The sequence below is a fragment of the Micropterus salmoides genome, unplaced genomic scaffold (genome assembly GCF_014851395.1).
Source record: "Micropterus salmoides isolate LMB-PRFRI ecotype aquatic unplaced genomic scaffold, ASM1485139v1 Ms_hic_scaffold_16, whole genome shotgun sequence".
NCBI lineage: Eukaryota > Metazoa > Chordata > Actinopteri > Centrarchiformes > Centrarchidae > Micropterus > Micropterus salmoides.
This window is the reverse complement of record NW_024040707.1, coordinates 18,531,129-18,659,510: the sequence shown is the minus strand read 5'-3', so window position 1 is coordinate 18,659,510 and position 128,382 is coordinate 18,531,129. Positions and strand designations below refer to the sequence as shown.

Below are 128,382 nucleotides of genomic sequence, written 5' to 3'. Positions count from 1 at the left end.
CATACCTTTAATAAGCCATAGAAATCAATGACTCACAAATTCAGTCTGAACCACTTGAGCTTATGGGCACAGAGATCAATTGAGACCATGTTATTTCTCTAATGAGCTATGATATCAGTGTGAGCAGCACAACCCCATCCTCTGTGTAACCTCAATCATTCATGTGACCCTTGATTCAACCATTTTAAACAACTGCAATGCTGCCAACAACTTGTTTACTGTGTATATACTGTGGAGGTATTGAGATTTTAAGTTATACAAAGGTTTTGAACTGATTCAATTTAAGTCTATAAGATGTTTGATGTTGGAAACAAACTGTCACAGAAACACTTAAGTGAATTGGTCTATTTGTGCAAGTAAACAGCAGCATAAAATACTGAGTATGAAGGAGACAATGTAAGTAGCTACTCATGTGAAACATGAACAATTCAACTTTCAGGAATCTTGAAAAATGCAATATTGGCATGATTAGTGATAAGAAAAATGGGCTATCCATGCCAAGCTCAGGTAAAGGATTTGCTGTTACATCTGGAGACCATGGAAACAATATGTGATGTACAGGACAGGCTCTTAGAAAAGAAAATCAAAATTAGATGCATTTATCTGTATCATGTTGTAATTTTAAAAAGACCTTAAAAAGCACCCTGTTGTTTATGCACAAGACTGAAAAATAAATGACATACCCAAAATAAAATGGTACCTTCTTGAAATTTACTATCAAGCCATCAAGTCAGAATTAAATATAAGTAATACTTTACACAGGCACAAATAGTAATAAAATGTTCACGTTATGTTTTGTGTTACTCTTCTTCTCTTACAAACTATGCAGCTGTTGCAGTAACATTGCGATCTTAAAATGGTTTGTACATTTAGAATTGAGAGACATTGTGAAAAGTGCCAGTAGATACTTAAATAAAGACTTTATTTTTCTAGTCATTCACCACTACATTTCAGAGTTAAATATTGTACCTCTTACACCAGTTATATTTGCACCTAGATTATTTAGTAAAAGGAGGGACATTCAGAAAAATATGTTGTCGACAGAAGGTGTAAAACAATTTGTTGTCTGTGTGGTATACTGTAATGCTTTGTTGTTTATTTTTTTTTTCTTTCTTTTGAGTGTGAGTGCTGAAAGTATGTTGTGTCCCTTGTGCAACAGCACTTTGTATGACATAAAAAACACAAATTCATTCAGTCAATCATCTGTATAATAATCATGATGTCTATAATACATGTTGGATCATAAACCACTCAAAAACTCTCTTCAGTTTGTGACTTATGTGAGTTCTCTACTTGTATTTAATTCTCTCAGTACTGTCATTGTAAGCCACTTAGTTCTCTGTCTTCTCTGATGCATGGCTGCCCTTTACACCCTTAGGCCAATTACAGCATAAATGACACTGACCAGAGCTCAGTGCCAGGTCTCATTATCGGTTCAGAGCTCTCATGAAGAAGAAAAAGGTGATTCAGTTCCTTTTTAGGTAGACGTAACAAAAATAATTAGTTTGAGAAAGAGATGAAAGAAAGTTCCCTTATGTAAAATGGTTTATTAGTTCTAAACAAAACTGTAATTAAAGCAGACAGATTCAAATGTTTTGACAAAGTCGGTGGGAAGTGGACTGCGCACACACTTTGACTATTAAACTGCAAAGGAAAATGATCCATAATGGAAACACTGCAGAGAAATCTACTTTATAAACAAGCTCAGAAGATGTCAAGTTCTCTTATTTGTCAAGGTACCTGAAGGTATTGACTAAATCACATTATTCAAAGCATTAATTTTTATGGGATTGAAAACAGCGGGCAGTTTGCCCACTAGGAGATGCTATAAGGCCCAAGGCAAAGAAAACTGAATCCAGACCAGCAGACTTTAGTCAAAGCAAACTAGTCAGCAGGGATACAGATAAGATGCAAGGTGACATGTAATGTAAAAATACATTGAATAAGTTCTGAAATCCACAGATCTAGCTGCATAAAAAGCACATAAAACATTAATGTTGTTAAAATTATTACATGTAGGTATGCAGGTATGTAGCATTTCAGAATACAATGAGGGTGAAGAGCATTTAATGGAGGATTGGGGATATATACTGTATGCTAAAATTGTATGTGGTTTATAGCATCCAAATGAAGGCATACATGTCTGTAGGAAGATGAACCTGTGTCTGTCCTTGTTTTCCCCCTTTCAATACACTCCTCAACCTTTCAGTATTGTTCTTTTTGACCTTTATCACATCATCTGCAGTGTATTTTTGCTCACCACTCTTCCTGTGTATCATGCTTTTGTAGGGAACACTGTTTGAATAACAAGACTACCTCTGGTAAGTGTAACTCCTCTTGGCTGAGGTGATACATTGTGGGCAGCAGGACTATTCTAATAGACACACATGGTAATTACAGTAGTGGGAGGCAGCAGACAGTGGTGGTCCAGGGACAACACAAAACTATAAATCACAACTCCTGGTTCCGCCCTCCTGAGCGTAGCCGATCACGCTCAACCAAAAAGCAATTCTGCCAACATGTGTTTGCACATTTGTCTTCATCAGCCACTGGCTTGTTTTGGGCCCCTGTGACTGAATTTTCCTTTCCGTGGTAATCAAACACGGACTATTTCTCAAGTGTTTGAGTCAAAGTCCGCTATATTAGGCTCAACAATTAGCCACACTTGAGATGCAGTGATCATAATTATTCTACGTTAGCAAAAATGCAGCAACATGAAAGGGTGAAGAGGGTGTTCTGTGTTTACTTTGAACATTATGAGCTGGTGAAGTAAAAAACAACAAAATGCATAAAAACATAACCTGCTTAACCTTCAATCCAACCTGAGTAAAAACAAAGAAAAACATAACCTGATGTCACTTTAGGTACAGTTTTATTTTTGAGGAAGTGTCTAAACCAAAGAGGTGGCAATAGCAAAGGTGTTAGAAAAGGAGGCAGTGATGGTGACATGCCTACTACAGTGTGTGTCCTCCCCTTCTTTATCCACACAGACAGCTGCCTGTCAGCCAGCTGAGCCCATGCAGGGAAGAGGTGTCTGCTGAGGAGCTGGTGTCAGCAAGGTGAGAGCAGATCCCAGCTACGCTGAGCCGAGCTGAAATGGATGCAGAGGAGAGAGTGTCTCCTGCCTCTGAGGGACACAGATTTGCAGCGAGGAAACAGAGACTGCTGGAGCAGGAGACTCAGCCAGACAGAACATGAAAGCCAAGAGCGGCCATGACACATGATGGACACAAACGCAGGAAGAGAAGCAGCTTCCTCCGCCTCCCCTTTTCCCCTCTGCTCGCTATTCATCTCCTTCAGCAGCGCTGCGCAGAAACAAGACCCTTGAAGAAGAGGGGAAAAGGGAAAAGGAGAGACGATGCTCCCAGTTGAACTCTGGCCTGCGGTCTTTGATGTTGCCCAAGATGTTTAGAGAGATGCAGGGAAGCTTCAAAGAGAGCTTCATTGGCCAATCATAGATTTGTGGCATGTTAGTTGAAAAAAAAAAACATCCTCAGCAAGCTGCCAGAAATCCACATGCATCCTTCAAGAGAGACCAGGGGTCGGGCAAGAAGACAGCTGAAAACAATAGCGAGAAATGAAAGGTGACATGAATTGAAAGGTAGATAAATAGCTCCAGGGGAGAAAGGAAGTTTGTTGTTGGTATAAAAGGATGCGATGTAGGCTTTGGTCTCGGAAAAGCTGCCAGTTGGTTTAACAAGGCTTGGCAGGCCAGTCAATAGACTGTCAGCCATTAACGACAGTGACACCAGCACGCAATGTAAGACTGATTTATACATCCAGTGACTCATAGAATCCTTAAAAAATACCACACACCTGACTGATCAAGACAGTGAGCAAAAGGGAACATGCATCTTTGTCGCCTATGTCTCACCAACAAAAGACCCATATGGAAATCATATGCAACACTTCTTTTTGTGTCAGCTGCCTCAAAGAATAAGGGGGGGGGGACAAGCTTAGCGGTCAAAGGTCACACAGAATCAGGGGTTTGTCTGACAAAACAATGAGAGATACGAAAAGTCTAATCCTTCGGAGAAGGACCTCACCCATATTTTCTAGTGTCTGTGGAGGTATCGTTATGTGGTGAAGGGGCCTTTTCCTTGATGGGATGGTGTTGAGTCGCAGACCATGGCACCCCCTTACTCTATGTCCAGTGTTTCCCTTGTTGTTGCAGTTAGTGATCCACCTGCCCCAGCTGCAGGCAGCATCTGCAGGCATGATGAATTTTGTCTGCAGGGGCCTCCTCCTCCAAATGCCACTCTGACTCACCTTCCTCTGTTTTGGCATTTGCTACAATCTGAGTTGGCAGCTCAGTGGTGTTCCACAATGGACTGGTCCCTAGCAGTTTCACAAACCCAAACCTAAACAATAGTATATCTAAGACATAGACGATATAGCATTAGGCATAGTGTAAATGCCCATACATGCTGCATGACAGAACACCAGGTAATCATCTTCTTCAGACAAGGGAAATATCGATGCGTTTTCTTTCTATTACTCCCTATTGTCTTCCTTTCTCTCAGACCACAAGCGGCTTGCAGCGAGTCAGATGTAAACAGGGGGATCTGAGACCAAACTTGTCATCTCACAGCTTCAGAAATCAATACAACCCCACGTTCTGCCTCTAATCGTGCCACATGTGTGGAGTGAGCTTGGGTTGACTGGGCCTGAAAGGGAGGCAGGGAAGCAGAAAGAGGAGTAAAGGAGGCAGGGGTTGTCTGCCAGGGGGGAAATGAGGGTTGATCAGTTCATATTGGAAAATGAGAGGCTGAAGTTAAAGGGGAAGTCTGCGATTCTGGAGAGAGATTGTTGATATCTGAACTCAGCATCCAAAGAAATGCACCCCCATCCATTCAGTACTCGCTCATACGCTCCACTCCTCAAATTCATCAACACACATTGCCAAGGCGTCGACACTAACAACTACCAAAATAGAAACATTGCTGAATCCAGAGTCTGCTGCCTGAGGTTAAGTTAGCCTCAATAAGGGGATGCAATTTTTATTAATATGAAAACACAGGTAGCATATGTTTTTGTAATACAGTGTCAATATTCAAAAATTAAAAAAAAATTAAATGTAAACTAAAGTATATATATAAATGAATAAATGCAAATAGGAAATAAAAATGTATACAATTAAAAGAAAAAAAAAATGAAATTCCAAATTGCACAAAGTCTTTAATATTCTGTATAAGCTGTATATTTTGTATATATGTCTATTTCTACAGACCTAGTCACCAAAGCAAAATCCTTGTAAGTGGAAAAACTACTTGGCAGTAAAGCTGTTTCTGATTTTTAGCTGTTGATGGGTGTTGAATCCAAATACTTATCTAAGCCGAAGTCTAAGCAGAGGGATAGCTTAGCCTGTGTTTTGTTATCGCCAGTAACTTATCAGTTTCTCATGCTCTACCGTCAGTGATACAGGTAGAAACATTTAATTCTAAAAAAAACAAGGACGAAAAGAACATTGCAGGTTAATATCTCTGACGTTATTTAGGTTTTTCTTCTTACTATAGTGTAATTCCACAGTAGAGCACACAGGCGGGCCGAGTAACATTACACAGGCATAGATGTATAATTCCTAAGGAAAGAATGTGAGGTATGCCATTGCAAGCAAAATATTTTTATGACAAATTAGCAAGGTAGTATCTCTGATGTTATTGACGTTTCATTACTATCATGGTATAGCTCTGTGCCTTGTGCGCAAGTGGAAGAGGGAGAGTAGCCGAACACGAATACCCACGCTTGGCTGGCATAGTGTTGTGTGGCTCTGTCTGAGCAACTTTGTTTGTTCGCCATTTACAAAGCCAGGGCTGTGCATAAACAGCTGATTTTTTTTAAGCACACACACAGAATGGATGGCTAGCAGACCATGAGGAGGTATTTGCTGAATTTGACAAAAGGTGTTTTGGATTATCATCACTGACTGCACCTTTAAGGTGTTGTTTTACCCAAATTACTGTATAAAAAAACACATTTTCTCACTTTCCTCTATGTGTCCAGGATTGTAGATATCCATCTCTGAGATTTCTGCCTCCCACGTAATACTGTGAAGTACATTTTGTTTGTGGCACAAAAGTGTTTTTTATACCAAGCATTCTTCTTCCTTGTTAAAAACGTAGTGCCTTCATTACCCACAATGCAACACAACTGTCAACAGTTCTGTCGAGGTTTGAGTGTGTAATGTTAGTGGTAGCTTCAAGCTGCTAGACCCAAGCAGAGATGACAGAGGTCTGGTAAGCTCACTTCTTTCTAACTCCACACCTCCAGTTTTCTTTCATTTTTAAACTTGTAGTTTTCAACCCCAGCCATTTATCAGATTTCACGCAGCTCCCTCTGGAGACACAAAAGACTTTATAAAACTTATACTGCCCAAGATCTGTAAACAGACTTTGATGTGTAAAATCAGTAGAGTTCTCCTTTAAGTGAGAGTTCATGTGAAGCCTGTGCACTATGAGACTACACAACTGCAGCGCATTGCAGTGCATAGGCCAGTCACTCTCATTGTCTCTTGTTCGCCAACTTGCAGTAATACAATGCATTTATGACCAAATAATTTCTTTGCAGCAAATTAATTCCCATCATCTTTCCCACTGCTTTGCACATAGGTAGAGCAAAGCTACACCACCCTCTTCAACGCCATCATATCTTGCTCTGTCTCTGGCCTTTATTCACTTTATCAATAGGCTCCCCCTTAAAGGAGGAGTGAAGAGCCTGTTTTAACAGACCTGAGGAAAGCAAGAAACAGGGATTGTGAAAAGACAAGGGAAACAGAACAAGAGAGAGGTGGAGAGAGAGAGGGAGAGAGAAAATGAGAAAGAAAGGGGAAAAGACAGATAAGCAGGAGGTGGGGTTAGAGGGAGACGCTCCACTGCCTGGCTGACAAACAGAGGGTCCCTCCAGAGCCAGGCAGATGAGAAGGAGAGGAGGAGAAAGGGAGAGGGGTGAGAGAAAAAGAGGGGAATTTGATGTGGGCAGTCAACCCCACCACCCTCCAACAGCCTTGCCTCTCTTCCTCCACCCCCAGCAGAAAATCTATGCCTGCTCTCTTAGTATTCCTTCCATCTCTCATGAAGGCTCTGCGGAGGGGAGAGCAGACAAGTGGACTGCTAGTGAGGCCCTGGCCAGCCGTGTGTGATGCTAGCTGGGAGTTTTTTTCCCTTCTTCCTTTTTAGGATGGGGTGTTTGCTCAGGGCTGACAGGACAGACAGAGCGCCCTGCCACTTGAAAACCTCCACCAGGGACCTGAACTGGACACATCTTCCCAGTACACCTTCTTTTTCCTCTCCCCTCCCTCAGTTTTTAAAAACCTGTAGATCAATTGGCCTACAGTGTGGACTGCCGATTTCCAGATTGGACCTTAGAGTACAGATGACCAGGGAGGGCGCTGTGTAGTTACTTGATAGTCTCATATTTTGACCTAAATATAACCTAGTGTGAGATGTCCCTTACTAAGTGGATCAACTGAACACAAGAACCTGTGTGTGGTTTTTTTTATTTTTAATTTCCTACCTTGCAGATTGCAACTGGGGTTTATTCATTTCAGTACAGAATGAAAAATCTACTTGCAAAAAGTTACTAACCCTAATGAAGGCAACATTAGTTGAATAAAGCTTGGCATGCTGGAGAAGAGTTGGCAGACTCTAATTTTAATTTGATAAAATTTGAATGGACACGCTGACCTGTTGTGCATTCTCAAAGTTTGAAAATTAACTTAACTTTACATGCAGCTGGAACCAATTCCATAGCTCTCCTCATAAGTGCATTCATCACACATTTGAGATTTGAATGTTGGTGTCAGAAAATCTAATTCAAGGGGGAAAATAAGAAGCAACATGGATAGAGTGTAAAGGAAAATGTTAGTTCCTGTTCTCCATCAAGGGTTTGCCCTCTCAGCTGGCAACTCCCAAGAAACAAATGTTGGTTGGTGTTTTAATCCTGTATGGATATGACAGTCTGATTGGTTAGTGGTTGGTCCACCACCTATATAGCCATTGTATAGCCATTCATGCTCTTCAAATGATGAATCCTAATGACTCTAATAATCCCCCACCTTTTTCTGTAGTGCCACCATAAGGTTTGGTCCAGAGGGAACTGTTAGTTAAATTGACAAGAAATGTATTATAATGAGACAAAATAGTAAGATCAAATTTTAGACTTTTCATGTTGCACCATCATCAGGATAGGATCTCATCTCATGTATATCTTAAGCTACACCACATTGATGTTTTCAAATAAAATTTATATTGTTGTAAAACAATGGCTGCCTGGAAAGAAGAAAATCAATAAATAAAACTTTGGAAAATGGTCAGCAATATTGTAAACTAGGCCACATGCTACTTGCAGGTTGTGGGCTTAAACATGCGAAACCACTCGCGCAGTCCTTGGAAGATGCAAGGTTTCTGGTTTGAATCCTGAGTCCACATTGGAAAATTTAGTTGGTGAAAATGAATGACATAACCTCTTTTGCTCTAAATCTACTGTCAACGTACCCTTTAGCAGGGCCCGCAATACCCAAGCAGCTCAGTGGCAAACAGAATTCTATAACTGGTAATGTGAATCATTGTGTGTGCACATTTGACTTTCCCTGGATAAATAAAGGTTAAAAATGTAAATAATGTTACTGCTCTTCCACACTGTTGTCCTGTCTGAGTCAGCATATTATCTAACATTTACACACAGTTAACCAATGTTCTCTGACAACAATTACAGTTACTGATCACCATCTCCATTACCACTGCTGCACCACGCTGCTAAACCGCAGACACACAGCGCTTTGTTGTCTTTAACATCCTCTTCCAAAGTAGCCCGTTTCTCTGTCACCTTGAGCCTGGTTCGTCATGCTTGTGTGATCACTCTAAAGGTCACAGCTTGTAGCTACTGTCATTAGCTGTCATTCTCCCACACTTCCTCCCGCTCCTGCCTCTCTCCTCCTTCAAGTTGCTCTCTGTCACGTATTTCTTTCTTCGGGTCTGGAACACAGATCTAAGATCCATCCTTAGTTGGACTTTGAAGGTTAAGAGAAGTGAGAAGCGATCTCAGTGCAGAATGAGCCTGCTATGTGTCTGTGTGCGTGTGTGTTATCTAATGTTTAAATGTGCAGCAAGTGGAGACAAGAAGCTCAAGGTGGCTCTGCTGGGAGCACAGAATCTTCAAGTATTACAGTGTATCAGACAGTATGCCTGTTACAATTACAGTTGTGTTTGAGACCGAGTCTATGGCTATCTCAGAATCTACTGCCTGAGGGGAGAAGAGGAGAGGAAGTGTTTTTCAGCACTTCACCAGCAGCTAATCAAGATATAATATTTGGAATAGCAGTTAGAGCATAGATTAATTGTATTTTTCATCAGGGACATGGAGAGCAGCAGCAATACTGTTTTCTGAATACAAACGCAGCATTTAATGAACAGAATTCTGCTTGAGCATGTCTATGAATGCACATGAAAGAGTCGAAACAATATGAAACAGCAACAATACGGAAGTGTCTCACATTCCACCACAAACAGTGTGTATCAGTCACTGCATGTGGTGAACTGAAAGATGTTTGAGAGAGAGGAAGGAGAGAAAGGGGACAATAAGTAAAGAGACAGCAAACACAGGTGTGGTGTTTTATCTGTTGGGGAGGTAAGGGGTAATCACGGCAAATTTTAATCAGTCTAGATCAATTATTCATGGTCAGGGGCCTAGCAAGCTGATTTCTAAAATGCCCCTTCTCTCTCTCTCTGACAGACCTGTATGAATTATTCAGCCTGCATTTACACAAAGAACTCCATCTCTGATACCTGATCAGTCAGTTAGAAACATTATGCAACAGGGAATGTCAATTAGAAATGGGGAAATGGGTCTCCTGGTATGTGCACAATAAAAAGATAAACAATGCCATTCAAGAAGAAGCAAGTCTTAAACAACCCCAAACTTCATGGTCTTGAGAGATTAGTATGCATTGAGAGAGGACTTCTAAGCTTTAATGGGCCCAACCAAAGTCAAGATTGTCCCTGCACCGTGTGTCCACTCATCATCCATCAGTTTATCTATTCGCTATAGTGAACTCCACCTACAATGTGAAACGCATCAGACTGAGGATGCAATCCAGCTACATGTTCAAGCGTTAATTATTTCCCTTGCAACTCCCTCCTCCTACTGCCTCCAAAACACTTCTTAGATTAAAAACCTGATGCTGGTCTGAGAGCCTGCACTCTCATACCTCTGTGTGCACCAGCCACTTCCAGACATTTAGCTCTTCTTTCCCTGGTCACCACTCTTCTCCCTGCTGGGTCCCCAAAGGTAGAATGACCTTCCCTCTCTGGTCTGAAAATAAGAGTCACACCCCGTCATCCATCATTTACTGAAAACTCATGTTTTCAAGCATCTCCATGTTCCCACTGAATCATTTTGTTTCTGAAAAAATGAATAAATAAATGTATAGTGTCTTGGCACATTGGTCCTGATTCTGTCAGCCAAATGCTTAAGTTGTCACTGGAAAGACACTAAGAGTCTATAGCCACCAAGGGCGGACTGGCACAATAATTCAGGCCAGGAATTTGACTCCACCCTGGCTACCCTGTTCAAGCAAACCTCCAGACCGCTAAATTTTCTGGACTAACCCTATTTGTTGATGTATAGGTATCAAACCAGGTATATTCTTTGCCACTATGTTCATCTTCAGACATTTGGGACTGATTATTAAAGTACCCTATGTGTGCACTGAGTTTCTTCTTAAGAAGTTGTTCTAAAGTGTCCTGCCTGGTTAAATAAATGTTTAATAAAAAAATAAAAATTCAAGGTATGATAAGGCTATGGGTGCACCCTCAAAACTCCAGAGAAATAGTCTAGGCTAAATACACTAATCATAGCACATACAAATTGTTGATTGTGGCCTATGGAATGTTGGTCCACTCCTCTTCAATGGCTGTGCGAAGTCAGATCGAGACCACAATGACGACGACGAGCATGTAGATGAGCTTCCCTGAGACGGTTCCTGACAGTTTGTGCAGAAATTCTTTGGTTGTGCAACCCGATTGTTGCAGCAGCTGTCCTGTGGCCTGTGAAGATGCTGGATGTGGAGATCCTGGGCTGGTGTGGTTACACGTGGTCTGCGGTTGTGGGACTTTGGATGTACTGCCAAAATCTCTCAAATGCCTTTGGAGACAGCTTATGGTAGAGAAATGAACATTTAATTCACGGGCAACTGCTCTGGTGGACATTCCTGCAGTCAGCATGCCAATTGCACGCTTCCTCAAAACTTACGACAGCTGTGGCATTGTGCTGTGTGATGGAACTAAACATTTCTGAGTGGCCTTTCATTGTGGCCAGCCTAAGGCACACCTGTGCAATACCCATGCTGTCTGATCAGCATCTTGATATGCAACACCTGTGAGGTGGATGGATTATCTCGGCAAAGGAGAAGTGCTAGATCTTTGAGTTCAGCTCATGATGAATGGGGGCAAAAACAAAAGTGTTGCTTTTATGATTTTGTTCAGTATGTACATATATCCTGAACAAAATTATAAACACACACACACACACACACACACACACACACATTTATATATATACACGTAAATATTAGCAGCTAGAAAGATTCATTCAAAAACTAGCATTGCTAGCAGGAGCAGGAGGGGCTGCTGCCACCATCTTGGGTTTGTTCATTAGCTTTCCAAATATTAAGTCATGAACCAAAGATGTTTAGAAATTATTAGAAATTAAAATTTATGCTTTACGATGGAACTAGAGGATTCTCATCAATCATCACAAATCATCTAGAGAAGGACTAAAATGTTGGAACCAAATTTCATGGCAATCCATTCAGTAGTTATTGAGACATTCCACTCAAAACCACCTGTCAACTTTATGGTGGCAGTACAGAAAAAGTGAAAGGATCATGATAGTCAGTAGAAGGCATTCTCTGGAAACCATGAAGGTCCGTTCCAAACATTTGTGCCAGTCCATCCAGTAGATGTTGAGCTATACCACAGGATAACTGAACACTTTGACCTGCTGGTGCAACAAGAGGAGTGGGTCACCAAAGTCAATCAGATTTATTCACAGAGCAACCTGAATATCTGTCCTAAATTTCATGGCAATCCATCTCATACTTTTCAAAGGATTTTACTAAAAAACTAAAATAGATGTAGGGTGGTGCTAAAAAGTCAGGGGATCACCGAAGTCAATAGGATGTATCCTCTGGGGACCATGGATATGCATTCAAAATTTCAGTGGAATCTGTCCAATAGTTCTTTAGATATTTCAGTGGGACTTCAAGTGGTGGACTGATCGACCGAACAACTAACCAACCAACCGACAGATTAACATTCATGCGTGGCTAAAATACCTTTACCATACCCTTCAGTCATCATATATTCTGCTTTGTTACAGGACTTTTGAGGACACACACTGGCCCATACTAGCACAAGGACAGAGGAGATAGAGGGATGAGTGCACGGCACAGAAGGGGTGGTCAGGCAGAGAAAGCCAGATAAATAGACAGCTGAGAAATGAGAAAGTGTAATTCTTCCTTGGCACAATTTATCATGCCGTACCTGACAGCCACCAACCATAAGTCACCAAATAATCACTCTCAATAATTCAGAGGGATCTCTTGTGTCCTCCCTTCCCCTCTGCCTGCCCTTGTTACGCATACCCATGACACAAGGTCAAACCACGTTCCCATTGACAATCTTCATGAATGCAATTTGAGGAAACCAGGTTTGACTCGCTTGACTGTATTGCTGCGGTGCATAACAACAGGTTAGAAGGACAGAAAGGACGAGTTGTTCATTCCTCCCAGAGTTTCTTAGCGATCTTGCATCCAACCGTCTGGACTAATGAATGGACATCTCCATGGGAACGTCCCACTGCATCACTGATACACAATACGCTGCTATTTCCTTATATTCCAGTAATATCCTCCTGTACTGTGGAGACGCTTACAGTCAGCCAGTGCTGTTTTTTCTGTTTCTGTTTTCTTGGATTTCCACCTGTGCCATTATATAAACACCACAGATCAATGCCAGTTTTCTCAGTGGAGATGAATTCTGCAGGACATAAAGATGTCACAACATGGGGATAATTGTTATATATATATATACAGACATATATACGCAAAATTAGAAATACAAGTCCTTGATTGCAAGAATAAGTAAACATGGGAACTCAAGGACTTGATTATGACTGAAAGAAATTATGAGGCAGATAAATGTATCATTTCTCCAACAGCATGTGTATTGGTTGGGATAGCTGGCCAGTCCATTCATCCTCGTCATGTTGCTGTCAGAGCCTCTCTGCAGACGAGTGATGACCATCCTTGTCAGACCAAGTGCTGTCTGTCTCCCTCTGAATGATAGAAATGTAGAGTGTGTCTGTACGCAAGGACGGATCAATTTCTATCACTTTGTCCTCTACGTAGCCGTGCTATCCCTTGTCATACCTTGAAAATCACTGTAATCTCTTCTCCTCTGAAATAGAAGATTTGGATGTTTTTTCCCCCATCACTATCTGAATCTTAATCCACACCTCTCATATATTGGTAGGGTTTTCGCTCTGACATCTGTCCCTGCTGTGTGTCACTTCTCGACCTTTTCTCTGTGTGTGTGTCCATCATCCTCTTTTGTCTGTCACTGCTGGCGTGGGTGATCATGTGTGCGGGGTGTGTTTATTTCACAGCGTGAGACGGGAGGGGATCGCCACCGACTTGGGGATGCTGTGAAAATGTCATTGTTTGGTTGTGCTCTGCTTTATGACACAGTTTATACAGCAGCAATGATTTTTCTTCCCCAGCGTGGCCTTCTGCTTTGTCTGCCTGGAATCAGGAACGGTAAATAAGTGGTAATGGGAGTGAATGGGAGGGGAAGTCAGCCAACGTCTTTCTGTCATCACTTTAGAAGGTTGCGACCCTAAAGCATGGTGGCACAGAGCTGCTAAATTATTCAGGCTGTGTCTCAAGCCCCGATCTCTGGAGAAGACAGGCCTGTGATTGCTGGGAGCGGACTGACTGACATTTGCACATGAAAATCGCCTCTGTTTCCCCCAAACACCCGTTCTGCTCAAAGAAAACAGTAGAGGGACCCTGGTTCTGTGTGATGGGGGCTGTGGTTTGTGGTGGGTAACGGTGGGTTGAGGGAGAGTTGGTGGCAGAGGAAGCATTGCTTTTTAGATGTGCTGCAGAGCAGTGAACTATCAGGCTCACTGAACATGTTCGTAACTCCTGGAGAAAACAAACTAGGAGAAAAGTTCGGTAAATTAATATCCTAAAAGTGTCAATATAACAAGTATAACGTAGCTTGGATTTTAGAGTGGCAGAGCAGGACCTAGGGGACTAGCTGCCTCATAAATCATCTTTCTGATTGGGGTCAAGGGCCATTTGACTGAGACATGAGCAGAAATGTGATTTTTGTTATGGGAATATTTTCTCACCAATAATGCAATAATACAGTGTGCATATCCCAGCATACATATTGACTAAATGCCAGCATAGAAATTCCAGATAGTTGGGATTAATGCAAAACAAAGAATCAATGTGTTCTAAAAAGGCCACTGCAAGCTCAGTGAATGGTTGCATATCTCTATAATGATCCATTACATTGTCCAAGGTGTAGGTGTGTTTCAAAGCCAGTAAAGAGAATAACTATTCTGTAATTGCAAATCGAGTTTGTTTTGTTATAATTTATTATAATAAATCTTCAGTAGAGTGTTACCAAAACAGTCCACACAATCCAAGTTGTTAACTGTTATTTGGCCAATTAAAGCTGGGGAGCTTTTGATTAATCAGACTCCCTGTAGAGTGCAGTTAAAGTGAGTGAGTAGGAGAGTGTGTGTAAGGGAGGAGAGTGAGAACATCCCTCTGTATGCCGGACCATGTCTCTGAGCTGAAGGCGAAAGGAGTGGGGGTGAGGGGTGGGAGGGGGAGGAGGTGCAGAGGATAACTGGCCCTGCTGGGAGAAAGGGAGGGAGGAGGAGGAGGAGGAGGAGGAGAAGAACACAACTAAAGAAATGGAGGGCGAGAGAGAGGGAGAAGGAGAGGGTGGAGCATCGGACAGATGACAAATTGTGATTAATAAATGTGGTTCAGGACAGCGGTGTGGAGGGGTTGTTATTAATAGAGAGAATTAGAGTGGCTGTGCAACTCAATCTGCACACTGTCACTCTGCATCAGGCCCCATAATCAGAGCCTAATGAAACAGCACGGCACCAGGATGTAGACACATTCACACCCGTGCACTCTGCTTACAAATCTATACTCACTGTACAGTAAACACACAAATGCTCAGGTAAGTCAGGGAGAAAATAATGCATTACATGTCAGAGTGCATGAAAAAAGTGACGCACGGACTAGTGGGCCTGAAAAAACAAACTTCATATTCATCTTTGAATTATCTTGCTAAAAATGTGACAAAAACTCCATTTCTTTTCCTTTTTACTGCATGATTTATCCTTATCCCACAGCGGCCTTATTTTCAAGGACCAATCCCAGTGCAAGCATCATATGTATCAGTGATCTTCACATGTTACTCTACAGACATGACTGTAAATACAGCAGTGTGGATGTCTTTCTACAGCATCTGTTTCCTCAACTGTACAGTTCTCATAGATTCCCTGGTTTCAGACTTGCCCCTAAATCCCCTCTTTATACCCCAAGTGACCTCTAAATTGATTTACAAGAAAGTAATCTACATGGCAAAAAATGGGAGCATGATAGCTGGATTCCTGTCAGCGTTAACTGTGGAAGATGTGAGCAATGGTCCCCTGGGAATGACGGCCCTCCGGCAGCTACGTGCCTCGTGAGGACGATATGTCGTTCTGTATGCGTTGGTCACACTCACTGTGCTGGTGTGGATTGTGTGGCGGTGGCACTATCCTAAAACAAAACACAATTTGTCACATATACAGTACCTGTATGTGATATGTGATATATACATATACACTGGTATATCAAGCCATTGATACTCTGCTTGGAAGAAACATTTGGTTTGTTTGTGCCATGCATTTCATAAATAAATAAAATATTAAAAGTATAGAGTTATTTAAATGATGCTGTGAATGGCTGAATTTAAGAATTAGTATGACTAAGCAGATAAACTAGCCATAGCAGAAGAGAAATACGCCATGATTAATGTAGCCATAAATAAGTTCCTTACTTGTTTACACAGAACAGAAGAGAGAACAGCTAGAGCTCGAATTATACAGGCGTGTGCACAAAAGGCAGACATTTATTCTTGGTGTATCATAATATATGAAATTTATTATTAAACAAACTTATAACTCAAACAGCCCAGCACTGATTCTCTTATAGCACTTTTTCTATTGGTGACAGTGGAGGCTGAGTGAGTCACAGGGAAGAGCAAACGACATGACAAAGCAGTTGCATCGAATAAATATATATATAAAAAAGACACATTTCATCAACATAATGCATAACGTTGAAATCCTAGGTGAGTGTGAGAACTAAGGGGACCAAATCAAGAAGAGAATAGGGAGAGAGGGAGACAGACAGCTGAAAGACATGCACATATTTCAATATTAATCATCTCAGTAATATTTCAACAGGCTTTAAAAATCCAATCCCGAGCATATTGCCTCTGACTGTTGGCAATGATTAACTACCCCATGCTGCTTAGGACCTCTGAGCACTGTTTTAGCGGGCCACACTGAGTGACCCGCTAACTGGGACTGACACAGCATTTAACTCGTCTCTGCACTGCTCAGCTTTACCAACATTTCCCAATGGAAATAGTCCATCTCTTCATGCCCTCCACCTCAATTTCCCACAAAGTCCTACCCATCCTTAGGAAACCGCCTTTAAACTCTGTGATTAAGCCGGCTCTCCATGTCTGGTGGGATCAGGTCAGATGATCCCTACATTGCCAGACAGTGGTCATCATATCAGAGGAGAGAGAGGTCGAGGAGGTGGTGGTTGATGAAAAGGGAGTCATCAATACTGTATGCAGACCCATTCCCTTTGCTCCGACCACTTCGGCCATTAAACTTTAAACACGCTGATCTGCGATTGTGCCTGTCAGACAGGTGACACAAGGAAATGATGACATGAGGATGTTTCTGCAGTGGAAGGGTATCAACACGTGAACTACACAGTACACTGGTAACTAAAATTGTAGGAAGCCTATTTTAGCCCAAATGGCATCACATTATTCCCCTACTGCCATTACAACAGTGAGAAAATGTTCAGTACAAAACACGGTCTTCCATTACTAAAACTAAAAAACTCCTTCTCTATGTATACCTACATATGTCTACGTCTGTGCATGTGTGTGTGTGTGTGTATGTGTACACCAGAGGGCAGGCATTGTATGTGTTTGTGTGTAAGGTTTTAGGTAAAGGAAGAAGAGCAGCACAATGTGTGGGGCAGGGTGTCTCACTAATGAGGCTTTATGGCTGTGGGATGCGAGTCACACACACAGACGATGGTCTGGGGAACATTTAGTGTCTCCTCTCCATTCCTCACACATCATGCTGAGGCAGCTTTTACTTATAGTCACCCACCTCTGTCCTCCCTTTTTCCTGGCACACAGAAGATGAAAACATCTGCCTTCGTTTTGCAACACTTTATCAAACATTTTGCTTGCAACCAGTGTGCCTCGGACAACAGGTGAATGTCAGGCTAACAAGACACAGATGGGAGGCATCATCCAGCCCCCATTTTTATCGGTTTACAGTGAAATATATTTAGGATACCATTTGAATTTGGCTCACAAATAATAATATATGATTAATATTTTTATTGTATTTTTATGTATTTTACCACACTGTTTATTGTAAAATACAATAAAAAATCTTCAATGGATGTTAGCCCTCAGTTTAGGTTGCCAATCCATTTCAATATAGCTAAATCTGGCTGTGGTCTACAGTTTTTTTTATTAGAGACTGAGAAGCAAAATAAAATTGCTGGTATGATCAAGTAAGAGAGCGAGAGAGCGAGCAGCGAGAGAGAGAGACAGAGAGAGAGAGAGAGAGAGATCTAACAGGTGTCGACTAGGACTACCCATGGACCAAACACTGCGATAAGCGATACAGTGGACAGTCACTCTGAATAGGAGCGTCAGATTGCCTTGCTTCCCTCATTTGGACTTGTGTCAAAAAGTGTTCTAGCAGGTATTTTCTGGGCTTCATTTCCTCCGAAGTTAGCCATCTGCTCTCTATTTTCTACCTGGAAAGAAAAGAGGGGATTAAGCGCTGATTAAGAAACTCTCGTCACTTTCCTGTCATCTCCTGCGCACCCGTCGGCTCTCTCCGTTTGGCACTCCAGCGGTCCAAAGTCCTTCAGTCATTTTGGTGGGACGGCGGGCTGAACTGATCAACAAAGAATTTTATCCTAGAGAAACATTTTTTGGATTATAAAGAGCAGATGGTGAGTTTTTAGGTTCAGTTTTAAATTTAAGGACAAACATGACGCATTGTAGAGAATGACCATAATTGTAATTTACAAGTATCACCTTTAAAAAACATTTATATTCATCATTATTTGGCTTATTAATAGAGCACATCGTTACCATCTTTATTTTAGAAACTATTATTTTGTCCTGATCTTTATCATTGTCTTTGAATTAATGCAGTTATATTATAGTTAATTTATGACAATAGTAGTAAATAAGGAGTAAATAAGGACAAATCAGTTATTGAGTATTTTTGCTCTTTTTGCTTTCCAGATGCAGATATAGTCACAGGAGAAATCTATCAACAGCCCATGCAGGCTGACAAAAGTGTTATTTGTTCCCCGAAAACGGCACCTTTTTAATGTGGACAGTGGAAACAAGACAAAAGTGGGGATTTAAGATGATTGTGTCAGGAAAAGATCTGTGATGAACTTTTGTCACTTGGCATTAAGTGAGACGTCCACATGAAGTGAAATCCTGTGCTTTGTAGGGGGGACTTGAAAGAAGATTCTTAATCTGTAAGAAAACTGTAAAGCATACTTCATCCAAGACAACAAACAATACCTCCACTCCCTCCTAAATTAGCTGAATTTGACACCGGCCCTCGTTTCAGCATACTTTTAATAAGCTCCGCTTTCACAACAGCCCTTTCAGTGCCAGTCATGGTTTCTGTTTGATGCTGAAAATTAAATTGAACTAGAAGACAACAGAGTCAACAAAGGTGAACCAGACAAATAACTTGTGTTTTTTGTAGTATGCCACCACAAATCTGAGACATCCAGATTTTTGTGTGTGTTTCCTTAAACACTGTGGTGTGTAAAGGGTTCACCTTTTTAACCACAGGCTTTTAAATATCTTGTTCTTGGTCCCTTGGACATCTTTATCACTTCTCTGGGACCCCATCATCCGTTTTCTTCCCCCCTGGTTGTCTGCCATTTTGCGTTTTCTCTCATACTTAGCCCAGTGATACCTTCTTCACCTTTCATACCATACTGGTTCTCTGAGAGGGTTCATCCTGGCCGGCACTATTCCAGCCAAAGGGGAAGAAGACTTCCTGACGCTGGCCGCTTCGCGGCTCAGCCGCAGGAAACGAGTCATTGGAGCTGCTGTAGGTGTGGCCATGGTTCTAATACTGTTGGTAGCCATTCCCTTGCTGGTCCACACAACCAAAGGGAGGAACACCGGAAACGCAGGGAGCCATTATGAAATGCTTGGAAGCTGCAGGATGGTATGTGACCCATACACGACGTCTCAGCCTGGCCAGGAGCTGACAGCTGTGTCTCCACCACCCCAGGATTATTCTGGGAAGAAGATAAAGTCTGGGCTTCGTGGGCCTCCAGGGATCCCAGGTCCTCCGGGAGCACGTGGACCCCCTGGAGAGCCAGGCAAACCAGGGCCACAGGGGCCGCCAGGTCCCGGTCCTGGTGGCTATTCTCCCTCACTGTACACTCCCAAAATCGCCTTTTATGCAGGGCTACGCAAGCAGCACGAGGGAAGTGAAATATTGAAATTTGATGATGTTGTGACCAATGTGGGCAATTACTATGAGCCCAGCACCGGAAAGTTCACTTGTCCTCTGCCTGGCATCTACTTCTTCACCTACCATGTTCTGATGAGAGGTGGTGATGGCACCAGCATGTGGGCAGACCTGAAGAAGAACGGACTGGTTAGTAATTGTGTGTGTGTGTGTGTGAGTGTGTGTGTGTCCGGGTGTGTGTAGTGTGAGTATGTGCATGCATGAATGTGCCTGTATAACAGATGCTCTGTATGTATGTGTTTGTATGTATGCACACACACGACCATGCAACAGTTTCTTTTTCACTGTCCATCCTGTGTTACCATTGACTCACATTCACCTCTGTAACATTGAGCTCTTCAGATTCAGAGCACATTCCACTTAGCAGGTGGCAACATGACAGCCAAAGAATGAAATAGCAATCTTTCTTCTCATTAAGGGGAATGCTTCATGCTATACAGTTTAAAATCCCAGCTAAAGATATTTGCATTCCCACATGTACTGTGGCTAAATGACAAGTGGCAGAATGCAGCCGCCACCGGCAAAAGGAACAGTCTAATTAGTAAGTATCATACACAGAGCCTGATTATCGCCTAAACAGAAGTGCAAAAGAGCACAGGAGAAATGTCTGTCAGTACGTGGACCAGTCAGTTTACACCTCAGCTAAATAAATAATGAATGTAAAATTGACAGTCCACTCATCCACTCCCTCATTCCCCAGACACTAATTAAAGACAGAGGGGCTGATGGGGGGGAAGGGGAGAGGTGGGATAAATCACAGGGATTTCATCAGAGGACTCCAAATTCAGGAAACATTCTTCAAGTTGCTTTTCACATTCGTTCATTCATTCATCAAAGACTTTAAATGCAAAATGCTTTCTTCTCAGACCTACCTTACTACACATGCAGTGTACCAAGGAACGTTTAAACAAGTGCACACAGGGTACATACTGTACTTTTCATCACCACAGTTGTAAATGAGGTTGATTTAGTATAGTTAATTTAGACTTTCGTAAAAGTAAATGTTGAAAATTATTCATCATTAAGCATTGCTTGATTGTACTGTATATGACAAGACCACAAAGGTGAATTTGTGTTTAAGGCTGCCTGCCTAATGTCCTATATTGTCATTCAAGTCATCTTAGCCTGCTAAATAATTTACACATCTTAGATTGGATCCCTGAACACCCTCTATACTTTTTCGCCTAACCCCTCCCCAGCTTGTTCATTGATTCTCCATTAATTATCTTTTCACTCAACTCAATCATTTAACCTCACCCAGGTCAATCTGACATCCGTTATGTGGCCTCCTTAAACAGTTCTGTTAAATAGAGCACTCACCTAACAGGCATCTACCCAAATAGAGCTGCTGGTGGATTAAACTGGAGTGTAAATGAAGTGCTGCAGTATTCCTGATCATATTTGGAGTTATTGAAGCCCCGAGGCAGGCGGGTAGTCAGTGGCCAGGGTTTACTAAATGGGCACGATGTCTGACAGGTTGCATTCCTGACTGTAGAATCAAACCGCCTGTTTAACTATTGCCGTAGGTACTGAGGCTTTATTTGATATTTGTCATCCCGTTGAGTTTTTATAAACCAAAAAAACCCCAAAACATAAAAACGATTGCCATAGCCACAAATTTGACACCTTCCCTCTCCGCATGTGTTGTAACTTTTACACCTTAACAGATAAGGTCATTTGTAAGCTTAGGTTTATGAGGCAGCCACTCTAACAGATTTGGTACTGAGACAGATTCAGCGATGAATGAGTAAAACACAAGAGACTCGACATGACAGGAGCATGCTGAGACGTCCACTTGGAGACAGTGAAAGTGGGAGCAAAACAAGACAAGTGGGTTGATGGGAAGATCAGGGGTGGAGCAGAGGAAGATAGATGACTTAATGGAGGTGTAGAGACAGTGGGCTTGTAGACGAGGCATCAGGGAGGCTGGTGGACCGATGGACACCCACTCAACATGTCTCGGCTTGACAAGTGATCAAGGCCGGCCAGAGAAAGAGAGAAACCTGAGACAATTTGAAAGCAGTAAATTCATTAATCCTGGATGTCAATATATTTCCTCTGGGAATTTTTGATGCGTGACTCAAATCGTCTTTGCTAATGATGTTAAATTAGGCAAACTGCATTTACTGCATGGACTCGTGCCAGGCGACATGGTTGTGGTATAATGCAATGCCAGGATCTCAGGAGGATGTGCTGACTGTGGCAGGGCTTCCATGGGATTGCTATAGATCCGATACCTATTACCTTCGCTAAGTCCCCACTCTGTAAAGCCTACCTGCTCACACCTCAATCTAACTTTCACAAATCATTGCAGCATGACAGGGCTTTGGAGCCAGGGGATTTGCGATTGAAGGGGGCTTTCATGTTCGTAATGTGACTGTAATTCACTTACAGTGCAATTCCAATGCATGATGTGGATGTTTGCTCACTGTTACACCCTATTTTCTTTTTTTTTTTGCACAGTTGGGAAACATTGCCAAATTTGATAAGCCAGTTTGGGAAGCTGATGGCTCCATATTATATCCACGTGATACATAATCATTGAATATTGATTCACCCTAGAAAAAAGTTATGAATGCACTTCTCATTAGTGCCACCGCTGTTATAAATACATTTAATCACCCTATTTCTTAAATCACTGTCAAGGATACATGAGTTGTATGCTACTTGATATTCCAGCTTGGTAGCAAATGTTATTAAGACAGTTTATGCTAATGTTGGCATGCTTTCTGCTGTGAAGGGTGGTAATACGTCATGCGTACCTTCTCAACAGAGCTTCTTCCCTTTCCCCCCCAACTGGTATGTGAGCTGCCTACCTCATTTACATTCTCACAGTGCACCACTGTATATGTATATTAAATATTCTTAATACAATGTGAAATGTAGACAAATAGATACTGGCTCGGCTCCCATTTAATCTCTCCGTTGTTTTTCACCTGTCGTAGACTCTTTTAATAGCTCAGTTAAAGGTCAAGTTATTTCACACAGTAGTGTTAAAATGTCATCACTCGCTGTAATGACCGGTACCTGTATTAACTTCCCCCAGTACAGGGACATAGATATGCTACAGGTGAAATATAATTAGCCTCAGATCTGAGGGCAAGAAAGAGTTAGATACAGTACACAGCAGAATATGTTCGATGAAGAGAAGTCAAATGTTGTCTTTTTAATCCATAAAAGATCTCAATAAAATGTATGAAAAGGTTCCTCTTAAGAAACACAGTAAATAAAATAAGTCAATGCCTTTCACAATGTGCATGGCTTTGACCATTACAGTGCAGCTGACAACATTTTAATGCTGTATGGCAGGTAATAGCAATCTGAGGTACCGTAGTCGCTTGTCGCCATGTAATCCCTGGGCTCCCAGAGGAGAGGGAAAACCTATTCAATAAATATTCTATTTCCACAACATCGCTCCCCCCCATACTTGTCCCCAACCCTCCTGCCTTGTGCTGGAGTCCCTTAGGTAAGTTTAACAGCTACTTTTCTATTGTCTCCGCTCTAAGAGGTCAGTATATCACAGTGAATGAATCCTGTCAGTTTTATTACCAGTGGAGCACAGCACCACAGATAAAAACAAGACTTCATATACCCCCACATCTCCCTGGTCTCACAAAATAGCCTCGCTTGATCAGTTTGTTACTCTAGCCCCCCTCCTTCCCCCTTCCTCAACCCTCTGGCCTCTTGTTTTTGTTTTTTCCCCCTCCCTCTCCCATCTTTTCGTCTATCCTTGTCTGTCTTCTGCGCTGCGGCTGCACTTGTATAGAAAATGACACTGCAGCTGCTCTCCGACACCACCGCCCCTCCTTCCTCCTTGCCTGTGGCCCCCTCTCCTCCCAGGCATGTTTACTGGAGGCCCTATAATGAAAGGGCTAGGCAGAGACAGAGACAGCCACAGGCAAGCCCTGGGGGCCCCTGCCTCATGGCTCACAACCCTTCCAGCTCCAGGATCAGCACAGTGTGCTGCCTGGTTCACACGGATCAGTCTGTGTCCTCCAGCCGTATCCATCTCCTTTGTTGGCTTCCTGTCCTAATCCCACCATGGCTCCCTCATGCCTCTCTGTCTGGTATCTGCGTTAATGGATGGCTTGCATTATTCCTTCACGCACATGGACATCAGCTGAAGCACATATTGGCAAAATGATTTGAGTGATGAATATTATTTCGTTGTACAGAATTCAACCGCACTTCCACGCACTAAGTCCTGAGAATCCGAGAAGACCTGAGGGAGGAAAGATCTCCCTACATCTCCCTCCGTTACACTGTTTAGCCAAAATAATGAGCAGGATGACATATGCCTGGTGTCGATAGGAAGTCACAACAACTGTCAGCTGCAGTCAAACATGCAAATGGGATGTATTGGCTGTCACTACACATGTCAAGCAGAACAACAATATAACCTTTCCAGATGACAATGGATTGGTGTCATTATTTGAGAGATGGTCTTCTGAGGGCCTAAAAAAGCGTTTAATTATACTAATTGAGCAGCCTGGGTGACACAAGGGCATGCAAAACGGAAAAAAAAGAGTTGGGTCTGATCATATAGTAAATCAATTTGATATATATAAAAATATACATTTTGCACATTCTATAAATGTTCATATTAATAAGTTGTCACATTCTATTTAAGTGCCTACCACCTACAAATTGTTGTTAGAGAAATTACTAAGTTTCTTATGAACTTTGATTTTGCTCTGAAAAAAGAAGATGTCAGATTGCATTAGAATATTTTTATCTCTCCACCTGCACTATACTTTCATGAAGGGATCTAATAATTTCACCAGTTAGCTAGATTTATCAACATCTTAACCACAGGATGAATGATAAATCGTAATATAAGGGGTTTCTGGTTGTCTGTAGAGGCATGTCTTTCACTTCTCCACATCCCAGACAGCCCTATTTAGGCAGACTGAGGAACAGGTATTAATGTATCTGACTTACATGTCCTCACCATTTCCCCCATTGAGCCAGTGTTTCTTTTAATTCTATTTCTGTTTAACTTTTACTACATAACATACAATTAACAGATAGAAATAAAAAGGAGGCCATATTACACCAGAATAAATTCTCTTGCCATCTACACTATATTTTCATGAAGGGATCTAATAATTTCACCAGTTAGCTACATTTGTCAACATCTTAACTACAGAATGAAGCAATATATTGTATGGTGTCCTTAGACTGGACTGTTTTTGACCATTTTGGTGCTCTAGGCCAGATTACCACTGGCGCCCCTTAGTGCTCTGGCATTTCCAAAGCCAAACTAATCATTTTCACTTTCAATCAACAATATTTGGCTTCACTCATTTCAAAACATAGTTGATGTAGCAAATACACACAATTTCAAGGAGACAGGGTTGCAATGAGCATATCTACATGTGTCGATTCTTTTTGGTCTGGCTGTGTCCCCCAATCAATAATCAAAAACACATAAAAAAGGAATCAATAAACTGTCATCTTAATATAATGATTTTTATTGTGCATGTAAAAATAATAACTGAGTATATGAATGTTCCAACAACGATTACAAAATATGAATAGTAAAATGGCAAAATCAAAATAAAGATGAATAGAGTTAAACAGTAATCAAATTTTAGGAGTTGTTACCCCCTCCGGGTGATTACCCTGGTGAAGGATTCTAAACTACACAAAATTAGTTAGTCACACAATTTAGATCACAATATTTCAGAATTTAGGTAATCAATTAATTCAGTAGAAGTCTAAATAATTGTCTTAGATTGTTTTAAATCTTTAAAGAGATGAACCAAGGTGATGCCGGAGAAATTGTCCCTGCTCTGCAGATACTGAAAAATGTCCGCTCCAACAATCTCTCCCTCTCCCATATTTAATACTCCCCTCTGCTCAATGCCACGTTGACTTCCGGTGAATTTCTAAACTGCGTCATTGCACTTCAGAATTCTAGGTTCTTTCCATGTTATCAAAGTTCCGCAAAACAACTCATTAATCTGATATCCCCCCTGAGTGAGAAACTTTTATTTCTCTAAAGCACACAAACTTTTTAAACCCTTGATGACAATCATGGTGTTCACAAGAATTTAAAGGTGAAACAGAGTTTAGGCAAAACAACAGTATTTGTTGGTTCTCCTTACATGGATATATAAGTACACATACATTCAATATAACAATCTTATAATAATGTGATTACATCAAACATATCAAGGTTCCATATCCAGAATGATTTCTTTTTACCCAAGAAGTCTCCACTGAGGCCTACCCTGTGTACATAAGTTTCACAGGCCACCTTCTGCCTTCTTGTTACAATTTGCATACATTTCATTAGATATTATACATTTATTTAGATTACTTATGCTTCCCCACTTTTCTAGTCTGTCTCTCTCCCATGTGCAGAGTTTTCCCGAAGGTTCTTTTACAATGGAGAAGGAATGTTGTATTTGGAGTTCTTTTCTGTGGTGTTATAGTTTAAATGATCAAATCGACCTCCATGTCCTGTCATGTGTTCACAAAACTGCTCCAATAAGTACTTTTCACAGCGGCTTCCCCTTACAGCTCGTGATCTTGTTGGTAACAACAACCAAATGAAAATATCTGTTTTTGACAGTGGGGTGACAGGGGTTTCTGGTTGTCTATAGAGGCATGTCTTTCACAAGGTATCACAGAAAGTGATACCTTGACAGCCAGAGGAACAGGTATTAATGCATCTGACTTACACTTCCTCACCATCTCCCCCAGTGTTTCTTTTAGTTATGTTTTCACTTCCTACAAAACACTGTTTACAGTGCACATTTATTCCACATTAACATGAGAAAAGCGGAATAGCCCTGCAGTGAGAAATATGGCCATTTTAAACACCCATGAGGACTGCAGAATCTAAAATCTAATGAAACAAGACTGTTGTAGTAGAGTAACAATAGCTGTGGTCAGTTTTAATGTGTGGTTGTTGAGCTGTGAAGCCTCAGGAGATCTACTTCTCTGTGCCCTTAATCAATTTGGTTTAGGGTGGACAGGGACATGCTTTTCACTGGACACCAACATACTGTATGTTGGATGCAGCATCCATGACCTGCATCTCATTTAAGGAGACCTACAGATAGTGCCCAGGATATTGAACGCAACTTTGGGGTTGATAGATTTTGTAAAATGTGCTCAGATGATGGCACAACAGATTGGTGTAGGTGGGAAGAGAGCATATTGTTTAAGCTACAGTAATTCAGGCTCTGTTGCCCAGCTATTGACTGTCTTCAATTTGATACATGCTCGTTGGGGAGATAGGGGCCCAAGTGATGGGAATGACATGATGGTAGTTGAGTTGCAGATCATATTCCGTGGCTGTCATGGAGATGTGCGTGTCTTGTCTGGCTGCTGACACAGATTGAGTGCTTCCATCCTAGATGGACACTGAGCCAGACACAAGGCCACTGATGGCTGACATATGTCTGATGATTGGAGCTGCTTCACCAGAATTATTGATACATGCTGCTTGAGAGTTTTTATGGAATGCAACCTCGTGTATGATTTTAATTTTTGGCAATTTTGCTTTGTAAAAGTACTTTGTCTGTCTGTCTGTCTGTCTGTCTGTCTGTATACACGAAGGGCATCTTGAATCTATGGCAAGACCTACATACATACAATTTACTTAAAGTCTCTTACATGTACATGCCCGTTAAAAACAATAAAAAGGCCCGTTTCCTGCACAACTGTAACTCAATCTAGGCATGTGTATTTAAATGTCTACAGTGAGTAAACCCAATTAAATGTTAACAAACAAGTAAAGATCCACTGCTGCTTGGTCAATAACACCGAACTCACACAAAGCATGCAAATGTGAAACTGTCTGGCTCCGGCATATCCACTCAATATCATGCATATTGAGCTGGCCCAGGATCATAAGCAACAGGTCAATAGCTGGTGTGATGCTCTTTCTCTGCTGAGCTAGTTCCCCCATAGACAACCTGTTGTCCCCAGTGAGTCCGCTTATCTCCACAATCCAATCAAATCTCCACCCTCGCTCCCCGAGCCCCAGCCACAGCTGATCAATAAGAGGCAGAGTGGCTGTGTTCTCAGTCCACCTCTGGGGTCACAGGTCACAGTTCCATCCATCTGTTCATCCAGCATGAGGGTGGGGGTGATGTCATACTCATGAGTGTCTCATTTGAAGAATGTTAATAACTGATCATACCCAACTTGGGGGGAAAATGTGATAAAGGAATAGAACAAGATTTGGTAGATTTAGTTTTAAAGAGCTGTAGAGTTCCTGGAGCTGTTTAGTAAGTGGCGGTGACATTTGCAAGTGTTTATTCAGTTTTGTCCATGTTCTAATTGTCAATGCATATGTCGTCTGTGGGTGACAGGTAAGAGCCAGCGCCATCGCTCAGGACGCTGATCAGAATTACGACTATGCCTCCAACAGTGTGATCCTGCATTTGGACGTGGGCGATGAGGTGTGTGTGCAGCTGGATGGAGGGAAGGTCCATGGAGGGAACACAAACAAGTACAGCACCTTCTCCGGCTTCCTTATCTACCCAGACTGAATTGAATCCTGGCTCATGGAGAAAGGACACTCTCATACTGTACACATAGACATGTTCACACTTATACAGGCATGTACGAACGCAGATTAATGCACATAAACAGACGTGTACATGCACAATGAATGCATGTGCACACAAATACATACACACATATATGCAACAGACACACGCACACACACACACACACACGCTGAGATCACAAGAGACTGCAGAAGTCTGGATAGAGTGGAAATAAGAGATAATTGGAATTAAGTTGTATGATTTTGAGCCAATCATTATGATCAGCTGAATTTTCTGGTGCCCATTGTGTGCAAATTTCAGAATATGTAAAATATAGGTGCGCATAATAATTGCACGTCGTGGCTCTGAAATATCAAAAATACTAATTATAAATTACTAATAATAATGTGTTTCGTATTAAGTGACATTGTGAGAACTGCAATATAACAAACACCATCAGTCTAATTGTTTTTTTAATGCAACAATGGTGTTGAGGGTGCCATTAATCAAGATTACTAAACTGAGGCAAATGCACACCTACTGTATTCCAGTCTTTACCTCTACAATATTTACCTTACACATTTCTGCTCTCCATTCCAGTGACCTTTGATCGATTGGCCTGAGTATATTTTCATCACTGTAAACATTTTTCTTCCCTAAAGTGAATTACGCCACATGAAATTAATTAAATGCCTGTTGTGATTCACCCTGCATCGGGGCAGTACTGATGAAAATAAGGCCATCTGAATAAACACAGATGTGTGACCTTTTCATTCCTGTTACCATCATGACACAGGATCTCACACAGCAAGATAAAACTAAACATTAACATAACAAGGCAACGCATTTTATGAATGGCACTCGTGTGGTGATGTTTTAATTGCCGAGTGCATTATTGAAAATATTGTGTGTGTGGGGGTATGTCAGTATGTACGAGTGGATATACAGATACTGTAAGGCAGTGAAAAGCAACAGCTGCGGTGTTTTACTTCACATTTATTATTGTAAAATACATTACAGACACATTACTGTAATTACACTGCCATACCTACTTAGTACTTTATTTTTGAGAGACCCTGTCAAAGTCATACCATATGTACAGTATAAACAGTAATCATGGGATGGGCTATCTGGTATGTTGAATAGATTGAGTAGACAATTGTTATTAAAATATCTATACCTACCATGTCTGTGTTCTTGCATGTTGTTTTGGCGTGTTGAAAGTCAGGGCTGAATAAAGGCACGTACGTTCAACAGTCATAAGACACGCAGACCCTTGTTCAGTTTTAATTTGGAGTGACCACTTGGACCGACTGGGGAGAATTGGATGCATGACATGGCTGCGTGGACTTGCAGCAGAGATCGAACAGTGGCTGACCACGGCCACTGCCTGCTACAGCATGGATTTCCAATATGTCTTAAGACACTAAGACTCAAACATTAATACTGCTATATTGATCTCAGCTTACAATACACCCAGGATCTACAAAATCCATTGAATGTATACATTTTAAATGTAACAATATAGTGATCAATTGTACAAACAACCAAACGGGTTCAGTGTTCGATGAGGCTTATCAGGGTTTTGAAGTAAGATGTGTTGGAAAGCCCACCAATAAAAAGAAAACATTCAGAGAATTGCTGAAATCTTCCATAAATAATATTGGTACATTTCTATGAATGCATTGATAATCCTACAGTGATTTTATGGACATCTTGTTGGGCTCTCTTTGAGTGAATATATATTTCTGAATACATACAGTATATTTACAGTGCTATGGGAAACAGACCAACATAGCCATCTTAATCTAGGGCCACTAATGATTATTTTCATTATTGATCCATCTAATGATTCTTTTCTCAATCAATCAACTGGTTGGTCTATAAAATGTGAGAAAAAAGTTAAACATGTCCATTACAATTTCCCAGAGAGCAAGGTGATTTCTTCAATTGTCTTGTTTTGTCAATTAACAGTCCAAAACCCAAAGAAATTCAGTTTAATGCCATATAAGACAAAGAAAAGCAAATGCCCACATTTGAAAAGCTGGGACCTGTGAAATATTTTGATAAGTGATTGATCAATTATTAAAATAGCTGCCAAACTATTTTTCTTTCTCTACCTGCTTATTATCCATAGAGATCTAAAATCTAATTAAAGAAAGGTATCTGAAATTCAAGATTGTTTTTGCTCACCATTACCTTGAATAGATTGTGCCTTGTTTAAAAATGTATCTCAGAAATATTTTCCTTTAGTCTTTAATTTTATGAATGACAGCAACATATATTGAAACTATGGGTATCATTTCATATACACTACATAAACTATGTTCACAAATCTAATATATACACCTAGAATTACTTGATGAATATTTCCACACTTTGCTATTTTCTAGTTAAAATCACCAGTTTATTCAAGAGACCATAATTTTAAATATAGCCACTTTAACAGTTCCTAAAGCAGACAGAGGGAGAGTCCTCTCCATGTTAAAGAAAGTGAATCTTAGATTATTGGCAAAAGGGAAAGTGTCTAATTAGAGTAGAGCTGATGGCATTCTAGACTTAAAGGATTTGTTGAATCTGTGGCTCCTGAGCAGAGAATGAGGGATGTAGCCGAGCCATGCCTGGGCCCAGCCCCCGGCTCTCTCTCCTGGCAGATTCCAGTTGAAAGTTAATTGGACGGGGAGAGGTCTGAGACAGGCTGCGCTGAGGCCCATTAGTGATTCCCCTGTCGAATGCAGAGCCACGAGGATCACAGACTCACAAATAGGAGGATTAAAATAATCAATAGCCTTGACTTCCATCGACCACACACACACACACACACCCCGAGTAATTAGTGGGCAACCTATTCAGCAGTGGACTATGACACCCTCCTGAACCTTACCCCACACACATAAGCTCCACAGTCCACTAGCTGTGGTGCCTAATGAGGGGAAACAGTTGTGGTTGCATGTGAAGAAAATGAAGAAAAAAGGTCAGGAAGCCACCAAACAGCCTTCTACAGCTCATATCATAGTGCTTTGTCACCAAATGATTTCTCTGAAAATGTAAAGCATGACAAAATACATATCAGTTTTTCCCCTGGCTTAAATGCAAAGTCCCTAAACAACCAACAGGTGAAAGCTTAAAATGGTCTCAGACAGGCAATAATAGTTTATATTGACTTGAGCAATAAAGCCTGCACACCTGATTAACTCTTAATTTGGCTCAAAAAAGCTTAACAGATCAAGATATTCCTCTATTATACACTGTGGTCTGACAGTGAAGCAGCCCTTTTAACATTACAGATTCCAGAAGCAACACTGCCCTCTTGTGTCAATGGAACAACATCATTGCATTGTGCAGAACGTTGTAAGACAAGGCAGTAAAGAGTCTTGGACCTCATTCTATTGAATCTAACAAACCTGCTAAAAACCACCAAGATATGTTTTCAGGAAACACATTTATTTAAATGCAGCAACAAAATTGGGGTGAATTTAAAACATGGGAACCCATTCGAAATGTTTCTTTCTACCTCATGATAGTATGGTCGGTTTACTTGGAGAATGGGAAGAACATGTTCCTCAGCCAAAGCAAGTCTTAGCCAATGATACAGAAGGTCTCTGACAGTTATTACGTACATATATATTAATGTCCCATCCAACACTGACACACTACTTTTAATAGTTACAGTATTTCATTATCAATTTATGTCATCTTCAGTGCTGCGTCCTTGGAATGTTATTGCAAACAATGCAAGCACAAAGACTCCTGAATGGTATACAAGTAGTTATGTATGTGAATGGACCTGGCAGGAATAGCCATTTGTGGTCTTTTGTAGGGAATGTAAAGGCACTTCTTAAATTAAATGTGGAAAACTAATCCATGGAAAGGGCACAGGGTGGAGTGGGCGGGGCTGGAGAAGCTAACTGCAAAAAGGTAGGTAGATGTGACAAGGTAAAAAAGTGGGATGCTCTTTGTCTTCACCCGTTCATGACCATCCTGACCAGTTCTGTAAAAGAGAGATGAGAAAGAGGCAAATGTGAGACTCATGGTCTAGATCTTGACAGAGACCCACTCCAACTACAGCATGTGGCACATAAGCTCCCTCCCCATCCAGCTTTGGTGAGCCTGGATGGGAGATGCTGCATTTGGAGGCAGATCCCCCTATATTCTGCTGTCCCAGAGGAAAGAAGGGTTGAACAGGGTATTAAGAGAAAGAAGTAAGGTAATCGTCTCTATCTCATAAACAGCCAAAGCATTTGGCATTGTCTATGATCCAAGAAGAGCTGGTTAGAGAAGCCATCCTCGCTGTTTGCTTTCCTCTAGTTGAGCAGCAGAGAAAAGGGGAGAAGATCAAGGGAGCTACAGTCCAGTCAGAGCGGCCAGCTACATATTCAGCTTCCATCAGTACAGAGGAGAAAACAATCAGCACAAGAGCAACTCATTGCGATTATCTGGTTAGTGGGGAAAAGGGACTGGTCCACTCTCCCTAAGCTGGCGGTTATACTTGAATATTAAACATGTCTTCAAAGTAATAAATTGACCGTCTATTTAATCTGTCTGTGAAAAGAGCAGCACCCCTAACATCAACACAGGGGAAAGCCTTCTTTAATAGCACCAATGACATGCAAATTATATTAGAGGAGCTGCCTTGTGATCTCTGCATCCATCAGTTCACCAGCCTTTCCTTGAATGAGACCAGTCACTTCCCTGTGTGTCCACCATATTCCCGTATAAACTGACGGGAGTCCCAGACACAAGCAGAAGGGCATGCTGCAGCCAGGGGCCAAGACAGAGGGCTGCAGGATAGAGAGACAGAACAGCAGGAGGCTACACGTGGGTCAAAGCCTCAGGACTAAAGATGAGAGGGACCACCAGGCTTTCCCTCAGGGCGCCTACAGGTCAAATCTACAATTCAACAGCACATTGTTCCTGTTCTGGTCAAAGTGAGGCGCACAACTAAAGCCAATTAGTGTTAGGTTGGCCTAATGGGAGTGGATTATTAACGACTAGAATGCAAGAAAGCCTGGAAGTGCCATCTCATGGCATACCAAATGCCCGTACCGGCCCTCAGCCTGACATGATGTGGCGGACAAATGCTGTGGAGGAAGAACAGTTAACACTCTGTCAGATGTTGACATTTATACATGGCCTCTTAGTGTAAAGAACACATAAGAGACAGTAGAAAGTAACATGAAAAGACTCCCAACTAATCATAAGACATAATCAAGCAATACTGTAGTGAGTGTCAGTCAAAATTACCTCTCCCCCCCCCCCCAAAGGACTTATCTTGGCAATTACCCGATATTTCACATATCACAGCACACATAAGCGTACTTCATGACAGAGGTTTCATTATCACATTGCCAAAATTGGCAGGCTTATTGCCACAGCCTAATTATAGCAAGCATCTTATTTCGTGCTTGTTTATTTCTTTCACTCTCACCTTCATAATTGATGCAGCCATTCGCATCTTCGTGTCCCGCCAAGAGCGTCTCCACTTCCTCCTCTGACATTTTCTCACCTGAAAACAGAACATAAAAAATGTTAAATCACATTACCATGCTTTTCTTTCTTCTTTAAAAATGTGATGACAAAGGATTTCATACTTCAAGAAAAATGAACACAGGAAATAGAAGTTAAGTAAAAACAACGATAACACCAAAAAGACATTTGCATACCCGTGATGCCAAATTAATTTACAAACAATAACATACTTACATGATGCCATGTACATTCATTTTTCAGTAAATACATTTTTCTAGTAAATTTTGCACTGATACTATCCATTGTGGTTATTGTAGAATTTAGCAAAAAAACTAAAACAAAAACAAACAACAAAAAACTAGCATGTATAAAAGAAATCCACCCAAAATAGTCTTTGTCTCCAGATATCTATTCAAGGGGGATAAAAATGTAACTTGCCTAACGTAGTGAGGACGTGACGAAGCTCTGCTCCCATTACTGTGCCATTGCCCTCCTTGTCAAAGACACGCAGTCCCTCCACAAAATCCTCCATGGAGCCCTGATCTTTATTCTTGGCGATGGCCTGGAACATGGGCAGGAACTGCTCAAAGTCTAGCATCTTGGTGTTCATCTCTGCAAAAGAAAAACAGAATAAATGATGCAAGTCTCCAGCGGCAGCTACAACACAAAGAACATTGCAACTACAAGAGTTGAATTATGAGAGATTTTTTGTGTGTGTTTTCCAGCATAGCGACAATCTAATGAGTTCTACACATAGCTACACAGCTAGAAATCCCAGTAAATTTAATTTTCTCCACTCACCCTCAGCCGTGGGATTGCCCAGGACCTTGAGCACCTCAGCGTTGACAGGGTTCTGTCCCAGGGCCCGCATGACGTCCCCACACTGACTGAAGCTGATCTTCCCATCTCCTGTCCTGTCGAACAGCAGGAATGCATCCTTAAAGTCTGCAGGATATAGAGAGACAAAACGAATTAGAATAAGGATAGAAATTATTGTTGAAATGAAAAGACAAGCAGAAATGTATGGATGAATAATATGAAGATTGGAAGTTAACTGGAAATAGATGAAAAACAGAAAAGCCAGACAGAAGAAAAGTAGAAAGAAAAATAGACTAGACTAAGCACAGATAATGAGAAGTGATGAAATTTATGATCTGGTTTACTGCTGGTAGGCCTAAATTTAAGTTGAGCAGAAAGCACAAACAGCACCACACTGCAGGAACCTGTGTAAGTTTGAAATGCCAGATAACTATCCAGTCTTTTCAGAGAAACAGATATATTGATAAACTGTACACCTTTACTGGCCAGACTCTGCACAGACAAGCTTTGTTCAGACATTCTGAACTTAGTTTTTAAAGCTGAAATTCTTTTGACAAAATTACTATTTCCACTCACATGATAAGAGTATGGTCCAAACACTAAGAAACAACTTGCTCTCTGCACTTTGCTGGTTGACATTGAAAAACCTCTTAACTTCCTCAATTCACCAAATTATGTATATAGGTGTTACTCATCTGGTCTGACTTTTTCAGTACGCATCAATAAAAGATGAAACAAGGTGAAACAACTCCACCAATGCAACACTACATACTCTGTCATCTTTGTAGGAGTCACAACATACAACACTTGCGGAATAAATTTTCAAAGATATCAAATGTGTCTGAATTACAGGGAAATGTGTTAAAAGGTAGTGGTAAATGACACATGTCAAAGCTCAAATAAAGCACCAGAACAAACAGATATAAATATAGCATGAAAGAAATTTCTCATGAAAAGAGAAGTGTAAAAGTAAGGAAACTCTTTGCTAGGGCTCAAATGCTTAGAGATTTACTATCTTGAAGAAAATAAGCCATGGCAAAGAACATCCTAAATACTGTGCGTCTAAACAGAAGGAAATTCACTTCCTACAAAACATCAGATAAAAGCTGCAAAAATATAGAGTACTTCACTAAAGTCACCTAATATTGGACATGGTACATTTATTACTTGTATTTGACACTCAAGTTGCCTTTGAACTTTAAATGTTTCTTTTGTGTGCCCAATGGTCAAAAAGGTAGGTTTGTATAAAATGTAGAAAAGACAGCTTATTTGTTCACTTAGGGTTCATGTCAATCCAGTGTCATCTTTAATAACATCTCATTTTATGGCAGCAAACAAGATTAATGTGTCAGTAATTCACACTGTTTTACTACCAGATTAAGTAGGAGTCTATCTGGCAGATTGGTCTTGCAGGTGGCTCGCAGCATTCACTCCACTTTGCCGTCAGTATTTTACTGTGCTGTTGAAAAGTCAATAAGGCTGTGAGCTACCTCAGCCTTTACATAACAACGTATTGAGTGTTTTTGTTGTTGTTTAAGCAGAATTTCCTGGGCGTTATCAACAGTCAGCAATGATGCAATCTTGTAATTGATCCCAAGGCTGATTAATGTAGCTTTGGTGTAACATTAGGCATTCTAGTTGGGCTCAATAGCCAAACAAAAAGCTTATCTAAGATCTAGCCATCAGGGAGACATAGATTGCACAATATCCGGGCAGCAGTCTGTTGTGGGGACAAGCTATTCCCCAAAAAAGCTCAAGTACTGTTGTGGAGTTTTTCCTGTTCTGAGGAATGTGCCTCTTCCCTTCTGGCTTGTGAGCAACTCTTCCCAACACCATATTTGGTATTAGAAGAGTGGAGGAAAGTAGGAGGAGAGTGAGAGTAGCTATAGCCTATTAAGTAAACGGTGATTAAACAAACCAGCCCTAGGACAAAAACCAACCACCACTGTTTCCAGCACCAAAAAAGGGCACACACACTTGTGGAGATGAGCCGCTGGAAGATAACAGGCAAAGTTTATGGCAAACTGACAACCAGGAATGACTACAGTCTAACAGAACAAGACTTATGAGAACGGATATGCACTTTTGGCTATGTTTGGATTTTTAAGTGCTGCTAATGCATGACTGACCACATACAAAAAACACTGCAACACACTGTCAAAGCTTGTAAGTATTATAACGTTATATGCAAAGTATGACTGATTTTGACGTACCAAACAACAGTGCAAAGCGACTCTCATTCACATTTAAAACAGATTTGGTTTATCCAAAACCAACATGCAGATCACACCCTGAACACTAAGATAGCCATCAGTTTCTGGGCTAAGGCGGTCCCCTTTCACTGACTTACCATGAATCTGATCCAGGTTAAATTCAATCTGGAAAGGACAAGCAGTTGCAAGTGGAAAGTGGTGAAACAGTACGGAAATAGAGAAGGAAAACTAGCCTAAAACCAAGACTACTATGACAGACGGCATAGAGCAGGGTGATAGTGGAGATACAGGGCAAAGTGTCATCTGAACCAAGCAAGAATGAAAGCATGCAAAACAAGCGGGGTCTGGAAAATGGCAAAATCAAAACTCACCACCGATTTGATCTTCCGAGAAGTCAGACTGTCCAAAGAGAAATTAGGCTAACATGAAAATGGTTCCTTCTGCAACGCAATGCAAAGCTAGCTAGCTTGGGTTAACTTCAAAGGCGTTTTACAGTTAAGTTAGTTAGATTTACTCAAACCAGTTATTCCCTAACTACAGCACATTTAGCAACGATTGATGTACTCGCAGTACTTCGGTGACATTAATTAGTCTATCGTGTGATTGTTAACTTTATCTACCGTGCAAGCTAACGTTAGCTTCTCAGAAGTTGCACTTCCGCTAGCGACCAACGAGGCAATTCAGATATTCAAACCCAACTTAACACCCTCGCCTCAACGAAATTACTTTCTTGAAACAAGAACATAGTTGATTACACAAGAACGATTGTAATGCTAGTTAAGCAGAGTGGAAGAAAAAACCCACCATGGTTTTGTTGGCTGAGGTGTGTCCGCGGCGTCGGCAAACTAAAGAATGTGTGACGGCTCACAGAGAAGGGCAGGGTGAGAAAACCCTAGCAGCTGTGCGTCATGACGTAGAGCACGCACGCCGTCCTTACACCAAGGTAGGCCGAACACCCACACACTCCATATATAGGAATATAGAGCTAGGTATGGTTTGAGGTTTACAATACACGAATTATTTGCTTTAAAAGTCCTTAAACTATTAATTTTATGATTGGGGTGACAGGTAGGCTACATAAAATAAGTAACTTTAGGGTAAAAGCTGAATTTTAGAGCTGGATTTAATCATTAACAGACCAAAGGTAAGAAGGCCAAAAGGTCACTTATTTTGAGTCTGCCCTTACATTAATGATTAAGTGATTTAAATACTTAAGGTTCACCTCCACTCAAAATGTCTTTTACCTCTTGTGCTCACATTAAATCTGAGTTTAAGGCATGTATATACTAGCCCCGTTTTGTGATACCTCAAGCCTTCAAACCTTCAGTGCAAAAACAGGATGGACAAGGGAAGGGGCTCGGTATAGTAGGAGGCTTAGTGGGTCAAGTAGTTACACTTTTGAATAAAGTGTATAAGTAAAATATTTGCATATTCATGGTTTCTGGATTAAGATAATTTGTAATCTAACAATGTGATTTCTTTGTTAAGAAAAACATATCAAACACAAATGCTTATTCTAAGGACAGTCTAAGTTCTTTGCTAGGGTTTGCATTAAGGATGTGAGCGTCTGGCTGAGCAGGAATGATCATGGCCTGAGATCATGGACTGATGCCACGTTTTGTATCTCCAGCATGAATCCTTGCCTTCCATGTCCACTCTACCACAGTGTAAACCATAGAGTGTATATTAAAAGGTGTAAACACAGCCAGCTTTTCAGACTTACTGGCTGAATTGCTGTTACGTGACTGATGGTGTCAGCCTAGTCATTCAAAGCTTCCTAGTGTTGTGCTGAGGAGCTCAGAGTTTTTTTTTTTTTTTTTTTTTACAGTACCTGGTTAGTGCAAACAGTTTATTGCTGACAAATCTTTGAATGAGACATGTAGAATGAAGTAATTTTGGTGAAAGATCACTATTCTAAGTTTAAGTCCAAAATACGTTTTAAAAAAAAAGAAAACATGCATTTCAAACCCACCAGTGGGTTATGGAGTTATGAGTTGCTGTTATGTCTGTGGTCCAACTGTGAGCAGGAGTGGGTGTCTTAACATGACCCACATATCCTCAAAGTCTAAATGGGACTGTCTCACGTCATTAAATCATGCAGTACACACAGTGTAACACTTAAAGCACATGAGGATGGCAGCAAGGTTAAAGCACATTAGTACAAAGTCTAATGTGGGCATCAGTATATATATGTAGGCTACATGTTAGAGACATTTAGCTTGATTTCTTTAACACATTTTTACTTTAATGTTTTGTCTGATTGACCTATATATGCCTGATTTGACCTCAGAACATTGTAATAGTTTGGACTTAACATGCTTTCACTGGGCAATGGACATATAGTTTACTAAATTCCTATATTCACTGATATTTTATATTTACTAATTACAAAGGTTAGGCAAGGTTATTAGCTAATTTATATTTCCAGTCATTGAGAGGTTTGAAGAAATGGGACTCAATATTTAGATGACCATACTTTACTACAAAAATCCATTCATTCATTCTTCCATTTAGCATTATTGGTTCTTTTTAACATATGCATTTCAAGAAAGGATTAATATTATAAGAGCTGTGACAAAGACATGCATTGGAGGCAGGGTATTTCACAGTTGAAAGCATCATTCTGAGCTAACTCTGCACCACCATCCAGCTGTGATATGCTCCTCTCCAAAAATAGTTATTGTTAATAATAGAGTACAGAGTTTGCTGCTGGACAAACTGTGAAATAATTACACAGTTTCTTAATAACATCATGTTCTTTACTTAGTGTCATATTGCTTTACATGTGAACCAAAAATCTCTAGTTTGTCAGGTTCTATCTGTGACTTAACCCACAAGCTTCTATCCAAGTCACAGTGCAGAATTATGGGGAGGTCTATGCTCTCTGCAGCCAGCTTGCAGTTTTGAAAAATAGGGCAAGTGCAAACTCTCTAAATTTTTAATCTAGTGAAAAATGATGATGTCCTCAATTTCAGTTTTGAATTACAGTTTTAGTTTTGTTATTTTGCTTCTCATAATAATCATAGGTGTAAGAATCACAAGGAGCAGGCTGTTAACATTTTGGACCTTCCCAGTGAAATAAATAGCACACACTGTGGCAAGAGAGAGCTCCTTTCTCCCTAAGGAGGCCACTGATGGTGACAGCCTTATTTTCAGTGCCCCATTTCTTTGCTTAGCTTAGATTCCAGATTTACGCTGACAATTTATTAGCATCAGAATCATAGAGAGCTACTTTGCAAATACTCAGCATGTGATGTTTTTTACAGAACTAATTGACATCTGGCAACAAAGAAAATAAGAGAATTTATAGGACACAATATTTCTAAATATAATTATGAATGCCCCACATTAGCTTTGTCATAAAGAGTGTAACACAGCTACTCTACTCACCTCCAAAGTACTGGGGTCAAATGGTAAATCCGAGGGACGTAACATCCTAGGTTTCTGCTCTTGAGACAGTTTTGGAGCTGCAGGAGCTGCAGGGATGCAGGGGTACGGAGGACCCAGTCTGGGTTGGGTAACCGGTGAAGGGGACTTCTTAATGGAGGGTTCTCTTTTAGGAGCCATTCCAAATCCTGGACAACCAAAACTTGTGTAAAATCCGTGCACCAGCTGCCGCTATGACTGCTGAGTAGAGAAATCAAGCTATGAAGTCAAGTGTGTCAGTTGTGCGTATCCGGTGGAGGGGTGCTGATGATGCTCAGGGACTGGCAGGTGAATGAGGCAGAGGTGGATATATGGAATAGCATGTGAGCGAAATTGTGTAGCAAAGCGTAGGTGGAGGAGAGATGAAAGCTCAAGTGTAGAATAAAGAGGGGAATAGATAAAGAAAGAACCAAGCTCTGCTGTATGACTCCAAGCACATGCTTTTATTTGGGTCAGAGATGTGTGTGTGGGGGAGTGAAGCAGCAACGTGAAGGGTTTCTGTGTCAAGCTCAATACACTGATTTTAGCCTAACTAACATTAGACTCTCATGTTTGTGAAGAGGTGTTAGAGGGGGAAATACTGTGTCTCATTAATAACCGATTATGCAGCTAATAATAGGTTGTAATAGAATAAATGTTCTCTTTGTCTCTGCTTCCCCGATACTCTTTTCCTCCTGCAGAGTTGCTGACATTAATGCTGCATGCTCAGAAACAGAGGAATAGGACACTAGGTGTGAAACGTCTCTACAATATGTTTCCTTCTGTAAAGGCTGAATGCCAGTGATTCATACAGAATATATTGCCATAGCATTGCACAAAGAGCTCCAAGTGACCTGTCATACTACCACATTACATTGATTACCATTATTTGTTTTGACCAAAATTCAGCAACGGTTGCCATTTGGCTTGTGAGAATGCATCAGTTCCTTTTTTTCCCCCTTTGTTCCCGTGTTTTGTGCATGAGGTTATGACAGAATCAAATCAACAATACACATATTCATTTTAAAATATATGTGGTTTATTAGCACAAATTAAATTAAGAACATTTATTCAGCTGTCTTAAGTAAATATATATCTTATACTTCACTCTTTTCAAAGGTAAATTAGCCTATACTTTCTGATCTTCTACATAATAGTTGTCAGCTATAGTTATTTTGTATATTAGATCATGTAAGATTTCTCCTCTTATTAAACATGATCCATTATCAACATGTCTTAAAGGGAGACAGTAGTTCAAAACAGTGCCACTAGATGTCACTATCACACAACAGGAAGACACCACTACATAAAGTCTTTTGTCAACGTGCTTTAACTAGAAAACAACACACAGACTGACTAAAAAAGAACAGACAATTTTTTTTTTATTACTACTAATAACAATGACAGTAATAACAATATCAAGTGATGCATTATCTATCCATGTAGGCTATCTATCTGTCTATCTAACATCTGAAAGTGTTGGACAGCGTAAAAGAAGCATTAATGATCCTGTTTGAATTTAACGTCACTGTGCAGATCGGATAACAGATTTACAACTTCTAGCGTCACTCTAGCCGCCCCTCCAATAATCAATGCTCTCCACTCGTCAGAGGATTTTGGGCACAATCCATCGCGCGCTCAATGGGCCTTGAAATCACCGTTTATGTGGCTCCAGCGTCAAAACAATAGCAACATAAGACCCTTGCTGGGAGACCAACGGCACTTCTAGCGATTTAATAGCGAATCGAACATGCAAAATGAGGGGGGTCTCAACAAAGTCATCCAGACAAAACCTATAATCAAAATATCATTAAATAGAATAAAATAAAGGTACAATACAGAATAGCCTTTTATTATTTTGATTTTGAAATGTTAAATTCTGTGAGCCGGCAGCCTATTCATTTGCCAGCTGATTGCTGATGAGTCTGCCGAGCAGACAGCTCAGTGTCAAGCAGTTTAAGAGGATTAGCAGTGCCTCACGTTTTCCTCTTCATTTGCAACAATAATCCAGCACAAGAGGCTAATAATAACAACAGGAATATCCTATCTGCTTTCAAATAGATGACCTACAATATATTCCGTAATTAGGAAATTGAAATATTATCCTATTATGATATCCAGGTGTCTGCATAGTTCTTAACATGTCTGAAATTAATTTTCACAATTATTAGACACTTAATTGGAAAAATTACCATCATCATTTTACCTTTCTTTCATTTTGTGTGCAGTGTTGTGAAAGCAAATCCAATTACTCTAACTTAAAGGAAATGTTTCAACAGATCCTCGGAGGTGCCCCAACTGACTAATGAAATTATGGCAGTTCTCCCACCTAATGTCATTCAAAGTCCCCCCTGCTACAGCAAATCTCCAAACCACCTGATTTATTTTTAATGATATTACACCCCTCTGTTGGCTGTGTCATGGTAATAATCGGGGCTGCTCCAGCTGCCTCTAGATCACATTAGCCAGGCTTAATATTGACAGTGCCGGGCCCACTAAACAATGAGACTATGGGGATAGGGAGCTTAGAGGCTGCCTAGCCAATGGGCATACTGCAGGAGGTTGAGGAGATGCAGGCCAGGATGCTCCAGTTCCCTATGCCCTGGAGGACTGGCACCATCATTAGGCTGCTTCTTCTATAGTCCTGTGGAGCTTTAAACCCACCACTACCAGATCCAGACCCCACCCAGGCCCCAGACGTCAAAACCAGACTGACAAGGGACGATGAAACTAGTGGCAACTTGATTCCCTGCTACTCTTGATGGAGATGGATGGAGAGACATACAGGGACAACAGCTCAGCAGCTGCACCTTGTACTGGTTCCTGCTGCCTCTGCAGTCTTAAATGTCCGTACTTGTATAGCGCCTTTCTAGTCATTTTTGACCACTCAAAGCACTTTTACACTACATCTGCATTCACCAGTCACACACATTCATACACTCAGCCTAAGTGCTCAAACAGAAACTAACATTCACACACATCCATACACTGGCGGAACAGCCGCCTGCAATTCGGGGTTCAGTATCTTGCCCAATTCGGGGACGGTGCAATTCGGGGTTCAGTATCTTGCCCAAGGACACCTCGACATGCAACCAGGGAGCAGGGGATTGAACCGCCGACCTTCCGATTAACGGCCAACCCGCTCTACCTCCTGAGCCACAGCCGCCCTTCTAAGGAAGGCTCAGACAAAACTGTTCTTCAGGGCTCACCTTATGACAACATGAAATCAGCTGTTAGAAGCGCATCTTCACGACTAAAGAGAAATCAAACCAATGTCTGATTTCTGTCTACAGAAAAGAAAAAGTAAATAATGGTCAAATAAAAACTAGTTTGTGAAACTTGGCTAAAACAAATTGACTGATATTTGGTTATTTCATAAACACATAAATCTAAGAAAAACCTTGCAATCTGATTTGATTGGAGAAGTGCTTTTATCCGTTAGACTAATTTATGTTGTAAGCTGGTCTAGTTGCTGTATTTGCATAATGGTCACACTGGGAATCAGACTGGGCCACTTGTGGGCCACTTGCACCTGATCACAGAGACACCATGGCTCTTTGCCAATCACACCTCCACTGTTGATTCTCCCAATTAAAAATCACCTGGATTTGTCCTTGGATTTGTCAGGTTGTTCAGCATCAGTTAGATGTCCCTTTACACTGAGGTTCTATCTTCTGTCCCAAATTGTTGTTTGGATCGAAGGGATTTTGTACGGAGGCCCACAGATTACCGTTGTTGATTAGTGGTTGGGTGTAATCCTTTCAGCCCCTCTCTCTCCAAAACACCCCTGGGATATGCCCGTCTCCCAGAGGACCGGCAGCATGGCAGATGGATCCTCCTCCCCCTCTTCTGCCCCCTCTAACAGCACACCCAAAAACACTCCTGATGTCCTGGGACGGAGGTTGTAAAGTATCCTGAATATGAAACCACAGGCACCTTTGTTTAATGGCTCTGTCCCCACTTAGTGAGAATTGCCCTCAGGCCTGATTCCCATTCTGTAGCTACATTTCTGCCTGATTGGAATGTCTTCCAAATCCATTAGCCTAAAGGAAGAGGAATAAGCTGCAAACAATCTGCTCATATTGCCTGGATGAAATGCAGCTAGATCTTATCAAAACTCACTTTGCGAACCAGAAGACTCTCAAGTTGTTGACATCATAGTTTTATGGACATGGAAAACCATTTGCCAAAAAAATGTATATGCTGGTGTGAAGTCAAACATGGGATAACCCACACAGTGAGATAAAAATAATTGTCCACTTGTCTGTTCATACACGTCTTTTTTGAGTCCACAGCTATCATGTGTCTTGTGTGTTCATGCGCAAAAATATAATGTGTTTTGGCTGCAGGTGGCACAGTGAAAACTTGCAATTGCAAACTTCAATTTATGCAGTAATGATAAAAATAGTTGATTTAGAGATAAACACTGATTTTGGTGTGTGATTCAACTTTGGAATGATTTAACATTTAGACTTCTTTAAATATGTTTTACAATGAAAAAATTAACAAATGGTGGAAGAATCACATATCATCAAGACATTTAACTGAGGTTAAAAGTCCATGATTCATGACTGTGTGGGTGTGTGTTAGACTACTGATGTTCCCCTGCATGCGGCAGAGTCAGTAGCCCTGTCAGTCTCTCCCTCAGGAAAGTCTGCTATGTAACCATATTCAGCCTCAGTAAGCAGCAAATGGAGAGAACCGAGCCCTGGGATTTCTTAACACACACACACACACACACACACACACACACACACACTCGAAAGCAAAGCAATAAAATGCAAATAACTTGAAAACAGTCAGATAAAGTGTACATGCACAGGATAGACTTGCTCGAGAAGCTTTTTTGAACTTTCAAAAGTGCTACAGATAAAACTTTAAGATACAGATATACAAAAGGCTGATATTACCAAACTTTAATTTGTTTGACAACAACATAATTTAATCTCTCTAGCCTCACCATCCTGTGCCACATCACCCCCACCCCCTTACCACGCCATCCCCTGTCGCAAATCCACGCTCCCTCCATCTTTTATGATCACTACAAGGGGCTCAGCTTTCAGGAGCGGTGCAGGGAGCATGTGTGTAGAGCTTTAATTCCTATTGTATTCGTGCAGTCTTGGTGTGCGTGAGTGTGTCTGTGTTTTAGCGAAAGAGGGAGAGGGAGATAGAGATGAAGAAAAAGACAGAAACAAGGACCCATCTGTCAGCACAGTGCACGAATCCCTCCCATTCCACTCTGAGTCCCAGGGGACAAGAGCGAGAGACAACTCACTTGTGGCACTGTTTTTTGTAGGGAAGGGGGTTACCTCCATAAATAGCAACAACAGCACTTAGATAACTGATGTGAGACTGGTACTCTTTTGGTCAAATATTTCAACAAAACTTGTTTAGGCTTATGCCTAGAGTGAAAATGCCTCTTAGCCACAAATACTTGTACAATAAGCTGTACACTTTAAATATCTTAGGAACAGGTTAAGTCAGTAATGGACTGCTTAACTTAAAAAGTAAATTTGTAGGATACATATTTAATAGTACCCAGGTTAAAATCATACAAACTTATAAAAGTTGGTTCAGATCAAATGTGTCCACCATGACCTCTTCCAGAAGGCTGGCTATCTATGTTACTGCTAAAATGAGAGCAGGGCACAATTCCCTCTTCGTTAGTCAGTCAGTGAGTCACTTGGGAAACCGATGGGGATTGTGGGAGACTGCAAGGCTCCAATTCCCCATGCAGGCTGCAGGTGTGGTGGAGGCCATGCTCACACACATGGGACAGAAGGGTAGTGTATGTGTGTTTGGGGGGGTAGGGGTGCATGTACCTGGGGAGCTTGGAGCACATCACATTAGTCTAGAATTGTTGCTGTACACTTGCAATGTATGATTTACTCACTCACACACACACACACACACAAGAGGGGGCTCCTCTGCCTCTCTGCCCAAATGCCTTTATGGCCAGTGCGCTGACCAGGAGTGATTAGGGCCGTTAGCGGGGTGGATAAATGCTGTTTCAGCACGAGACATCCTCTTGGGCAAGCGGTGACGCGTGAGCATCCAAGCAACAGATGCCCCCACCCCCAACGCTTCCTATATCCAGCCATCTGTTGGGGTCTGTTCAATAAATCGTTGGACAAGTGCCTGTTTTTACGCGATGTTGCCGATTAGCCACGTGACCATATCCTATTTCCAAGACACGGAAATGCATCGCACACTCACACACCAACCCAGTGCAGTTGGCAAAGTTCAGTCTCTCTCAGTCTCGAGCACAGCTGTGAGCAATCGCGCGCACAATGCGATCAATGCGGGGGCACGTGCGACTCGCGAGACCCCGGCTTTCAATGGACAGAGACACAATAGACCCCCACTGCGCTGCGGCTCGCCACGCACGAGGACTGGCGGGCGTTTATTAAGCCGTGGCATTTGTAGTCAGAACTGGAGAAAATGCTCAATATTGGCACACGATTAGTGTGTAAACAATAAAGAAATATTGTCATTGTAGATCGTCACGCATTGCGCTGGAAATTCAAGTTTTCAAGTTATTGTCAATGTTAGCCTAAAGTTGCCGCATTTTAATCATAAAACAAAAAAAAAGAAAAAACAGAAAATCGACATATAGGCTAATCACGTCTTGACAGTTAATCTATCATTGATATGCAAGTAGCTTTATAAATATGGCATTATAGCACAATTCCCCATTGCCTTGCCTTTAATCGTACATGAAGTACCTGCGTGTTCATCATTGCGCCAATCGATTCAATAACTATGAGCACTTGGGGGCATAATATGACGCTAAAAATGGAAGAAAACAATTGAATGACTGGGTGAACAACGCACACACCTGCTCTCTGCACACTAAGCTGTCAAAATCACTTAAATGTGCATACATGGAAGAGCGTCTCTTTACTCAGCGAAGACCAGACCCACATTGTGTTTAATTAAGTGGAAAATTCCTAATCCAACCGGCTAATGAAGAGATAGACAATCGATTAAGATAGTTAACACATGACATTAAAACAGAACAGTTGTTTTTTTTTATTAGTCACACATTTGGAAGTGTTGAGATGTAGCCTATAATGTCGCGTTTAGTCTTTAATGCAAGACTTCATTTCGCAACATCATCCCAAATTGGAGCAGTCGTTGCACCGAAATCTGTGACCCATCATACTCTATGACATGTGATGTGAAGAGGACAGAAATATTGTCCCTCATACTGGCCTGCTGTTAGCTATTAAAAATGTGACAAAAATCTTGTGCAGTGACAGTTAAAATTCCTTACCATGTCACAAGATGCCCTTCTGCAAATCTGTTAAACACTGCAGGGTGAGGAGAGGATGAAGAAAACCTAAAGATTCTGGCAAATTAGTAGTGGGTGTGGTCCCATGGATGTGGCTAGATATGTGCGTCTGTGCTGTAGGCTCCAATGTAACATCAGATATGCTCATTAAATACCAGGTGTACTATCATTTATGATGCCGATCTAAGTGTTTGCAATGTGCGCGCATTTTCAGTCTTCATCAGTCTCTCAGTGTTTTAGGACTTCCAGATTGTCTACGCGTGCACCCAGGCGCATCTCTCTCTCACTCATTTACCAGGGTGAAACTTCGGGCCACGAGCCCGCCACGCGCGTTTGGATGAATTGATGGTGGGTGGGGCGCCCGAGGGAGGGGCTTACACAGCTAAAGGCAAAAAAATCAGCCCGGTCGTGCCATTTGGAGATTAAAGTTCCACGCGCTCTCATGGCTATCTGACGGAGCAGAAGAGTTTGGGACACTAGATGCACGAAGAGTGAAACTCAGCGACTGTGGATTAATCACTTTGTTACTGAAGTTTTATTTTTTTTAAATTAGCCAGGCTTTTCTGTTATTTTGCGCAAATCTAGCGGTGCATTCAAACAGGTGAGTTTACAAATTTGCTTATTATTAATTATAAAGACATATCCAAAATAGATGTTATTAGTGAACCAAATTTGGGCTACTAAATTCAGCACCTCATGCACTTATACGCGCACCTGTGTAGCTTTCCAAGGGACAGAAAAAAATCCACTAAAGCGCATTTATAAAATGTACATGGATTTCATAGAATAGAAAAAAAGACTTATATTTGCAGTGCTCTTGTAATAATGTTAAGTAGCATATAGGCCAAACAAAATTGCGTGCCTGAAGTTCTGAATCCATAAATTACAGTAATCTGTCCCACTTTTACGCATTAGTGCACAATAATTAATTGGGACACTTTTTATCAAAACAATAGCAAATTATCTGTCCGAGGTTTGCGTTTCACTTAAAACAATTAACAATGCAGTGTTTTAACGTTTGAGCTATTTGCTATTATTCTACAAGCTATTAAACATTCATTAAAAAACCCGGTCCAAGTCCAGTTCTCTATAACGTTATTAACAGTAGCCTATGTGGGCGGCTTGTCCACATGTGTGTTGAGTTGTATGTTGCCTATTTAATCTTTGAGCTTTATATGCTGATTAAATCCCATCGTGTCCCAGATTGACAGCGTCTCTGTAGCGACTACAGCACAACAGCAAGGGACCATTTAGCTACCTCATTCTAAAAACAGCCATTTATTCCTAAATATCATAATAATAATAATACATTTTAAAAAGTTACATGATCTTTTCCAAGTAGCTTTGGTATGTTGTTAGAGGAGCCACCAGCTCTTGAGTAAAACAAGTGAGCTGTCCACACTGCAGTGCTGAAATGAGAGCACTCATTCTGCATTTCATGGAACATGAGTTGTCAGTTATTAGACAGGCAGGGCTTCTAGTTTCTGTCCCTGATCAATCACAATCCATTTGATCATTAAATATACATTTTAGCGATTATGAATCAACATTTTCATATATATACTTTTGAGATTGTATCTGTTGATTGACCAATTATTTTGCACTGTGTTTCTTCAGATCAAAATGATGGCCAAACCATTTGGAAAGAGTGGGGATGTGAATGAGCTGGTGAGCTCCCTTGGCTGGCTGGATGAGGAGGACGGCAGCTCTCAGGATGGAGAGCAAAGCCCAGAGATGAGGGGGCACCATGGGCTGACTGGGGGCCGAATCCGCTCCTTCACAGAACAGGGAAGTGAGGATATTGAGGAAGAAGAGGAGGAAGATGATGATGAGGAAGAGATTGGGCCAAATGGAGAAAAAGCTCCCAAAAGGAGAGGCCCTAAGAAGAAGAAGATGACCAAAGCGAGACAGGAGAGGTTTCGTGTCCGGCGAGTCAAGGCCAACGCCAGGGAACGTTCACGTATGCATGGGCTGAACGATGCCCTGGAGAATCTGCGCAGAGTGATGCCCTGCTACTCCAAGACACAGAAGCTGTCAAAGATTGAGACTCTACGGCTGGCCCGCAACTACATCTGGGCTCTGTCGGAGGTGCTTGAGAGTGGCCAGTCTCCAGAGAGCCATGGATTTATGGAGATGCTGTGTAAAGGTCTGTCTCAGCCCACCAGTAACCTTGTGGCCGGCTGCTTGCAGCTTGGACCGAGTCCAATGATGCTCAACAAGCTGGAGGACAAGTGTGGAGGCCCTGGGATGGGTAGTATGGGGGGTCAGGCTGGCCATTCCCTCAGCTATCCATCTCCAGGCCTTCCCAGCCCCCCCTACGGCTCCCTGGAGGCTTCCCACCTCCTCCATATGAAGGGATTTAAGGGGCCTGTTTATGACAACCCCTCCCCTAATGAGTGCAGCAGTGGCACGCCACCATACGATGGGCCCCTCACTCCCCCCCTGAGCATCAGTGGCAACTTTGCCCTGAAGCAAGAGCCTTCTCCCCATGAGTCAGAGAGGAACTACGCACCTCACCCTGGCCACCATGCCCACTATCTCTCGTCCCACCACTATCCCACTTCCACAACTGGTGGCCTACCAGGGGGGCCTCAGGGCCATCCACTTTTTCAGGCTTCACGCTATGAGCTGCCCCTGGACGTGGCCTTTGACTCCTTCACTCCCTCTCACCTGATCACCTCTCAGATGGGCACCATCTGAAATGTGACAATGCTATGAAACTGTCTGGGGGAGAAGCCCCGCTCTTAAATAAACTGCTACAAAAAGGATGGCTGCGGTACTGACTGTATAGAGAAAATGTTTTGCATTTATGTTGTCTAGTACTCTGGGATAGCACTGAATTCTCAGAGAGAGAGAGAGAGAGAGAGTCATCACCTCAACTCAATCTACCTGATACAAACACGCACCCATAACTTTTAATATTTTATTTATTCTTTTTTGTTATGATTATATGTTAGTATTTGGATTCTGATTGTTTCTGAAGAAGTTAACCCCTCAGTTGTTACAGAGTGAATATGAATGTGAATATAGATTATTTTACCAAATCAGATATCCATGCTAAACCATTACACAGTTGTTTCGGTGCAAATGCAGGTTTGAACAAAATCATGACAACTTTGTCAAAAGATCTGCATAGCAAAAGAAACTGATCAAAAAGTCATCCACTAAATTGTGCACTGAGGCCTACAACAAATGCCCTTTCACCGTAAAAGCAATGCATTTATTTATGTCTGTATTTAATATTTATTTTGATAATGTCTTTATATTTTTCTCAGCACAATTTCTGTTTCACTGTCTTCTTGGTTTGTTGTCAGTCACTGGCAGCTGTCCTGTATTTAAATTATTTATTTGAGGTCTTTCAGGTACTTTTTCATTTGGTGTCACAATGTTTGCCATACTGTACTGCTGTAAATATTTTGCTGTTTCGCACTTAATTGAATAAATATTCTTATATTATATGCTATTTCTATAGTAACAATATTTGCCATGTGTTTTCTTCTGTTATGCTGTCATGCGGAACTTGAATTTCAGTTAAACAGAAAGTTCAAATCTCCTAGTATAGCTGAGAGTACCTAAATGCAGTCACATTAATGAATGTGGATACCAGTTAAATATTAATAATGTAGTGAGGTATCTATTAAAATAAAGTTAACAAAATCCACATTACGTAAAGTAAGTTCCAATTAATGTAATTATTAATATTTTAACGGGGAATCAATGCCAGCTCACATATCACACTCACCATTTGAATGTTCCCTTTGCACACATTCAGTTCACATTTAGTTTCAGGTGTATTCACATAATATGGCAGTGATTACGGTCATGTTTCTCACAAGTAGTGTAAGAACATCTCAGTACTTGATATGAAAGCACATTTTTATATGAAAACCTCAATTACACAAACAACAATAAGAAACTGTAAATGCAGTCTCAGACTAAACAAAATGAATGTTAAGTGGCTTAGTTTCATTTCACAATAACACCGTCACACTCATATCAAAACCATTGAAATTGCACCAAGACCAACTTGCTGAAATGAAGGAGTACTTTGCCATGCAATAGAGATCTGTTGCAGGATGAGAGTGTGTGTGTGTGTGATGTCATTCAAATGCTCTCACACCCTCTGGGGTGTCTATCAGGTCAGGCAGGAGGCTGTTGTGGGCCATGGGAAAACAGCTCTGAGGAACAGGTGAATGTGTCGCAGAGGCTTTTCTGAGTCTCTGCCGTTCGCTCTCTCATCCACATGTCCCACTTTCCCCATCTACCTTATGCCAAAACCAGATTTCTGCATACACAGCTTATGAATACGGATGTTATACGGATGTTGTAAATGGACTCATTTGATACTTTTTTAAATACAAGTTACCTCAACACAGAAGTATTTAAGTTGAAATGTCAACATAGAGGGAGTAAAATATTTTTACTCCCTCTTTGCTGATATACCTATTTCTAGATCAGCTCAAACTGGCAATGTTCCTAAACGTTTGTATCATCAACCAATGACAAAAGTCTCAGTTTTGACTTTAATGATCGTGTTGAAGGACATGATGGCTCTTGAAATACACAAAGAATGGGTTGGCAGAGTGTAAAGACGGAGAGGTGAGAGCAAGAGCTGGTGTGTTCAAGTGTGTTTATCATTGTGGTCCTTTAGGTAATTGTAAGGAGGGGACAATTGTCCTAGAGGACTTCCCCCCTCTTCAGCTCTCCAGGTTTGTCTTTTCCAGTCCTGGCAACAGTGGAGAAAGGGTGGAGGAGAAAAAGGGAACGATTGTTTTACTGGGCGCCACTGGTCCATTGTGAACGCAGCCTGTTCTTTCTCTTGACCTGTGACCTGTATTGTTGTGAGGCTTCTCGTTTGGGGAGGGCAGACAGCTGGGGGAACTGCGGGGGGGCTGACGGACAGCTGGGACAATTTGGGGGGGGGGGGGGGGGGGTGAGGAGAGAGAGAGAGAGAGAGAGAGAGAGAGAGAGAGAGAGAGAGAGAGAGGGATGGTGAAGGGAAAAGGAAAGAAAGAGAACAAGAGGGCAGAAGAGGTGACTGAGGTTGTTGATCCTCATTCACAAGTTTGTCCTCTCTGCCCCTGTGTGTCAACCTTGGCATAGGAATGACACATAGCTTTGCACACAGACAGGCATTTGGCCTGTGAGAAAGTACTGGCAGAGTTAGCTGGCGCACAACCTCTTTGTGTCTTTGCTGTTTTGTTATGGCAAAAATGGTGTGTGTGTGTGTTGAGGGTGGGGGGCAGAGTATGCGGCTTATCCTCCTGAGTCAAAATCCATGAGTGGGTGGATATAGAAATAATCCATGTATATTACTTTGGATATAAGATTACAAAACACAGAGATGCAGGACAGTCTCGGGAGATTGGGGCATGGTGGAGAGGTAATTTAGTCACATGGAAGAATTCAGTAAGATATAGGAAAAATAGGCATGCTACTAACTTGTAAGTCTTTTAGGTTTAGTATTTTGTATTCAACTTGTAGTTCATTGGTGCAAGAACATTTATCCCGTTAAAATGATAAAAAAAAAAAAAAAAATCTGTAAAAAACTTGAACAGTACTGCACAAAACCCTGACTTTATAGTGTAGTACAGGTAGCAAACACAGATTGAGTTTATCAAGTAACTTTTATGACAAGGGCATGAGGGTCTTTTGATGGGAAGGGATCACATGCTCTGTAATGCCATCTTGGCCGACATGGCAGGCTGCAGAGCGCGACCTGTAGCTCAATCCCCGGGGAGAGTGAGGTCATTGTCAGATATCAGCACACAGAGAATTATTAATGGTGCTAATCTCCAACTCTGGTCCTAAACATTTGTGGTCTGTGTGGGTTTTTATTTTTATGTACATTATGCTGTAGATGACAACATGATGGCATCTTTTATGCTGCCATACTTAAAGTTAATTCATTTTGGCAAAGGAGGCTGGCATCAGTGACAAAAAACGATAAAAATAAAATCTGAGTCAACAAGAGTGGACTAGCTCTCTTCCCCTCTCGCTCTCTTGTGAATATTTTCTAGTTTCTGTGTGCAGCACACTTAATCCACTGGCCAAACAAGAGTGACTCACACTAAAATGAAAAGGTCCTGATCCATAGGAGCTAGATAGAGGGATAAAGCATTGTGATTAAGATTGTATTAATGGGGCCATAGGAGGCTGGAAGGCTTTAATCAGTGTCTGTTTGCCAGTAATCCCTCTGCCTTAAAGCTGGGGCGAACACAGTGATCCCCCTCCTCTTGGGCCACAGTACGTATGCGCACGCACACACACGCGCGCGCCTCTGTGGGGAGCATATAGGGATATGAGTGCCCAGGTTGAGAGGTGGAGCGCCCAGAAACAGAGACGCCCCAGACTTAGAGGAGCAGCTGGTAGAAGAAAGACAGAAGAGATGGATGGAGAAAGAGATGTGGGAAAACACAGAAGAAAACAATAAAAGGTGGCAAGGCTGGCGTTACGAGAAGATGTAGTGCTTAGACGAGGGGAGAATTAAATGACTGTGACTGGGTTGGTTTGGTCATGGTCAACATGGTGGAAGCAATTCAATACTTTAACTTGCTCTTTTAATGCAAGAGAAAAAGAAAAAAAAAAAGATGTACATGGGAAGGGAGTAAAGAGGGCAGCTCTCAGACTCATTACCTATGGTAGTGGGTGTATAGGTGACATTGTGTGCATGAGGATAAGGGGTGGGCCTTCTCCTCCCAGAGTTCTCTGAGAGTATTAGAGTGTAGGAGTTAAAGAGCTTCTAATGGGATCTGGATGCTGTGGTGTTTACCCTGCCTCCCCCCCCTGCACCCCTCCTCTGCACGCCCATTGCATTGTGGAAGTTGCTGGGCTTTGGGACACCACAATAGGTTGAGTGTAGGGACAGATGGAGGTCCCTTTCGAAAAGGGCACAAAAAAACAAAAAAAAAACAGCCAAGGTAGGAGGGCTGTGGTGTCTGAGAGAGAAAGCAGGCAGCATGTCATATTGCCAGAAATGTGGGAGAACATTAGGAGGTGGAGGAGGGAGAGGAAAAGCTGAAAGGGGATTTTAGATTCTTCCTAATTATACTGCAAGAGAATGATGATGATGATGATGATGTAGACACATTCGCATGGCTTTGGTTCAGGATCACTGTGCAGCATAAGCGTCGCCGTCAGCTATAGCCTGTGTACACGCCAGCCTTAAATAATCATGTATCCTGCTTTTATATATGTTCATACTATTCAGATTGGAACAAGCCAGTAAATTTTAAACAGAATTACAGTGAGAAAGAAAGCAAAATCCTTACTTTTTAGATGAGATATATACGTCGTTCATTAAGCCTTTGTTTATTAGGGGTTAAACCAGGTCAGGCGAGGGGGTAAATGCTGATGTCATTCAGGGCAACTCAGTGTGTGGAGCATCAGGGGAGAGGGTTCAGTGATAGATGCTGAGGGGAGAGGAGAAGCATTGGAGGAGGGTTGAGGGAGGTACCGGACGCAGGAGCAGCAGATGGGGCCTAATTGGAAGCACAGGTTGTAAACTTTCTGTTAGTAACATCTGTCCATTTATCCATCTGTTACACTCACTGTTTACAGTTTGTTTAGTTGAACCTCATTAGAAAACTTGCAGTAGAGGCCATTGGTGCACCCTTTGTCACAGTATCTTAGATCACAAAAGAACTAAATCTATGTGCAGTACTGCAACGCAGATTCCTATTAACTTAATGACTAATTTTGAAATACATTTTAATAGGTTTATGCTTACAACTGCTATATAATGGAGACAGTTATGAGCCAATCAAAACAGTTTTGCACCATTCCCACATATAAGCCCATCTATCACATCTGTGCCACTCAGGAACAGAAGTCTCACCATCCCATTCTTTGTTCATTTTTCTGGAGCACACGTAAGTGGATTGACATGGAATGTGGATATAAGCCCTGATTAGAGTAACATTAGCAATTACTGTAAACATGCTCCTCAGAAGCTGTGTACTTATGCGAATACCACCCCTTACTTAACCAAGTGTCAATTCAACATCACAGGACAGCTACATGCATTTAGAATTAATACTTTGACAGCAAACAGAAGAGTTAAGAGCATCACCCCCCCACCTTGAACAGTTTCATTGGAAACACTTGACTTAAAAAAAAAAATTCTGTTCAAATTACTTTACAGCGAGCGGATAAAGGAGAATTAAGCAGCTGATCTAGGCTCAGTGACCAGAGTGTTACATTAGACCTTAATCCAGAACAGTGGACGGTTGGATAAGGGATAGCATTTTTTAATCTTGCACTCCAGCCAGCCAGCCAGCCGTCCCATCACACACACGGGGAGAGATACACAAACTGACCCCAACATCCTCTTTCTGCTACATTAAAGACACACCAACTTTGGCAAATATTAGAGTTAAACCTTTTTTCTTGAAACGCTAAATAAGATCAGTGAAGCGTTACAGTGTGACAGAGCTTTCTTGGAGTGTTCACTGCATGAGCACCTTTTCCACCAATTCCATTGTGAGCTGCAGCATCCTTCAGTGTGTCCTAAATCTCAGTCCTCCTCACAGGGTTATGCAAGTGTCCTGGTGTCCCCCTATATGTAACAGATGTTACTGGGGCAACAGTTGGTATTGAAAGGGAGGGGCTACAGGCCATCTGTCCAGGGTCAAGTTTTGAAGAGGGGTGGTAGAGGTGGTGGCACGTTCAAGAAAATGGTATGTATTTGGTTCGGGGGGGGACAAAAAAAAAAACAAAAAAAAAAAAAAACACCATAGCCCACATTGTAATCCTACTCAATGTGCACTTTCATTTCAGAAAGTCTTTGAAGGTTTTGAGTGAGAGACTGGAAACTCCAGAAAGTGTGTCTGACATGGGGGAAACTGTAGCTTTAGTGCAAAAGCACCATCTTGTGGTTAAGGACAATACTACAAACAAAATGCAATAATCCTCAAACTTTATTGATATTTTAAATTACCATTACATCGAACTATTGAGTCAAGACTACAGGCTCTTGCTAGCAATAACAAACAACAAAAAACAACAACAACATAGACAGGACATTTTGATTTTACTCGTATTGAGTCCAGTGAGATTTAAGACTCTCAAGCGTATGGTCTATCTCATCCCGCAAATATGCCATCTTCTTGTGACAAACCTTTCTCTAGAAAATAAAAGCAGAATGCGGAACCAATCAAGCACAAGTATTTTGGCAATACATTAATGCACACAGATAGTAAGGACACTCACAAGGTAGACCTTTAGCCTCTCCTTCTCCATGTGAAAGAATTCAGCCACAGTTAGCTCGGTGAAGTCTTTCTTCATGTTCAAGAATTCACAGTTAGGGGAGCGTTTCACGTGTTCATACCTGGGCAGAGAAAATGTTATAGAAGACATGGCACCATCAATTAAGAAACAGCTGCACTTTGTTTTTTAGTAGGTTTAACTTCATGTGGCAGTCATATTTCCCTTTCATTACCTATGGTGATGTAATGTATATTAAATCTGCTCTGTAATAGCTCTGGGTAACAATCAGTTTGGAGTAATACAGATGGAAAAATTTCAAATCTGAACCTAGTGTAACCCCTTACACTACTGGCATAATAATCTTCAGTGACTCAAAGCTTAAGTGGTAACAGGTTAGGTCAAGGCCGGGCATGCTTTTACCAGGGATCGTCATCTGGCTCCCATCCCTCAAGCTCGATCAGACAGAAAAAACAGCAGACAACATCAGGCTCATTCTCACTGGGGCAGTGGACAAACCCAGCCTTAGCCATCTGCAAAGACAAACAAAACAGATGCCCATGTCAGTAGCATTTTTTTGTTCCACAGCCGCAGGAGGATTAGTGTAAGTGAGATTGAAACCAGAGGATGCTCCCCTTTTTGGGGGTTAAGAGATGGTAACATGGCATATAGTGTTGCTCATCATGGGTGGTGTCACTAGCCCATCGATCATGACAAGACTAGGTTGGGCAAAAGGGTCTGCGTGCTGGCAACCTGATGTAATGAAACTGAACCTGGCACCTGCTTAACTGTAAATCACAAGCTGTCACAGCCTTGGATAAAAGGCTGGGGTATATAATTGCTGTATAAACAAGGTTGGGGTATACCAATGGCTAACCTCATCAGTACATAGTCATGTACTGTGTATGTTAATGTAAATTAGACTGTCTAACACATCCTTAGTAAAGTTAGAGGAAACATCCCACACATGCCCAGTCTGACCTCCTGCAGGCTCTGTCTTACCGAAATGTAGTGTGTGTGTAAATGAAGTGCCCCCTCTTGCAGACAAATTCCCCTCAAATACATTATGCCACTGCACTTAAAAAAACAAAAAAAAAAAACTATTCATCATAAATATAATAGAAGCTGGAGCACAGGAGCCTTACCTTTTCAGGTGTGCAATTACATTCCTCTCTAAATGGCCAGTCTGCAAAGCTTTGTTCGCGCAAGTCCTGACTGTACATTGTGTCATATGAGTGAAACCTGGTTGTCAGTACAGCTATGCTGGCCATGTCTTCAGCAGGAAAACAGGATCAACCAATGTCAAATCAACATCACAGGATCAACCAATTTCAGTTCATGGTGTGGTGGTTGATATGGACATGCGCTAATGGCCCTCGCACACTTCCACAGGTGTTTTCAGTTTCTGGCTGATTGAACTCTGCTCAGGTTCAAGGTGGGGGGTTATGATGGTTGATTTTTAACTAGTAAACATTTCTTTTAAATACTCTCTTGTTCTACATCGTTTCTCAATTACTTTATACTTCAAATGTCTTTATTTGCTATATTCTACATGTGTGACTATGACAATCTGTTCACTAGACCTGTGTGTATTTGTGTAGCACAGGGCCTATGTATGTTTACTCTACCTATTAGATTTCACTAGGATGTATGTAGGACATCTGATGAGAAAAATGCAACAAAGACATTCTGATTTTATTCATTTGATGCAACAACATGTATGTGGCTGTGTATTCAGTACATTCAGATCTGATTTTACCTTCCTTATGCTAATAGAAATTACATTTCTATTAGCATCTTAACTCATTTCAAAGTCTTAGCTTTTTCCAGAGCTTTCAACCGCATGTGTCCACCTGTCCAGATGCCAGTGTGCTCTCTTCACCATTCACAACGCAACATGAAAAACTTGGCACAAAAAAGCAAACACTGTTCAAGGTACTCACGTTTTTTGTTTAAATTAGGTTCCCTGACCGTTTGTTTCTGTTCTGATGCAGATTTATGTTGTCAACTACAGAGGACAGAGCATTATATATGAAATTGAATTATATGAAATTATATGATAATGTAATTCCATTTAAGACACTCAGTTATGTGATAAAATGTATGTACACATCCATATTAATAATCATCACGTTACTAAATCAGAATGTTTCATGTTTAATTTCAACCCCTTCCCAATGCACTGAAGCAATTCCTTTGGATCAAATGCTGAGGACAAGTCTTTTTTGTACACTGCTATATCTAATATTGCTTGTCCTTGCATCTCATGTCCAAGGATATATTTTTGAATAATCATTATCATAATACACAACACATTAGGACTCATGAGGGTTTGCTCAGGTGTGGTATACACTGTTTACATTTCTGATCCTAATTCCACCCTGATAGTGGTCCCATTAAAAAGTTTCCAATATCCAATTAAAAAGTAAAATGTTTTTAAATTTAGTGTTGTCTGACCTTGTTTTATTGTATAGTTTTCATTACAACTGCTGCAACATGTAGATTGATCCATGCACATGGACAAATGAAACTTACGTTTCTTAGGAAAACCTAAAAAACAAAGTTCAGATGGCTATAATGAGGCTTCAGCAGTCTGCTAGACAAAAGTGACAGTTGTGTTTTTAAATTAAATTCAATCTACTTTAAAAAATGTACAGTCACATTAACTGTGATAATTTCTCATGTAACACCAGGGAATGTTGAGGAAGTTAACTCCCCCTGTTGGCAGTTGAGAGAAATTTAAGGATGCTGTTTGTAGCAGTGATGAATTCTGCCACACATGTTTTCCACTCAATCAAACAGACACATTACTACAAAGCCACACAAATGATCAGGCATTCTTATTGGACCACACTTCTCAGTTTCCAGCTGAGTATTTTTAAGAAATGCAAAAGTAAACATAGACATACTAGCCAAAAAACTCAAGTGTCCAATTTAATGGTTTGTGGTGTAAACTTTACAAGCCTGTTTATTACTGTGAGAGACAGGAGCAGTCCTGGTGCGCAGTGTGTCCTTGTAATACTACCCCCCAGGCCTCTGGGTGCTGAAATGTGCTTACAACAGTAAACTGCTGTCCTTTTCCCCTTCTAACCTTATCTTCCAGCAGAGTGCCTGGGGGAGCGCTGAGACGCAGTGTGCCTGCTTATAAGGCAGAGGGAGTGTGATTTTTATATGTGTATCACACTCAATGCAATAGTTGGTAGCCCTCTGAGTGGTGATGCTGTGTAAGAGCTTACTGAGCAGGAGGCCTGAAGTGAATTGGACAGCTACTGTACATTTGATGTGATGTATGTAGCTCCAATTGGCCTGTATGGCAGGGGGCTGCTTACTGCAGACAGCGCAGAATAACATCTACCTTTGAATTTACGCAGGTGTGTGTTACTGTTGTCACTCAGCGTTTTTTCCATACGTTCAAATCTCTCGCTATTTTTCTCAACTTTCGTTGTTTCTCTCAACATTGCTGCACCTTAGGTGTAAGGTTTATCAGTTTGCATTCCTTCATTCACAAGTCTGGTGCTGAAGGTGGCTGTGGCTTATGAGAAAGGCCTGTAACAATTATTTACAGAGATTTAATGAGTGGTCCTTTGTGAGAGACAGTTTAGCAAATGCTTTCACTGAGAATTTGTGCCATGCGTTGTACCAAAAATTCATTGACGGTTGATAGTTCTCTTCCCCATGTGTACTGTATCTCACTTTTACACCTCACGCCTTCATTGACATTTGATTCTTCCTCTCCTCCTCCCTGCTACTGCCTTCAGCTCTCTGCTCTCTCCTTCTTCTGATCCAACTGCCCTCTCTTATTAAGGTGTGCCACGATTAGCTGCTGGAATCTCCTGCTGTAGCTTTGTTTTCACACAGGGCTGAGAGTGAGAGTGAGAGTGAGAGGGAGGGAGGAGAGAGGATGTAGAGAGGTGGAGGGGAGGTGATAGAGGCAGTGTGTTTGTGGTCTCTATTTCCACATGTCCTTTACATTGCTATCGTGGGCTGTGTCGCTTGCGTATGCAGCTCTTGGAAAATTTTCAACTTAATGAGAAGAGTTGAGGATCTTTTTGGTTATTTTTCTTCTACCCTAAGAGCCAAGGCCACGTTCATGCTGGGAAGGATTTCGCAGAGGAAACTGTCTCACTGTGCCTGTATAGGTTTGGAGATTTGACTCACTCGGTAAAAGCAGCAAGAAGACCAGAGGCGCAATCAATGTGGAGCACAGGTAAGAAAGGAGCCTATTATCATCTGCTGCTACTGTTATCTGTCTGCTTCTATTTAAAATGATGCAGTATTGTCTCTGTAAGAAACAAAAACATAGATTTTTTGTGTATAGTGTATGTGTACTATCAGCTGTTTATTGTGTGAGTTTTTGGTGTTGAAAATGTACTTTGATGCAGCACCAAAAAAATCATATATTTCAGTGAATAACTGGACAAATGTGTATGTGCTTTAGACTGAGTCTTCATTCTTCGCTCAAATGTCTACATGTCCCCTTGGAGCTGACAACTGTCCTGACAGCTCCACCTGTCTTGTGCTGCCCTCACACCCAGACTGAACACCGCACATTTGGGGGAAGCAGATCTTACGTGTGTGCAGGCTTGCATATAGCATGTGGGTTTGTATGCAGGGCTGAGGAATAGCTGTTTGTGTGAGACTTGCTTATGTTACTGTGTCCGCCATTTGTTTTTGGTCAAAACAAAAGAACATTTGTGTCTGATGAGTGTGTGAAGGAGACTAAATTCTGTGGCAGGGTTGTGGTTGACCCTTGACTTCCATGGAGATTTCTTTTTTTGTCCGCCACATCTCTCTCAGCTGAGGAATGTCTGAGCTTTATACATAGTTTAAGATCTGTGGAGAACATAATTACTTCAAATTTCTGTCTCCTAAAATACACACAGCTTTGCATAATAATGTCTTGGAATGTGTCAGCCCAAAGTATTTGGTCCAGTAAGGGCCACGTAACAGAAAGTATTGCAGTGAAGTTTGAACTGCAAGTAGTTGTGGTGCAAATGTGTGATATGAATGTGGTTGGAAAGAAAGACGTCCTGTCCTCTGGTGCTGGTGTAAAAATGTCAGGGACGTGTGAGAGTGTGACAGTCAACATCAACATTCTCCATCTCCGTAGGCAGGCGTGGATTTACAGGACAGGCACACCCACCTGTCTACACAAATCCTTGAATCCTCAAAAAACTACAGTCTCTGTCCATTTTTTTCTCTCTTTCTGTCTTAGCATGTTGCTAAAGCATAACCAGACCAGAAGTAAATCATACATACAATGTAGGGCTGCAAATAACAATTCTTTGCGTCATTGATAAAGCTGTCAATGTGTTTCTTGATTAATTGATTAATCGCTTTACAAAATGTCAGAAAGCAATGAAAACTGCCAATCACAGCATCCTATAGCACAAGGTGGCATCAACAAATGTCTTGTTTTGTCTGACCAACAATCGAAACCCAAAATATATTCAATTTACTATAATGTAACACCAACATAAACAGCACATTCTTACACAAGGGAAGCAGGAACCTCCAAATGTCTGGCTTTTTTTCTTGAAAAATACCTCAAAATAGTTAATAAAAGTTCTGTCAATCAACTAATCAATTAATCATTGCGCATTGAATCATTGAATCAATTAGCATCTGACAACACGCATGATTTTGTTGCAACATCAAGAAAGAACAAAAGTCTGACATGAAGGCATGTAAATTTGGGGAAAGTAGTTTTTTTAAATAATATCATAGATTTCTGTTCAGTGTTTTTTTTCTTTAACAACTGTTTTCTATGTCAACCTGTTTAAACAGCCAGTTGGGTATCACTGAGTCAATGCAGTATTTAGTTAAGTTGAAAGTCTTTTTGAAGTAAATGATTTTGAACTCTCTTTGACTCTCTCTCTTTCTCTCTCTCTCTCACACACACACACGCGCGCATGTCAGTGTGGGAAATACAAAAAGCTTGAAATTGCATCAGTTAGTGTAGATGGCAACAAAAATCCCACTTCATTTGTAACAATCAAAACATGTGTCTTGATTTATTAAAGTGTTTCTTGGGGGAAAATGAATGCACAGGAAACATGTTGTACAGCTGGCTGCATTTCCTAAACATATCCACACCTGATCAATAGTCTAAATTTAGTGAGATGTTTATCCCTCACAGTTGCAAACTGATATGCTTAACTGTCAGACTTGCAGGCTCAGGCCAGTTCAAGGGGAATGCAGCAGTCCTTCGGTCATACTGAGCTGGCTTACTTGTTATTTGCTATGCATCCTCTTGGTGAAGCCGTTAGATAAGAGTGTTGGCCATGATGGGCACAATTTTTTTATATAGAGAGAGATGATTTGCTTTCTCTAAAGTTACCTACGATTTTAATGGCTGTGATTTATATTCAGGATTTATTGCCTGGTGGCTTTACTAAATGCTTTGCCAAATTATGAGGGGAAGTGCAAGTATGCTGGTGCCTGGTACTTGCCTGGCCCCTTCACCTTTGACATTCATGAGCAGTCTCTAAATTCACCACAGCAGTGCCAGGAGACGCATGAAGCATGATATATGACCTAGGTGCGCGCTCTGTATCAACAGAAATCTTTTTCATTACACCAAGCAAGCAAACTCTAGAAGACGAAAAGGGGCAAACTAATGTTTCAGGAAAGCCACACGGTGCCTGCAGGCTCGGGCTCATGAAATATAACTAGAATTTATGATCAACACAAGTAGCATTTTGACACTGCGTTTAAGCTTTTGTAAAGGAGTGAGTTACAGTCTGTCTGGCAGATTTCAGTGACTGTAGATTTACTGTGTTTTTCCCCCGCAGGGAATGAATGACAAATCATAGCATTATTTGAATTCAGGAGTTTGGTGTTCCCAGGTTTGATATATCTCGCACAGGCTGTTGCTGCACATCAGCTGGCTAGGTCCTTATATGTCCTTCATTGTCAGCATTCATTGCTTTCACATTTGACCTGCTGCACTCAGGCTCTGTGCACTTTGCCTAATTTCATTCTGCCGATTAAAACAGTTCCAGTAAGGCCACTGGCCTCAGCAGCTTTGTTAAAACTGTTGTAGAGATACTTTTCTGCTTGAGTAAGGTATTTCTGATTCAGTCTGACAGGCCATCAATAGCCTACTATACCAGCAATGCCTCATGTCTGTTAAGCCTCTCAATTTACATGGGATCACTTTCCTAACCAGTGTAGCTAAAGCTGGAAGACCTCGACAGATTTCCAAGGTCTGTTTACAGGGAATTACTTCTGTGTTGACAGGCTTACACCAGTAGGGGGCACTCACCATCCAGGCTCAGCTGTGGTGTGCAGAATATTGAATCCTTCCTCTGCCTTTCACATTGTGTGTGCTTGTGTGTTCTTGTATTAATCACATTGTGGGACCTAACCTTAAGTGTCCGGTCCTCACAAAGTTAACTATTTCTTTTAGGGTTAAGACTTGGTTTCAGTATTAAGGTTTGAATGAGGTTAAGTTTATAGTTATGGTAAAGGTTTAGGTTGGGCATATACAAGAGTTGTTGTTTTGACTCACACTAACATGTAGTGTGAGTCAAAACAATGTCCTCACAAGTAAGCCGAAAGGTGTGAGCAGAAAGGTGGCTGAGAGGTAATGTAATGATCCTGACGCAGAGTGTCATGCATGTTGATTGTATCCACTAATCTTCCTCAACCTCATCGTCATCTTATACAGTGGCCCTGACGTGCAAAATCCAAACATTTTGGACATAAAACATTAACAAATTAGAAAACAAAAACAACATTTCATAAAACACAACAACGTCATGGAAAACACAACAAAAACAATAAAACAACAACATTTCATAAAAAAGTTAAAGTCCTATTCATTTTCATGTAGACAGTGTTGCATGACTCACAGTTGGAGCACTGCTATGGCTTCAATCTGCACGAAACTCTGCTGGTTGAATTTTCAGCTCATTCTATTTTGTTATTGTGGTTATCATCATGTTGATATGCACACAACACACACGATGGACCTATTTTGACTATCTCTCTTGCCTGCTTTTTAAAAAATTTTCCTACAAAGTACAATAATTCCTTTTAGTTTAGTTATTTTTTTAGAGCCTGTTAATAAACAGAAAAAAAAATGTGTGTTGATAGAAACTGTGTTCAATTGGTGCACTTTAATTTCATTATTTCCAATGAATTGCTGACGTAACCAACCAATGGGGCAGTTCTTTCAAGGAAAATTATTGTTTCCCTAATTAGTACCATGTTACACAGAAATCATCCTGTAAAATAAAGCGTTACCAAAAATTGCATTTGTTCCGTCATATTTGAGGATACATTTTGTGAGTGAACTGCCACTGAAATAATGTCAGTTCAATGGTGAAATATTCCCCAAGTGTCTACATAACGTGTCACACAATGCCTGCCCATTCCAAAGATGATAGAGGTTGGCACTTCATTATCTACCGAATGATTGATTTGTAGCCAATGGAAAACGAAGGGACGTAATGGTCCCTTTGTTTTTCCATCCCTTTCCACTCTCTTCTTCTTGTTGCTCTCCATCACCCTGCTGTGTACATACCTGTCCGCTTTCAACCCACCTCTGTCTCCTCACTCATCTCCTCTGTCCCCCCCCCCTGCCATGGATGATACAGGATCTCCATGCTCCGATTTCACCCTCTCATCATGACATCCATTAAAGTGGCGCAGGGCCCTGGGCCCCCGTTGGCCCGACAGCACATTAGCACTCGGCCCATTGAACGCCAACAAGGACCAGCTCTGAATTATTGATACCAACACAACTAATGAGGAAACCCTATCTCAGCTATTTTGCTGACACACAAACACACACACACACACTTAAACACACACACACACAGACGGACTTGCACACATCGCTGTATTGTGAGGGTCCCATTTTCAAAAACTAATATTCTCAGCGCTCAGTCCATTTCCTGCAGACTCGATGTGTGTTTGATCCAAGGGCCCACAGGCTCAAATTCCTTTTCTAATCTGTCTGTCCTTCAGTCCATTATTCTGTGTGCATAAATGCTTATTCGTATTGCTGCTGCAGGTGTTAGATCTTAGTGGCGGTTGTGTTGTGAAAGTGGGAGGATTTTTGTCCACCTTTTGTTAAGAGCTACCATCTGTTTTATAATATAAGAAGATCTTAGGATTTTACCTGAACTTACAATCCGTTAAAATTTGTGTAGGTGTTTGTGGCCCCTCAGTCTGCAGGTGTTCACATACAATGGTTTAAATGTGTGCAGTGGAGCTGCTGTGCAGAGAGGTATTGGAGGTGTCAGCCACCCTCCTTAGTATTCACTCCACCACCCTGTGACTCACAGCTTCAGCCTCAGAGCGTGAGAAGGGTGGGGGGTGATGGGGTAGAGATAGAAAAGAAAAAGAGAAAAGAGTAAGCAGGACAAGAGGAGGCACTATGAACATCAGGCAGCATTTTCTGTAGCCCCAGGCTCACGTGTTTGTATCTGTGTGTTTGCAAGCATGCCCGCCCAAGGGGATTAATTTTTTGACAGCTTCGTTAAGCCTTCTCTTAAGCACTGAGCTTCTCAATAACATTGTGGCTGTGTGATTTTCAAAAGTCGCTCTCTAGCTATCCTGGAGAGAGAGAGACAGAGACAGAGAGAGAGGGACAGAGAGTAGTGCTTGGACATGACACCAGATGTTGTTTGAGTGGCTTCTTGGTGCGGAGGAAGTGGACCATAAGAAGCTGGCTGTGAAGCTCCTCTTCAATTAGTGACTGCATTGCTATGGTCCACAGTTTCATTCTCTGCAGCCTTTCCCTCCTGTGTCCGACATTGTCTGTCTTTGTCTCTGTGTTCCATCTACCCGGTCGTCTCTTCTTGTCACTCCACATCTCTTCATCCCACTGTCAGTTTGTATTTAGTTTAATCTCTGCCCCTCCTTCTTCTGCTTCCTCCGCTCTGTCGCTTTCTATTTCATCTCTCATTTTTGCTTGCCCCCCCCCCACTCCCAGTCTAAATTCCATCCCTTTGACGAAAACACAGTCGTTGATAAAATGCATAACCTTGCCTGGGCAGGTTAAGGGACAGAGGGAGAAAAGGGGAGAAGGACAGAGCACACAGATAAAAGGTTAATCCTTTAACAAGTCCACATACACGTGGAGTTAAAGGACAGGGGGGTGGGGTGGGGGTGTTAACATACAACAAACATAATACACTGACCTGACAATCAAGCTCTCCGTAAGGGGGAAATGAGAGGGAAGAATATGGGAAATGGAGAAACAGTGGTTGGGGGAGACGGCATTTTCAGTCAAGCTCTGTCTCTCCTTCATGACTTCCACTCTGCATGATGACAAGTGTCTGCCGCTGTTCTCATTGGCCGAGGCTGCCACCAATCGGAGCAGAGGCATGTAAGGTGCCTTTAGGTTATACCCAACCCCAAAAACAAGAAGCAGAGAGAGGGAGAGAAAGCCAGAGTGGGAAAGGGAGTGTGTGTTTTACAGAGAGAGACCAAAGCAGGCACTGACATCACAGGGCATTGAAGACCTTCCTTCTGAATCTCCCTGTGAAGTGATACAGTTAAGAAGAAATTGCTTGTCAGCTGTTTGTTGGAGACCACTGCAATTCCTCCTGGCTGTTGTGGAGAAGAAGATCTTGGTTTGTGTGCCTTCCGCCTGTGATTGGCTGTCACACTTTGGGCTCCCCCTCCTCTCTCTCCCCTCTCTGCTACGAACCCACTCCATACTGTCCTCAGGCTTACCTGAGCCACAACTGCAGAAACGCTGGACGCCCTCCTCCACACACACACACACACACACACGCGATCTCTCTCTTTGTCTTTCACACACACACGCACACACACACACACACACACACACAAACGCAAACACACACATACACAGCTTTTCACCTGGAGAGGGCAGGCGCATGAGACAGCATGTGCAGCAGCAGCAGTCTCTCCTCACATCTAGTGCTTCCTCTCTGAGTTGCCTCATTCTGGAGAGTGGAGAGGAACTCTAAAAAAGAGATTTTGGAGCCATTGTCCCTTGGCGAAAGCAGGAGAGACGGGGGCAGCGAGGGAGCACTTGTCAACCCAGGGACGCCAAAGGCAACACACAGCATGATTTTGGGTGAGTTGTTGCTTTTTGGTGCATGGGATTTTGGAAAGGTCAGTCATGTTGTTGGATCACTAATCCCTACTTAAACTTGGACACCAGCAGCTCTTTATTAATAGTGTGCTCTGGTCGGTTTTGATTCCACATGGACATCTGTCAATACTAAGCACTGGGATGGACCTTTAAATTATGGTTAGTGCTTGGAATTACAATAATAGTGTAACATTAATATGGCAGGTGTGAGTGATGACAAGGAAGGTCAAAGTGTTTGGAACTGGACTGTATCATTACTGTTTGGTCACATGACTAGGCTCCACCGTTCTCGTGTCCTGCCAGAAGAGGTGAAGTGACAACCTATTGATAACTAACGCAAATATATACAAATTACTGTCTCAAATACAGAATTCCTAAAGTATATTTGTTTCTTTAGAGGATTTGTTGCACTACCTGTCATTTTAACCCTCTTAAACAAGGATGAGCAAACATGTCGTCACACAAATGACATTTCTTCAAAAGCAAAATGTTTAAGATTAAGACTTATTTTGCAGCACAGTATAGCGTTTATTTTTATACAGGGTTGTTCTGTTCTGAGTCAGCCAGTGCTTTCTTCTTTAGTATTCTGGTCTCATAGTGGCCATGTCTGAGAGAGGGGATTCTGTGTGGTCGCTGTGCTCTTCATAGTCAGCTTGAACATTCATGCAGAGGATGGGTGCTTGCCACTGTAGGTCCACTGATACAGTATGACTGATCCTGGATGTGCTGCTGTGTGGATAGGCTAGGAAGAATGTGTGTTTTTAAAAAGCAACGCTGTGCATGTGAGCTTGTGAAAGTGTTCTAGAGCCTTCTAATTTGTATATGGTTGTGTCTGTGAGACTGTGTGAGGTCATGTGTGTGTGTGTGTGTGTGTGTGTTGCTATGTTCTCTGCCGGAGAGGCCACTTTGTTTTAACGCATGCCTGGGCTGATTCAGGCGCAGCTCTGCTCCTCTGCTCTCCCGGCAGGCATGTTTTTCAAGCAGACATCTCTAATGATTATAGGGAGTCATGTAGTCTGAGGTGTGTGAGTTTGAAGCGTGCACATTGAAGAGTATGTATTCCTGTGAGTTTAATACTCTAGGCAAATTGGTAAAGTTCATGTCTATCAGAATTAAATGGGTAACTTTTCTTTTGTTTCATGTTTTACATTGAGATTTTGTGCCTGTTCTGCTACATTTCCAGTTTTTGACACTGGACAAAAGCGAACAATTACTTGACTTGGGCCTCACTGAACAGTTAGACAAGCGCTGTCATGATCAGGTTGCAGGTGGTAGCAGCTCCCGTAAAAGATATTTGGCCAGGACGTGTTAACAGCATTAACCCTCAACCACAGCTCTCTCACTGTAACAAATAGTAAACTCGCTTATCAGAGCAATGTTTTGAGCTTAGGGCAATTACAGTATGTCTATTTTAACAGTTTTGTGCCACAGTTGTGGTTCAAGTAATGAAACATGGAATGTGACTGTTCTGTTGTGCAGTAGAGTGAATTTTGCCTTTACAGGAACATTGGACGCTGTCAGTAACAGTTCCCTGCATGTACAGCAGATTTCTACAGTAGAATAAACGGTGTTTAAACAGCGATAATGTGCTTTAGCGTAGATATACAAAATCTGTGGGGGTTTTTTCATTGCATCTAATGGTCTGTAAAATCTTCCCCCTTTACACCTGCCAGAAAATCTAACCTAGACTTTTCCTTATTAAATTGTCACTCAGATAGGGATCTTCCATTATTTCTGTCCGAACATTGAGATTTTCCAGTGTCTAACATTCTGCTCCATTTGCGTGATGATGTGGCTGCTGAGCGATTTGACATTTCTGTCTTTGCTCCTCCGAAAAGGGTAATGTCATTGTAATGACCTTTACAATTCTGGTGCCGGCTGATCTAGACCTCCAATCAGCAAATTTCCTGAATCAGCTTGCTGATATAAATCTGCAAGGTTGTGATAACTTATCTCTGACAAATGGCGATATATGTAATTTTTGAAGAAAAAAAAAAGAGAAGAAAATGTGGTATGTGTCCCCTGTGAGGATGCCTGTGTAAACCACATGCATCACCAGCTGCATCTGTATGGTTATTAGGTTATTCCAAGGCTTTGGTTCGTATGACCTTGAGAAAACAACCTTTCCTAGTGCTCCTCTGTCCTTGACGTTATGTGCACAACTCCATGACAACTATCTTCGTAGGCAATCCGCTGCCCTAGCAGAGGTCTTTGGCTGCTGTGATAGCGATGACAGTCCTGATGCTGATAATGGCAATGGATGTGTGGTTGTGCTGTACAGTGTGCTGTATACAAAGCCGCGGGCAGCCAGCTTAGCTCTCTGTCTGACATGGGCTCTGCACCAAGTTTGGGGTATGGGGCTGCTGCTGCTGTGCGTGTTTGTGTATTTAAGTTTGTGTGTATTACCTTGGCAGAGAAGAGCGAGAGAACAATAGCAAGCTAATCGAGAACATGATCACTGGGCTCCTGTTGACGTAGAGCCTCTCGATTGACTGTGGTGTCATTGTGATCAGCCGCCATGTTGTCTGAAAAAAACTCCTACGCTTTCAGCTCACTTGATGCCTGGAGGGAGCTCCTGGTATGGAATCCGCTTTTAGATAAGAAATGTCTATCACGTCCTCTCACTGTCACCTAAAATGTTGCACGATGGCTGTCTGACAAGCATTCCTGGGACATTCCACTTTGTTAGCTTCATCTCAAAGTTGTTGGGGGAGCTTTAGTCACAATCAGTTCATGCTTGAGTGTTGTTTTATGTCTCATCTGAGCCAGAACTGACGTCCTGAGCTCAGAGGGCCATGCAGTCTATCTGTCTCTTTGTCTTTGTGTTTGTGTGCCCACTCTGGCCTCATCTGTCTTCATAAAATCTGTCTCTCTGTTGACCTGTCTGCATAGCTATTGCTCATTCCCTTTACCCAGCTCTCCAGCCTTCTTCCTCTAACAGCCTGCACACTGCCCACTTGGTTCCAGAGGTCAGCTCAAAGACACACCGGAGAATATGTCTTTGAGCAGATCAGCAGTTTTTATCCCCCATTTTCTCCATGACTGCTCTGCTCTCTTTGTTTATGTCAAAGTGACACAGTAATTATAAGTCCTTAATGAGCCAGATATTTGCTATGCATGGCACAGTTTGTCCCTTTAGGCTTCTTTGCATATCCAAGATATGACTGGAACGTTTGAGTGCAGCTGAAACTTGAGAATTCTGCAGTGAAACATGCTGAACAAACTATACTTCTCAATACTTTGGCAATACTGACATATAAAGTTTCAAAATCTCACTAAATCACCCTGCAAACCTGCGGCTCATTTTGGCTGTTCTGTTATTTTAGTTAAAACTCAGTGTGCACTCTTTATCTAGCAAGTGAGCAACTGGCTTCAAATTTCACTATGTTTCCCGTTTCGGTGGGATTTTTTTCCTTCTTGTGGCTGTGACATGTGCGCTGTGATGAGATAGTCCACTGCACTTGACTCACCTTTCAATAGCTCCTCTATGTGGCAAAAGGCACTCAGCGCGAAGATTTATTCCCATAATCATTATTAGAATAGGCAACATGTCTCAGTAGTGACCTACGATGCAATATTAATGTGACACTCATCTGTAGTGTGTGTGTGTGTGTGTGTGTGTCTATGTGTGTGAGACGATATGGAAGTGATGGGTGGAAGAGGCAGTAGTGGCAGCACTTTTTCTCTTTTTTCTCCTTCACCTTAGTCTGGCTCACTCCTGGATTGCGGAGAGGAATCCTCAGTCAAAAAGCCACTATAACAGGTCTCTTCCCTTCTTCCATTGCCTCCCTTGCTCTTCTCTATTGCTCCATTTGTTTATGCTGGAGTGACTGTGTGTCAGCAGGTTGTCAATACTGTCTGTAAGAGACTCTAATGAATAGGCCTCTTATTGGACTGGTGGGAAGGCAACCCATTGTGTCTCTGAGTTTATGTGTGTGTTTGTGTGTGTATGGTTGTGTGTGGCCCATCAGTGTGTGAAGCACTGCAGAGCAAATGGAGGTGGAGGTGTCTATTCCTCTGACTCCCACTGCTTCATTGGCCTCACTGCAGTGCCCTCAAAGACCATTTACTAAAAGTAAAGACCAGAACGCATGGTTTCATTCTGTGAATTTGAGTTGAGGTATTTTTTTACTCAAAACGCACACTGGATGTAAACCTGATACTGTTCTCCAGCACGTGCATAGACTTGAATAAAATGTACAGTTTACAGCCACACACACACACCAGTGCCGGCACCTGCCACCACCATCAGCCCAGTGCTGTTGCTCTGTGAAGCACAAAGATGCACCTGCGCGTGATTATGGTGTCACATTAGTGCATTCACCAAGGCAGCCTGGCTGACTACTTACTGGGAATCCTGGGGCTACAAGACACCTGGGAGTTGAAGCCTGGAAAATGTTCTGTATGCTTCAACAGTCACTCTGATCACAAAGTGGAAAGAGGCACAGATGATTCTTCATGCTGCAGCTCTCTAGTGTTTGCAAAGAAGCACTGTTGCCTTTATTTAACATTTAGTGTCATCTACCTTCCTGATGTCTTTGTAATGCTCTACATTTTAATTCAGATATATCTTGGTAATATCTTTGCTCTTATTGGAAACTAATTTGTTTTAATTTTTCTTGATTGTCACACTACAAATGAGTTTAACTATATTTCCCATGTGTACTTGCATGACAAAGCACTGGTGCACAGGCTTCTTTTCTTCTTCCCACTATAACAGAAAGGCCGATACCAACAATGTATTCTGACATTAAGTACTGTGTATGTCATACAAGTGCAGGTGTGCTGTAAAGATATGAAAAAACAAATTTTTTTTAAAATTCGTGTCACATTTATGAAAATATAAGAGGTGCATGTTCAATTAAAATGTCAAATTGTTTCATTGATCAACTAATGTGATAATCCAGTAGCAGCGTTAGAGGGTGCATGAATAAATATTTCCCAAACAGCAGCCAAGCATAAAGAGGTTGAGCAAAGCTAACGTTTGGCGGCGATAGATGTTGCATTAATCATGCCTGCTCTATTTCTGTGTGCTCAGAAGAGAGAAGAGGGGTAGAAGAGGAGGGCTAAGAGAGAAAGAGAGGCAGACAGATAAAATGGAGTGAAAAGTGTCCTCATGAAAGAGAATTAGCTCCATCCAGCTCTGGGGGGAAGAGGAAATTCCTCTGAGTGCTGTTGAGATAGGGTTTCGCACAAAGACCAAAAGAGAAATCAATTCTCCTTGAGACGCGGCAAGGTCAATTCATAGGGGCATGGCTAGAGAGAAGGAAGCAAAAGCTGAAGAGGAGGAAGTTGATGAAGCAACCAAAGAATGGGAGAGCGGGATTGTGCGAACAGTGTGTAGGATGAGAGAGACTTAAGGGAGATAAAGGCAGAGAGGAAATGAGCAAACAGTGAGATGAGAATGACTGGATAAGGGGTGGAGTGACAATCTTTGGGTTAAAGCTGGCCTAGGGGGAGAAATAGATGCTTCGTTTCAACTGCATGCATTAAACTGTAGTCTCTCTGTGTCATCTGACTCATGCAAAGAGAGAAATGTGAGCAGTATATCTGACACACTGTTGGGCATGTCATCCTACAGCCCTGCATGAACTTTACTTATTGCCACAAGGGTGTCTCCTCTCTCTGTGACCTCATCCATCCAAAACAGCTCTCGCGTTACTACCACAGGGTTAGCCAGGCCCTCAGACTGTATGAATAGTACTAGCTTTTCTTTCCAGAAGCCTTGAGCTATAGCTTTTAATCCTTAATGTTACATGAACGGCTCAAAATAGCCTAAATCTCCACCCCTAACACCTTCCCCCAGCCAACTAAATCTGTTCCAATGTGTTTTAATGGTGTGTATAATGGCTGATGGGATGCAGAAAGGCCTGGTGATAAAAACGTGGTTGTAGGCTGAGCTCAGCCCTGCCCTCTGTACCGTCTTTCCCATTGACAACTACTGTAGCTACATCTAGCAGAAGTGTTCTTTGGAAATGTTTAGTTCAGCGTTGGATGAGAGCTGGGGAAGCCTCGCTAACAGGTAGTTATGGGATCTGCGTGGCACAGGGCTTAGTGCAGGCGTCTGGTATGCACACCTGTCTCCACACAAGTTCTTCCCTGAACAAGCGGCCCTTCCCCTCAGAGGGGGGGGAGGCTCTGCCAGGACCTGCCCCTGCCTGGGGGGAGCGGGGGAGGAGAAAGGGAGGATCAGGAGGCTGAGGGCCCAGAGGTGTGGATTAGACGGCTGCAAGGGACACACGGGTAATGTGGTATCTGAGGTCATCCATTTATAGTATGTTACATACATACATTTAATGTAATGTAATGTGTGCGCTAATGGCATATGAAGATCCGAGCACAGATCTTTGCGGTAAAAAATGGAGATTGTAGCCTGGTCTGAAATTTCTTCCACTGACAGTTCTCCTAATGCAGTAGCAGTCTCTTTTATGGGATACACGGATGGATGAACTCCTGCTTACATGTTCAACACAGCTCTCAGCTAACACTGAAACTCAGACAGTGGCTTTTATTGTGGTTCAAAAGAGCACTGATGAAATGTAACAAACGGGAGGCAGAGAGGAAAGATGAAAACAAGCATTTCCATAAAATTAGCATAGTCGCGATCGGTGCAATTGGCCCGATGAGACAGGAATAACAGCATAAACATAAGCGACTTCACATTGCATTCATCACATCTGAATAATGTTGGTTAATGTTTGGGCTTGTAATGGGATTGCTTATTGATTTAGCATCAGGATTTGACAGCGTGTCAAGGCACAGCAGCCCGTATACACTTTAACATCAGTGTTTCTGCCTCCATTCTAAATTTTTTCATTTGTGCCTGTGATGGCTTGTGTAAATGTGAGAGATTGTATTTACAGTAGCACCGAAGATGGTTTTTGTCTCTGTGCTGGGCCAATAATCACCAGCTAGCCACTGCCACAAATCTTCATTAGCGGATTAGCCGGCAGGGAGACAGCTTGTGTTCTTTTGCTTTTATTGGTGGCCCTGCATCCAGTGCTTCCAGCCTCGGCCTATCCCCTTCCTGTCTCCTCTGCTTTAACCTGTTACTGTAACATGCTCGCCTGAGAATCTCACATACACCCCACATGCACACCCATACATACACTTTTTCTTTGTGCCTTTTTGTTTGTCTCAGTCTATAGTTTCCTCTTTCTATCCCATTCTGTCTCTGTCCACAAATGCTCAAACCACACACGTATAGAATGCTCACGCATCCTGTCAGTTTGTACCCTTGAGGTGCATCAGCTACCCAGTGGGTACTCATACTCAAGACAGAACAAATTAAGGTCACAGTGGGGAGAGCCGAGCCAGCAAAGGACAACACAATCTGCCAAGTGTATACATGTGTATGTGTGTGCGTATATATATTTTTTTGTCTCTTCCGACCTCTAAACAGTGGCATGACTCCAGAGAGAGCCGTTGTCAAATGGCTCCTGTCCCACTCTAAGGGAAACTGACCCTTGTTGCAGCATTTTTGCAGGATAAAAGGTGCCATCCCCCTCACAGGCTAGAAAACAGAGTGATGAATGCTCTTTTGAAGGTTCTTTGATTTCACCTGATGAAGACTACGGGGTTTGTTTCCCTCTCATGCCAGCTGGGAGTGTTGTGACTCATCTCGGGCTGTTGTGGGCCCATCGATGCTATTCTGATATCTGAGTGTTCTTTTTCACACTCTGTCATAGATGGGGACTCGAGTTAGAGACTCGGACTTGAGTGCGATTTAAGTCACACACACAGTGACTTCAGACTCGACTTGAGACTCGTGAACAATATTTATTTTTAGGAAACGTCTGATGAGCTTCCCCTCCCTACGTTACCTATAACCTGGCTACGTAACACGTAGCATCTGCTGCGCGCGGCCACACATGAGAGAGGACAACAAACACCGCTAGCTGCTCCGCCATTCATCACAAACTTTGGCTTTAAAACTTCATAAAACAAGACCCAAACAAAGACGCGCTGAACGCAAATAGGTTAGTAACCTGTGGTGAGTAAACATGTTTAGCTCAGCATTGGCCATCTAACGTTAGCTTGCTTCTTGCGTCAGCTACGACAGATGAGAGGTTTACTCCGACTGTCATTTGTTATGAAAAGATGAATGAGCGTTTGTTTACTTGCCGAACTTGGACTGTTGACTTACAGTAGTTTAAGCTGTTGTGCTCTGTAAGTTTAAAAACAGGTTACAGTTTATTGATTTGAGAGTCAGGAGGATGTGTTGACTTACAGTAGTTTATAAGCTGTCATTAACTGCATTGCACAGGTTGTGCTCTGTAAGTAAAAAAACAGGTTACAGCTTTATTGTTGACTATGTAACTTTACAGTTTTATTTAGTTATAACTTACAGTGGGTTTGAGAGTCTGGGGAGTGTGTTGACTTACAGTAGTTTATAAGCTTGAGACTTGACTTGGACTCTTGCTCAGAGACTTGAGACTTGACTTGGACTCTAGCTCAAAGACTTGTGAGCATCTCTGCACTCTGTAACGGTGAGCATACACAGCAGCCATAGACATTTACACACTCCAACTCCTCGGTTAAAAAGGGACCAACTAATTTCTGGGTTATTTCAACCCGGAAAACTGGGTTATTCTTTTTGACCTAACTTCTGGGTTAAATACCTGACCCAAATATTGGGTTAAAAAACAACAACATTGTAGTTAATATAACCCAACTAGTGGGTCAAAAGAACAACCCAAATATCTGGGTTGAAATTACCCAGGATTTGGGTCAAAATAATATTATTAATATTATGTAATTAAATTAAATTAAATAGTATTATGCCAGTATGCCTTATTTCAGAAAATAAAACTGTGTTTTACATTATATCTGTCACGGTGTGGTGCAGGCAGAAGAAGAAGAGGAGGAGTCCAAAGTTCCAATTCAAGCGTTTTACTAATAAAGTAACTTCAAAAGGTACAGACAGTCAGGATGTAAACACACTAAACAAGACTACTAAGTAGAACGACCAAAGAATGACTGAACTGAAGGAACTAAATACTAACACAGATGAACATTGATTAACAGAACACAGATGGAACAGATGATGATGATGGTAATTAACTAAACACAGGTGATGCAGATGAACTAAATGACAGAAACCATGGAAACAGATGAGTGGCTGGAAAACAGAACAAAGGACTAGGGGTGACTGTGACAATATTACACACTTCAAGCACTTTTACATTTTTATTGCATTAAGTTAAATTAAACTCTTTATAAAATATAGAAAAATAAACAACTCTCAAACATTCAATAACTGGATTGAATTTAAGGCTTAAAGTGTTCAAACATTGGTTGTGTCATGTCATGTGTGACTTTACATGGACTTTTTAGATGTACATGGCAGCCACAGAATTACCACAGCTAACTCTAGTCTCAACGTAGCAACTAAGCCATGGTAATTCTTTCGGCAAATGGTGCTAAACTAGCAACAGGGACATGGACACAGAAAAGTTTACGTTACATCAACAATGAAAATACTCGCTTACCTTGAATACACACAAAGTTGCACCAAAGAAGCACAGGCCACAGGCCAAATTCCAGAACAACTGCGGGGTGGTTGCTATACATTCATGTCAATAAAGCTATGAATTTGAGAGAGAGAAAGCCAACGCTACCAGAACGTGGGTTACTCTCTGAAAAACCCATAATTTAATAAATAACCCAGAATCCCAAACAACCCAGGAACTGGGTCAAATTATTAGCCCTATAACCCAGAAAATGGTTACTCTCTGAAAAACCCATAATTTTAACCCAACACAACTAACCCAGAAAATGGGTTGAAGAAATAACCCAGAGGTGTTTAGTGTGTAGTTGGAGCACACTGATGTTGATAGATAGATGCCTGGTTCCAGTGGGGTTCAGACGTTCCAGAGGACTCGACCTGCCAGCCCAAGCCTCAGACCTCCCCTCAAGGGCAATATCGTATTCTGCCTGACTGTGCGCGCCTGTGTAATCCATAGCTGCAGGGAGGGTGACCTTCACAGCAGGCAGCCTCACAGCAGGCTGTGACACAGGCACTCAGGGATGAGGACAGGCTGGGCAAAAGGGGTGCTGGGGGCAGGACATGGCAGTTCTTAGATAATTACACTTATTACCTATTACACTCTCTACATGTGGTTGCTCAGTCTCCCTCATGCAGCAGCTATGATTAATACTAAAGTGCTCTTTTCCAAAAGGCTATATTTTAATTTAAAAAAAAACATTATCTGCACCCATTCAGGTTTTATACATATTGTCATTTTGACAAGCAGAGATTTCACTTGATTTTTTTTCCTTTGAAAAGTATTTTAAATCAATCATGCTGTTAGTGCCACAATGTCTAATGGAGGAAAGAGTGGGAAAAATATGTGACCAACCACTGCGTGTTCAAGCTGCTTCGTGCAGTTTGCTCTGTGTCTTGGAGAAAAAATGCTGTTTATCATTTAACATTTGCTGTGCATCCAGTGCACCCTACTGCCTGAGTAGAGGTGAAGTCAGAGCCAGAAAAAGTTATTGACAGTTATGTGGGGAGATGACGCAGCCAAATAAGTCCCTGCTCATGAATGATGCATGTCCCCACTGGCCCTGATGGAGAAAGAAAGCGAAGCTGGATGACAGCTGGAGTGCTGTGTGTGCATGGTGCAGAACAAGGTGAGGCTCTTTATAGTATAGCCCAGCTCTCACCATCTCTCTCTTTTTTCTCTATCTCTCCTCTCTTTTCTCTTACCCACTCACACACAACATCAGGTGTTCTCAGTGGAGCTGTTACTCTCTACAAATCTCCCCTGAGCCAGTATAGCCACACAGTGACCTTAGAAATGGTCTGCTATAATGCTTCCCTTCTCTCTCCTCCTTTCCTCCACTCTCTCTTTGAATCCCTCTCTCTTTCTTCTGCCTCGTTCAGCGTCTCCCTCTCCCTGAGCACCTCCATTTTTGTCAGAAACAAACACTGTATTTTCCGTCTCACTGCCCTGCGATGCCGCAGTCTGAGACAGGACTGAGAGAGAAGGAGAGAGATGAGAGTACAGGGGGTGGGCGTGGGACGTGCAGCATGCAGGGCAGAAACAGGAAAGGCTACATGATGGTTTGTTGTCGTCGTCACTGTAGCGTCACATCTGTCTGTCCTTTTAGCAGCAGTGGAGCAGCACACTGTCCGCATCACCATGGCTTTCCACCACAGTGTCAGTGGCCTCACGCACACACAGTGACATGTACAAGCATGCAAACTGCATATGCATCCTGCATCATTGCCATTGAGTGGGGACGCTCAGAGCTGCTGCCATAGTGCCTTTGGTTATGCATGCCATGCATATCTAGAATAAGAACATCAGAGAGAAAGGCCAAAGATATTATAAGATATTATAAGATTTTATTCAAGACATGAGCAAATCTTTAACTCAGGTGTCATAGCTGTATAAAGCTGTGGCCAAATCTATTCAGTTCCTCCAAGAACTACAGTTGCAGTCTTTGAGATGTGCATGACATTTTAGCAAAGTACACTTTTTCAAAATTGTAGCAACTGGGCCAAAAATGGGGAGTGAAATGGAAATGAAGACATCACTCGGCTTGTTTCCTGTGGCTGTTTGTATTGTTGCAGACACAAACGAGTCTACCAGCTGATCCTCTTTGTCCTCTTCTTTGGACACATTCAGAAGCACACATACATATGTCAGCATTGGCCTTAAGGGCTGCATCAATATTCATTGAATCTGAAACTCTCACTTGTCCCATTTGCTTGGTCCGAGACAGACGAGAGAGGCTGTTGCTTGGTGGATAATTGCGGGTGATAAACTATCTCTTCAGACGCGGCTACATTGATTTGGACAGAGCGTTTGTGCAAGGGAAAGTAACGGTGATAGATCTCAGCACTTTACGAACTGACCCAGCAAGCATTTCAATAAAACATTGTGCATGGGAACAACATTGTTGGGGAAAGCCATTAAGTCTCAGATTAGTAGCAAGTGGCTAATGCAGTCAGTCAGTGTGTAAAGCCGCACCACTCAAACAAACACATCAATCTGGCTAACAGTGTGTGTCAACATGCTCCATGATTACCATGCTAATCCCAGAGCAACACACAGGAGACCACAGGAGATCATTACAATCAGACTAGCGGTCTCAACTCAAATGTAGAATTTATTCACACACATACACTAATATTCTCCATTTTACTGGCCATTGGTATAATGATGTTTTTTGCCAACCAGCACAATGTAAATGGGTGAAGAAACTACCATTGTGCTTTGCTATCACGTACACACACATACAAACAATGCATCTCTGCAGTTGCTATTCAGGCACCACTTTTATAACACTTCAGCGGTAATGTCATGTAAATGTGTTGTGAGTGTTAGAGATTTCATGGTGTGTTAGTGGAGGAGTGAGCAGGGTAGAGAGGAGGACTACGGTGAGCGTGTATGTGTGCATGAATGTGTGTATGCACATGTGCCGGGTACACAGTGTTTTTTTCAAAATGTTATCATACTAAATGATGGTTATAATGGATGTAAATATGAATGTGGGAAAAAGATAAAAGAGAGATGTACGATGGTGCGGTGAGGGTTATTCTGAAGATGTTTGCATGAATGTAATAGACCTGGTTTAAACAAGTGTTTAATGTGAAATGGCAGTGTGCCCATGAAATAATGTGTTGCTACCTGGCTTTCACACCTGATGTGACAACATGTCAAAGCAAGGTCATTGTTTTTACTGGAGAATGTTTCTGTGATCTTCTGCGTTCTTCCTGTATGAGACAGATATTGATGTTGAGTTGATATTCCACACCATGGAATGTGGATGTATGGTATATTCATTTATAAAATAAACATTACATAACACACCTGTCCAAATATGCAGAAAAACCAAACAAGCAAACAAGACACAGATTCAAGTCAACATGAAGCATGGACGAGCAGAAACACTAAATGAAACTGAATAAAACAGTATAAACAGCAAATAAAACAAACAATGCACAACATTGAAGCAGGACAGAGGATAAAAAACACTAAAAGTCAAAATATCTTATTTCCATAGTGGTCTTCCATATAACCAAGTTTTTATTATCTCTGCCATGACAAAAAGCGCATGGAGTCAAACAGTTGTCATTTTAAATCATCATGAATATATCTGACTAAATAGTGGTATTCAATAAACCTTTTCTCCTTGCTTTAACTTGAAGAATGTTTCCTTGTTGGTGACTTTTGTTTCATTCTCAGTAGTACTGTAAAGTTTCCTGGGTTTACTTCTTACTACTTACTATATATAACTAATTGAGCACAAACTTAGAAATCCGTATTTACTTTTACGAAGCGTGTCCGATGGCACTCTGGCATGGAAAGCAAACATTTTTAACTCCAGAGACAACAGAAAGACAAGTTAAGTTTTAGTTTTTCAGAGCTGTATGTGGGTCAGAGAACCCAAAATACAAAATTTTGCATTCTCACAACAGATCTGAAATATAGCGAGAATGGCAAGAACACAGATTTTGTTTACATAAACCACATTCTGATTAATGTAAATCTCTGATAGCAGACAGTAGTTGAAAGATTAAGCTGCTTTGCGTGACAGAAAGACCTGAAGGCATTAACCTATTACATTAATAATGTCATTAGTAAATCTATCCAGTCCATTTAAAACCGACTTTGTGACATAATGTGCTTATTGCATTGTCTTTTCTGATGCGGGAGCCCATTACTCCCACATATTTTATTTTGAGGTACGGTACTACACTTCATTCAAATGAACGCTAATAAAATGCAAAAAAATTTAACCAAATTCATCGACAGACATGTCTGGACAGGTCATGCAGCACGGAGTATCATGAACTTCCTTTGTTCGATGTTGTGCAGATTTGGGATATAAGTGCTTCTGTGTGCTTGACATCTTTCATTGTCACCTAGTCTCTTTAAGGTTGGAAATGTGCTGGCCCTGCACATCCCAGTTTTACACACACTCACACACACACGCACAGACACATGCACACACACATGTACACTCACCATGGTACCATTGGGCTGTCCTCCAATATCAATACACAAGGCTGACGATGCTGTGGGACTGCATGCATGTCACACTGTCACAGCAGAGCAGAGGAGAACAGAGAGAGAGAGGGAGAGAGAAAGAGAGAGAGAGAGAGAGAGGGAGGAGGAGGGCTAATTTTGGATGCATGGCATGTGGAGTTAGGATAACCATCTTTTCTGCAGTTCTCCTCCACCACACTGTTTGTTCAATTACCATTTACTGCAGAGAACGAGAGGAAGAGGGAGAGAGAATAAGAGTAAGAGAAGAGCAAGGGCGACAGAGGGAGAGACGGGGGAGGTGGAGGGGAGGTGCTCAGTGATGCAGGGGATGAGGAAGTAGATGTGAAAGAGTTGGGAGAGAATGGAGTGAGCAGGAAAACAGAAGTCGGGGGGGAAAAAAAGCTTAAACATTCTGTACACAGATAGAGGACATGGGGTGAGATGTGATGTAGAGCTGGCAAGAAGAAGAGCAAGCATACTGTGTCACATGAAGGTGTTAGGTACAGTGTACTTACAGTACATGACACGCTCTCCTCAAAAAACGCCAGCAGTACATTCAACAGAATCTCATGTGCTTTAGCATGAACATTAATAAACATAAAATTGGTGCGACATAACTTCCTTGTGTAACAACTCAGTACATGCAGGGCTTCTGTTATGAAACACAGCCACTGTTCCAGCTTTGATAAATGTCATGGGCTGTGAGTGTAGCTTTAAAAAAAAATCTTATTCAAACAGACTATTCCCAGTTCTCTGCATGGGGTCCCAGCCGTACCAAATTGAGATATACGGAGATGTGGCTTGATCCACCATCTCCTCTCATCAGTTCTCCCCCTTTTTCCTGAATCCCCCCTTTTAAATCCTAATCCCTCCACCCCTATTTTTTTTTCAACCCCACCTTCCTCTCTCTCTCTCTCTCTCTCTCTCTCTCTCTCTTGGTTGGCTCTGGCTGCAGTATACCGAGCAATTACAGAGATGATATCCACTGTCAGTCAGCGGCTCACAGATGAAGCTGGGCCTCTTTAACATGCTAATGGAACGCCAGATTCAATCAGGCCTTTGTGTGGCAGAGGGGAGGGCAGTGCTGCTCATTAAAAAATAAATCATAATAACAATGAGGCCTAGGTTGCAAAGGCAAGCAGCAGAACACACGCTATTGAACTCGCTCTTCCTCTCTGCTCTCTGAAAACACTCCCAGTCCATCGTCCCCCTTTTCTACCCATCCTTCCTTCCTTTTCCCTCCAATCTTCAGACAGGTGTGTGTGTGTGTGTGTGTGTGTGTGTGTGTGTGTGTGGGGGGGGGGATTAGGGGGATGTCTCACACTCCAATAAGGTCATTGTTCCCCCAACGCTCCTCCATACAGGCACACACAATCTACATAGCTAATTTGTGTGCTTTCAAGTCACTAATTAGAGCACAAGGTTATCTCCAGGCCTTAGTAAGGTCAAAACCACAATTCCTGCATAAGAATTTTAGGATTTAATAGCAGGAACTGTTTTTTTGTTCACCCGCTGAGAGACACTTAAATACTATATTTACTGCATGTCTGTAAACACTTAATCAGAGGGCTCAGAACTCAGTGGTACACAGCTTAAGGTTAAAAGAATAATTAATAAAATAATATTTTAGGAAGTACACTGATTTGGTTTCTGCCAGGGAGTTAGCTGAGAAGATTGATACCACTTTCTGCCTGGTTTTTGTAGAAACAAACAAGATATAAATTAGTCAGTGTTACGGGTGCCAGTAGAAACATTTTTTAACTATTTTACAGAGCCAGGCTAGCTGTTTCATTTGTTTCCAATCTTTGTGCTATGCTAAGCTAAATGGCTGCTAACTGGAGCCTTTCAATATAACAGACAGATATGTGACATTCGAAGCGAGTGGTGGTATCAACCTTCTCATCTAACTCTCCGCCAGAAAGAGAATGATCGTATTTTTGAAAGTGACAAGCTATTGCTTCAAATTCAGTAGCTTGTTTAAAATAGCACTCCAGTGATTTACTATTCCATTTCCATGAAGTAGGGCGAATTGCAAGAGACAGATTAAAAAAGAATGGTCAAAATTGATGTAGCAGAAGTACCCTAAGTTTTAGTTCTTAGTGTGGGTCCAAAAATGTATTTTTCCCATGACAGAACTAAATCATCCTTTCATTAGACCCTCCTGCCCCTGGCATACACCAATGTCCTTCAAACTCCACTTCTCAGTTTCTAATGCAAGACGTTTGTTAAAAAAATGGTCTCCAAACCTGAGATGACTCCCTCCACAACCACAGATTACATTATACAACTGTTTTCACAGGCTGAGGAGTACTCTCTGTGACTAGTCAATTGTTTTTGAAGTGTAAATTATGTGGAATTGCCATCTCTCTTTGAGGCTATGTGAAGAAGTCGCGGACCAGTGTTGCCCATGGCCAGGTGTCCCTGTTATTCTTGTTTGCAGGTTATGTTATAGAGTGTGAACACTTACTTACACACTTAATAAGGTGTCCCTTCATATCAATGTGAGAAAATGTTTGGCCATAGGACAGAATAGTCACTTTGGCAGTGTTTTGCTTCACAGGGGTGAACCTCTGATGCAATTGCAGCTGTCACATTTAACAAGCATATTGCACCACATTCAGTGTCTGATATCCTCATTACTCTCATTACCATACGGCTTTGGATAGATTTTCAAAAGCCCAGCGCTCCTTTCATCCATGATACGCTTTGTTTAAGATCTCTCCACAGGGGTGTGATTCATAGATGCTCAATTCCTCTTTATTCATCATGCATCAACACTGGAGAATGCAAGCTTGTGTGTTTAAGTGTGTGCAGGTTTATGTCCACGTGTCTCTGGACCAGAGATTTATCATGGCCAAGATCAACCAGAGCTCAATGAATAATGCATCACCTGCTATCATGGAAAAATATGCTGAATACGCCTCAGCTGAACTTGAAGATGTGGGAGGTGGTATAAGATTGCTCTCGACTTAGCTTCTATGTATGAGACAAGAGAGGGAAAACATTGCTCTCTACTTTGACAAATGAGCTCAGGTCTGGTTCAAGAAGGTTTTCTTCTTCCATATAATGAGCTATGCCAAGGGAATAAGCATCCATGGGGGCACTTTTTGTGTGTTTCACTTACAGAGTCACAATTACAATATGTTGGTGCACAATTTCTCAGAGCATGCACACCTCCACAGCTGCCTCATTACAGTGTCAGGGGATGGATACTGATTTAAACAAGAGTATCATTTGTGGTCACACTAATGACAAGTGACATTACAGAAGAGACCCCCCAGCACTTAAAGAGATTGGACTGTGGTTGGATTGCTCAGGGATGAACAGAGAGCACCATGTTAAAGGACATGCTCGTTTGTTGGGCCACTCCATATAGACAATGCACTGCAGGGCTGAAATGAAAGCAGTGGCTGTCAACCACATAAAGTCTCCTCCCCCACTTTATTAGGCTGATAGCATATTGCCCTCTACCCTCCTTGGGGAAAGAAAGTCAATGAAATGGACTTGCAAACACTGGACGGGGGTACATTATGGTTGTTGTTCTTCAGAGTGCAGGTATATTTGAAAAAAAAAACATCCTGCCTCCTCCTTTTCTGTTCCCTTAGAGCTAAGGGTGTAATCTCCGAGAGAATCTGGTGCCTTTGTTGCCGTCCCATGAAGTGTATTTGGGTTGATCTACCTGTTTGTGGCTGCGTGATTGAATTCCATACCTGAGGGCGCAGGTTTCTGGGAGGTGCATGGGAACAAAGTTGCCCGCTATTGTTCCACCTGGGTGTGTGACCACCACCTCAAAACAAGGAAAGAAGGGGAAAAGATGAGAGAGAAATGTAGGCTTGGGTGGGGGCTGGGTAACAGAGAACAAGTGGGAGCAGATTTGAACAGGCTGCAGGGAGGAAAACAACGGACAACAGAGGACAGGTGCAGACGGGGAGAGGCAGAGAGGGTACATGTTCCGGTATGCTGCCTCCTCAGACAAAGAATGTCACCTTGTCCTCTTTTTTCCTCTTCTTTTTCTGGTTTTCTCTATCTCTTTATCCCTCTGTTCCTGTTGCAGTGTGCTGATATACAGACAGGATTTTCCCTCTCTTTTCTGCCATAAGTCTAATCTCTCTCCTCTGCAGTGGATCACTGTCTTTCAACAGACACAACAAAGAAATGCTCCGATTCCTCCTTCTTAGCATTCCAACAGTCCATCCATCACTGACTCAGACATTGCCTGCAGCCAGTGATATTCAGACACATCTCCACTGGACAACTCTGTGATCATCTTACAAACCTGACTGGCCCTAGGCCAAGGGAGGAGCATTCATTACAAAAGGAAAATACATAAAAAGATAGAAACCGGAGAAAGAAAGAGAGCACACAGCTGGGAATTAATGTCTTTTTACAGTAGCTGCTGGATGATACAGTCAATTTATTCCCTGTTAAGGTGTAGTCACTGAAACCAGTCTTTTTGTGTTTGTTTGTTTGTTTGTTTGTGTGCATCTCTTTTTTTTTTTTTTACCTCTGTGCTCCCCAGGTTGTCATAAGTGTGGAAATATAGAGAAACTTAAATTAATACTCCACTAAAAATCTTTTGAAGATCAAATGCTCCTGTTACTTGTGCCTTTGCTGAGTATGTGGCTTAGAGGTTGAGTGGGTTGCCCACTAATCAGATAATAGGTGGTTCAATCACTGTGTTCCACCGGATTGCATGTGGAAGAGTTTTTGGCCAAGATACTGTGTGATCGCTGTTCCATCAGTATGTGTGAATGATTCGTTTCTTTCTGATGAGCAGTTTGCACCTTGCATGGTAGCCTCTGCCATCATGTGTGACTTCTAGTGTAAAGCGTTTTGATTATTCAGAAGACTAGGAAGGCGTAGTACAGTCTGTACTGGCATGTCAGTACAGTCCATTTACCATCCTTTATTGTGGCATCTTAAATTCACAATTACAATGTATTCCAACAGTGAGTCACAGCAAAAAGTATCAAATGTCGATATAAACCACCCAGCACTACAGCAAAATTCACTTTCCTGCCTTCGACAGCTGCCATTGTAAGTGAAAAAGCTACAAGCCTTCTGGAGCTAACTTTCAAGTCTTAAAAAAATTGATTTTTGTATTTTAGTATTCCTTCATGGGTCCAGGTTTGTATTAGAATTAAGGTTACATAAAAAAGGATTAGCTATGTAACCATGTGGGTCAGGGTTAGTGCAAAGCATTGAACTTAGTGTATGAATGTAAGCTAGTGCCCTGACATGGGTAACCACACAGAGGTTTGAGCTCTGATTGTGACCCTCTCTCTTTGTGAACACTGTAGCAGCGCTGTATGCCTTGTCTCCACAGCCGGACTGCATTGAGCTGTGCTGCACTGTTCTCTCTGTGTTCCCATCATCTCTGGCTGTCCCCTCCCATTAGCACTGACAGCTATTTGTCTGTCATTACTGACCTCAAAACAGCACAAACACTCTCCGTCACACACACACACACACACACACACACACACATACACAGGCTGCACTCTAGCTGAGCCTTGCACTGCAAAATAATTTTGTGCCTGCGCTATAGTTCAAATTAAATTTTACATGGTGTGCTTTTATCAAGCCAGGTGATATAAAGATAAATATCAGAGTGGAATGTAATGAGACTGAGGCCAATTCTGACATATTTTCATTAAGTCTATTAATCCTGTTGTGAATGGGTTGGTGCAAGTTGCAACAGGAAGCCCAACATACGGCTACTCTCCCAAAGTAACATTATTATCAGAGCTGTCATTGATTTAAGGTGGAACCAGAGACAAGCAGGATATCAGTTATGTGGGAAGGAATAGAGCTGTATTATTTTACCAGCACAACTTTACTGCCCTTGGATGGATACATAATACAGATCCAGTGTAAAAAGAAAGGAAAAAATACAGAGTCAAAGGATTTGGCTTTGCAAAGCTGATCGCAACATATCTACAGTATGAATCTGGAAGGTCGCAACCTACTCTAGAGAGATAAGCCCACTAGATCCGTGTGCATGTATGTGCATGTCAGTGTGCAAGCGTGTTTGTGTGTTGTACCAGCACACAATCCCTCACCCCACAAGTAACAAAAGCCAACAGCCTCCAAAAGTTCAGTTGCTGTCGGACGGGGAGCCAGGAAGAGATTTGTCTGAAGGATTAAGGGGGTGTGCGTCTGCTTCTGTAGCTCAAGCACGTGCATTGGCCCCAGGGTGTATTCTGGACACTGTGTATTGTGGAGGTGAGGGTTGACAGGCAAGGTAGGCATGGGGTATCAGAGGAGCGCTGTCTTCACCCTCATTCCATCCCAGTATTTTTGCATCATACCTCCTCCCTTTGCTCCCATCTTTCTTCTCTCCGTCTCCCTTGGAATCCCCAGTCAGCTCCTCTGTCTCTACCAAAGAGACATACTGGCAATTAAATCCTCCCTGCCTTCATTCAGCTACTTAAGAGAGATCAAGGTAGGATCTTTTGGGGGGGCTTTTTGGGGCCTGCCACTGTCATATTATCCCACTAGGGTGTCATTACCATCCCATCCACTCTGTCATTATGCACAGTACTTTGGAAGAGACGGAATGTTTACCCTGCCTTATCTGTGTGTAGAGTGTGTATTTATTTGAAGAGCTGGTGTGTGTCTGGTGTTATTTCTTATATGTGATAATATTTTGGTAGCCAAGCTGCTCTTGAAATGGACCTGTCTGGAATTAAGTTCGGTGATCAGATTGCAAAGGGCAACAGATTGAGTTTCTGGTGTGTGAATGTGTGTTGTGGAAGGATGGGAGGGGGGTGATGATGTCCTTTCACCTAAAAATGTAAACTATTTTTGTGAGACTTGAAGCTTTGGAAGCTTTGGTCACTCATTGGAAGCTGTTATAACTTTGTTTGACCTTCATGTTGCTGCTGCAAGGGCATTTAAAAAAAAAGCCCACATACTAGGCACACATTCTGAAGTCTGTACTGTACTTGTGCCTTACAGTACAATGGAATTAGCAAAATTGCCTGTTCTCCAAATTGCTAGGTTGGGTAAAATCTAAAAGACCTACAATTAGTGGGGGAAAGTTTAACACCCTCCCACTGATGCAGAAAAATTTACACAGACACAAACATGTTGCCTGTGCAGTTAGGCAACACTGACATCAACAAAGAAAAAAATCAGAAACAAGCCAGGATTCATTTCTAAGCCATTTATATAACCCATCATATTTCACTACTGGCACTGCACTGTACAGTTTAGGATTGTTTGTAGTTTTGTGAGTGTGTGTGTGTGTGTGTGTGTGTCTTTTTCCATGATTCTCACTGTATATTTGGAAGGACTGAGACATGTTCTGACTAATACTTAACACTGTGCTGAAGTCCTGAGCAGCAACCGCGGCATCATTTCACGCTAACTAAGCTCTCATAACCTCATTACACCACTTGACATACACAGGAACACAGACCGTGTCAGTAAGACAGACAGACACACGTACGGACACACATACCTTACATGCAACAAAAAGCCAACTTCTATTTGAGGCCAGGAAACAAGTTTCAGCTTACCCATCTTCCCCCTACGTAATCCTCCCATTAAAGCATAGCATAACACCAGCAGCTCCAGGCTGCAAGTCAAATAGATCTTTATCTGCATCCACCTACCTTGTGTGCATGTATTAACCTTCATAGGAAGCTAGAAATTAGCATACCATGATTAGAAAAGATGGGGGAGATAAAGTTTGATAGAAACATGCAGTTGTTATCATAATAATCATATTCAGGCTCTAAAATAGGAACTTTAAGTGGCTGCTTTGAAGTATACAGAGGGGCTCAGCAGCACACTCTTGTGGTCACTTACAATCATACCTGCTCCAGTTTTGGAGGGTTCTGCATGTTTGGCATGAAGGTGGAAAGCTTCATCGTGTGACTTCCAGCACTATGTTAGCCTTGTTGCACTTGTGTTTTCAATGATGAAGCACATCACTACCTGTGAGTCGGACGCTGTGAGTCCATAACTTATTCCAAGCAGAGGCTCAGGCAGCTATCAGGAGGAAGACTGCTGTTGCTGCTGCCACAGCTGTCTGTGAAGGGAGCATCCAGGAAGGTAAACAGCTCAGGATAGTACCGCTAGACAAACACTCAGGGCTAATGGCCTGCGCAGCATTCTGTGCTGCAGGATCTTGAGGTGACAGGTGAGGAATCACGCTGGTCCTGTGCTTTAAATGAATGTGAGAGAGTTTGTGTACATTGATGTGTTTATGATGGACACAGGTATAATAATAAGATGTGAGAGACACGTGAGCTATAGGAATGTTGCCTTTCATGGGCCTGATAATCCTCCACATGTGTAAAAGTGGGTGCACTGAGGTGGAAGTGTGTGTTAGGGAAGAAGTGAATAAATCTCCAAGGTCTGTTATGTGTGCATGTATCTGCCAAGCTGAGTGCTATTTTCTTTGTGCATTTGAGCAGGGCTTTGGGCCAGGGCTGTGATCCTGTTGATTGCGCTTGTGATCAGGTGAAAGGGAGGCACAATGTCCTGCTGGGCCTGAGACTGGACGGGAATACTGAATGGAACAGGCCCAGATTTTCATTCTTTTGCTCCCTCATGGACCCTGGGTCCGCATCCTATCACACTGCCTGCACTGTTTGAATGAATTGGCTATTCCTGAAGGCCCGGGCACAGCTGTGTACAGCACAGAATACACGCTGAGCTGATCATGAGGGAGGAAAGGAGCAAACAAAAGTGAGAGATGAGAGAGAGAGAGAGAGAGAGAAATGGTAAGAGAAACAAAGACAGACAGACAGATGGCCAGCCATTCATCACACACTACAAGCCATATGAAACAGCTGACTAGCGGGGACATAACAGCTTTGCCTTGCCACAAACACTGTAATAATAACAAGCCAGTCATTTTAGGTCACGAGAATTCTCCTCCTTAGTGGTTATGAAATAGTCTGGCAACCCCAGTTTGTATCTCTTCTACACTACTGGTGTCTGGTGTTCTCTGTTGTGTGAGCATGGGAGGGAGGGAGAGAGAGAGAGAGAAATAAGAGGTTTGATGAGGGAGACAATGTTGGAGGTTATGTTGAGGATGCTCCCAGTGCAGCCACCGGTCTCTTTAAATCATCTCACTGACTCAGAGTTCTCTTAATAATGCACACATAAGCTGAGGGCAGGTTTTGTTAAGATTTAGAGCCAGCAGTTAGTCTAAAATCTCAATGTACTGCATACAGTAAGTCGATAAAGTAAATTATGAACGCTGCACGGATAATCACTAAAACTGATGCGTTGCACAAAACTTTGAAGGGCCAAAAACAATATTTCCTAGTTGTCATTTCATTATGTTAATCCCGTTCAGGTCCTGTATTATTAAATGTATTGAATCTTTTCAGCCTTTCTGTAGGTAATATTCCAACATCCAACACATCAGCGGTATGAGACTGATGTGTGTAGTCCTAAACTCTCCCTCCCCTCTGGCCATGTGGAGCACAGGTGCCTGCTTCACGGCCCAGCAGAAAGGCAAGTTGGCAACCTGACCGTTACCACCTCCTTCTCCCTGCCTCTGCTGCCAAGGACCCTGGCACATCTGCGCCTGTCCAGCGTGCCTAGTGCCAACTACCCTGCTCTCATTGTTCTCTCCTGAATGCACCCAACACACACGGGAAAGAGGGCTGAACACAGTGTGGCACAGCCAACACAGCCTGTTAGATAATCTCAAAACATGAAAAGATTCTCTTAGCCTAGATTCTAGACATAGCTTTTTGTCTTGCAGCATTGACAAGGAAGGCGAATTTCATAAGATTCTTCCTCTATCAGCTTTATTTTCTAGAATTAGACATTCACTGGAGTGAACACAACCTGCATGAGTATAACAACCTTACATAGTATTGATCAAATAATATTTAGAAACAGTATATTGCTGTTCATGTGAAAATCATCATGTGAAACCACTTTAAACATCATATTTTTAGTTTGGAATAGTTTCTGAGCTTTTGTTTTCACCATCATCATGATATTGCATCAAACTATGGCATGAGGAGGTAAACAGGCAGAGGAAACACATAACACAAGCACTAACCATATGAAAATGTTTGCACTTCACTTTTGTGTTATTTGTCCCCCCCCCCATACACACACACACACACACACACACACACTCACAAAGTTAGGGAATTAAAATGAGTCACATGGAAAAGGATTGGAGAGCAATGATTTGTGTGTATATACATATTTCCCCAGTGGAGGCGGAGATGTGGCCTATAGCAGATTTATCAGGACCACGCAGGCTGGCGAATTATTCCAAATAGGAGAATCAGTTGCGCTCGCCTTTGATCTCTCGTCTGCCTGCTCTCTAATTTTAACCCTGCTTCTTTCCCCCCTACACCCTGTCTATATTGCACCAGTTTTCATCTTTAACTCTTTCCCCTCTGCATCCACCTGCAGAGAGCATGTTTTGTCCTTTGTCTCTCTGTCCTGGCTGTCAACGCCGACCATTACAATGCCTAACCCAAACCCTTACTCTAACCATAATCTAAACCTAGATCAAATTCTCAGCAAAAACTCAAAATGTCCCTATCAAAGATAGAACCCCAAAAACTCAAGCGCATTCACATTTCAAGCAAGCCACTGGCTGCAACACCAAGACCTCTGGTAGTGTCCCGCAGGCCAATAGAATTCCTGGCATGTCAGAGGGTTTAACAACATCCAAATCACTGGCTGAGTCCTCTCAGCTATTCCAGACTGACCTGTCTGTCACTCTGTCTCACACATATATCAGGCTCCAATAGCCAATACGGAGAACAGAGGGAAGCAAAATGGTAATACACAGAGTAAAGACACAGTTTTGGCCTTTCACTTCCACATGCAGTAATTAGCTTTAGCTTTACTAAGGGCTGCAGCTTACAGTTGTTTCAATATTGATTGTTGATTAATTATTTTAGAGAGAGAAAAGCAACAAATCCTCCTATTTGAGAAGCTAGATCAAGAGATTTTGGCATTTGGCATTTTGTTTTTTAATAAATTATCAAACCATTGTGTCAGTCAATTATCTGTTTATTAATCAATGAATCCATTCAGCACTAGTCTTGATGTGATACAGTGTACAGTCACGATGCAGTGTGAACATTGGCTGTGGTTTTCATTGTGTCCTGTTGTCTTGTTCTGTTGTTTCAAAATAGTTTTTCCTGCAATAAGAAACACTTAACACAATTCATAATTTAATTAGCTCTAGCTCTAATCCAAGATTTTGTGCACAGTAGAGCCTGGTGGGTACAAGTACAAACATTCCCTTATGCAAACACACTGCACAAACACATATATGCGCGAATACTTGCGCAGGTCACATAGGCACACTTCTGTGCCATACAGTGCTTTGTTTGATTTAAACTGTGAAAAGGTCCCCAAAGAGAGATTTAAATTAATGGGGTAATTATACAGTCGGAGAAGAAAGCAGTCACAATCTGATTTATGCACACTGACAAACACACATGCTTCCACAGACTCATACACATTCACACAGTGTCCCTAATGGGACAAGCTCTGTCGTTGCTCCAAGGACGACTGCTCCTCTCTTTCCTTTCTGGTCCTCAGCTTCATTCACTTCTTAAGATTTCAGCTCCTCCTGCTGCTGCAGAGACACGTTCTGTTCCCAAGTCAGCCAATCCCTTTGTCTGTCTGCCAGAGGCTGGCTGACCCACTGCCAGTAACAGTCTCCATGTTCAAGTGCAGACTCACTGGGGAGCTGCAAACATTACTACTGTGCTAACAGAGCATTGCTTCTTTCAAGCAAAACACACACGCTCACATGCCTGTACAAAGAGCTACAGACACGAAGGCCATGTATCAACATGCGGTATAATGTCATGAGAAATGCAGTCGAGAGGCAGTGTATTAGTCAAGTTGTTAGTGGTGCAGCCCCAGAGGAGGAGCTGCCTTCATCAGTCATTGAGGTAGAGGTGGAGGAGAGAGTAGCTACAGGGCCTCCCATCCTCTCTCATCACAACAAACAGCATCTAGGAGGAGCTCAACCTAACACACTGACTGAGGAAACTGGATGTTAATCTGAGAAATGTGTGCACATTTAAAAAGAAAGATTTTCTAATTTGGAACAACACATTAGTTTTCAATATTCATACTGAGACTCAAAACAAATGTTTTTGTGTAACAGTAAAGAGTTTACAAGGGCTGATTCAGATGAGATGAATGCAGTCCACCGGCTAGAAAACCAACAGGCACGTGAAACTTGTTTCTCGTGGTGTAAGAATAGTTGCGTGTGTGCGCATGGGTTTGTGCATTCATACGCGTGTGCATGTGTTTATCTGTCGTTTGTTCCGTGGAAGAAACTTAAATGCCCAACTGGAGGTAATGATGCAGCTCTCTCCACCTCGAGGCCCACAGATGCGCAGCAGAAGGCAGCTGGGCGCCAGCTGAGACAGCACTTTCACTCAGTCTGACAAAGTCAATCTCTCTCCATCTCTTTCCCTCCCGCTCTCTCTAATCCAAACTTTGGAGAATGCGTCTGCTAACGCTAAATTCCTCCGTTCGCCAGCCATAATATTTTCTCTGATCACATTCAGCTGACATAAAGCTCTATGAAAATGCGGAGGTGCCAAATAAAGCACAAATTACCATGTGAAAATGTGGAGGCAGGTAACAAATAGCAGTAGGAAGCAGAGCGAGGGACAGCAAGTAACGGAGCGAGAGAGTAGCTTAGAGCAATCCCAAAAAGGAGAGCAGCAGAGCTTTAAGTCTCGTCGGAATTTGAAAGCCACCGAAATCCAGTTGCGGATATTAAGAGGCTTAATCTAAGAGCTTGCTGAGGCTGACTTTTGCTGTGTGGGCCCCATCACTATCATCCTTGACAGAGGTTAAAGAGGAGACGAGGGGGGATAAGGAGGAGAAGAAGAGAAGGCAGATGGGAGCAATGACGAGAATATGGAGCTGTGTATCATTATGGCAGCCTTGCATGCTTTTAAAGGAGAATTAAACATTGACAAAAACATTGATTAGTGATCAGGTTTGTGTATGTGTGTATGTGTGTGTGTCTGTATGTAGAGTACACTTGCTGTGGTGTTTGTAAGTGTTTTTCAACTCCAGTGAAAATCTACTCAAACAGCATGTTGGATGCAGTCCAAGTCAGGGAGCATGTGTCAGGTGTCAGACATGAGTAGAGGAATCAGAGTCTATGATTCATTCATTCCATAATTAGACACAACCAAGTGATCCAACTGTAGCACACAAGTCAGGGTGGCATAAAGTAACACACACTGAGATGAAACTCATTATCATCAAGCTGCAGATATCTCCCAGGAGAGGAGAAGAGAGAAGACTCGAAGGCAGGTGGATAAGAGGAATCCCCCACTGCTTCTGTGGCATTCTTTTCTTCTCTGTGGCATTCCTGCTTCATTTGATGAGAGTTTTTTTAGTGTGATGAAATGCTTTAGTGATTTGAATTCCACAAAGCCCACAAAACCCTCCGTTTTGCAGCATTGATGCGCTGCACTTTGGCACTATAGTCTTGTCAGCTTGTCAGGAAAACCAGAATGTTTGTCCACAGCAATCATTTGAGGGTCTTAACCTTTTTATATACAATCATGGTCTTAACAGCCCAAATGCTGCATTTTCTTGCAGTTTAGACATTGCACGTTCCTCTGGGGTTCCACATAGCTTTGTCAGCGGAGAAATATTTATTTTGTAGTACAATTATGCAATTTGTAATTCAATGGCACATTCCAGGAAACAATAGCATGCAATCTGTAAGAAGCTACACAATTACTTTCTCCCTGTCTCTCTCATTTATATTACCAAAGAGACATTTATTGCGAGTAATTCTCTTAATTGTCACAACTAACATGGAAACTGCTAATTGTGTTTTATACACAAGTTATAAGAAAGCGGCATGTATGTTTATGTATGTTTGTCTCTTTCTGTGTGTAGGAGGCATAAACCGGGCCGGGGCGGCGGTGCCAACATTCTTACGGACGCCCACGATGCTCCAGCCCCACCTGGACATGAAGCCCTTCCTGCAGTTCCCCATGGAGACGCCCCCTCCTCCGCATAGCATGAGCCTCTTCCACAACTTCAACACGGTGAGAATTGATGATGACACAAACAAACACATACTGTAGTCTTTTAACCCACCCACTGCAGTCACGAAAACCCACAAAGGGGACCTGTTTCTCCACAAAATTTGGGAAGATTGGTGACGTCTGTGTCTTTACCGTGATAATGCTTTCACATGTAGTTTTAATGTTATTGCTGCCATGTGTAATCTAATGCGTTAAGTGGCTTTAAAGTGTGTCTTTAAATTCTTGAGGTGCCGATATACCCACATCAAGAATGCATGTTGTATTTGACAGGGAAGCAGGGTATCCCTATGAATGTATTTTTTCATGTCCCAGGCCATCTTTATAGCCGTTCACTTCAAACACCACAGTTTGTTTGATGTGGTATTTATTTTAACGGAGAGGGATCTTCCTGTTTCCCCAGGCCCTGACTAACATCTTATCAGTTAGATTATACCATGGAGACATTTAGCATTTCACCAACTCAGCATAATGTGCTGCGTGCTCCTCCAGACTCCATTTGGGAATATCAACACATTTCTCGTCAGCAATATGTAAAATCAGTATGTATGTACTTAGTTTGTACTGTATGTGCGGAAATGCTGCTATTGGACAACGTCTGCAGCAGAGCTATTCTCTGCAAGCGGGTGACGTAGAAGTCTCCTGTCACTATCTGGCACACGCTTTGACCACGTACGCCACTGCAGGGATAGTAACACGAGTCCAGACACTGTTAAACACATTTTAACAGCCCTCCATGCGCCATGACGTAAGTGGAAGCATTCGCACTGATGTTAAAACTGCAGTGCACCCAGCAGACATGGATTAATAGAGATACTGAAATGATGCAGGCACTCAGTTTCCACTCTTACGTCTCCTAGCACAGCCCTGAAATCACCCTTGCTTGTTCTTTTTTCTTTCTATCTCACTGCCCCTGGAACACTCCCTCTGATTCTCTCCCTCCCTCATTCTGTAACATCGCCCTGCTACCCATTCTCCACTTAAGAACATTAACTACGTCCGAAGGTCCACAGGGATGCTTTGAATGTTAATAGCTGTTGCCGCTGATGACTGCGAGCCAGCCCTGATGTGGTGTTTTGCAGCCCTGTGGCCAGGAGATGGGGCCATAGGAGAGGCTTCTGACCTTATCGCTCCACTGCACACTGGCACATACACATGGAAAGATGGTTTTACTGCCCCGCAATAAAAACAATGGAGAAATGACTGACTGACACACTTACTCTCATAGTACAGTAGATAGTTGACTGAAAGGTCTTTGGGGAAGAGCATGTGATGCCTGAGGTACAGTATAGTGCACAGTCTCAGTTGTTTTATCTGTAGCATGTGTAGTAAAAATGCAAAAATAAAATACACAACTTTGGTTGCTGCTAATGAAGGATCTGCCTTGATTGTTTCCTACAGTGGAAGTCATGGCCATCAGCTTTCCCAAAGATGTTTTTTCATGTTTAAGTCAGTGATATGTAGTTGAGTAATAGAGTAAGTGCTGGCAGTTGTTTTTACATCACTGACTATATTTTATGGCTTGTTGGGCTTTTAGGCAGAAGAATGTTTAAACAATCAAAGAATGACTATGCTCAAGTCTCATCTCTTTCATATAACTGCATGAATGGAGGGTGAACAAGAACTATTTCACATTAAAGATACCATTCCCAGTGTCTTATATGCCTCCTGGTGTCCATCAGCACTAACACACTGTGATAAATACAGATATGCACAATACCTCAATAAAGACACAGCATTATAGCAGCAATAACACTGAAAAATGTCACTGCACTAAGCTGGCAGCTAGTTATTCTATCGCCCTCTCTTAATAAGTGATCCACACTGAGTTTGTACAGTCTTAATGAGGCTCACATTGAGGGTTATTAGCCCCATAGTAGAGGAATGGCCTCTCCTAAAGCCATATACAGCTTTAATGGTCCTCTAATGTGATTTGTCCTCCACCTGCCTGTCTCACCCAATGTGCCACTAGACAGTGACGAGGCTGAATTATTTATCTGCAGCAGCTGGTCCTGATATAGACGCACACTCACACACCTCCAACAGAACTGCCTGGCCTAATGTGGACTTGCTCAGGCTGCAGAGTCAGGAATTTTTGATGAAGGTGTCTAATCATGCAAAGCCACGTGCAGACTTGTTGAATCTCACCTGCTGTCCGTCCTCTCTTCGTTTCTTTTTTCCCCCACTCTCTTCCTGAACAATTCTCGAACAGCACAGGTCCTCACACTTTTATTCACAGCACTAATTTTCCCCAGACTAACTGACTGACGTTTCTCAATACCTGTTGCCTCCACAGTTTTCATACTGAAACTAATCAATCAAAATAGTTACTGATGGCTGAAAGGCGTTACATGTGTCTTCAAACCACAAGAAACCAGGGACCGAGACCATTGTGTGGGAGTTTGTATTCATGTGTGGTTTGGTTGGGAATTGGTGTTTCGGCAAAAGCTCCAGTGGCTGATAATGACATATGATAGATGGTGTGAACTTGGGAAAGAAGGGGGGGAGTTGAGCAGGAGAAGAGTAGGACACACAATCCTGGCTGCATCTGGGCAGATCAAGTATGCGCGAAGAAGCGGGAGAGAGAGAGAGCAAGAAGGGGAGGAGAAAACTGGAAAGCAGAGTGGGGGAAACGCACTACAGGGAAGTGTGATGCAGAGAGAGAGAAAGCATCTGAGAGGAGAGGAGAGGGAGACTGAACAACAGGGACAGGCACTTGTAATGTGATGTGTCAGTGAAAAAAAGAGCGATAGAGAGAGATTTGAGAAAATCCTTACAACACACACTGACTTCTTTTCTTAAAGCATTTCAAAGAGAAGCAGAAAGTGTGCCAAAAGAGAAAAAACAAAGAAATCTTAGCTGGCAATGCATCACTAGGTACAAGCCTTATTTTTTTAGTGAGTCCGTTTGTATTCAGCATTGACAACCATCTAGGGGGCTGAATGAGTGAGGAAGGTGCACCACACACTCTCAGTCTCGTACATGCTGAGACCCAGACACACACCTTGGCCAGCAGCACACACACAGGAGGACCAATGCAGCTCCAGGCTTCTACAGACACAGAGGAGAGGAAGGTGAGTACCTAAATGCTCAGAGCTTCTTGCAGTATTTTTTGTTGTTGTTTACCCAACTGTGTATTAAACTGGGCACAACTCAAAAGTACTGCAGAACTTAGAGCTTCAAAGGCTGTTTTTATCTGGCACAGTGCAGACTTTACTGTGAATGCCAGAGCAGTCCCACCGAGAGTCAGAGAGCAGTGCGCTCCTGAAGGGAACAACCCTTCCAAACATTTTGTTGCAGGGAATTGATCAAGCACAAAAGAAGAAGACAAAGAGAAACAAAGAAAGGATGAAGAACTGAAAAGTCCACAAAAGAAGATGTTGGTGAGTTTAGGTGCATGCCGTTGTGCAGGGAGATGCTTGGTTGCTCTTCGGGCTTGTTTCTCCACAGAAGAAGCTCTGTGTTAACAAAAGGCATTAAGGTGTTTGGTTCTTAAGGCCCTGTGAAGCTGTTGATGTGATCGCTGAGTGATGCTAAAGTTAATGGTCTGTGTGGTTTACTTATTTCTGCCAGAGCTCTCTCACCGTTCAAACAGCTCCATACTGGAACTGATATGAAAGTTTTCAAAACTCACTCAAGATGACGATATATATTATTTACTTATTTAATTACTAACTATTAGTGCCAGTTTGAAATACAATTCCCGATTTTCTAAAAATTGTTCAAAGCGACTGGGTGACTTTTGGAAAATCCCTCCTCAGTTACATCACAATGCTCTGCTCCTATTTCACTAGGACATGTTTTAGACAGCATTTGGGTAACAGGCCATGTGAGCTGCTTTCCAAAAAGGCTTGTTGGCAGCTGAACAGTGTTTTTAACAGCTGAATCAACTGGATGGACCATAGCTGACCCACACCCAGAGTACAGCACTGACTGGCTGGGGAGAAGCCCATGATTCATGTGTACAGTTACTCCAAGCCTGTTCAGCGGGATGATGATCGGTTACAGCTTGGAAACCTATGTGCAGGATTTAACATGCAACTCTTCAGTTATGCTTGCTTGTTATGTGGGAGTTAGGATAACATTGGGCAAGAGTTTGAAACATTTGATTAAAAAACTGAGTTGTCTTCAGCAGGCTAATGCATTGTCACTGCTTAGCTATTCATGCAGTTGCTCAGACAGGTATTGTCAACGTCTTTGCTCAATATCTGTACCCCCCCCCACCCCCTTCTCCTTTCATCCATCTGAATTAAAAGGAAAAGCAGCAGTAGAGGGTGCTTTCAGCTTTCAGAGAAATAGAAGCAGTCATGGAGTTGGAGTAAGGGAAAGAGCCAAATGAGATAAGAATGTGCAATGTGAGGATGTCCGGCCTGGGCCTCTTTCTCCCCCTCTCTTTCTGCCCCCCACCCCCTCTGTATATCTGTCCCAATTCATGTTCCTCTCCCACTTTCTCACTCATTCGCTCTTCCAGATGGTGTGCTTCTGTACAGTCCTGTCACCCAGCTAAATGTCTCAGGACTCCTCCCCATGTCTTTTTTTCTCTGTTTATCCTGTTTCTTTGGAGTTGCCAAGTAACAAGCACCGTGCAGAAATTCTAATTGTTTGTGCTTGAGTTATGAGAAAATTCAATTCAGCTGCTTTTTTCTCTCAGGTCACTCCTCAGGCCAGGGTCTTGAGCTCTTTGTGTGTTAGATTTGTGTATGGCTCTGGGTGCAAGATAGCTTAAAGGGAAGCTTTGTGATTAGTCAAATTAAACGTAGTGATGAGCCAAATTGAGTCATTTAGAGTCTGTCTGGCTCTCCAAACCAACAGGCTTGCATCAGACTTGGAGGACTCTCTGGAACATTCCCTCACTGTCTTATGAATTGAAAACACACATCATCATATCCATTTTGTCCTTCAGGCCAGGACTTTTGTTTATCTTCATTCCTTTTGCGTACCTATACGGTGCCACAACATCATGCAAATTTTGCCAGCTTTAGCTCTAGACATGGTGCCATTGTCTGTGGTGGAATCCACACCAGCCATTAACTCCAGGTTAATGCTAAGGTCAATCAACAATGATCGCTAGATAAATTCAGCTTCAAACACACATAAATAATTGGAATGGAGCTCTGCCATACAGGCAGGGTCTTTTGTATCTGGGACAGAGTTTAATTGGGCAGATTAGCCACAATGCACTGGAGAGATTCTAAAGCGAGTCAGTTAAATTTATACGAGGTGCTTAACACCACGTAGATGATGGACATACCAGCTGAAACAATTAACACAGGGACAGTATGAAGCTACAACCTGGTCAGGGTCAGAAGCCTAAGCTTGGGTAGGATGAACAGGTGTCTCAGTTGTAGCAACACACTGTCAACACTGTTGACCACTTATTTCTGAACATCAACACAGACATACAGTAGACACTGAATAGACACTGTAAAAACTCTTGTCTGTGTACTTTATCCACCCCGCATATTTAGACATCTACATTTTGTCTCTTAGGCCTCTCTTCTCCAGAGGCCTTCAATCTGTAGTAGAGGGCATAGATTATTTACCCCTTACATAATTATTATGGACTGACCTGTTGCACCGGGACTTCTGGAGAACAGAACTGTAGTAGTGGTAACTGAGTGTGAATTATAGCTCACAGATTTGTACAGTTCACCAGGTAGAGCACACGTACCATGTACAAGGCTAAAGTCCTTCCCTCAGTGGCCAGGGTTCAGTTCTAGGCTGCGGCCCTTTGCTGCATGTCATCCTGTCTCTCTCTCCCACGTTTCCTGTCTCTCTCTTCAGCTGTGCTTTCAAATAAAGGCAAAAATAAAATAAAAATAAAAACTCCATCTGTCTCTTCCCCTCTCATTGTCTCTATCAGATGGACCCAGTGCAGAAGGCCGTTATCAACCATACCTTTGGAGTTCCACTGATCAAGACCAAGCGGCCAGTCATCTCGTGTAATGTCTGCCAGATCCGCTTCAACTCAGAGGTACAGGACCATAAAAAAAAAAAAAAACATGCAGAGGATGTGGTACATTTGTTTATGTTTTGACAGTTGCGACCCCGTTGGAATTTTATTTGTGTCAGTTGCAGTGTAGAGTTTGCAGAAACAAAAATCTCAGTCTCAAGAGGTGCTGCAAAATAGGATTTTTCAGAGGTTTTCTCTTGCCCATCAAAGCTGACAAAGCTTGATTAAGATCTTGAACATATGGAAATTCACATTAGCATGAAGTAGGAGTCTCTTTAGAATTAACTGCAGTGGGTTGTTTTTTTCATGCTTTGGCATAATTCTGTAAATTCATTTTAACAGCAGTTTCATCTGTTTGTCCATATGGTGTAGTTTATATCTAAACTCATAATGGGAGTTTAATGGCACATTACACCCATGGGCAACTTGCATACATGACTGATGACAAATTTACAAAAACAAAAATCATATGGAAGCATTTTACGTGTAGTGGTGCCAACCCATTCTCAGTATTTTCTTTTTGCTGTAAACGAATAGGATAGACACATGACAACATCAGCGCCAAATGTCATGTGTGCAGTCTATAATTTGGCTGTGATTCTCCCTATTCAGTGGTGCAGATTGGTGTACGGCCAGCAGGGCGTACATCCATCCACAATACACAACATTAAGGAGTTGACCGGTGCTATATATACTCTTCAGATCTACAATCATGGTTTCCATGTGGTCAGGGAGGTGCAGGGCTGTAATCTTCAGCTTACTCTTTGCAGAGTTATCTGCTGTATATATTCATAGGCACAGGAAACAGTTAAAGAGATGTTTATATGATGAAATACTTTGAGCCCCACAGCTAGAGGTCAAAAAGAGATTTCTTTCATAAAGATAGGTCCTGTTGGATAAAGTTAGGATTTACAGTAAATCAGGGAAGAATTTAAATATTTAACTTAATGTTTAAAATGTTGTTTTAATAATGACAGTTAAACGGAAAAGACATGGAGCAAAGTTACAAGAGAAGCACCCAGTATGTCCAGAATCTGCTATATTTTTGCCATCAAAGCAAACACAAGACTGTGTGTTGTCATGGCGAAGCATTTCTGAATGGAAAGCTTATGTAGAGCACAATACATTGTATTTATCAATAAACACAAACAACATAAACAGACCAAGATAACACAAACTAAAAAAGAGTATACAAAATAATCAGTTAACATGCAAAAGAGTTTAGACAAACTCCAGTTACTGTAAGATGCATAAACAAGTATGATTTTCCAAAACTATCGTATATATAACATGAAGAAAGAACACTAAATGTGAATGCATAGGTTTAGGTTTCATGAGCATTTGTTCCCCCACTGAAGCTCATGTCATGTTTATTTGTGCACATGTGTGAGCGGTAACAACAGGTGATGTCCTGTCATTGTCACTTTCACTTCCAGTGTACGAAAGAGAAAATAAGCACACACTGCAGTATATCAGCAATGTCAAATTTGCAGCAGCCTGTGTGTAGTATATACTGTCCTACTAAGCTCGGCTGGTGAAAAAATGTCCTCCATATCACCATAGAATGACTCCCCACCCACATGGTTCCCTTTACATAATGTCAAGTCTGGATGAATATTTCATGGATGAAAATAATACAGTAAGAAACACTTTGAAGAATCCTGTGCTGCATTCCCCGCCTCATTTTTATAGTGTGGGAAAAAAAGATTATTTTGCCCTTGATGTTGACATTTCTCCATCTTTATCTGCCATCTGTGAGTTGATTGGGTTGCTTAGGTCAAAGAAAGTGATGGGGGCTTACCATGTCATGTCATGATCAATGTATTTGTCTTCAAAGGATCCAGTTCTGCCTTCCTGCTCCCACCCCGTTCTCCCCTCATTTCACGCATCATTTTGCCATCATTCATTCGTCCCATTTGATCTTCCCTTCTGTGCCTCTCTCTTTCGCTGCCTGTCTCTCCTCCTGCAACCTTCTCCCCCCTGTTTCTATCTGTCTCCCTCTCTCATGCTGCATTATTTACAGTGTGGAAATGCCTAAAATTGCCTGCCACTACTTATTATAAGATGCATTCGTCAAGGGCATGGATTAGTGTCTGGCTCTGACAGGCCCAGTGCATCTTGGGAAAGTGGGAGAGAGGAGACTTGGAGGGAAAGGATAGGAGAGGAGTAAGTGGTGGGGGTAGGGTTTGTGCCCCACTGTCCCTGCATTGTGTGAGGTGTTAAACGGTGGTTTATGCAGAATAACCTTGGTGGTGTGCTGCATTAATGACATCACAGGCTTCGTCGCGCTGCATTGACCAACGTCACAGCTGCTGCAGCAAGACTATGCTGATATGCATCCCTTATTCTCTTCCTCTCTACTTTACCGCTCTCCCCCTTGTTTTTTCACCCCCCCCCCCCCCCCCTTCCCTGTTTATTTATTGTCCCAGTCTATCTGTTATTTTCTCTCACTTGTAACTTCCTCGCCTTTTTTCTTTCTCCTTGTGTTGTCTGGAGCTGCAGCTGTAGCTACGCTAACATCCCAGCTTTCCCCTCAGAATGATAGTCATGCTGGAAAGCACTTGTTCAATTTGAACCCTCTGCATAATCAAACACAGGCATCGCAGGCTGATGTGGTGCAGCTTTTCCACTCTATGAGATTTGTGTCTCTTTTTTTATCCTTCCCATTCTCAGTTCAGCCTCTTACATCACCTTCTTGTTTTGTGGTTCCCTGGTCAGGCAGTTTCATTCTCTTTCCTTTCTCTCCACCCAGGACCTCACACTGATTCTTAGCTGCTAGGCAGTTGATCCCCTTGGCTTGTTGGGAGAGGTTAAGGGCCTCTGTGGCCGCCTTGCCATGCACCACCATTTACCGTTATATCCCCCCTCATTCCTTTCTTCATCTGAGAGATCACTTCTCTTTCAGCATTCCCCTAACCCAACCCACCTTTGCACCCACAGCTCTTTCAATCTTGATCTAAAGGGTTTTGCTAAAGCAGCTCCTTATGACCCCTTTGAAAGGGTACAGTTACAGAGGGTCTGCTATATCTAGAGCCCAGTTTGTCACCATGATTTACAAGACACATGTGATATTCTAAATCACTACAACCACTGCCCTTGGTGTGGCCCTGTGCCAGCTCATGTCTTGGATGCCATCAGGCACACACATACAGCAAACATACACAACCGGGCTCACAGCCATTACTCATCGCCCCCCTGCCTCCTTTGCCAAGCCAGTCTATCCCCACTCCTAAGCCTGTGGTTAGTGTGATGTCCTAAGTGTCAGTCAGATTCTCTAAGCCTTTCAGCACCTATGGCAGCTGTCAGCTATTCTTCAAGTCTTTGTCTCTCCCTGGCAACTAACTTTAATCCAGCCACTTAATAATCATCTTTATCACTGGCCCTATGATACAAATATTATTTGCTCAGTTGACATACTTGTTGTGATAGCAGAGAGCTATCTGACTTGAGTGCAGTGCTGACATAATGGGTCTTCGTCAGCAAGGATCCTATTTGTATTTTTAATTGAGGGACACTTAAACTATGATAGTGGGGAGATAAAGAATGGGTGAACAGATGGCAAATAGGGTTACAAGAATACCCCTTGCCCACCTATGTGCATGTATGTATATATGTGTGGGGTTTTTGTTTCACAGTCAACCACACTGTGAAGCTTGACCGCTGGCGACAGCTCAGTATAGCAACCCTGCATCTCCTCCGCCATGTTGTCCCTGACTCACATACCTCTGTGCAGACACAAAAACATATACAGACTAGAGACAGAACCTCTGTTGTTTACTCTCTAAACAAACACATTAGCCAGTAGCCTTTCATCATGTCTTTCATCAGGACATTAGCCACACAAGCTTCTGTAATACATCTCTGCACAATTTTTTTCTTTGCTGGAATGCGGGATGATCTTCGATCACTGAAAACCTCCAGACTCAATAATGTGTGTCTGTTGTAAGAGGGAGGGTAGTGTTAGTGTAGGACTTGGGCCCTCCAGGCAGATAGTGCGGCATCCCACTGACCACAAGTTCAACTACCCTTGTCGTGTCTGTCAGCATGGCTCTAGTAATGAAAGCTGGAGCCATGCACTGTCAGGTATGTAGAGCTTTAGACTGCAGAAGATGTATTTGAGCTGATCAGTTATGTCCAGTGTAGACAAACCTGACAATAAGATCACAAGACAGGTCTAGGTATTGAATGCACCCATCACTGCATCATTGCATCTTTTTGTTCCCATGCTTGTACCTGCTGTCTGTGGCTCTAGCCCCCAGAGTATATTGAGTAACATGTTATCATCATGACTTGCATGTGTATGCAGGTGTCACAATGCTTCTAATCCAACCTACAATGTTTTATTCACCTGTTGGCATGTTGTTGTTTCCCATATTCTCCTATAGAGCCAGGCAGAAGCCCATTACAAAGGAAACCGCCACGCCAGGAGAATCAAAGGCATCGAGACCTCTAAGAGTCGTCCTCAGGAGGGGGACAAGCCTCATACTCTGCCCCACACCTCCTCCCCGTCTCCACCTGGAGCAACTGGTACTGCCCCAGACAGCGAGCCCTGCAAAGAGGGTGAGAGAGTAGAAACTACTAACACGAGAAGAAAAAAAAGTGATTGTATCAGTTTTGTTTTAGATATAATCATTTCAATCTGCGCGGGATGTTCAGAGGCTTATCATTTTGCTGGAAAATTAAATGGAAAATATGCAAGAATAACATCTAAAAGCATCTAATTACAGCAGTTTTGCAGGGCATTGTTTTTCTTGTGAGCATCTCAGCTCTCTGTGTGGTCTAATGTGGTTGCAGCAGAGCATATGGTCAACAACACACTCAGACCCCAGAATCTATTTGCACTAGAGACAGTAGTGTCTCACAAATTCACTCACATTCAGAGGTGATTCTTTCATGAAAGATTAGTAGAGGAACAAAAAGTGCCAGGATGTTAGATAGTTTAATAGTCAATAAGTGGTAAAAGAAAAACAGTTACATCTAGAAATATTGCCTACTTGACTAGAACACAAATTATGAAGATAGTGAATGCAGCTCAAACAATAATGTTCACTGTCAAACGAGATACACTTGCTTCAGTAGTTTACATCAAAGGTTTTGGCTTTTTTGGGGCCGGGTTAATGCCCGGGGATTGCCTTTGATGGATCTTGTCTGGCTGATAAGCACAGTGAGGAATAGACTAACTGACGTCAGGTGTCTTGCTTTCTGATTGACAAGTTGATCAAAGTAGAATCATCATTACTGTACCACAGACAATCCCCTGTATTAGTCCACTCTAACCACAGCAATGCTTTGTTCTGCTTAGCCATGTAAAACTTGTCCATCCATTTTGACTGTAAGCAGGTGAGTTGGCGTACACTTGGCATGGCAACATGGCAGTTTCTTGGCATATTATCAAAGAACCCCACTGTGGTGTGCATATGTTTGTGTGTGTGTTTGCACAGTAAGTCAATGAGAAGTGCAAACCATTTGCTACAGAGTCAAAATAGACCATGTTGCTGAACCCAGGTGGAAATGAGTGCTAAGACTAATTGAGAAAAATAAAGATGACACCATTGTGGAAGAGTCTGATAGACCAGAATCAAAGCCAGCATCTGAAATGACAGAGGCAGCAGCTGATCTGACTTTAATGAAAAGTAATTCACTGTTGGCAGATTAATTTGTTATTTGATTAAGGACACAGGGCATGGCATCTTGCAAGCTCTTTCTTTAGCAGTTTCTTTTTAACTGTGTCTCTGTTGCCTCAGCCTTACTTTCTATCTCCCTGTCTCACTCATCCTCCTATTTCAAGCTATAATTCAAATGCTGGGTACTGTGTGCCTCTGCCCTTCTCCTTTCTCCATCCCAAATTTTCCATTCCCTCAGTGTCACCACTCTTTCATTGGATCACACACGAGGCAATGGAGAGTCTTGCCATGTTTTGTTGACATTTATAAAAGTTTCTGTAGCTGACAGCTTGCCAGACATTTCCACCGTATTAACAGGAGGGCACAGAGCAAACAAGATGAATTAAAAGGTCCTCATGTCCCATAAAGGCCAAAACATAGCAACATACCAGAGCAGAGGCCTTGGCATTTAATGGTCTATGACAAATTTTCTATCCATAAAAACAACAAATCCCAGAGTAGTAAGGGGGCCAGTCCTTTTCACGCTCCTTCCCTCAAAGGGGATCTGAGATCAGCTCCAGGCCAGTTGCCATTAGTTAGACTCCAAGCAAACTCCAAGAGCATGAGGAGCCAAAACAAGCCTGCCATGATCGAGATGTGAAAGTAGTAACTTGTGAAAGAATGCCTTTTTCCATCCAAGCCTCTTTCTCGTGACCCTGAAACATTCTCTCTTCCTAGTCTGCCTGCATGCTTGCTTGTGAGTGTGTGATTGTGTGTGTGTATGCTTGTCCTCAGTGTGATCCTGTCCCACTGCTCCGGGGTAGGGGGACAGATCTATGGGAGCAGGCAGCTGTCTGTGGCAGCGTCTGGAGGACGGACACTGTGGTTTGGCCTGTGGAGACTAACACGGGTCACTCTGAAACTGACAAAGACATATAGACTATACACAGAGTATTGCATGCACGTACATATACACACATACACAAACAATGTGGTCAGGCCCATGCAAGCGCACAGATGGAAGGACGAGGAGAAGATTTCCCACAGTGCAAACCCCTTGCAACACAGAGCAGCATTTGTTTTATATGTTGTTGATGTTGAGTGATTTTTCCTGTGACTGCCCTGTTTGTTGATCTGGGATTTCACGCAATATCACAGTCTTCTGAGACATTCAGATATGATACAGTAGAAGTACAGTCTAACATTGGTTTGATGGCCTCCTGCATGGTTTTTCTAATTAGGATATCAAATATAGTCAACGGTGATGGCTATTAAGACCTTGCTGTAAGCTAAAACAGTGAAAGGTCAGTTATGGTGCTCTGCTTAAATGCTGTTGGGTCTTTAGCTTTATGGCTATCAGACAGGTCATGAGTTTTATAGCCCTCAAAGGTGGTTTGTGGTGAGAGTTGTCCCCATAATAAGATTAGGCCCTTGGCTGTACAGGATTTGGCCTGGTGAGCTGATAGTTTGGCTGGGCCTGCGGGCAATGGAGAGGCAGCTGTTTGAAGAGAAACTCTGCTCTTCCCTCCCTCCTTGCCCTCCTCTTTATCCCTCTGCTGTCTGACACTCCCACTCTAATGAAGGGCCCTGTTAAAACCACCCTGATATTATAGCACTCTTTAGTCCACACAAACACTGGCAGGCGCGCACGCACCCAAGGTCAATTAAACAGATGACTTTCATGTGAGAGGTAGGGTTGCATGACTATGAGGGGACTATAAGATTGAGTTACACAGAGCTGATATGCTTTCCAGGCTCTGTCTATATCTGTTGTTGGTGTTGGACCTTCATTTTCAGGGACTTTTTTCTCTGAAGTGAGCTATTTGATGAAATCTACCTGAAATAATCAACAGAAGTATCTGATAAACATAATTTGTCATTTGAATGTCTGTGAGTGTGCGTGTATGTGTGTGTGTGTATGTCTGTGTGTGACTCAGACTTCGGATGCAAGCCAGACTGGGAAAAGCCACCCAACTGCATTATGAATGAGGCTTGGCTCGCGCAGAGCATTGGGTTTCGAATCTCGTTAATCATTAAGATCGTAGGGGGGGGGCAGACAGAGTCCTCCTGCCTAAGTAACCCTTACCCCTGATCTCTCACACACACACCAACACATATGAGCACACACACACATAGAAACACACCTACAAACTATCATACCCACACAGTCAAGACGCCAGGCCTATATTACCCTTCTGGTATTTTTGCTGGAACAGTATTTTGATGAGTTGTAACTCACAATAATGCACTCTGTAAACTGTTTACCATTTTTTGAATTGCCCCACTTTCATTTGACATAAACAAAGCACATCCATCACTGCATAATGTTCCACCTACACACAGGATTGATTACGGCCATAACTCTGTTGTCATGCTTTCAACTTTACATTTTATACAACAAATAGCATACTTGTTGTGTGGTTCCCGTTCCTACGGGATCACTTACATTGTAAAATAAGGAACTTTTTGCTCACATAGGTATTCTTTAATATACTGCCTCCACACTAATTTCCAAGAAGCTATCCTAGACTAGAGAAAATTTCACACTTAAGGAATCAGGATGAACTTTGACTCTTGCAGCAAACAACGGAAGTTATTTTGGTCTGAATTTGAATTAGTCTGTATTAAATCCCACGGCTTTATCAACAAAACGTCTCCCCACGGACTGCATACTATACATAGTTTTAATTTCCTGAAATGAATTAAAGCTATGCAGACACGCCAGGCTGTATAGTAAAGCATCTGGAGTGAGTTATCTCCCCCTGCTGACCTCTCCCAGTGAATAATGCCTTCTTCTGTTTGACTATGAGGCCAACTAGCAGCGAAGGTCAGTTAACTGCCTAATCAGTGTTTAATTAGAATTACAGCATTGCCCCATTTTCTGGAGAACCAAGTAACTCTGACAGTTGAATTATCAGGGCAAGAAAAATATAGCAATTTGTCTCTGCTACTTTGAGAGAATCCCAAATCTAGAATGAATCTTTCATTCTTCATTTTGGTCAAACAATATGACAAAAAGAAACACTTTGCTGCTCAGTGAGATTTGTAATTTTAGGTTACTGAGACAGACAGTGACATACTGTGGCTATGGAGGCCCCTAGGGTTTAGCCTCAAGCTGAACCTGTTCTAAGGGGGATGAGTGTAGGAGACGTTCTCCTACACTCCTGTGGTATGAGGTGAAACAGTGACTGGATGTTATAGTTTGGTATGGCAGACCTCCAGGCCATCATGGATCATGAAATCTCTTATTACTATTTGGCCAACCACCTCTATTCCTCCCCACTTGATTTTAACTCAAACCACATGTTATGGATGTTGTGCATTATGTTTTTTTTTCCTGTGTGTGGGCAAAATCCAACAGCAATACTGTGGAGACTGCTTCTCTATCATTCTGCTGTCCTGCACTTGCAGCTACAAGCGCTGCAATCAACTTAACTAGCTCAGTCAGTGATGTGGCAAAGTAAACACATCATGAGCCACAAACCTCTCCAAAGAGCACTTACCCTCACACTTCACTTTGATCCAGGCCTGGTCTACGGACTCCTTAAAGTCATATAGAGTTAGAGAAAGAAATATTCTTTTTTTTCCCCTTTTATAACAAAACATCTGTTTGACAAATGCAGCTGGAAACTTCCAATATGGAAAGAGAGGGAATTTTGATCTTGGAAAGCAGTGAAAAGGAAAGCACTCACAATGGCATCTTCCTCAGAGATGATGCAATGGAGTAGCCAGAGCAGCACTGTAGTTATACAGTACAAATATCATTATATAGTCACATAAGATTCACAAGGTGGAAGAAATACATGAATACATCACAGCCCTTATTAACTATTTCAATGTGACAAAATGAGAAAGCATGTGGGAATCCTTAAAAGGGAATTAAACAGTTAAAGTGAATATGTTTTCTTCCTAGAAATACTCCATGTTATCCCTTTAATACCATAATCCAGTGGGGCTCTTCCATTGCCCGCACATCCTGTGGAGTTTGGAGAAGGGCCTGCTGGTCTCTGCTGAATATCCCACCCATATTTAGGGGGTCTTTTTTCAGTCGACACCCATTGCTTAGTGAATACCGAAGGCATTACATATGGGAGTGGCTGACCAGAAACATGTGTTGGGAAATGTATGTAGAAACATGTTGTGTGATGAAAAAAGAATGAGTAACCATCATAGAATCAAACACATGCAACAAGGGAAAAGGGAGGGGTGGGGGCTCACATGATGATGATATTTTCTTGCCCTGTGACAAAGCAAGTGTCATTTTGCTCCAACCCCAGCCAAAAACAACAGGTGGGGGGGAAAGAGTCAAAATGTGCACAGGCTGAGGTATCTGTTTCCTATTTCTCCCTTCGGAAACATTTCAATAAGATGAGACCACATCAGTGAAAGATTGGTTAGAAAACTTCTAAAAGCCTAGAAACATATTACACACGTACCCATCACTTTACACATATGTTTTCCTCCTCTGATCCACTTTATACTTAGCTTACATTAAACTGAACTATTTTATAACAAATTATGGCCTGTACATTGGGAAATAAAAAGCACTTCCGCCTCAAAGTGTTTTATGTTCGTTTGTCTGATCTACGCAGTAGGCTGTGCTGTCTGTCCACTGTCAGCTGGGAGTGCTTAGCGATGTGGTTTGACATTGCAGTGTGTTTTTTTGAAGGGGATTTTTCTTCACTGCAGAGTTTAAAGACAATGAAGTCAACAGTAAAACATTTTATTGTTTGAGTCATGTACTTTTTGGACTCAAAATCAGTTCTTTGATTGTTCTCTGCCCTGCATTTGACATTTATTCTATTTCTTTCTTTGTTTTGTCTCTTTGTTTGTGTAGATGAAATACGACCTCTGTCACAGTTAAATGGACCCCTGCTGGCCCCGGGGCCCCTTCCCCCTCTTACCACCCCGCCTACCCCACCCATGGACTCCCCCGTGCCCTCAGTGTGCACCCTCTTGCCTACCCCTACTCTTCCCCTGATGCCCCCCTCCTCCTCCTCCCCAGGCTGCAGCAGTGGCAGTGCAAGCTCAGAGCAGCCTGGATCTGGACCCCAGGTTTCAGGAGTCATTGGCTCCATGGCCACAAACAGCCCGTCCAATCCAGAGACAGAGGAGGACAAAGCCAAGAAGCTGCTGTACTGCTCTCTGTGCAAGGTGGCTGTCAATTCCTTATCACAGCTGGAGGCCCACAACAAAGGTGGGTTAATCTGTGAGCGCTGCTACAGTGAAATTGCTGTATTGCTTTTGCACCTTCAAGCAAGTAGCTGGCAATGAAACCATGTGGGATTAACTGTGAGATTGTTTTCCTTGGATCTTCTGTTGATGAAGTATGAGTTTCTGGAGGTGGAACTTACTCCCTCATACTTTCAGCTTTGGTTGGATTCTTCACTGTTTACTCAAACCACACTGCTGTTGTTGTTGCTGGAAACAAAATGTTTCACATCCTGTGTCTCAGAGAAACTTTGCAAAGTAAGAGCCATGTAGCAACTTCTAAATATGTTAGTATCTCAAATGAAATAAAAAATATTACTTTAAAAGTGTAAAAAAAAAAAAAAATGCATTTACTTTTTAATGTTGTTTTTTTAATCTAATAAACTTCTACATAATGTAAAGACAATTAGAAAACCAAAAACAGGTCAATTTAAGACATAATGTAACTAAAGATTAAATTACTTTAACTAGTTATTTAACATAACTTGTTAATACATACTCACTTAATTTGTATTTATATGTCAGTATTTTACTATATCTTGTATATAATTTTACATATTTTATGTCAGTATCATTTTACCTTTAACACTCCCTCTAAAGTAACAATTGCCTGTTATCATGTGCACCAGAGATTACTGTAATTGCTGCTTTCAAGACAGACTCAGAACACGACTGATTGAAGGCTGATTGATATTTTCGTGAGTTATTACAGTTATTAAACCCCAGGGTTTTTTTTAACTGTGGGGAGGTTGACTCGTGTCACAGCTGCACAAAGATACACAAACACAGTATATTACCTGACCGCCTGTTGTATACTACTACCATCTCAGTTAATGACTTGTCTATGACCCAGCAGAGGGTACTGAGAAGAACACTGATCAGCAGATAACTGATCTGTTTGACAGTGACAGGCTCGACCTATGTAACTGAGTACTGATCTCCTGGTTTCAGGAGCTCTGTCAAGGTGCCTCACCTGTGTGCGCTTGCTCTCTCATGCAGCACTCTGCTAACAGACTCCACTTTCTTCACCCACACAAGACATGATTATTTAAAAGAAAAACTCTCCCCCCCTCAAACATTCATGATTTGTCTTGTCATTTGCGGCATGCAGCATAAAAACGGTTCCCCGTAGCCTGAAGCCTTCCACTTGAAAAATTTGCGGAGGGGGATGGTTAAGGCGGCTAACCATTGCACGTAGGATTTAAGTGGGGGAATAAAAGAAAAATAGGATGTTATGTGGGTGAGCTCACTACAATATTTGCTTCAACATTTTGTCAGACAGCTTTCACACATGACGACACTTTCTCAGGGCTCCAAATACCACTCAGGTATCCTGCTGCCTGCTTTAAACCAACTTAGCTCTCCTGTTGACCTTGTTTCCTTCTAAGGATATTTTGTATCTGCTGACCTCCACTCCTTATTTTGGATAGTTATACACTCGTCTACACAAAAATTAAAACTATAGATAACACAACAGGCAATGAAGGGACTATTTCAGTGTAACCGTGTCCCACTTGCCTTGAGTTATTTTTGGTGCAGCTGGCTCATCCAGACATGAAAACATGCAACAAATTCCTCTTAATGTTGGACAAAGTATTAATCAATAAAAGTGCAGTAACTGCCACCCTTAACGTTAGATTAACCCCAGGAAGGCCTTTGTAATTTATGCTTTATTGTGTACTGATTAATTGTTTATCTGTCAAACAACAATACATTTGTGTTACATCTGCCTACTAGCATGTTTACGATGCACACGCACAAAGGTCACAGCCTGCTGTCAGCCAGTTGGCTTCAGAGTTCAACCCCTGGATGACTAAGAGAAACAGTTGAAACTCTGTGAGGGAAATGATCTGGTAGCAATCATCCTCACTCATTCTCCAAATCAAAACTGTGCATGTTAGCGGGGTTTGAAAATAAAAGCATGTGTTGTGCAGACATCAAGACATGAGCAGCGTGCGTGGCACAGAATGAAGAGCAGAGAAGACATGAAAAAAAGAAAGTATGTTACGTACGTAATGTTTTTCAACATTTATGCAACAGTCGAGCCATTGCCTATTTTTGTGTTTTCAAATGTGCCCTGTCTGTTTGTGTGTTGGTTTACACTATGAGTCAACCTTACAAAGACAAAAAATCCACTAGGCCATCCATTGTCAGACCAAAATAGAACAAAGGCAAAGACAGACACCCCAGAGCACATTTATGGCCACGAGCGAAATCCGTCATTCCAGCCCCTTCCTCCCCAGTGGAGCCCACAGCCTCCATGTTCTTCACAAGCCACCCCACCCGGATGATTTTTCTCTCTTTCTCTTGTGTAACCTTAACTCTGTTCAAAGGGATTTTAGAGAGTGACTCAAATTCAAAGTCAGAACCAATGACAGTGGGATACTTTACGTTGAGAGTAGAGAGACAGGAGTAAAGGGGAGTGGGAAGGTAAGGGGTTGATGGGAGAGAGGCAGGACTAAAATCTTTCAGCCAAGAACAAAATGTGTGATTATTTAATAAAAAACTATTCTGGCACATTCTTTGGCATGCTGTTTTGCAGACCACTTGAAACGGAAAGTAATGTGCAAGAGCAATTCACTGTATGCAGATGCCTTGGCAAATTCCACCTGGAGAGGATTTTTTTATTAAGAAAACCCCGCATATAGAAAGATTACATATGAAACATGCTTTCTCACAGGTTAGAACGTTTTGTAAATTATTTTTAGCTGGGGGATATCCTTTATTCGCAATATCTGACTGAATATCTTTTTTGAATTGTTGAATATTTACCTGAGTTCAGATGAAATTATTTATCGCTTGGTATTGCCAAGAATTGTGTTGTGCCAAGGGAAGGAAACATTGGCTAGTTAACCAGAAACATGACCATATCAAGTGTTATACAGCATAAGCCTGGCTCAGAATCAGATTTGAGATATCTTTATTCATTCCCAGTATGACAAAACACCGAGCTACAGCTCTAAATAGCTTATTAAAATAGTGCAAGTTCATCACATAAATATTTAGTGAAACAGTAAAAAGTAGAGGTGTCATGATCAGCACAGCAAATGCCTGACTGCAAATCCATCCTAAGACCAGACAAGCCTGCTTCTCATAATAACCCAGCCTTAAATTTCCAAACTTTGACATTTACAGTCAAAACTAACCCTATTGATCTTGACAGTGAGGGTTCACTGGTCCAGCACTGTCAATGATGTTGGCACAAGTAGTGATATAATTTACTATAGTGACCTTATCTCATCCACTCCACTGAATCGAACATTATCATTATTACCAGTTACTGTAATATTAATATCTTAATATAGGGCTTTGAGTTCATATTTTAGATCATCAGCTGCACAGTTGTCTGATAGCAGCCCTCTAGTGGCAAAAACGTAGCACTACAACTTTATGCCGCGACATGCTCTGTGTGTTTTGCATATGTCATCATTTATTGTAGAATCAAGCCAGTGGTGCATTTACTTTTCTTTCATGCCCTGATATTTGTCAGTGTCACTGTTCCTCCATCAGTGTTTTGAGTTGCAGAACAAAGCTGTCCAGACTCATTTCACTTCAGACAGATGGAAGCAGCATGATTCATTATGTCATAAATAGTGATTTATCTCCACTGTATTTTTTTCATTCTATTTTGTTAGCTTCTATATATGTAATTTCATCTTGGCTAACGTCATTGCTGGCATGTGATTTTTGCTTGTGCGTGACTATCTGCAGGTACCAAACACAAAACTATCCTGGAGGCACGGAGCGGGCTGGGCCCCATCAAGGCGTATCCTCGCCTGGGCCCCAAGCCCAGTGGAGAGCAGGGAGGGGGGCCAGTGGACCCCAACACTCAGGAACGAACCTTCCACTGTGAGATCTGCAATGTGCGGGTCAACTCTGAACTGCAACTCAAACAGGTGAGAGTAAGAAATGATGCAGAATTGTTATCCCAAACTGTTATGAATACAACATAACTGGCTCTTTGGAAATAGGTTTTAAATACAGGCATTTTGTGAGAGCAATTGTAATTGCCATACTTATTTAATTATGGAGAAAATTCTCTTTTTATTACAGCAAATTGTAAAATCCAGAGTCTCAAGATACAGTCAGTCAAAACTGTACATAACTCCATTGTGAGGTCTAAAGTGGCAATCATTTTCACTTAGGGAAAGTGGGAATAACTTGTGTTCATGTGTTTTTTCCTTTCAGCACATATCAAGTCGAAGGCATCGGGATGGCATGGCAGGCAAGCCTAACCCCCTCCTCAGCCGACACAAGAAGCACAGGGGAGCTGATCTGACGGTAACTTTTCAAATTTCACTGTTCTTGTGACATAGTCAGCATACCTTAAATCCACAAATCTGATAGACAGTGAGGCCTGCAAGACCTCGGAGTGGTTAGATCATGTTGATTAGATCCCTACAAAGGCCTGCCAGTTGTTCTGGTTTTGGCTGGGTCCTCCTCCTGAAAATATGAACTCAACTGAACGGAAACCTCTGGATTACATCAGATAAAAAGAGTCTTAAGAGGGAGGTCTATATCTGTTTCTTCTCCATGTGTTGACCTTCTGGGACTAATGATTTAATCCCTGTCTCCCTTGTCCCGTGTCTCTTTTTGCACCCTTCTGTTTTTAGTCTTCTTTGACCTTCTCCAAGGATCTCACCAAAGCTCTGAGTGCAGGCCTCTTGCCCAGCCCCCTGGCTGTTGCTGCAGCAATGGCCGCTGCGGCTTCCTCGAACCCGCTGGCTCTCCGTGCAGCAGCTCCTTCGCACCACCCACACCATCACCTATTGCAAGGCCCGCCTCTCAGCCACGCCATCCTGAGACCCGCCCCCGGGCCCATTCGCACCACCCACGGGCCAATCCTCTTCTCCCCTTACTGACACATCACTGACTTCGGCCAGTCAGGAACAGCCACTCCAAAAGCACACTGTGAAGATACAAACATAATCAACAAACAGCAATTGACAGGGGGAAAAAAATTCAACCATTTAAATACTGAACTGAGAGAAAAGCGAGGGAAAGGTGCAGCAGAAAGGAGTAGAAGTATATGTCTCTCTTTCTTCCCTTTACCTGAAACTTTCCCTCCATTTCAAAGACTTCTGATTGATCCGCACATGGAATGAGCAGAGGAGAGATTTTCATAATGCATTGAACTTCCATGCACATCTCTCACCTCCCCTGGCCCCTCTCCCTTGCACTGTGGCCCTGTCATGGCCGCCTCGATAGCTACAGAAGAAACACAGGCAGACCTTTCTAGAAACATTAAACCACATGTAGTGTTACATAATTATTCTGGGCCAGGTTGGTTTTCTCCCCTCGTCATGGCTCAGCGTGTTCTTCTCATCCTATGCACCTCAAAAATCAAGACAATAATGTTATGTCAGTAGGGTAGCTGCTTCCATTGGTCTTTGCTGTATGCGCCACATGTAGCTGTGGCGGCCTCCGAGGTAACGTACATGTCCCCTTCTACGCCGGAGGCAAGCAATTCTTCAGTTTGTGACACTAGCTCCTCGCTAGAAACAACATGACTTCGGCTGACAGGCAGGTGGTAGCCGCATTTGAACATGTCTGATGGTTCGGGGGGGGTGGGGTGGGGGGTGGGGGGGGGTTAAGAGAGCAGGAAAGTGACTGCAGGGGATTACACTCCCCTGTCATTTCCCGAGAGGATGAGGTGAGAGGAGGGATGGCACGGGTCAGTGGATGGATTGACCCCAGGCAGCATGCAGACACACACAGGGCCAAACAAATCTATGTTTTAAAATAGACTGTACCAACAAAAATCACTACAGGGCAAATCTGCCAACCTCCATAACAGTCAGAGAAGGGCCTCACTAAAGGGGAGAGACAGCAGAAGTCACACATTGGTACATACTGTACTGCTGTATTTAATACATGATCCCTACCTTAGCTTAGATTGCATTTGATGGCAAGAATGTTCTTTTACTTATTGTGTATTGAGACACAATATATTGGAGAGAGCATTGTTGATATATATTTGGTGACTGTGACTTCTGTTCACAGTAAGCTTTCAAAAAGAAGGTTATCGACATCCTCACATCTCTCGGGTCTCACGTTCACAGGCTGATTTACTGTGTAGATGGGGAGGTATGACTTAGGCTCGACCCCGTGTACTGATGTATTTATGTTGTTTCTGCATGCAGCCTAGCTATAAGATTCTTCAGGGTCAGGCTTGTGCATCATTGAGTTTAACTCTTCCATTCCTGCCCTATCCTCCTCCCCCTCATCTCCTCCATCTCTAAAGGTTCATATGAGTCTATAGTAGAGGGCACGTTGACTCTGGCAACCATAATGCTCAAAGGGAACAAATTATAGAGAGGAAGATGAAAGCCAAATACATTCTTGGACAAATGATCTTGAGCTGGAGTGACAACTGAGCACGGAGCCCAGCAAGGCTGCCCCAGAGTGGAAGCCGAGACATCCAGCTCAAGGCATCTATCAATACTTCCTGTCTTACAACTGAAAGCCATGAAATGCACCATGATTTGTTTTCTTTTACAAAGACTGGTGAGCACTTTGTTTTGTTTGGTTTGGACTGTTGATTTGCATTTATATCACACATAAAAAAGAGCAAAATAGAAAACACAATAAAAATATTTTTGTAGGTAGGATACGTTAACTGCATCCCCAGAGGGAAAAGAAGAAAGGGGAGGAATTATTGGACGGAGCATTATATAACCTTTGACTCAGACAGACCGACATACAGACAGACCAACTGACTCAGCGGGGAGCCACAAAAGCTAGCTAAGCAGCAGCAGGCCTATCTTGCTCCACAGCTTGAAACTATCACCCTTTTCTGAACGAGATGTACACTGTGCCCTTTCATTGAGAAGCAATGAGCTCTAATGTCTTACTTTGTCTGAATATTGCAATGCAATGAGCAATTTTTATCAGAGTGAATTGTTGTCATTGTGACATGTAGTGACATGTTGTCTGGAGTCATGTGTAAACTGGGAGCACGCCAGCTGACAGACTTTTCTGTTCTTCCATGTGGAGTACAAGCCCTCGAAGGGATTGAAAGAGGGACAGAGAGAGACAGGTGTAGTTGGGTTTAGGGACCGACCCTTCATATTAAAGGGCCTTTTTACTACGGTAATCTCTGCTTGGGGAACAGGGTACAACGCCAGGTATCAAGGGATTAAAGCTAGATTTGTTCAACAGGCTTATTTTTTTGTTGGACTTACTGAGTTGCATTCGGGGGTTTTTGTTGGTGTGTGTGAAAAATGTGTTTAAGTGAAAATCCTGAGGAACATTATCAATGCCAGTACCTAAAGAAGAAGCTGGCTTGGTGTCAGCTTCCACCGCTGTGCTCTTTTTTTTGCTGAACGAAATTTTCTTTGCAGAGTTCATTTTGTGAGTGAGATACTATTCCAGGATCCATGCCCTCTTTCCTGTTGGTGTGTGTACCATGTGTATTCTAGTATGTGTTGGGACTTGATCTCTCCCCACAACCCACCAATCAGATACAGAGGCAACCTGGAGATATAAAGTGGCCTAACAAAATAATGGAGACTAAAACCCTGCACATGTTTGGTTTGGGAAGATTGATCAATCATCCTGGATTGTTTTAGAGACTTGATCAATGACCCAACCTAATCAAAGTACTGCAGTCTTGTCCTGGTTAGATCAGTCAAGTAACAGCTCCACAGATATGCTCAAACTGTGGTAATCTCCACCGATTCATCCTCATTATTCACATATGGGAAATAAATGTTAGATACCTATTTTCTGGGCAGGTATTTCATGTTAGCTGTGTTTAGGCTACTAGCCTTAGCCTTATTCTGCCCTCAGCCTCTCACAGAACAGAGCGAGAGAGATGGAGAGGCTATGGTGTAATTTTGTCTTGCCAATAAAGTTATTTTTGAATTTCATTGTCAGAGGGGACAAAGAGTTTGTATGGCGAATTGTAGCAATACCTGACTCATTCTGGCTACTCTTGTTTATTGCAATAAGAAAATTAAACAATAAATGTGTATGTGAGTAAAACATTATAAATGTAATTTAAAAGAAAAAGAAACTTTATGGTAAATACTATTGGTATCAAGAGAAACCATGGTGGGAAAAAAGTCAATGTCAATAAATCAATAAATGAAACAAATGACTTCGGAGTTTTTATGAATCAATAATTGTCTATCAAATGTCATAACTCATAAAGAAACATACTAGAAATATCTCATACGGTATCTCTAGTACATGTACAGACATCATCTCTCAGTGCATCACAGTACTAGTACATGTGTATGCCACTGACAAATTATGCTTCCAGAGAAAATTCTCCCCAAAACGAAAAAATATTGTCAGTTCACTATCAGCAAAAACTAAATAAGAAATCAGAAATCATGTTTTTAGATGAGAATTCATGCAGTGGATCCACTGACGTTGATGTAACATCACAGCAGTGTGAATTGGCATTAAAATGGCATTATGCTCATGTATTCTCACCAACAAAGTTCTTTTAGCTTCTTTCCTTTGGGTCTGGACCTATCCAAGCAGTCACAAGATAAATCTAAGTTGTCATAAGGTGATTAATGGGGAAAATATTGTTCTGATACTCAAATGTTTATTATTTTTTTCTTGTGAAATACTCAAAATGTTTCCTCTTCTGAAATTTATTTATAAAGCTCTCAACTAGTACAAACAACCTGGGGAAGGACTGCAAGCAGACTCTGCTTAATTTGTAGTGGGGTCTCTGCCTTAAAGTATAACTTAAAGGTAAAAACGAATGTTCTCCCCACACTCTTTGATGCTTCAAAATGGAAATACTAATGTATTTAGTACAATTTATATACATTTCCCAATAATTCAGCCTAACATATGTACTTTGTTAGGTACACCTATACACATAATGCAACTCAGTACAACTATTGTACCAAAACATCCATCCATCCATCCATCCATCCATGGTCAACCGCTTATCGTGTGTACAGGATAGGCTGGAGCCTATCCCAGCTGACATTGGGCGAAAGGCAGGGTACACCCTGGACAGGTCACCAGTCCATCGCAGTGTACCAAAACATCCATCCATCCATCCATAGTCAACCGCTTATCCTGCGTACAGTGTTGCGGGGGGCTGGAGTCAATCCCAGTTGGCATCGGGCAAAAGGCGGGGTACACCCTGAACAGGTCGCCAGTCCATCGCAGTGTACCAAAACATGTATCTTTATAATTATATCATCTTCAGTTTGTGGTGACATAGTCCTAAATGTGTAAATTCAATTATATGTTTATTACTGAGGTTGTCGTTGAAGGTGGTGTTGTACTGGACTACATTATATTGACAATGGTTTAAATTTTTTTATCCTGTCTATTTACATACATAAGGATGGCTTTACTAGAAACACCTCATCCAGTGAAAAAAAGACATCACTATGACATTAATGCTTCATTTTACACCTCTATGACATTTCATCATAGGCAATATAGAAGTAGACTTTATGGCACAACAGTTGTTCCTAATAGGTGTACCTAATAAAGTGGATACTGAGTGTTTTTGGTATCTAGGATTTGTCCCATTTGTGTAGTTGATCATGCAACATGCTTTTGTAATGGGTGCAGCAGAAACATGAGCATGTACACTGTTACTTCTTAATGAGACTTTCTCATCTCTGAATCTCCTTTGTGGGCAGCAGATGCAGCAAGCAGGAGGAGTAGCTGACTGGTGCTGCATTGTACTGTCTGATGAAGAGCGGCATTGTACTGACTGGAGAGCACTACTGATTTCCCGTAATACACAGTCCTCATGTTGTTCCCCAGGGAAATTTTCAAGCATTCCTAAATGCTTGCCACATCGATAGCTTGCCAGCAGTTCTCTGCATCTTGTAACAATACACAACTCAGCCACTAGATGGTCCTACTGTCATGACTGGGAAGCAGGTCCACTTGAAATAATGCCAGAAAACAGTAAAGACCTGTTCATTCTGCTTAGCATACGCAGTCAAAATAATTCACACATCACGCGTTTGTAACATTGCAGTGCTTTGGATGTGATAATGAAGACTGATGTTCAAGGAAATTCCATACTTATGTACACATATGAACATTATGCATAAGCACACATTGTTCTGAATATATACAGCACATTAAATTGAGCTGCCCTTTCAGCAACACTATGCAGATTGGACAGATGATGATATGATATACTTTCTTCTTTGTTAAAATCATCAATGACATTGTAAAACTAAATTACCCATAGGATTCTACGGTACCTTAAAGAAGAAGAAAAAAATTAAATTTCACTACTCAAAGGTGGATCTTCATATGTTTCAATCTGAAGTGCTGCAGGTATTTAGAAGGTTTAACTCTGCTGAGATATGTATTCAGAGGCAAGTCTTGCATAATTGAATACTTGCGTGGACATTTGGGAACCTAATCATGTGTTAAACAGCAGTTTTATTTTTTGTGATGAAAGAACTGCATATTTGATTTCATCTTTGTCAGAACATTTGTCGATGCAATACATATCACACTATCTTTTGGGTAATTTTGTTAATCATCCTTGTGTACAAAAATGATGGATCGCACTGTTGAATGGCCATGGCATATTATTTAGCCAAATATATATACCGTTAATTACTTTCCTTTCATTAGAACAAGATGGAAATAAGACAGAAAGAGCCCTCACATGGTTTGTTCCTCTTTTCAGTACAACTGTTTTTTTTCATTTCTATAAATTAAGATACCTGAAAGAATGATGGCATGGACTTAGTTTTGCACTAGACAGCTATAAGAGGCAGACCCAGCAGCTCTTTTCTTGAGAGCTCAGTGCACTGAGATGCGTCAATAACACAGTGAAATGGTCAGACAGGGATTTTCAAATGGAATCTGAAGAGGTAGAGATACGTACCCACACTTTTCTCTAAATGGAAGTTGGCACCTGAGAGGAGAGGAGAGGAGAGGGCATGTTCTTTGGTCTCCCTTTATTTCTTCACCACTAGCTGCTTCTCTATTTACAGAGTTTTGCATCACACATCTTATACGGAAAGGAAGATATGAGACTGATCTTTGGTCTGGATGCAACGGCAAGAATATCTTTTTCTGCGTGGTAAAATGCGATACGCTTTCAAAAGTTGCTATCTGGATCCAGACAAATTAATTTTGTCATTTTGCAGCCACAAAAAACAAAAAACAGAGCTAAAATCATCCTAATCAATTTTGTGCATGACAAAAATGTATAACTGCACCCTGCACCCACACATTTCCAATCTAATTTAGATAACACCGTCTTCAGGATGACATGAGCTCAGACAATAAGTGATCTACGACCTGTGCATTAGGATTACAAGCATATTGAAAAGCAGGAGATAAAAATCTCTTCATGTTTACCACACATTTTCACATTGTTAACTCACTACATGTTAAAGAATACTGAATTTTAATCCTCTAACTGAACCCTTGTACAGAATATTGTATTGTAGGTGTTTAACTTAATGGAAGAGATTGACACTGGCAATATAAAACCTTGTATCCAAGAGGAATGAATCATGTACTGGATGTTAGTCTTTAATCTAAATGCAGACAATAACAGAAGGGACAAGGTTCAAAATGGAAAATATATTATCAGAAAAAGTTTTAAAAGCATTTTACAGATTAGGGCGGGGAAACATTATGAAAGCCATTCATTTTTTTTACGAGATATCTTCTGAGCAAACAAATATCACAGCGTTAAAGTGTGTACACACTGTGCTGCATTTCCACTACAGAGTGAACAAGCTCAAGCATGCGATCACAAAGCAAATTGTCAAAAATCACAGATGATACCATATCAAATGCAGAATGAGATAAAACAGGATATCATCAGCATAAAAACAGATCTTTCTCAGTGTCACAGCTAAGGTTAATCCAGGCGCGTGCTCTCCTGTCTGTCTCCACAAACAAGAGCTGGCAGGTTCAGGTGCATCAGTGAGGAGATAATTAGTCCAGTCTCCACAGACAGTCTGGGAGGAGAGATAGAAGACACAGCGGCGCTTACGAGTCTACAATCTAATTTCCTTAACTAGTCACAAAATTGTGTTGAGACCTAGTAACACTTTAAGTCCAGCTTGATGGGTTTTTTTTTATTTATGTTGGATGTCATTGTCATTGTTTGTACAGCTAATATAATCTCCAAAATTAAACAACAATGTATGCTCATCATCTCAGACCAAAAGTTTCTTATTAGTATCTCAGATTTGACTTTGCCTGTTTCATTCGGTCCAGCTGAATTATGCCTGTTGAATTTACTCGTTTCCTGCATGCCCTTTGTCTTTCTATATACTTACTATTTGGACTGAAGGAAAAATCCTGCTGTGACAAACATATGTCAATACTCCCTTGACTGTAGCATCTCTGCAGAAACCTTAAGATACAGCAAAGGCATCTGAGGAAGTCAAGTGATTGAGGGTTCAGTCCTCTGACTAATATCTTGTCCTTTTCAGGGTCACAGATAATCACATTCCTTCAGGTAATTTCTGAATACCATGTCATACAACATTCATTTAGAAGTAAACCTTGAGCCTACTACGCTCGTCATTAAAGGCTCTAAAGTGACAGTTGCCTAATATGTTGCTCTCTCTAGACATCTCAGTAATGTATCAGCAGTTTGAGGGCTGATCTAAGAGCAGCTGCGTGGCTTAGTTGTGTTGGCATGGCAGCAGCCCGAGACAAAAGCCACAAATGTGAGAGAATTGTCTGCTGTCCTTCATGCTGGAGTAGGCGGTCAAGGCAAATTGTCCATCTGCACTGACGCAGCACAGGCCGTGGCAGAAGTGAATCTAATAATTAACTGTTTTCAAGCATTTGAATGAAGACCCTTCAATGAAATGTGGGGCGGATGAACATTGACATGGTGTGCTTACACAGATTTTCGTCCCTGAGCAAGAATATGACTTTAGAAACGGATTGAATAGAAGAGAATATATCTTTATTGTCCACCAGGGGTGAAAATTTGTCTTTGGCTCACCAAAGACAAGAAACCACAACATAAGAAGCAGAAGCTCTATAGACCTGGAGGAGTAAATAGTATACATTTGTGCAGTAGGCTATTAGTACAATATTATGACATTAAATAAAATGTTTAATATTAGGATAATACTAATATATTTATAGGTTAAACTTTATTTGGCTTATGTCTGCCTACAAATTGTTTATAGTAGGCCTATTTGTAACATTTCAACAGCTTATTGATATTCAACCATTTAACTCATTCACAAATAAAACCATTTTCTGTTTTGTTACGATTTCATTAGGGCCAATATTAGTGTATTCATTATAATTTCAAATACTAGGTGGCTCATCCACAAATGTGTCCCTGAACAAAAAGCTTAACCCCTAGTTGCTCCAGAGGCGTGCAACCTCTGAGATAAATAGCAATTGTAAGTTGCTTTGGATAAAAGCATCAGCTAAATGAATAAATGCAATACAAATGTAATATAGCTTACCATTAGTATAATATTAATTCCAGCTACAGCAGTTTCATTATGATAGCCTACGTTGTTCTCATTCATTCCTTGTGCAAGGAAAATGCTCTACATGGTGGTCAGTCTCTAATTTGTTATTGCTAAGTGCTATCTTATCAATAATCATAACCATTCATGCAGAAGGAGAACATTTCAAAAGTTTTTAATACCCCGCCCCATCCAGTCTGGGATTAGTCAGTTTACCAAATGTGACATTGACAAACGAGTTTATGCACACATTGGATAAAAAAAGCTTCTCCCTTCTCCCTCTCAGCTGGTGGAGAAGGCAGACAAAAATACTGAGACCTTGTGAGCAGTGCCAGTACGTAACAAAAAGTTTCAGTAAAATAAAAGAGTTAAATTTAATAGTGCCAGTACTGGTCAAAGCAATGCAAAAAATGAAACAAGAATTGCAACTGTAGAGTAAAAGCCAAATCCCAGAACTTTTGGGTAATTTAGAAATCCCGGTTGGATCATTTTTTAGCTCCAAAAAAGAGGACATGTCCGGGAAAAAGTGGACGTATGGTCACCCTAAGTAACCTGACTGGACTTAGGTAAATACCAGTACACAGTAACTGTAGTAATTTACCCTGCAGTGATTTGTTGTGGCTTAACTTTGCGGTATTATTGCCATTTCTGTTTTGTTTTTGTGCCATATTGCATAGGAAGCTAACTGCAGTTTTATGGTCTGAGCAAGTTAGCTGCTGGGTGCTAGTCAAAGTTTCAGTTTGCAGAGCAAAATCATTCCTATAGTTTGACCTTGTCTTTTTCGAACATAACGATAACTAAGCTAATCTTATCTAACTTGAGCCAACTAAAGCACAACATCACAATATATTTCACATGCTTTGCACTAATGTTACGCCAACTCTGGCGTAAAATTTTTAATATCCAAAAAGCAGAGGTCTCTCCATGACTCAAACGCCTTTACAATATTGACTGTGTTTTCACCCGACACCAATCTCGTTCGTTTGGCCTGATGTGCTTCAGCACTAGTGGCGTGAATCTTCACTGGTCTTACAATTCGATTTGATTAACCCTGTCAACGATTTGATTTGATATCACGATGTGTAACTAAATCAATATTATTATATATTACTGCAGATGGTTATCATCAACAAATTCAAGTAGTCAGATATATCTGAACTCCTTTTTTTATTTTATCTGCTCTAAAAAAGGACACTACCTGAATGTAGCGAAGTCTGAACACAGCAGACAACAGTATTTACAACAGTAAATACAAAAATGGAAAATAATAGTGCAGTGTACCTCTTATAAACCAAAATAAATAGTAGAATACTACCTATATTATTAGTTATCAGTTATAAGTTATCATCTATTAGGATAATTGTTATGCCTTACAAAGCTTTTACTCGTTGTAGCTACTATTAATGTTGTTATGAATGGTTATAGTTTGTTTTAATTTCATACATTTTCCAAGAAAAAGTATGAAATTACCTCCAAGGATATATCCTCCTCAGTCACTCCTCTGTCCATCTCCAATCTCTCCTCCTCTGTGAGAAAAGGCAGTCCCTTAAAACTAGGATCCAGGGCAGAGGCTATATGAAGGATCTTTTTCTCTGTCTCTCTGTACTGTTCTGAATTTAATGGCATTCTTGATCTCATGGATCATGGGTGAGTCTCCCATGGTGTCTGTCATGTTCTGGAGAAGTTGTGCGTTTAGAGACACTGTTGGATTGCACTCTTCTGACAGTGTGGTTGCATCCTTCACTAGCTTTAAAGAACTCACAGTATCCTCTGCATTTGACAACTGTCTGTTTTGTGACCCATCTTTTTCGTTGATAGTGCAGAGATCTGACTTCTGGAGACAGCAATGTGGCACAGATTGCAGGTTGTTGTTCTAAGAACCTCTCGACCATGTCATATGCGCTGTTCAACCTTGTTGTCACATCAGTTATCAGCTTCTGATTTTTCAGGCCAAGACAATTCTGTTTCTCTTTCAGACAGTGGCTTGCTGTAGTGCTGGTAAAAATGTTATTATTCGTCACACTCTTCCCAGAAGCCTGGGCACTTTCAGCGTCCCTCGGGAAGCATTTCACATGAGGGAATTTTCAAACTTAAGCTGCAACGATCATGTTCAAAAAGTTGTCAGTCACAAACACTACATCTTTATCTGACAGCAGCCATTGTTCCACAACATGAAATAGCTCTGCCAGATGAGCCCCTGTGTGAGACTCATAAACGGCCGTCGTTTGCAGC

General features: G+C 41.9%; 5 protein-coding genes across 8 annotated transcripts; 3 read left to right on the top strand and 2 right to left on the bottom strand.

The window, feature by feature from the left end:
• Nucleotides 1-18,020: 18,020 nt before the first annotated feature.
• On the top strand, nucleotides 18,021-29,806 carry c1ql4a (complement component 1, q subcomponent-like 4). The gene is made up of 3 exons (XM_038722571.1): nucleotides 18,021-18,361; nucleotides 18,660-20,052; nucleotides 28,254-29,806. The coding sequence occupies exons 2-3, from the start codon at nucleotides 19,507-19,509 to the stop codon at nucleotides 28,431-28,433; spliced, it is 726 nt and encodes a 241-aa protein (XP_038578499.1). The 5' UTR covers nucleotides 18,021-18,361; nucleotides 18,660-19,506; the 3' UTR covers nucleotides 28,434-29,806.
• Nucleotides 29,807-31,856: 2,050 nt separating this feature from the next.
• zgc:153867 (uncharacterized protein LOC337226 homolog) lies at nucleotides 31,857-37,858 on the bottom strand. Of its 3 annotated transcripts, none has more exons than XM_038722575.1 (7): nucleotides 37,739-37,858; nucleotides 37,306-37,333; nucleotides 34,704-34,847; nucleotides 34,341-34,514; nucleotides 33,862-33,939; nucleotides 33,467-33,514; nucleotides 31,857-32,424 (listed from the first exon to the last, which is right to left on the bottom strand). In XM_038722575.1, the coding sequence occupies exons 1-6, from the start codon at nucleotides 37,739-37,741 to the stop codon at nucleotides 33,486-33,488; spliced, it is 456 nt and encodes a 151-aa protein (XP_038578503.1). In that variant the 5' UTR covers nucleotides 37,742-37,858; the 3' UTR covers nucleotides 31,857-32,424; nucleotides 33,467-33,485. The 3 variants fall into 3 exon arrangements, with proteins under 3 accessions (XP_038578503.1, XP_038578502.1, XP_038578500.1); XM_038722574.1 differs by having other exon boundaries at nucleotides 33,480-33,514; XM_038722572.1 differs by lacking the exon at nucleotides 33,467-33,514.
• Nucleotides 37,859-48,116: 10,258 nt separating this feature from the next.
• neurod4 (neuronal differentiation 4) lies at nucleotides 48,117-51,100 on the top strand. The gene is made up of 2 exons (XM_038723506.1): nucleotides 48,117-48,234; nucleotides 49,251-51,100. Exon 2 carries the CDS (start codon nucleotides 49,257-49,259, stop codon nucleotides 50,331-50,333), a length of 1,077 nt encoding a protein of 358 aa, XP_038579434.1. The 5' UTR covers nucleotides 48,117-48,234; nucleotides 49,251-49,256; the 3' UTR covers nucleotides 50,334-51,100.
• Nucleotides 51,101-56,533: 5,433 nt separating this feature from the next.
• On the bottom strand, nucleotides 56,534-58,168 carry birc5b (baculoviral IAP repeat containing 5b). Its single transcript, XM_038723547.1, has 4 exons — nucleotides 57,983-58,168; nucleotides 57,261-57,370; nucleotides 56,844-56,961; nucleotides 56,534-56,757 (listed from the first exon to the last, which is right to left on the bottom strand). The coding sequence occupies exons 1-4, from the start codon at nucleotides 58,106-58,108 to the stop codon at nucleotides 56,665-56,667; spliced, it is 447 nt and encodes a 148-aa protein (XP_038579475.1). The 5' UTR covers nucleotides 58,109-58,168; the 3' UTR covers nucleotides 56,534-56,664.
• A 9,073-nt stretch (nucleotides 58,169-67,241) lies between these two features.
• On the top strand, nucleotides 67,242-120,823 carry znf385a (zinc finger protein 385A). Of its 2 annotated transcripts, XM_038723545.1 has the most exons (8): nucleotides 67,242-67,899; nucleotides 95,814-95,965; nucleotides 101,826-101,936; nucleotides 106,301-106,475; nucleotides 112,356-112,715; nucleotides 116,441-116,625; nucleotides 116,918-117,010; nucleotides 117,343-120,823. In XM_038723545.1, the coding sequence occupies exons 1-8, from the start codon at nucleotides 67,890-67,892 to the stop codon at nucleotides 117,589-117,591; spliced, it is 1,335 nt and encodes a 444-aa protein (XP_038579473.1). In that variant the 5' UTR covers nucleotides 67,242-67,889; the 3' UTR covers nucleotides 117,592-120,823. The 2 variants fall into 2 exon arrangements, with proteins under 2 accessions (XP_038579473.1, XP_038579474.1); XM_038723546.1 differs by lacking the exons at nucleotides 67,242-67,899; nucleotides 95,814-95,965 and adding an exon at nucleotides 98,301-99,036.
• Nucleotides 120,824-128,382: the final 7,559 nt, after the last annotated feature.

Excerpts from the sequence above, each read along its gene's own strand:
- c1ql4a (XM_038722571.1), top strand. The coding sequence starts at position 19,507 with ATGGTTCTAATACTGTTGGTAGCCATTCCCTTGCTGGTCCACACAACC. Across the intron at positions 20,053-28,253 it reads ACCTGAAGAAGAACGGACTG|GTAAGAGCCAGCGCCATCGC; the intron begins GTTAGTAATTGT and ends TGTGGGTGACAG.
- zgc:153867 (XM_038722575.1), bottom strand. Across the intron at positions 34,848-37,305 it reads CTCGGAAGATCAAATCGGTG|ACTTTAAGGATGCATTCCTG; the intron begins GTGAGTTTTGAT and ends TATATCCTGCAG. Across the intron at positions 34,515-34,703 it reads GGGCAATCCCACGGCTGAGG|AGATGAACACCAAGATGCTA; the intron begins GTGAGTGGAGAA and ends TTTCTTTTGCAG.
- neurod4 (XM_038723506.1), top strand. The coding sequence starts at position 49,257 with ATGATGGCCAAACCATTTGGAAAGAGTGGGGATGTGAATGAGCTGGTG.
- birc5b (XM_038723547.1), bottom strand. The coding sequence starts at position 58,108 with ATGGCCAGCATAGCTGTACTGACAACCAGGTTTCACTCATATGACACA. Across the intron at positions 56,962-57,260 it reads GAGCCAGATGACGATCCCTG|GTATGAACACGTGAAACGCT; the intron begins GTAAAAGCATGC and ends TTCTCTGCCCAG. Across the intron at positions 56,758-56,843 it reads AGAGGCTAAAGGTCTACCTT|AGAAAGGTTTGTCACAAGAA; the intron begins GTGAGTGTCCTT and ends TTTATTTTCTAG.
- znf385a (XM_038723545.1), top strand. Across the intron at positions 101,937-106,300 it reads AGATCCGCTTCAACTCAGAG|AGCCAGGCAGAAGCCCATTA; the intron begins GTACAGGACCAT and ends ATTCTCCTATAG. Across the intron at positions 106,476-112,355 it reads CAGCGAGCCCTGCAAAGAGG|ATGAAATACGACCTCTGTCA; the intron begins GTGAGAGAGTAG and ends TTGTTTGTGTAG.